This window comes from Pseudophryne corroboree, chromosome 2 (assembly GCF_028390025.1).
Source record: "Pseudophryne corroboree isolate aPseCor3 chromosome 2, aPseCor3.hap2, whole genome shotgun sequence".
Lineage (NCBI taxonomy): Eukaryota > Metazoa > Chordata > Amphibia > Anura > Myobatrachidae > Pseudophryne > Pseudophryne corroboree.
The window spans coordinates 95,902,333-96,046,511 of record NC_086445.1 but is presented as its reverse complement, the minus strand read 5'-3'; the positions used below and the strand labels follow the sequence as shown (position 1 = coordinate 96,046,511).

The 144,179-nt window shown below is 48.6% G+C and overlaps 1 protein-coding gene and 1 long non-coding RNA gene across 7 annotated transcripts; one reads left to right on the top strand and one right to left on the bottom strand.

The window, feature by feature from the left end:
- Positions 1–28,348: 28,348 nt before the first annotated feature.
- On the bottom strand, positions 28,349–72,223 carry LOC135000917 (uncharacterized). Of its 2 annotated transcripts, none has more exons than XR_010202604.1 (4): positions 72,128–72,223; positions 28,712–28,868; positions 28,585–28,627; positions 28,349–28,475 (listed from the first exon to the last, which is right to left on the bottom strand). It is a non-coding gene; the product is annotated as an uncharacterized LOC135000917 (long non-coding RNA). The 2 variants fall into 2 exon arrangements; XR_010202605.1 differs by lacking the exon at positions 72,128–72,223 and adding an exon at positions 34,106–34,149.
- Positions 70,634–111,977, top strand: LOC135000860 (collagenase 3-like). Of its 5 annotated transcripts, none has more exons than XM_063951536.1 (13): positions 70,634–70,699; positions 72,789–72,937; positions 73,030–73,155; positions 76,271–76,431; positions 80,023–80,246; positions 84,767–84,915; positions 85,008–85,133; positions 86,088–86,249; positions 97,030–97,132; positions 102,895–103,028; positions 103,736–103,895; positions 107,648–107,754; positions 111,764–111,977. In XM_063951536.1, exons 2-13 carry the CDS (start codon positions 72,916–72,918, stop codon positions 111,859–111,861), a joined length of 1,572 nt encoding a protein of 523 aa, XP_063807606.1. In that variant the 5' UTR covers positions 70,634–70,699; positions 72,789–72,915; the 3' UTR covers positions 111,862–111,977. The 5 variants fall into 5 exon arrangements, with proteins under 5 accessions (XP_063807606.1, XP_063807604.1, XP_063807605.1 ...); XM_063951534.1 differs by lacking the exon at positions 70,634–70,699 and adding an exon at positions 72,327–72,465; XM_063951535.1 differs by lacking the exons at positions 70,634–70,699; positions 86,088–86,249 and adding an exon at positions 72,327–72,465.
- Positions 111,978–144,179: the final 32,202 nt, after the last annotated feature.

Genomic DNA, 144,179 nt, shown 5'->3' with positions numbered 1-144,179 from the left:
TGCGCGCGCCGGCGTCCCTCTGATCTTCGCCGCTCTTCGGCGCGGCCTCCTCCCCGAACGGCTCCCGCCCGGCGTCTGACGCCGGGGGCGGGGCCTATGACGCGGCGAGGGCCGATTGGCTCGCCGCGTCTCTCCCTGATTGGCCGCCGCTCCGGGAGCCGCGATTGGCTCCCGGAGGGCGCCAACATTCAAACCCCTCTGCAGCCTCTGGTCCGGTGCAGGGTAAAGGGTAATCCCTGCACCGGACACCCGCCGCCGCCACGCACCCAGCGCTGCCGATGTGCCCGTAGGGCACATCTCTACACATGCGCAATGTCCGCACTGCGACTGCGCCAAGTAAATTTGCTATGCACTTAGTAATTTTACTCACGGCTTTTTCATCGTTCTGGCGATTGTAATGTGATTGACAGGAAATGGGTGTTACTGGGCGGAAACAGGCCGTTTTATGGGCGTGTGGGAAAAAACGCTACCGTTTCCGGAAAAAACGCAGGAGTGGCCGGAGAAACGGAGGAGTGTCTGGGCGAACGCTGGGTGTGTTTGTGACGTCAAACCAGGAACGACAAGCACTGAACTGATCGCAGATGCCGAGTAAGTCTGAAGCTACTCAGAAACTGCTACGAGGTGTGTAATCGCAATATTGCGATTACTTCGTTCGCAATTTTAAGATGCTAAGATTCACTCCCAGTAGGCGGTGGCTTAGCGTGAGCAACTCTGCTAAAATCGCCTTGCGAGCGAACAACTCGGAATGACCTCCTAAGATAAGTCAGAAGAGGACCATGATCATTTTATTTATGACGTACGAGTGGGAAGCCGACACAAAATGAATGCAAAAGCACAGCACAGTATTAGCAGATGTTGCAGCTGTCTGGGACCCCCAGTTTAAACATCCTAGTGATATTTGGTGGACCCCCTTTATTGCAGTAAACCTTAGTTACCTTTTATACCAGTAAATAAAGACACGGAGACATGATTTTGGCAGAAAAATTGCTAGCTATTTATTTGACCCTAACCATAGCAAAACCTGTAATTGGGAAAAATTTGTTAAGATGCCGAATCAGCCGGCATAATGGTGGCAGAAAAAAGAACGGCTCTATTAAACTATTGGTAAACTTAAATTGGTAAACTGACCGAAACCGTCCAGCACCCTATCAAAACCGGTAATAGGTGTCAACACAACCCCCACAGTGACTTCCCACCGCTCCTGGGTGCCCTGCCGCTGCCTCCCGGATGGGTGGTCGAGCGGCCATTAAGTCGATGGAGGTGAGTGCACCTAAACCATATAACACTGAAACTTACTACCTATAAAAAACCATACAACTACAAACTGCCGTTCTTTTCCGCCTATAAATAGCCAACGAATGAAAACAGCTAAGCAATTAACCGCCAATGCACTCCGCGTCAAACAAAACAACCTCTACCCTTAGGGCGGGAGGGCGGGAAGAAAATTCACCAAGCAAAGAGACCTAAAATGGCCACTCCAGCCTATATATACCTTAACCCTCCCCCTTTCCTAAGGCTGTACTACCTCACAGCTAGGTCCACCCCTCACAGGATGTTTAACCCATTCCTCTCCTATGTTAGTCAATTCTCTCTCCTAAACATCCTAGTGATATTTGGTGGACCCCCTTTATTGCAGTAAACCTTAGTTACCTTTTATACCAGTAAATAAAGACACGGAGACATGATTTTGGCAGAAAAATTGCTAGCTATTTATTTGACCCTAACCATAGCAAAACCTGTAATTGGGAAAAATTTGTTAAGATGCCGAATCAGCCGGCATAATGGTGGCAGAAAAAAGAACGGCTCTATTAAACTATTGGTAAACTTAAATTGGTAAACTGACCGAAACCGTCCAGCACCCTATCAAAACCGGTAATAGGTGTCAACACAACCCCCACAGTGACTTCCCACCGCTCCTGGGTGCCCTGCCGCTGCCTCCCGGATGGGTGGTCGAGCGGCCATTAAGTCGATGGAGGTGAGTGCACCTAAACCATATAACACTGAAACTTACTACCTATAAAAAACCATACAACTACAAACTGACGTTCTTTTCCGCCAACAGCGAAGGACTCCATCCCAGAGTCCTCGCACCGCCACCATAAACTACCCTAACTCCTGCAACACTAGGAACAGATCCTCCAGGAAAAACATCATCCCCTCATTGGATAGATGTACACCATCAGGCCGAAAAAGGTGTTTGTCTCGGAACCGAATCCTAGGGTGGCGAACGACTTTACCGCCGTGGGCCAAGACCCACTTCGCCACCGCCCCATTCACCTTTATCCTGGCCTCATCCATTACGCGTCCGTCCTCCACACCTCGCCAACTCAACCTTGGCACCATCAGGGAAAATACCAATATACAATTGGTCCATGCTGCGGCCACCTTTGCCAGATCTTGTATCATGGCCCACCGTAGCTCCAAGGAAGTCCTCTTCCCTAGGTCGTTGCCACCTAAGTGGACAACCAAAACCTTGGGAACTCCATGCTTCCTGGCCTGACTGACCAGTCTACTCAAAAGATCTGTCCACATCATACCTCGCCAACCAAGCCATCTGATTCCCTGACCTCTAGGAAACCTCTGAGAAGTATCAGAGGCCAAAAACCTTGCTGCCCAGAAGACATACGAGTGGCCGACCACCCAAACGGACAAGCCATCAGCGAAACAACCTGAATGGAAGGAAAAAGGGGTAAAATGTGTTACTATAATTCTACGCCATAGCATGTATTATGTTAACCTGAAGGATCTGCCAAAAGAAAATTTTTTTTATTGCTTCCTAATGTCGCAGCAGTCACGGCCTAGCCGATCTCCCGAGCTCCTAGCCAATTTGAAGTAAAAGCATTAAGACATTAAGGGAAAGGCAAAAGAAACAAAACGAAATTAAAAGGGGGGGGGGGGGGTATAAAAAAGGGGTAAAACATGAAATAACTCAGCTGGAGGTGAAAGCATAAAAACCTGCTGAGGGACTTTGATAAGAACAGATTAGCCGAATTAATGATTAGAATTCAGTCCGTCAAGTCAGGTAAAAATCGCAAAATAACTCCAGACCCCCGCTGCCGGCTCACGCCCGCAGCGGCAAGTGGCTAATCCCTGAGTAGGATCACACACGGGTAAACGAACCAACACACAGTGAACATAACAAATGCATAAACACCAAGCAAACATTATCGTACTCTAACTTCTTGATGCAAGCTACGCTTAAGCAAGGTATCTCAGGCGACGGGGCGAATGTACCGCTTATAACAGGACAACTTCCATCGTCCCACCGCCTGGATCTGGGCTCCCGAAAAACCCGCGGCCGCTGCCGCCGTAGCAGCCCCAATGCGGAAGGAGTGTGTACCGAAGTGGGAGGGGGAAAGGCCCAAGCTCGTCAGACAGCGACCCATCATCCACTGAAATTGGAACTTAGTTACTGGCCGCCCGTCATAGTGCAGCAACCACGACCCCCGACAGTCGGGCCTCACTGCCTCATATTGTACTGCCAACCGTACTGGGCATATGCTCTCCTCAAATGCCGGAACCAGGGTGACCCATCGGCCCTTCCCCACCTGGTCCGTCTTAGAGCGTCGCAATCTGCACAGCAAGGACCTCCCACTCACCACTACGTCCTCTACCAGCATGCGCGAATCAGTTTGCTTAGAAGGCGCTACCAACTCCGATATCCTAAAGGCGCCGTGGTAAGCCATAGAGAACGCCAATCTAAAAAGCAGCGATTCGAACATAGATGCTGCGATGGCTCCAACCGACCCAATGATGCCTGGCAGCAACGCCGCATCAATGGGCCGCCTTCTGTCAGGTGGCGTAGGCGCCACGCGCGCCCATCCTTTCATAGCCTTAAGCAGAATCTCACTTTTCGTCAAATCGGGAACACCCTTAATTCTGCAGAAGAACGCAATGCCAGCCAAGTACCGGGACACCACCGCTCTAGACCTACCCGAAACATAAAGCTGCCAAATAAAAGAAAGCATCATCCGATGCCCGCTCTTACCTCGTTGCTTCCGTCCTCTAGCAAATTCTTCCCATTCGCTCCAGGCCTGCTTGTAAGCCTTAAGCGTGGATGGCGCTACCGAACGCAGTGCTAGACCTTCCAGTCCGGCTTGATGACCTGCCAGACATAACCGGGACAATGAAAACCTTGTTCCTCGGCTTCAGGAGCCAACCAGTAAAACCTCTCCCATTGCCCTCGTGATAGCGCGTCAGCGACCCCATTCTCTAAACCCGGTACGTGTTGTGCCCGAAACCACACGTTCCTGCGCAGGCAAGTAAGCAGCAACTGCCCTAGCACCCGAAGCACTACCAGCGATTTTGCCCTCTGGTTGTTACTCGCGTGCACTACGCCCAGATTGTCGCATCTGAACAGGATGCGGCGATGCGCTAACCGCTCGCCCCAGATTTCCAGCGCAACCATGATGGGAAAGAGTTCCAGGAGCAGAAGGTCCTTAGTCAAACCCGCCTGGTGCCAGCCCGCCGGCCATGATGCCGCGCACCAAGATCCCTCAAGATAGCAACCAAAACCGGAGGCTCCTGCCGCGTCGGTGAAAAGCTGCAATCTGGCGCTGTCGACCGTTGGTGCCTGCCATATGCGCACACCGTTGAAATCCTCCAGGAACGAGGCCCATACAGCCAGATCCCTTTTTAACTCAGCGGGCAAGCGTACAAAGTGGTGCGGCCTGGCACACCCCGCGGTCGCTCTTTCTAACTTCCGGCAGAAAACCCTGCCCATCGGGATGACCCGACAAGCAAAGTTAAACATGCCCAGCAAGGATTGCGCCTGCCGCAGCTTAACCTTGCGCGAACCCATGAATTGGCCAATGGCTTCGCGAAGCTTAGCCACTTTGTCCAAAGGAAGGCGACACTCGCCTGCCACCGTGTCGATCTCGATTCCCAGAAATGAGAGGCAAGAGACCGGTCCCTCCGTTTGTCCTCGGCCACGGGCACTCCGAAGTGACAAAACAAAGCTCGTATACTGAAAAGCAAGTTGCCGCACCGTGGCGAATCCGCCGGCCCCGTACAAAGGAAATCGTCGAGGTAGTGGGCAACCCCGTGCCCACCCGACGAAGACTCCACGCACCAATGCAGGAAGGTGCTAAAACGTTCAAAATACGAGCATGAAACAGAACATCCCATCGGCAAACATTTGTCAATGAAATATTCCGATCCAATCCGGAAACCCATAAAACGGAATGAGTCCGGGTGGAGGGGTAGCAACCGAAAAGCGGATTCGACGTCAATCTTTGCCATGAGGGCCCCAGCGCCGTAGCTGCGGACCAAATTAAGCGCCTCGTCAAACGACTGATACACTACCGAGCAATGACCCGGATGTATAGCGTCGTTGACCGAGGACCCCGCTGGGTAGGAAAGGTGTTGGATCAGTCGGAAGGAACCGGGTGTTTTCTTGGGGACCACCCCCACCGGGGAGATGACGAGATCCGCCACTGGGGGTGTTGCAAACGGCCCCTCCATCCTGCCCAGCCTGACCTCCTTATCGACTTTTTCCCGCAACACTAAAGGCAAGGCCCGAGCAGACTGGAGGTTCCTCTGCGCCCGAACTGTAACATCGCTCGCAACAGGCAAGCGGAAACCAAAATTAAAACCTGCATATAAAAACCTGGCATCCTCCCTATTCGGATACCAATCCAACCATTTACGCATAGCCTTTAACCTAATTGGCGTTGGCGCCCTGTGGAGCGCCCCCGCCGGGTGCCCCTCTCGAGTAGGATTGCTTAGGACGGGGACCCTGCCGAGTATTCTTGAAGCAGGAGGAGGCAGGGTGGGAACCCCCGCAATGGAGGCAAGCGTGACGGAACCGACACTGCTTGCCGTAGGAACATGCAGCGTTGTTAAACGCGAAACATAATCCTTTCGTTGCGGGCTGTTTCCCAGCCCGGACGGCCGACCTACCTGGCTTGGCCGACCCGCCGTCCGCGCCGGGCGCATGGGCGGACGGCCCAGCACGGTGTCCGTCCGCCCCTGCGCTCCGGGGCTCCTTGGCCTGCTGCGAGGCCCTGGTGACCTTAAGCCATACCTCCACGTCCTTGAAACCGAAGTCCATAACGTACAACCCGTCCTGCTTCTCTCTGAATTCCTCATCATACCTACGCCATTCGTCACCCGCCGACGTGCGTTGCATATCGTGCACGAGATGCAGGTACCGAATGACATTCATATGTTCGTCTGGCCTGTCTTCAAGGTAGCAAGCCGCGAAAACCCAAAACCCCGCCAGCCAGTTATCAAACGTGCAGAACGCCTCGGCCCCTATGCCCTTCTTAGCGGTTGCCGCCTTAAACTCTTTTTTAGCGTCTTTAGTCAAGACGAAGACATCTACGTAGTCCCCCCTGCGAATCCTCTTGCTGCAGCTATCCCTAAGCCCTCGCATGACAGCGGTATATTCGCAGCGGACCACGCCTGGTAAGTCACGTCGCTTCCTGGCCTTGCGAGATTCTTTGCTAAGCCGCCTTCGCCTCTTACGCCTCTCCTGTTGCCCAGCCGCCTTCTTGGCGTATTTAATCGCCCTTTTCTTCGCCTTTGTCGCACTAGTGACGTCGGACTTTGCCGAAGAAAGGGAAGAGGAGGAAGCAGAGGAAGAAGAGGAAGAGGAGGAGGAAGGGGAAGAGCAGCGCGAACCCGAGGGCGTACTAGTAACCGACCCCAATTGCTCCGCCTCACCTGAAGCCGTAGATTGGTCAGATCCAGACTCCCCAGTCGCGACATATGTAACATCCTCGTCCTCCGATTCCGACACCCTTGCATCCGCTCGAACATCTGTGGGCAGAAGAGGGGGAGGGGACCCGGACAACAAAAATGGCGTGCGCCCAGCCCGACCTAAGGCCGGCGTGCGAGGTGACTGCAAACTCTCGTCCTGCCTTGGCTGTAAATGCAGCTGTGCTGCGGCCGCCCCCAGCTCCCGGCACGCGCGTGCAACCCTCTGGGCGGCTGAAAAGGCACCCGCGCCCGAGCCGCCCGCCGCCCCCCTGGACCCGCCCTCGAGCTCCGGGGCCGCGGCGAGCGGACCCAATGCCGCCACCACCGTGGCAAGGGCCGCCGCAAACGCCCCGGGCGGTTCAGCGTGACCCTGTAACGCCGCGTCGTCGCCTGATGACTGCCTTGCTGGGGGCACGCGGCGATTAGAGCCACCGCTGGGCATAGGCAACCCAGACCCATCTGGACCGCGGCCAGGTCGGCCCCGGGGGGGGGAGCAAATAATGCCAGGGTCTCTAAAACCGGATATACTTCCGTACCCAACCCGCCCCCGTCCCCCTGGAGTGATGCCTGACCTCTGCTCTAACCCCTCACTGAGGCCCAACCCCCGCTGGACGGAGCCAGCACCTCCAGCAGGGATGGCCCCGCGCCGTGAGGAAATAAGTGCCCGTGGTACTGGGTCCCCAGCACCACTGTTATAAATCACCCCAATACCTGGTTGATCCCTGCCAGGCCTGCTCCCCCCCCCTCGACGCGCCGGACTCCGGCCGTAACGAAGAGGGCTGGGGGGACACGGAGGGCTGTGGCGCCGCTGCGCGCACTCGTGCGCGAGAGACGCCGCCGGAGCCTCGTGTGGGCGCGCGCGCACGCTGTGCGCGCGCCCCACCACTTGCTGCCTGGGCGCCCACAGCTGCGGTCTCACCCAATGCACCCGCCGGCAGGCCCCGGCTCCTGGTCGATCGCGCGCTGGGCACCGCAACAGGCCCAGCCCGGATCGTAGCGTTCTCCCGCCCGGTTCCCGCCCCCCGCCTGAGGCCTCTACCCGGCCCCGGCAAGAGAGCGGGTGCGGGAGCTACCGGAGCGGATGCCGAAAGGCGCCCGGCAGGGCGCGCCGACGCGCGCCCGCGGGCGCCCGTGTACCCGGCACCCCTGGCCGACCCCGGAGGTGAGGGCTGTTGGTCGCCCCACTCCTTGCGGCCAGACTGCCCAGCCGCCCCGGACCGCCGAGCGCGCCCTCTCGTAGAGGGGGACCCGTCCATCTCTCCAGCGGAGCGGGTTCTACGCTCCGTACCACTCGTTCTCAGAGGTGCCCCAGGGGAAGAAATGGCCACATCGGAGCCGGACACCCCTGCCCCGGGGCCAGCCTCACCAGACAGGTAACGGGCTGGGGCGCCAGCGGACCGGCGTGGGCGGCTGGAGGCCATGCTATACAATTAAATAAACTTTTTAAAGTGTAGAAACTGAAAGGGTGAAAAATCTGCAAAGCAGAACTCACCCAAGAAAATTCACCAAGCAAAGAGACCTAAAATGGCCACTCCAGCCTATATATACCTTAACCCTCCCCCTTTCCTAAGGCTGTACTACCTCACAGCTAGGTCCACCCCTCACAGGATGTTTAACCCATTCCTCTCCTATGTTAGTCAATTCTCTCTCCGAATGGCACACATGAAAAAAGACAGTGTTACTGTAAATGCACATTATTCTATTGTACTGTACAGTACACACAATATAATGAGGTGTAATATACATGAGAGAGAATAGTGTCAGTGTTAATAAATGCAAAAGTTACATTTACCATAAAAAAGGATCATTACAGATGTACCCTAGTACACTGAGGCTTCAGTCATGCCAAATAGCCGCTCTTGGTGTGTCAGGTATACTATAAAACAAATTGGAAACTTCTTTCTTCTATCAGTTATGCCAATAAATGACTGCAGCTTCATGTGTTATAGCAGCAGCACTAACCCATTCACTAGTGTCAGTGGGAGGGGTCAACCCACAATCAGCCAATCAGAACCAGCTAGATAGTGCTGCTGATAGTCATCATCATCATTGAATCTTGATAGGAGTTAATGGAGTAAATTTACTAAGATGGGAGTTCTATTTAAGATGGGATGTTGCCCATAGCAACCAATCAGATTCTACTTCTCATTTATCTAGCACCTTCTAGAACATAATACCTGGAATCTGATTGGTTGCTATGGCAACATCCCATCTTAAATAGAACTCCCATCTTAGTAAATTTACCCCTTTGCACCTGTCTCCAATGTCTATTTTAGTTGCAGAAAATGCCCTTATTGTACACGTCCTATGCTTGACCACCGTCGTCCATTCCACCATCCCTTCCTCAATTCCAACTTTCCAGTTGTAAAGTGTTGTAAATGCAAGATCATACTTACCTACTCTTCCGAAATGTCCGACAGATTCCTGAATGTTTGTGGAGTCCCCCGAACTCCCAGAAGAGTAGTTTTCCCTCCCACATCCCACCCACCTCCTAGTGAATTTTGGGCAGGACATGTATAATAATTAGAGATGAGCGCCTGAAATTTTTCGGGTTTTGTGTTTTGGTTTTGGGTTCGGTTCCGCGGCCGTGTTTTGGGTTCGAACGCGTTTTGGCAAAACCTCACCGAATTTTTTTTGTCGGATTCGGGTGTGTTTTGGATTCGGGTGTTTTTTTCCAAAAACACTAAAAAACAGCTTAAATCATAGAATTTGGGGGTCATTTTGATCCCAAAGTATTATTAACCTCAAAAACCATAATTTACACTCATTTTCAGTCTATTCTGAATACCTCACACCTCACAATATTATTTTTAGTCCTAAAATTTGCACCGAGGTCGCTGTGTGAGTAAGATAAGCGACCCTAGTGGCCGACACAAACACCGGGCCCATCTAGGAGTGGCACTGCAGTGTCACGCAGGATGTCCCTTCCAAAAAACCCTCCCCAAACAGCACATGACGCAAAGAAAAAAAGAGGCGCAATGAGGTAGCTGTGTGAGTAAGATTAGCGACCCTAGTGGCCGACACAAACACCGGGCCCATCTAGGAGTGGCACTGCAGTGTCACGCAGGATGGCCCTTCCAAAAAACCCTCCCCAAACAGCACATGACGCAAAGAAAAAAAGAGGCGCAATGAGGTAGCTGTGTGAGTAAGATTAGCGACCCTAGTGGCCGACACAAACACCGGGCCCATCTAGGAGTGGCACTGCAGTGTCACGCAGGATGGCCCTTCCAAAAAACCCTCCCCAAACAGCACATGACGCAAAGAAAAAAAGAGGCGCAATGAGGTAGCTGACTGTGTGAGTAAGATTAGCGACCCTAGTGGCCGACACAAACACCGGGCCCATCTAGGAGTGGCACTGCAGTGTCACGCAGGATGTCCCTTCCAAAAAACCCTCCCCAAACAGCACATGACGCAAAGAAAAAAAGAGGCGCAATGAGGTAGCTGTGTGAGTAAGATTAGCGACCCTAGTGGCCGACACAAACACCGGGCCCATCTAGGAGTGGCACTGCAGTGTCACGCAGGATGTCCCTTCCAAAAAACCCTCCCCAAACAGCACATGACGCAAAGAAAAAAAGAGGCGCAATGAGGTAGCTGACTGTGTGAGTAAGATTAGCGACCCTAGTGGCCGACACAAACACCGGGCCCATCTAGGAGTGGCACTGCAGTGTCACGCAGGATGTCCCTTCCAAAAAACCCTCCCCAAACAGCACATGACGCAAAGAAAAAAAGAGGCGCAATGAGGTAGCTGACTGTGTGAGTAAGATTAGCGACCCTAGTGGCCGACACAAACACCGGGCCCATCTAGGAGTGGCACTGCAGTGTCACGCAGGATGTCCCTTCCAAAAAACCCTCCCCAATCAGCACATGATGCAAAGAAAAAGAAAAGAAAAAAGAGGTGCAAGATGGAATTGTCCTTGGGCCCTCCCACCCACCCTTATGTTGTATAAACAAAACAGGACATGCACACTTTAACCAACCCATCATTTCAGTGACAGGGTCTGCCACACGACTGTAACTGATATGACGGGTTGGTTTGGACCCCCCCCAAAAAAGAAGCAATTAATCTCTCCTTGCACAAACTGGCTCTACAGAGGCAAGATGTCCACCTCATCTTCACCCTCCGATATATCACCGTGTACATCCCCCTCCTCACAGATTATCAATTCGTCCCCACTGGAATCCACCATCTCAGCTCCCTGTGTACTTTGTGGAGGCAATTGCTGCTGGTCAATGTCTCCGCGGAGGAATTGATTATAATTCATTTTAATGAACATCATCTTCTCCACATTTTCTGGATGTAACCTCGTACGCCGATTGCCGACAAGGTGAGCGGCGGCACTAAACACTCTTTCGGAGTACACACTTGTGGGAGGGCAACTTAGGTAGAATAAAGCCAGTTTGTGCAAGGGCCTCCAAATTGCCTCTTTTTCCTGCCAGTATAAGTACGGACTGTGTGACGTGCCTACTTGGATGCGGTCACTCATATAATCCTCCACCATTCTATCAATGTTGAGAGAATCATATGCAGTGACAGTAGACGACATGTCCGTAATCGTTGTCAGGTCCTTCAGTCCGGACCAGATGTCAGCATCAGCAGTCGCTCCAGACTGCCCTGCATCACCGCCAGCGGGTGGGCTCGGAATTCTGAGCCTTTTCCTCGCACCCCCAGTTGCGGGAGAATGTGAAGGAGGAGATGTTGACAGGTCGCGTTCCGCTTGACTTGACAATTTTGTCACCAGCAGGTCTTTCAACCCCAGCAGACCTGTGTCTGCCGGAAAGAGAGATCCAAGGTAGGCTTTAAATCTAGGATCGAGCACGGTGGCCAAAATGTAGTGCTCTGATTTCAACAGATTGACCACCCGTGAATCCTTGTTAAGCGAATTAAGGGCTGCATCCACAAGTCCCACATGCCTAGCGGAATCGCTCCCTTTTAGCTCCTTCTTCAATGCCTCCAGCTTCTTCTGCAAAAGCCTGATGAGGGGAATGACCTGACTCAGGCTGGCAGTGTCTGAACTGACTTCACGTGTGGCAAGTTCAAAGGGCATCAGAACCTTGCACAATGTTGAAATCATTCTCCACTGCACTTGAGACAGGTGCATTCCACCTACTATATCGTGCTCAATTGTATAGGCTTGAATGGCCTTTTGCTGCTCCTCCAACCTCTGAAGCATATAGAGGGTTGAATTCCACCTCGTTACCACTTCTTGCTTCAGATGATGGCAGGGCAGGTTCAGTAGTTTTTGGTGGTGCTCCAGTCTTCTGTACGTGGTGCCTGTACGCCGAAAGTGTCCCGCAATTTTTCTGGCCACCGACAGCATCTCTTGCACGCCCCTGTCGTTTTTAAAAAAATTCTGCACCACCAAATTCAAGGTATGTGCAAAACATGGGACGTGCTGGAATTTGCCCATATTTAATGCACACACAATATTGCTGGCGTTGTCCGATGCCACAAATCCACAGGAGAGTCCAATTGGGGTAAGCCATTCCGTGATGATCTTCCTCAGTTGCCGTAAGAGGTTTTCAGCTGTGTGCGTATTCTGGAAAGCGGTGATACAAAGCGTAGCCTGCCTAGGAAAGAGTTGGCGTTTGCGAGATGCTGCTACTGGTGCCGCCGCTGCTGTTCTTGCGGCGGGAGTCCATACATCTACCCAGTGGGCTGTCACAGTCATATAGTCCTGACCCTGCCCTGCTCCACTTGTCCACATGTCCGTGGTTAAGTGGACATTGGGTACAACTGCATTTTTTAGGACACTGGTGAGTCTTTTTCTGACGTCCGTGTACATTCTCGGTATCGCCTGCCTAGAGAAGTGGAACCTAGATGGTATTTGGTAACGGGGGCACACTGCCTCAATAAATTGTCTAGTTCCCTGTGAACTAACGGCGGATACCGGACGCACGTCTAACACCAACATAGTTGTCAAGGACTCAGTTATCCGCTTTGCAGTAGGATGACTGCTGTGATATTTCATCTTCCTCGCAAAGGACTGTTGAACAGTCAATTGCTTACTGGAAGTAGTACAAGTGGGCTTACGACTTCCCCTCTGGGATGACCATCGACTCCCAGCGGCAACAACAGCAGCGCCAGCAGCAGTAGGCGTTACACGCAAGGATGCATCGGAGGAATCCTAGGCAGGAGAGGACTCGTCAGAATTGCCAGTGACATGGCCTGCAGGACTATTGGCATTCCTGGGGAAGGAGGAAATTGACACTGAGGGAGTTGGTGGGGTGGTTTGCGTGAGCTTGGTTACAAGAGGAAGGGATTTACTGGTCAGTGGACTGCTTCCGCTGTCACCCAAAGTTTTTGAACTTGTCACTGACTTATTATGAATGCGCTGCAGGTGACGTATAAGGGAGGATGTTCCGAGGTGGTTAACGTCCTTACCCCTACTTATTACAGCTTGACAAAGGGAACACACGGCTTGACACCTGTTGTCCGCATTTCTGGTGAAATACCTCCACACCGAAGAGCTGATTTTTTTGGTATTTTCACCTGGCATGTCAACGGCCATATTCCTCCCACGGACAACAGGTGTCTCCCCGGGTGCCTGACTTAAACAAACCACCTCACCATCAGAATCCTCCTGGTCAATTTCCTCCCCAGCGCCAGCAACACCCATATCCTCCTCATCCTGGTGTACTTCAACACTGACATCTTCAATCTGACTATCAGGAACTGGACTGCGGGTGCTCCTTCCAGCACTTGCAGGGGGCGTGCAAATGGTGGAAGGCGCATGCTCTTCACGTCCAGTGTTGGGAAGGTCAGGCATCGCAACCGACACAATTGGACTCTCCTTGTGGATTTGGGATTTCAAAGAACGCACAGTTCTTTGCGGTGCTTTTGCCAGCTTGAGTCTTTTCAGTTTTCTAGCGAGAGGCTGAGTGCTTCCATCCTCATGTGAAGCTGAACCACTAGCCATGAACATAGGCCAGGGCCTCAGCCGTTCCTTGCCACTCCGTGTGGTAAATGGCATATTGGCAAGTTTACGCTTCTCCTCCGACAATTTTATTTTAGGTTTTGGAGTCCTTTTTTTACTGATATTTGGTGTTTTGGTTTTGACATGCTCTGTACTATGCCATTGGGCATCGGCCTTGGCAGACGACGTTGCTGGCATTTCATCGTCTCGGCCATGACTAGTGGCAGCAGCTTCAGCACGAGGTGGAAGTGGATCTTGATCTTTCCCTAATTTTGGAACCTCAACATTTTTGTTCTCTATATTTTAATAGGCACAACTAAAAGGCACCTCAGGTAAACAATGGAGATGGATGGATTGGATACTAGTATACAATTATGGACGGGCTGCCGAGTGCCGACACAGAGGTAGCCACAGCCGTGAACTACCGCACTGTACTGTGTCTGCTGCTAATATATAGACTGGTTGATAAAGAGATAGTATACTCGTAACTAGTATGTATGTATAAAGAAAGAAAAAAAAACCACGGTTAGGTGGTATATACAATTATGGACGGGCTGCCGAGTGCCGACACAGAGGTAGCCACAGCCGTGAACTACCGCACTGTACTGTGTCTGCTGCTAATATATAGACTGGTTGATAAAGAGATAGTATACTCGTAACTAGTATGTATGTATAAAGAAAGAAAAAAAAACCACGGTTAGGTGGTATATACAATTATGGACGGGCTGCCGAGTGCCGACACAGAGGTAGCCACAGCCGTGAACTACCGCACTGTACTGTGTCTGCTGCTAATATATAGACTGGTTGATAAAGAGATAGTATACTCGTAACTAGTATGTATGTATAAAGAAAGAAAAAAAAACCACGGTTAGGTGGTATATACAATTATGGACGGGCAGCCGAGTGCCGACACAGAGGTAGCCACAGCCGTGAACTACCGCACTGTACTGTGTCTGCTGCTAATATAGACTGGTTGATAAAGAGATAGTATACTACTAATATTATATACTGGTGGTCAGGTCACTGGTCACTAGTCACACTGGCAGTGGCACTCCTGCAGCAAAAGTGTGCACTGTTTAATTTTAATATAATATTATGTACTCCTGGCTCCTGCTATAACCTATAACTGGCACTGCAGTAGTGCTCCCCAGTCTCCCCCACAATTATAAGCTGTGTGAGCTGAGCAGTCAGACAGATATATAATATATATAGATGATGCAGCACACTGGCCTGAGCCTGAGCAGTGCACACAGATATGGTATGTGACTGACTGAGTCACTGTGTGTATCGCTTTTTTCAGGCAGAGAACGGATATATTAAATAAACTGCACTGTGTGTCTGGTGGTCACTCACTATATAATATATTATGTACTCCAGGCTCCTGCTATAACCTATAACTGGCACTGCAGTAGTGCTCCCCAGTCTCCCCCACAATTATAAGCTGTGTGAGCTGAGCAGTCAGACAGATATATATAATATTATATATAGATAATAGATGATGCAGCACACTGGCCTGAGCCTGAGCAGTGCACACAGATATGGTATGTGACTGAGTCACTGTGTGCTGTGTATCGCTTTTTTCAGGCAGAGAACGGATTATATTATGTACTCCTGGCTCCTGCTATAACCTATAACTGGCACTGCAGTAGTGCTCCCCAGTCTCCCCCACAATTATAAGCTGTGTGAGCTGAGCAGTCAGACAGATATATATAATATTATATATATAGATAATAGATGATGCAGCACACTGGCCTGAGCCTGAGCAGTGCACACAGATATGGTATGTGACTGAGTCACTGTGTGCTGTGTATCGCTTTTTTCAGGCAGAGAACGGATTATAAATAAAAGTGGTGGTCACTGGTCACTATCAGCAAAACTCTGCACTGTACACTACTGAGTACTCCTAATGCTCCCCAAAATTAGTAAATCAAGTGTCTCTCTAATCTATTCTAATTCTAAACGGAGAGGACGCCAGCCACGTCCTCTCCCTATCAATCTCAATGCACGTGTGAAAATGGCGGCGACGCGCGGCTCCTTATATAGAATCCGAGTCTCGCGATAGAATCCGAGCCTCGCGAGAATCCGACAGCGTCATGATGACGTTCGGGCGCGCTCGGGTTAACCGAGCAAGGCGGGAAGATCCGAGTCGCTCGGACCCGTGAAAAAAAACATGAAGTTCTGGCGGGTTCGGATTCAGAGAAACCGAACCCGCTCATCTCTAATAATAATACTGCAAATCATGAAACCAGGTAGAGGAGGCTGCGCCACTATGACACTAATGCTGCAAAGCATCGGGCCCCTCCCCCATCAGTGATCAGGGGCCTAACGAGGGCCCAGTTCAGCCACTGACTCCCCCACTCCAGTACCCTGATCCCATTCAGCCCTCGGCTGCCCTGCGAACAAATTCTTGCTGCGAATGTGCAGTATGGAAATGTGTATTTTGTGAGACAACAGACGTACATCAAACTGTACTTGAGCCCCTAAATGAATACTACCTATTCATGCTACAATGGAGAACAACTCCCTCCTCCGTGTATTTACATAGTTTAAAGTGCATTTGGCATTGACAAGAAAAAGTACAGAGCCGACATTAGAGGTAGACCACTTGGTAGATGCTCTGGCCCCGAGCTATAGGGGACCCCACAAATAACAGTTATTAGCATGGGTGCCGGTCAGCCCCACCCTCTATAATCTCACACCCCCAGCTGGGCTCATGGCCACCCCTCAGCCAGCTCTTTCATTACCTGACTGCGCAGGAAGTCCTGTCTATTAGTCACTGTACAGGATGTGATGGGACTTTCCTACGTACAATAAAACAATCAGTTCTCTGCTGTTTGGAGCAGTGACAGCCTGTCCTATTGTTTGTACGTGGGCAACAGAAACACACATATGATGTCATTGATTTGTGATTTGGATCAATTCCACTGATTACCTGTAGAAACAGAATGACCTGGTTTGTGTCTGCTAATACACATAGATGTGTTATCAAACACAATTTTTCTCTTACGTCCTAGAGGATGCTGGGGACTCCAAAAGGACCATGGGGTATAGACGGGATCTGCAGGAGCTTGGGCACACTGAAAAGACTTAATCTGGGTGTGAACTGGCTCCTCCCTCTATGCCCCTCCTCCAGACCTCAGTTAGACTTTGTGCCCAGGACTGACTGGACACTCACAGGGGAGCTCTCCTGAGCTTCTCTGGAAAATACTTTTTGTTAGGTTTTTTATTTTCAGGGAGACCTGCTGGCTAGAGGCTCCCTGCAGCGTGGGAGTGAGGGGAGAGAAGCAGACCTACTTCTTCTTAGTTAAGGGCTCTGCTTCTCGGCTACTGGACACCATTAGCTCCAGAGGGTTCGATCACTTGGTGCGCCTAGCTGCTTGTTCCCGGAGCCACGCCGTCACCCCCTCACAGAAGCCAGAAGAAAGAAGTCGGGTGAGTATGAGAAGATCAGAAGACTTCAGGACGGCAGAAGACTTCAGTAACGGAAGGTACAGCACAGCGGTAACGCTGTGCTCCATGCTCCCACACACATCACCAACGGTAGTTACAGGGTGCAGGGCGCTGGGGGGGGGGGGCGCCCTGGGCAGCATGTTACTGAGGTCGGGGACCAACAGAAGGCTTTCGGTGCCTCGGCACCGATTCTTAAACCCCCGCCGGCATCTTTTTCATTTTCAAATTTGGCGGGCCAAAGCGCGCCGGGAAGGGGGCGGAGCTTCATCCCGCAACTCACAGGCGCCATCTTCTCCTTCAACACGCGGCTGAAGGAGACGCTGCCGGGACTTCCACATTCCTCTCACAAGTAACGGGGAGATATTCAGAAGGGGGGGCCGCAGTGTGGTGCTTCTTATCATTATAAATTAAGCAGCGCTGGGTACATATATCTTTTGTCGGGATATATGGGCGCTGGGGTGTGAGCTGGCATACTCCCTCTGTGTCCTCTATCTGGGCTTCATTGTGGGCCTTTCACCTAGCTGGGACGTTCTGTGTGTATCTGTGTGTCGGTACTACGTGTCGGCATGTCTGAGGCTGAATGTTATTCACCAGAGGAGGTTATTGGGGGAGCGGATGCGGGGCTAGATTTGGGACTGTCGACGCAGCCAACACCTGATTTACTCGCATTGCTCAGTACGATAAATTCGAATGTAGCTTCTTTATCAAAGAGGTTGGATAAGTCTGAGTCACAGACACAGGTGTGGAAAAAGTCCATGGAAGAGGCTTTGTCTCAGGTACAGACCCCATCTGGGTCGCAAAAGCGGCCATTTACTCAAGTGGTAGATACGGATACCGACACGGACTCTGATTCCGAGGTCGATTTCACTGAGGTTGCTTTACATCCACGATTAGTTAAGAGTATTCAGTACATGATTGTGGCTATAAAAGATGTTATACACATTTCTGATGAACCTGCGGTACAGGAAACAAGGATTTGCTTGTTTAAGGGAAAAAAACCTGAGGTGAAGTTTCCCCCCCTCTCATGAAATGAATACTCTTTGTGAAAAGGCTTGGGAGTCGCCGGATAAGAGATGGCAGATTCCCAAGAGAATTTACATGGCATATCCGTTCCCCTCGGATGACAGGGAAAAATGGGAGGCGTCTCCAAATGTTGACAAAGCTCTATCTCGCTTGTCTAAGAAAGTGGCGCTTCCGTCTCCTGACACGGCAGCTCTCAAAGATCCGGCGGATCGCAAGCTGGAGACGTCTCTGAAGTCCATTTTCGCTAATTCGGGTGCATTGCTCAGACCTGCTGTGGCGTCGGTATGGGTGAGTAGTGCTATTGCTAAATGGGCTGAGAATTTAGCTAATGATATGGATACCCTTGATAAAGATAATGTTCTTTTGACTCTTGGTTATATCAAGGACGCTGCAGATTACCTGAAGGATGCGGCGAGGGATGTCTGTCTCTTGGGATCAAGAGCCAATGCCATGTCGATATCAGCCAGGAGGGCGTTGTGGATCCATCAATGGAATGCTGATGCCGACTCCAAGAGGGCTATGGAAGCGTTACCCTTCAAAGGTACTGTCTTGTTTGGGGACGGCTTGGCTGACCTGGTCTCGACCGCGACTGCGGGTAAGTCCTCTTTTCTTCCTTATGTTCCCACACAACAGAAAAAGGCACCACATCAGCAGATGCAGTCCTTTCGTCAAATAAATACAGGCGTGGAAAAGGTTTGTCCTTCCTCGCTTCAAAAGGTAGAGGAAGGGGAAGGAAACCACCTGCAGTGTCAGGTGCCAGGACCAAAAGTCCTCCCCTGCTTCTACCAAGTCCACCGCGTGACGCTGGGGCTTCCCTGGGGGAGTCCGGACCGGTGGGGGGCCGTCTACAAATATTCAGTCAGGTCTGGATTCAATCAGACCTGGATCCTTGGGTCCTAGAGATTGTGTCTCAGGGATACAAGCGGGAGTTTCGGGAGATACCCCCTCACCGGTTCTTCATTTCGGCGTTACCAGTAGCTCTACCGGACAGGGAGGTGGTGCTGGCAGCGATACAAAAATTGTGTCTACAGAGGGTCATTGTTCCCGTTCCCTCGTCCCAACGGGGGGAGGGGTTCTACTCGAGCCTCTTTGTTGTGCCGAAACCGGACGGTTCGGTCAGACCAATTCTAAATCTAAAATTCCTCAATCCATACTGGAAAGTTTTCAAGTTCAAAATGGAATCTCTTCGAGCGGTAATTGCCAGCCTGGAAGGGGGGGATTTTATGGCGTCAGTCGACATAAAGGATGCCTACTTACATGTCCCGATATGTCCTTCACATCAGGCCTTCCTCAGGTTTGCGATACAGGATTCTCATTACCAATTTCAGACGTTGCCGTTTTGGGCTTTCCACGGCTCCGAGGATTTTCACCAAAGTCATGGCGGAAATGATAGTTCTCCTTCGCAAACAAGGGGTTACAATTATCCCATACTTGGACGCAGGGCCGGCTCCAGGCCTACTAGCACCCCGAGCGAGAAAATGTAAAAGCGCAGCTCCCGGAAAAATGGGTGTGGCCTCTGGAAAAGTGGGCGTGGCCTCTTAACTTCATATCATCAAACTATAAACATATTTTCACACAATTAGCAGCCTTACACATAGCCACAGTAGTGTTCCTTACACACAATGTCTCCAGTATAGTGCCAGATACACATAATGTGCAGTGCCAGATAGACATGACATGCCCCCCAGCAGTGCCAGCTACACATGACATGCCCCGCAGCAGTGCCAGCTACACATGACATGCCCCGCAGCAGTGCCAGCTACACATGACATGCCCCGCAGCAGTGCCAGCTACACATGATAGTGTTCACTTTTTAGGGCATGGTGCTGATCACAGGGAGGGCAAATTTTTAAGTTAGGAGGGCAAAATGATGTACATACTACTTGTTGTTCCCATACCTATATGTCAAAGCATGGACAGTGCGCGCCTTCGGCGCGCAACAAAAATTACGGGGAGTTACTTCGTGGGGAAGGTACGTGGCCACATAATAGTGGCAATTTGCATTACACCACACAGTAGTGCAGCTAATACACACTGCACCAGGTAGAACCTCCTATACACTTTGCGCCAGGCACAGCACTGAGACACATTGCACCAGTAAGATAACTGATACACATTGCCTAGCCACAGACGCCTAGCGGGAACACTACATAACATGCTCCCCAGCAGTGCCAGCTACACGTGACATGCCCCCCAGCAGTGCCAGCTACACGTGACATGCCCCCCAGCAGTGCCAGCTACACGCGACACGCCCCCCAGCAGTGCCAGCTACATGCGACATGCCCCCCAGCAGTGCCAGCTACACGCGACATGCTCCCCAGCAGTGCCAGCTACACGCGACATCCCCCCCCCAGCAGTGCCAGCTACACGTGACATGCCCCCCCCCAGCAGTGCCAGCTACATAAATGGCCACACAGTGCCAGATATGCCCCCACAGTGCCAGATACATTAATGCCCCCACAGTGCAGATATACCCCCACAGCGCCAGATACATAAATGCCCCCACAGTGCAGATATGCCCCCACAGTGCAGATATGCCCCCACAGTGCCAGATACATCAATGCCCCCACAGTGCAGATATACCCCCACAGTGCCAGATACATAAATGCCCCCACAGTGCCAGATACATAAAATGCCCCCACAGTGCAGATATGCCCCCACCATTCCAGATACATAAATGCCCCCACAGTTCCAGATACATAAATGCCCCCACAGTGCCAATATGCCCCCACAGTGCCAATATGCCCCCACAGTGCCAGATACATAAAATGCCCCCACACTGCAGATATGCCCCCACAGTTCCAGATACATAAATGTCCCCACAGTGCAGATATGCGCCCACAGTGCCAGATACATTAATGCCCCCACAATGCCAGATACATAAATGCCCCCCCCCCACAGTGCCTGATACATAAATGCCCCCACAGTGCAGATATGCCCCCACAGTGCCAGATACATAAACGCCCCCACAGTGCCAGATACATAAATGCCCCCACAATGCCAGATACATAAATGCCCCCACAGTGCCAGATACATAAATGAACCCATAGTGCCAGATACATAAATGAACCCACAGTACAGATATGCCCCCACAGTGCCAGATACATTAATGCCCTCACAGTGCAGATATACCCCCACAGTGCCAGATACATAAATGCCCCCACAGTGCAGATATGCCCCCTCAGTGCCAGATACATAAATGCCCCCACAGTGCAGATATGCCCCCACAGTGCCAGATACATTAATGCCCCCACAGTGCAGATATGCCCCCACAGCGCCAGATACATAAATGCCCCACAGTGCAGATATGCCCCCACAGTGCAGATATGCCCTCACAGTGCCAGATACATTAATGCCCCCACAGTGCAAATATACCCCCACAGTGCCAGATACATAAATGCCCCCACAATGCCAGATACATAAATGCCCCCACAGTGCCAGATATATAAATGCCCCCACAATGACAGATATGCCCCCACAGTGCCAGATTCATAAACCCCCCCACAGTGAAAGATATACCCCCACAGTGCAGACATGCCCCCACATTTCCAGACACATAATTGCCCCCACAGTGAAAGATATGCCCCCACAGTGCCCCCACACAGAGCCCAATCCATATACTGCTTCACGATACCTGCGGTGGTGGCGGGAGGGGGAGTGCCGCTGAGGACACGGGCGGCTCTTCTAAAACTCGTGTGCGCGGCTGCCCGGCGTCTATCGTCAGACGCCGGCACCGCACAGCCGCATACAGGGAGCACTGCAGGCTGGCTCCAGGCACAAAGATGGCGGCGCCAGCGCGCGGCGCCCATTAAGGGTGGCGCCCCGCGCGGCCGCTCTAGTCGAACGTGCCTGGAGCCGGCCCTGCTTGGACGATCTCCTGATAAAGGCGAGGTCCAAGGAACGGTTGCTGAGAAGTGTAAATTTGTTACTGTCGGTTCTGCGACAGCACGGTTGGGTACTCAATTTGCCAAAATCTCAGTTGATTCCGACCACTCGGCTGCCTTTTCTGGGCATGATTCTGGACACGGATTTACAGAAAGTATTTCTTCCAGAAGAAAAAGCTCTGGAACTGCAGACGATGGTCAGGGAACTTCTGAGGCCGACGAGTGTGTCGATCCATCACTGTACTCGGGTTCTGGGGAAAATGGTTGCGGCGTACGAAGTCATTCCATTTGCCAGGTTTCATGCCCGGGTGTTTCAGTGGGACTTGCTGAGCAAATGGTCCGGATCTCACCTGCACATGCACCGGAAGATAAGTCTATCTCCCAGAGCCAGAATTTCTCTCCTGTGGTGGCTACAAAGTCCTCACCTCCTAGGGGGACGCCGGTTCGGTATCCAGGATTGGGTACTTCTGACAACAGATGCAAGTTTCCGGGGCTGGGGCGCACTCACCCAAGGAAGGAACTTCCAGGGGAAATGGTCACTCCAGGAAGCTTGTCTCCACATAAATGTTCTCGAGTTAAGAGCCATTTACAACGGCCTGCAGCAAGCAAGAAGCCTTCTTCAGGGTCGACCTGTCCTGGTACAGTCAGACAACATCACAGCGGTGGCACATATAAACCGTCAAGGCGGAACAAGGAGCAGAGCGGCTATGGCGGAGGCCACAAGAATCCTTCGCTGGGCGGAACAACACGTGAACGCCCTGTCTGCAGTCTTCCTACCGGGAGTGGACAACTGGGAAGCAGATTTCCTCAGCAGACACGATCTCCATCCGGGAGAGTGGGCTCTTCACCAAGAGGTATTTGCAGAGGTGACAAAACGTTGGGGAATTCCGTTGATCAACATGATGGCGTCTCGTCTCAACAAGAAGCTCCCGAGGTATTATTCCAGGTCAAGGGACCCCCAAACCAGTGCAGTGGACGCCCTGGTGTCTCCGTGGGTGTTCCAGTTGGTGTATGTGTTCCCTCCACTTCCTCTCATTCCAAAGGTACTGGAGATCATTCGACGAGCAAGGGTTCAGGCGATTCTCGTCGTTCCAGATTGGCCAAGAAGGGCCTGGTACCCGGATCTTCAGGAAATACTGGTGGAAGATCCTTGGCTGCTTCCTCTAAGAGAGGACCTGTTGTTGCAGGGTCCATGCGTGTTTCCAGACTTACCGCGGCTGCGTTTGACGGCATGGGGGTTGAGCGCCAGATCTTAGCTCGTAAGGGTATCCCCAGGGAGGTCATTCCAACTCTCATTAAGGCTAGGAAGGAGGTTACGGCGAAACATTATCACCGTATTTGGAGAAAGTATGTTTCCTGGTGTGAGTCTAAAATGGCTCCTGTGGAAGATTTTCACTTGGGGCGCTTTCTCCACTTTTTACAGGCGGGAGTAGACGCAGGCCTGAAATTAGGTTCCATCAAAGTGCAGATTTCGGCTTTGTCTATTTTCTTTCAAAAAGAATTAGCGGTCCTCCCAGAGGTTCAGACTTTTGTGAAAGGAGTAATGCATATCAATCCTCCGTTTGTGCCTCCTGTAGCTCCATGGGAGCTTGATGTGGTCTTACGGTTTCTCATGTCTTCCTGGTTTGAACCTTTGCGTAAGGTTGAATTTAAATTTCTCACTTGGAAGGTAGTTATGCTGTTGGCGCTGGCGTCTGTCAGGCGGGTGTCAGAGTTGGCGGCCTTATCTCATAAGAGCCCGTACTTGATTTTTCATTCGGATAGGGCGGAATTGAGGACTCGTCAACAATTTCTGCCGAAGGTGGTTTCTTCATTTCACATTAACCAACCTATTGTGGTCCCGGTGGCTACGGAGGCTGTGGCGATTCCAAAATCTCTGGATGTTGTAAGAGCGTTGAAGATCTACGTCACTAGGATAGCTGTTGCCAGAAAAACTGAGGCGCTTTTTGTCTTGTATGCTTCCAACAAAATTGGTCATCCTGCTTCAAAACAGACTATTGCACGCTGGATTTGTAGTACGATTCAGCAGACTCATTCTTCGGCCGGACTGCCAGTGCCGAAGTCAGTAAAAGCCCATTCTACCAGAAAAGTGGGCTCATCTTGGGCGGCTGCCCGAGGCGTCTCTGCGTTACAGCTTTGCCGAGCAGCTACTTGGTCGGGTTCAAACACTTTTGCTAAGTTCTATAAGTTTGATACCCTGGCTGATGAGGACCTTGCGTTTGCTCAGTCGGTGCTGCAGAGTCGTCCGCACTCTCCCGCCCGTTCTGGAGCTTTGGTATAAACCCCATGGTCCTCAGCATCCTCTAGGACGTAAGAGAAAATAGGATTTTGGTACTTACCGATAAATCCTTTTCTCTTAGTCCGTAGAGGATGCTGTGCGCCCATCCCAGTGCGGACTGTTACTTGCAGTGTTTTCTTGCTAGTTAAATTAGTTTATACACGGGTTGTGTATTTCTTGTTTCAGCTTGTTGCTGTTGTTAATTCATACTGTTATCTGGTTTAATGTTACTCTGGTTGTACGGTATGTTTGTGGTGTGGGCTGCTATGTTGGTAGCCCTTGGTTTAAACAAAAATCTTTCCTCTAAATGTCCGTCTCTCCTGGGCACAGTTTCTATAACTGAGGTCTGGAGGAGGGGCATAGAGGGAGGAGCCAGTTCACACCCAGATTAAGTCTTTTCAGTGTGCCCAAGCTCCTGCGGATCCCGTCTATACCCCATGGTCCTTTTGGAGTACCCACAATCCTCTACAGACTCGGAGAAAAGGATTTATCGGTAAGTACCAAAATCCTATTTTTAATACAACTACAGAATACATGTGAGGGGAGGTTGCTTCTAAGTGTACTCACTAAAACCTGCAATGGGCAATGTGATCCACTACTAACTGCATGGGTAGGATTACCATACTATGCCAGGACTCTCATTAATTAGACAGGTTCTGTGGCTGGCTGGCTTTAAGCTGGTATTAATCAGCCACAGAACCTGTGTAATTCATTAGTTTAAAGGGACAGTATGGTAAGCCTATGTGGGTTGGGGTCAGGGTAACCGGCAGTCGGGATCCCAGCGGTCAGCATATAGACGCTGGGATCCTGGCCACCAGGATGCTGTTAGGGGGGTGAGTGCAATGTAGCCTCTTGCGGGCTTGCTGCGCTCGCCACGCTGCGGGCTTGGTGGCTCGCTGCATTCGCAACAGGTTCTGTTCCCACTGTGTCGTGGACACCCATGAGTGGGAATAGCCCGGGGCCCCCTGCCAGCATCCTGGTGGCCGGGATTCCGGCGTCGGTATGCTGACTGCTGGGATCCCGACCGCCAGTCACCTGACTACATCCCACCTATGTATGGGTATCCCTCTATTCTGCAAAAGAGCAGCACACTAAAACTTAGAAGATAGTAAAACTAGATACAAGAAAGAAAGAAAGAAAGAAAGAAAGAAAGAAAGAAAGAAAGAAAGAAAGAAAGAAAGAAAGAAAGAAAGAAAGAAAGAAAGAAAGAAAGAAAGAAATGTAATAATATGCCTGTGGGAAATTTAATGTATAGTACAACAAATGTTACAATCTTTAATAAACAAATCTGCCAATTTGATCTGACTTATAAGTTGCAGGGCTGGAACAGGCACACTGAAATTCTGCAGAGAGATTTCTATCCATTCAAGTTACAGAATTTTTATTATTACTGCGCCATTGTTACCATTAGACAAACCTAGGCGGTCACCTAGGGTACCAAGGTTTAGGGGCCCCTAAAACACAGAATTACATTATGGGCGGGAGGCACTAAGAACTAAAATGTGGTCAAACCTACGATGTGTCCTTTTTAGAGGTTTGCTGCAATCCCCAAATGTATTAAAGATGTCCGCAGCAAATCTCAGTGCTATCCGCTGTAGAGCACTGGAACCGCAGTCCCCATAGAATTCTATGGAACTGCAACATGCCCATATGTATCAAGCTCCAAAAAGTAAAACTTTACGGAGCTTGTGCCTATAGAAGCCTATGGTCTTCTTTCCTCAGAAATGCCCTGAGAGGAATCGAAAAGGTCAATGATATATCCTGCACTATATCACCTGTTTAGTGGTTTTATTTGCCCCCACACTGAGCTTTGTCTGCTGACATGGAATGAGTAGCTGTCAAGCTGTTGCTCCTGCATACTCGTGATGGGCTGGGAGTGTGGTGCTTGGCTGTGATGTCACTGCCCAGCACTACATGTCCAGACTGAGGGGAGAAGCAGATGCTAGGATAGGAAGTGGCTCCTCCTCCCTCCCCTCCACGGAGTTGCTCCAACCAGCAGCAGTGGCTCCAGGCAGCGGCTCTTCCTGCCTCCCCTCCACGGAGTTGCTCCAACCAGCAGCAGTGGCTCCACGGAGCGGCTTCCGGGCAGCGGCTCCACCTCCCTCCCCTCTAAGTTCAATTCACAGGTGGCTGTGATGTTAGTGTATTAGAATGCTTAATATTTGTAGACACTCCCTTACTAATATGTGTAAGCCTGAATCTTCAGTGATGGTCCCTGGGACCAGGGGGATGCTGGGCAGTAGGTGGTCCAGTGTGCAGTGTGTCTGGAGTTGGTGATGGAATAAAACAGTACAGCAGTGAACTCACATGTCTCTGTGTCCTGATGACTGGATTTACAAACATATGAACATGGTGTCAGAAGTTTAACTTGGACTGCTAGTGCTCTCAGAGTGTGAAAGAATCCTGCAGCAGCCTGTAAGGCTGTGATACTCAGTGTCTGCAAAGCCTGCCATGTGCTCCTCTCTTCAAACAGTGAGTAACCATGGATAAACTGGCTCCTCCAACAGGCATGCTGATGTCTGGTAACTTATCTGAAAACTGGAAAAGATTTAAGCAAAGGTTTAATATATATCTTGCTGCATGTGGAGCTGATACAGAGGCTGACAAAACTAAGGCATCCATTTTCCTCCATGTGATAGGAGAGGATGTGCTGGACATTTATAATAGTTTTCAGTTTGCTGAGGGGCAGAATATGGTGCTATCTTCTATAATGCAAAAGTTTGAAGATTACTTTGTGCCAAGGAAAAATGTAACATATGAAAGATATAAGTTTTTCACATGTGATCAGAAGTCTGGCGAAGGATTTGATCAGTATGTTACAGAGCTGGAATCACTCAGTAAAACCTGTGAGTTTGGTGATTTAAAGGATTCACTGATTAGAGATCGTATTGTCTGTGGAATACCTGATAATGGACTCAGAGAGAGACTGCTGAGAGAGCAAGACCTCACACTAGACAAGGCAGTGACTATGTGCAGATCTGCAGAAATAACTAGATTTCAAGCCAAAACGTTACACAAGGAAGTTACACAAGGAAGTTGTCGATGTAGTGCAGAAAACAGAGCCAAGCAAACCTCCATTCTCAAGAATGAAGCAGTCTAAGCCACAGTCTAATAAGGAAATGTGTAGTAGATGTGGAAATGCTCACAATCCTAAAATGTGCCCTGCTTATGGTGAAACCTGCATGAAATGTGGTAGATTAAATCACTTTGCCAAATGCTGTAAAATTAAAAGTGACATAACCACAGTGCATGCTGTTAAACAAACAGAGGAATTCTTTGTGGATTGCATTGAACTTTGCAGTGCAGATAAGAAAGAATGGATTGTCCCTTTAACTGTGAACGAGATTGTCATTCCCTTTAAGCTTGTTACTGGCACGCAGGTGAATTTAATATCGTTTCAAGACTATAAAACTTTTAGAGTAAAACCTAAAATTCATCCAGCCAAAGTGAAAGTTACAGGGTACACTGGGGAGTAAATTCCTGTGAAAGGTACATGCTTAGTGACACTGAAATATAAGGGACAACAGTTTAAAACATCTCTACTGATTGTGGATAAAAATGTGCAACTGATTCTAGGATTAAGTTCCTGTGAGAAACTAAGCTTGCTAAAGAAAGTTTTTATGGTGACATCACAAGTAGAAGATGACTGCAAATCGATGTTTACAGAATACTGAGACTTGTTTAAAGGTCTAGGTTGTTTGCCGGGAGAGCATAAAATAAATATAGACACGCAAGTTTCTTCAGTGATACACCCCTGTAGAAAAGTGCCGTTTGCTCTGAGAGAAAAACTGAAACAAGAGTTAAATCGCATGGAAGCCTTGGGTGTGATACAGAATGTTGATGAGCCTATTGAAGGGGTAAGCTCCTTAGTAATTGTTGAAAAGAAAAATGGACAACTCAGAATATGTCTAGACCCCAGATATTTAAACAAAGCTATTAAACGAGAACATTTCAAACTACCAACCAGAGATGAAATCATGTCGCAATTTGCGGGAGCAAAATGGTTCAGTAAATTGGACGCATCTTCAGGATTCTGGCAAATGAAGCTAGATGAGGCCAGCTCAAAGCTTTGTACATTTAATACACCAGAAGGTAGATACAGATTTCTTCGACTACCATATGGAATATTTTCTGCTCCAGAAGTATATCACAAAAAGATACACATGATTTTTGAACATATTCCAGGTGTTGAAACAATGATGGATGACATTATTGTCTGTGGATCTACAAAGGAAGAACATGATTCTAGATTGAGACAAGTAATTGAATTTGTCAAGAAAGTGAATCTAAAGCTAAACAAGGACAAATGTGAATTTGGCGTGAATACACTTACCTTTATGAGCGACGTGGTCTCGGATCAAGGTGTAAAACCAGACCTAAGGAAAATATCAGCCATATTGAACATGGAACGTCCTAACAACAAAGACGACGTCAGAAGATTCCTAGGAATGATTACTTACTTAGGAAAGTTTATTTCTCAACTCTCTGAACGAACAGCCTCTCTTAGATGGTTGTTCGACAAAGATAACGAGTGGATGTGGTCACATGAGCAAGAAGAAAGTTGGAAAAACTTGAAACAGATCAATACAGAGCAACCAGTGCTAAAATTCTTTGATCCTGTGAAAAGAATAAGAATTTCAGCAGATGCTTCGCAATTTGGCCTAGGCTCAGTGCTGTTACAAGAACATGAGGATACATGGCAACCAGTAATCTACGCATCAAGAGCACTGACAAGTGCTGAAACAAGGTATGTTCAGATAGAAAAATAACTTCTAGCGATCACATATGCATGTGAGCGATTTCATCAGTTTGTGTATGGTCAAACATTTACAGTGGAAACTGACCACAAGCCATTGGTAGCTATCATGACTAAATCATTACATGACTGTCCCATGAGAATTGAACGAATGCTTATCAGACTACAGAAATATGATGTACACTTGCTGTACTGTCCCGGCAAATTTAACATTTATGCATCACCATCTAACATCCATATGTCACCTCTAACATCTATACATCACCATCTAACATTTACACATTACCATCTAACATCAATACATCACTATCTGTCATCTATACATCACCATCTAACATTTATACATCACTATCTGTCATCTATATATCACCATCTAACATTTATACATAAACCATCTAACATTTATACATCACTATCTGTCATCTATACATCACCATCTAACATTTATACATAAACCATCTAACATTTATACATCACTATCTGTCATCTATACATCACCATCTAGCATCTATACATCACCATCTAACATCTATACATCACCATCTAACATTTATACATCACCATCTAACATCAATACATAACTATCTGTCATCTATACATCGCCAGATAACATCTATACATCACCATCTAACATTTATGCATCAACATCTAACATCAATACGTCACCTCTAACATCTATACATCACTATCTAACATTTACACATTACCATCTCACATCAATACATCACTATCTGTCATCTATACATCACCATCTAACATTTATACATCACTATCTGTCATCTATATATCACCATCTAACATTTATACATAACCATCTAACATTTATATATAACTATCTGTCATCTATACATCACCATCTAACATCTATACATCACCATCTAACATTTATACATCACCATCTAACATCAATACATCACTATCTGTCATCTATACATCACCATCTAATATTGATACATCACCATCTAACATTTATACATCACCATCTAACATCTTTACATCACCATCTAACATCTACTCATCACCATCTAACATCTATACATCACCATCTAACATTTATATATCACCATCTAACATTTATACATCACTATCTCTCATCTATACATCACCTTCTAACATCTATACATCACCATCTAACATTTATGCATCACCATCTATCATTTATATATCACCATCTAACATTTATACATCACTATCTGTCATCTATACATCACCATCTAACATCTACACATCACTATCTGTCATCTATACATCACCATCTAACATTTATACATCATCATCTAACATCTATACATCACCATCTAACATTTATATATCACCATCTAACATTTATACATCACTATTTGTCATCTATACATCACCATCTAGCATCTATACATCACCATCTAACATTTATACATCACTATCTGTCATCTATACATCACCATCTAACATTTATACATCATCACCTAACATCTGATGATACCATTTAAATGTATGTATCTATGGTTTCCTTTTTTTTTCCCAGGAAGATTAAGGGACTATTCAGGGAGTGAGGGAGATAACTACTATTTCAGGGAGTCTCCTGCAGAATGAGGGAGGGTAGGCAACTATGATGTAGCCCCTTGCGGGCTTGCTGCGCTCGCCATGCTGCGGGCTTGGTGGCTCGCTGCATTCGCAACAGGTTCTGTTCCCACTGTGTCGTAGACACCCATGAGTGGGAATAGCCCGGGGCCCCCTGCCAGCATCCTGGTGGCTGGGATTCCGGCGTCGGTATGCTGACTGCTGGGATCCCGACCGCCAGTCACCTGACTACATCACACCTATGTATGGGTATCCCTCTATTCTGCAAAAGAGCAGCACACTAAAACTTAGAAGATAGTAAAACTAGATGAAAGAAAGAAAGAAAGAAAGAAAGAAAGAAAGAAAGAAAGAAAGAAAGAAAGAAAGAAAGAAAGAAAGAAAGAAAGAAAGAAAGAAAGAAAGAGAAAGAAAAAGAAATGTAATAATATGCCTGTGGGAAATTTAATGTATAGTACAACAAATGTTACAATCTTTAATAAACAAATCTGCCAATTTGATCTGACTTATAAGTTGCAGGGCTGGAATAGGCACACTGAAATTCTGCAGAGAGATTTCTATCCATTCAAGTTACAGAATTTTTATTATTACTGCGCCATTGTTACCATTAGACAAACCTAGGCGGTCACCTAGGGTACCAAGGTTTAGGGGCCCCTAAAACACAGAATTACATTATGGGCGGGATGCACTAAGAACTAAAATGTGGTCAAACCTACGATGTGTCCTTTTTAGAGGTTTGCTGCAATCCCCAAATGTATTAAAGATGTCCGCAGCAAATCTCAGTGCTATCCGCTGTAGAGCACTGGAACCGCAGTCCCCATAGAATTCTATGGAACTGCAACATGCCCATATGTATCAAGCTCCGAAAAGTAAAACTTTACGGAGCTTGTGCCTATAGAAGCCTATGGTCTTCTTTCCTCAGAAATGCCCTGAGAGGAATCGAAAAGGTCAATGATATATCCTGCACTATATCACCTGTTTAGTGATTTTATTTGCCCCCACACTGAGCTTTGTCTGCTGACATGGAATGAGTAGCTGTCAAGCTGTTGCTCCTGCATACTCGTGATGGGCTGGGAGTGTGGTGCTTGGCTGTGATGTCACTGCCCAGCACTACATGTCCAGACTGAGGGGAGAAGCAGATGCTAGGATAGGAAGTGGCTCCTCCTCCCTCCCCTCCACGGAGTTGCTCCAACCAGCAGCAGTGGCTCCAGGCAGCGGCTCTTCCTGCCTCCCCTCCACAGAGTTGCTCCAACCAGCAGCAGTGGCTCCACAGAGCGGCTTCCGGGCAGCGGCTCCACCTCCCTCCCCTCTAAGTTCAATTCACAGGTGGCTGTGATGTTAGTGTATTAGAATGCTTAATATTTGTAGACACTCCCTTCCTAATATGTGTAAGCCTGAATCTTCAGTGATGGTCCCTGGGACCAGGGGGATGCTGGGCAATGGGTGGTCCAGTGTGCAGTGTGTCTGGAGTTGGTGATGGAATAAAACAGTACAGCAGTGAACTCGCATGTCTCTGTGTCCTGATGACTGGATTTACAAACATATGAACAAAACATGGTGTCAGAAGAAGTTTAACTTGGACTGCTAGTGCTCTCAGAGTGTGAAAGAATCCTGCAGCAGTCTGTAAGGCTGTGATACTCAGTGTCTGCAAAGCCTGCCATGTGCTCCTCTCTTCAAACAGTGAGTAACCATGGATAAACTGGCTCCTCCAACAGGCATGCTGATGTCTGGTAACTTATCTGAAAACTGGAAAAGATTTAAGCAAAGGTTTAATATATATCTTGCTGCATGTGGAGCTGATACAGAGGCTGACAAAACTAAGGCATCCATTTTCCTCCATGTGATAGGAGAGGATGTGCTGGACATTTATAATAGTTTTCAGTTTGCTGAGGGGCAGAATATGGTGCTATCTTCTATAATGCAAAAGTTTGAAGATTACTTTGTGCCAAGGAAAAATGTAACATGTGAAAGATATAAGTTTTTCACATGTGATCAGAAGTCTGGCGATGGATTTGATCAGTATGTTACAGAGCTGGAATCACTCAGTAAAACCTGTGAGTTTGGTGATTTAAAGAATTCACTGATTAGAGATCGTATTGTCTGTGGAATACCTGATAATGGACTCAGAGAGAGACTGCTGAGAGAGCAAGACCTAACACTAGACAAGGCAGTGACTATGTGCAGATCTGCAGAAATAACTAGATTTCAAGCCAAAACGTTACACAAGGAAGTTACACAAGGAAGTTGTCGATGTAGTGCAGAAAACAGAGCCAAGCAAACCTCCATACTCAAGAATGAAGCAGTCTAAGCCACAGTCTAATAAGGAAATGTGTAGTAGATGTGGAAATGCTCACAATCCTAAAATGTGCCCTGCTTATGGTAAAACCTGCATGAAATGTGGTAGACTAAATCACTTTGCCAAATGCTGTAAAATTAAAAGTGACATGACCACAGTGCATGCTGTTAAACAAACAGAGGAATTCTTTATGGATTGCATTGAACTTTGCAGTACAGATAAGAAAGAATGGATTGTCCCTTTAACTGTGAACGAGATTGTCATTCCCTTTAAGCTTGATACTGGCGCGCAGGTGAATTTAATATCGTTTCAAGACTATAAGACTTTTAGAGTAAAACCTAAAATTCATCCAGCCAAAGTGAAAGTTACAGGGTACACTGGGGAGTAAATTCCTGTGAAAGGTACATGCTTAGTGACACTGAAATATAAGGGACAACAGTTTAAAACATCTCTACTGATTGTGGATAAAAATGTGCAACCGATTCTAGGATTAAGTTCCTGTGAGAAACTAAACTTGCTAAAGAAAGTTTTTATGGTGACATCACAAGTAGAAGATGACTGCAAATCGATGTTTACAGAATACAGAGACTTGTTTGAAGGTCTAGGTTGTTTGCCGGGAGAGCATAAAATAAATATAGACACGCAAGTTTCTTCAGTGATACACCCCTGTAGAAAAGTGCCGTTTGCGCTGAGAGAAAAACTGAAACAAGAGTTAAATCGCATGGAAGCCTTGGGTGTGATACAGAATGTTGATGAGCCTACTGAAGGGGTAAGCTCCTTAGTAATTGTTGAAAAGAAAAATGGACAACTCAGAATATGTCTAGACCCCAGATATTTAAACAAAGCTATTAAACGAGAACATTTCAAACTACCAACCAGAGATGAAATCATGTCGCAATTTGCGGGAGCAAAATGGTTCAGTAAATTGGACGCATCTTCAGGATTCTGGCAAATGAAGCTAGATGAGGCCAGCTCAAAGCTTTGTACATTTAATACACCAGAAGGTAGATACAGATTTCTTCGACTACCATATGGAATATTGTCTGCTCCAGAAGTATATCACAAAAAGATACACATGATTTTTGAACATATTCCAGGTGTTGAAACAATGATGGATGACATTATTGTCTGTGGATCTACAAAGGAAGAACATAATTCTAGATTGAGACAAGTAATGGAACTTGTCAAAAAAGTGAATCTAAAGCTAAACAAGGACAAATGTGAATTTGGCGTGAATACACTTACCTTTATGAGCGACGTGGTCTCGGATCAAGGTGTAAAACCAGACCTAAGGAAAATATCAGCCATATTGAACATGGAACATCCTAACAACAAAGACGACGTCAGAAGATTCCTAGGAATGATTGCTTACTTAGGAAAGTTTATTTCTCAACTCTCTGAACGAACAGCCTCTCTTAGATGGTTGTTGGACAAAGATAACGAGTGGATGTGGTCACATGAACAAGAAGAAAGTTGGACCGTTTTTCACGGTCTGTCCCGCTGTCCCACCCGCGGGTCGCCGTGTCCTGCGAGTGGGGGGGCAGTTGGGAGATCCCTCCCTGTCACTCGCTGCTCTGTGGAGAGCAGCGGTGAATAGATGCTGTGCGCATGCGCACAGCGTCTATTCACGGCAGAGTGGGACAGGGGGCATGACCAGCAACTCTCACAGCGCTGTTCATGCCCCCATAATGACGAAAACAGGGGCGTGGCCTGCGTTCGCGGCACTTGCCGCGAAGCCACGCCCCCTGTCATTAGGTCACGCCCCCTAAAAACGGGCGCGCCCCTTCGGCGCGCGTTGCCGTCCTTCCACCGCTGAGATCAAAGTTGGGAGGTATGCATACTGCAGTCATGCCTTTAATCATACTTCCCAACTTTCGGATCGCTCTAAGAGGGACTCCTCGCGCGGCTACGCCGCGCCGGCGCTGAAAATGGGCGTGGCCTACCCTGAAGGGGCATGACCTCGCGGGGATGCCGCTATCGCGGGCCACGCCTCCAAATTTCGTCACAGTGGGGCATGGCCAGCGCTCTGTGAGCTGCTGCCCATGCCCCCAGTCCCTCTGCCTCACTGGAATAGACGCTATGCGCACAACGTCTATTCACCGCTGCTTTGCTGTGAACTGAGCAGAGCAGCGAGTGAAAGGGAGCCTCCCAACTGCCCCCCACCGCGGGACACTGTGGCCCGCGGGAGGGACAGCGGGACAGACCCAAAAAAACGGGACTGTCCCGCGAAAATCGGGACAGTTGGGAGGTATGCTTTAATCTACTTCTGATTTTATTGATTTTTCATTCTACAAACCCCTTCTTTTAACCTAATATGTTTCAAAGTACAAGAAGGAGGAGCACACACTACATACAGCACAGTACAGGGAGGAGGAGCACACACTACATACAGCACAGTACAGGAAGGAAGCACACACTACATACAGCACAGTACAGGGAGGAGGAGCACACACTACACACAGCACAGTACAGGAAGGGAGCACACACTACATACAGCACAGTACAGTACAGGGAGGAGGAGCAAACACTACATACAGCACAGTACAGTACAGGGAGGGAGCACACACTACATAAAGCACAGTACAGGGAGGAGGAGCACACACTACATACAGCACAGTACAGGGAGGAGGAGCACACACTACATACAGCACAGTACAGGAAGGAAGCACACACTACATACAGCACAGTACAGGGAGGGAGCACACACTACATACAGCACAGTACAGGGAGGGGGAGCACTCACTACATACAGCACAGTACAGGAAGGAAGCACACACTACATACAGCACAGTACAGGGAGGAGGAGCACACACTACACACAGCACAGTACAGGAAGGGAGCACACACTACATACAGCACAGTACAGTACAGGGAGGAGGAGCACACACTACATACAGCACAGTACAGGGAGGAGGAGCACACACTACATACAGCACAGTACAGGAAGGAAGCACACACTACATACAGCACAGTACAGGGAGGAGGAGCACACACTACATACAGCACAGTACAGGAAGGAAGCACACACTACATACAGCACAGTACAGGGAGGAGGAGCACACACTACACACAGCACAGTACAGGAAGGGAGCACACACTACATACAGCACAGTACAGTACAGGGAGGAGGAGCACACACTACATACAGGACAGTACAGGGGGGGAGCACACTACATACAGCACAGTGCAGGGAGGAGGAGCACACACTACATACAGCACAGTGCAGGGAGGAGGAGCACACACTACATACAGCACAGTACAGGAAGGGAGCACACACTACATACAGCACAGTACAGGGAGGAGGAGCACACACTACATACAGCACAGTACAGGGAGGGAGCACACACTACATACAGCACAGTACAGGGAGGGGGAGCACACACTACATACAGCACAGTACAGGGAGGGAGCACACACAAGTAGTGAAACACAGACACAGGGGACCAGCGCAGCAGAATCTGTCCCAGTGGCCAATCCGCCCCTGATTACATACATAGCCCCCATATTACATACATAGCCACCACATTATTACATGAATAGCACCACATTATACAAATAGCACTGCATTACACATATAGCACCACATTACACGTATAGCACCGCATTACATGTATAGCACTACACGTATAGCACTGCATTACACAAATAGCACCACATAACACGAATAGCACAACATTACAGGTATAGCACCGCACTACACGTATAGCACCGCATTATACGACTAGCACCACATTACATACATAGCCACCGCATTACATACGTAGCCACCGCATTACATACGTAGACACCGCATAAATAGGCCCATCATCAGGGACAGACATTGGGCAGCTATAGGGCTGAAGGACGTTGCATTAGAGATTGTCCCAGGGCTGGCTGTGAGTGCTGCCTGATCAGCTGGCATCCTGAGAACAAGGTACATCCTGCTCCTGTCCAGTCCCCAAACCATACACTGTGACCGGGGATGCCCTAACCCTTACACTAATGTGATCGTGCCCTAGTGGTTGAGTAGAGTCGTACCTGCTTTCTCCCGACGACGCTGGCTGGTTCTGTAGCTCTCACGACTTCTTCCGTCGGAGCCTTTGCCAGAAGAATGGACACCCCAAAGAGGACCCCGCAGATAAAGGATAATACGAATCGACGGTGACAACAATTTTATTTTTTAAGGAGACGATTAGTCACCGCTATAAGGTCAATTTCGTTTAGCGCGAAACACATACACTATGTATCAGCGTAACAAACATTAGTATTAAGGCAGGTGGTAACATCAAACATCAACCATTGCAGTATAATTACCAATTTTAAGAATTGTCAAGTAAAATCTGGTTTGGCAATAAATTTACACAATCATCTAGACTGTCCACAGTTCCTGCCCTGTGGTCTCCGGGTGATATCAATGTCTCGGATTTAATAAAGCCAAGGGCATTTGTCCTGAGATAGTGTCAGCGGACTACCGGTAAGTATTTGCGGAAAGGTGTGCAGGATAGGTGAGTTGGTATTTGTATCCACGAAAAGGTAAGTCAGTTAGCAAAATTACACACCTTTAGGTTCCTAAGGGCACTTGTATCCACGGAAAGATAAATCAATGGTACGATGCCAATTTTAGCATACAGTCTCTTGGTGGAGTCATACAACAGTTCTGGCTGTCCGAGGGAATACAGGGAAGCTTACACACCTCTGTCTCTCAAACTAGCGTGAAGTGACTGCTGAACCCCAGTGAAAACGTTGGATCCTATCCCTATGCTGGGTTTGGAAATAGTCGGTGACTAGAGTCCCTGTAGGATGTCTCAGCCTGGATCCTAGTTAAGGCGCTCACTGCTAATTACAGATTCCCCCCACTTCCCCCAATGTGTCAGTCAAGTGGGGTGGGCTGTTAGAAGGTACCTGTAGGGTGATCACTGCTGCCTATGGTTGTCTCTGTAGGTACGGTTGCAACCACAGCCTCTCCCTACTGCCGGGTCCCTTGACAGCACATCGCCGGTCCGTGCGCCTTGCCCGCTCCCAGCAGCCTAATCAGAGCGGCTGCCACGATCCTCCGGCTGGCCGGGTGCAGCGGCCGCTGGCTGTGTTACGCTCCCCGCAGTGGCTTCTCACATGCGCGCGGCGGCTCTCTCTCTCCGGCGGCGGTGGTGGACGGCTTCCAGCTATCCTGGGGCTCTCCGATACTGCACTCCCTGCAGCGGCTTCTCTTCTCCACGCGGCCGTCCACTCCTCAGGCCGCCTCCTTCTTTCTTGCGTGCCCTCCCCAGCCAATCACAGTGACTCCCAGCTTCCCGCGGTTTGGAAAGTCGGCTCGGCTTCTAGGCTTCCCGCGCAGATCCCTCAGCCAGGCGTTGCTAGGCAACGCAGGGGGAAAATAATGAACCCTTACAAGGCCAGTCCAACAGTTTTGTAGGCAGCGCTAGCTGCCATTAAGGGCTACAATAGTATACAGCAGGGGTACCCCAAACGTGGGTATCACACTAACATGATAATGCAAATAATGTAATTAAAAATAACCTCCCTGCCGGGTGTAGTGAACCCGGCTCCGACCATCGCTTTGCTGCTGCTCCTGGGCCGGGCTCATTGAAGAGACCTTTAGCCGGGGCCAGGGAGAGGATGCTGCTGGGCTGGTTAACTTTCTCAAGCTCCCCCATTGGTAGAACAGCATCACCACTTTTCATGGCTAGCGACACCTGGAAGTTCCCGCTAGCCTAACTTCCGGATTGCATTCCAATGAACCGCACAAATACTGGAAGCAGTGTGAGCCAGCCCAGCCTGAGTGTGAATCGGCCTGGCTGAGGGGGATATGGGACATTCAACCATGCACTGGGCTCAGCCACCAAGCATCCCTGGAACTTGTTATAAAATGTTGCTAAGTATGACAGTCACATATCAAAGTAAACTCTAAGTGTATCTACTATATAAAAGCAAAAATCCGTCTTTCTGTCTTTCTATACAAATCCACAGTTTACAAGCGACGATCGTTAAATTTTACGTACAAGTGTATTAAAACACGACGGAGGCAACTAAAACAATTATAAATATCTAGCACCCCTTGGGGGGCAGACAGCAGCACAGAGTATATCAGTAGACAGCATAACTCCGGAATTGCTGGATCAATGTACTCAAAACTTGGTAGACATATGCCTTACAATCTGGGAACAAACACTGAGGGAGGAAGACACCCCTAGCACCCCTAGGAGTGAGGCAGCAGCACAGAGTATTTCAGCAGACACCATAACTCTGGAATGCCTGCAGCAATTTACAACAAACTTGGTACACGTATGACTTCCCCTGTGGAAACAAACACTGTGGGGGTCAGACACCCCTAGCACCCCTAGGGGTGGGACAGCAGCACAGAGTATGTCACCAGACAGCATAACTATGGAAGGCCTGGAGCAATTTACACCAAACTTGGTACACATCTGATTTACAATCTGCAAAAAACTCTGTGGGGGTTAGACACCCCTAGGGGTGGGACAGCAGCACAGAGTATGTCAGGAGACAGCATAACTCCCGAATGCCTTGACCAATTTACAACAAACTTGGTTCACATATGACTTGCAAGCTGGGAACAAACACTGTGGGGGTAAGACACCCCAAGCATCCATAGGGGTGAGGCAGCAGCACAGAGTTTTTCAGCAGTCAGCATAACTCTGGAATGCCCGGAGTAATTTACACCAAACTTGCTACACATATAACTTAAACTCTGGGAACAAACACTGTGCGGGTAACACACCACTAGCACCCCTAGGGGTGGGCCAGCAGCACACACTATATCAGGACATGCATGATATCTCAGTGATGACAGGGCCAGTGACCTAATGTGAGGAGGGGAATGACGGCAGCAGGAAGCCACAGACTGAGAGTTGTATAGTGGGAAAAGCAGGGTCCCTTGGGGGACCAAAAAGGGGTCCGGCCACTACACAAAGTGCATCAGGGAAGCAAGATATGCCTATATACTAGATCTCCAACCAACGTAAATTAACAAACTATCATTCTAATTTACCATCCTCATCCCGTACCAAAGCACGGGTATTCAGCTATCTACAATGTTATTTATACTGTGTGTTTAATATTTACATTTATTTTTGTAAACAGACATTCTTAAAATCCGGTGCAACGTAGGGTACTCCAGCTAGTATATACTAAATCATCTGTCACAGTAGCAATGTTCTGAGCATATTGGAAGTCTCGCAACAGAACATTTATAGATGGAGTTTAAGATCATACATGTTAACATTTAACAATATGCTATGTCGGCATGCCCTCTTATGGAGTGTATGTAAGTCATTAGCAAAACCAAATGCTCCGTCTACATACAGTACAGCGCAGGCATAAGGTCGTCATGCAATAAGTGATATGCCGGCCAGACTCTTATACCTAAGTTTCCTTTTGATGTTTGATCCAAATAATGTATCAGTAACAATGACATTACTGTGAAGTGAAGGAGAGATGATGAGGATGGTCACCTGTAACACACATGCAATGTTTCTGTGACATGGAAAAACAATGGAAGAAATGTTATGGAGTCACCTTCATTGTTGTCCTAGTTGATAGGATAACCAGAAGAGTAGCTTTGGGTGGAGTGTCATGAGATGAAATGATAACCAAAAAGTTATGTACCCTCCAGGTTCCGTTCTCAGCAGTCTGGCTGTCGGTACAATGGTACCACGTGGTGCCACAGGGCACAGCCACGCTCACTGTCCACTCAACCTCTTTCCTCAACCTCTTTCCAACACGTCCAGCGGGTGTGAACAAGTCGAGTGGCTGTCATTACCTATTCCCTGTGAATGTCACCTTGCGGGCCCGCCTTACAGTTTTTTATATATAACGGAAAATTATTAATTTAGCCGTTTAGATAAAGAGCTTTATTTCCTTATAAAATATAAGCAGTGATTTAGTCTAGAAATTCCTGTCACTTATGTTTTCCCTTTACCTTAGGGGTGGGCAAAATGCGGTCCGCGGCCTGCGAACCGATCCTGCCTGGCCCGCTGCCTCCCACCTGCGTGCAATGACAAGCGGCCCGACAGGGCCGCTTGTCACTGTCCCGGCCAGCTTCCAGCCCAGGTCACCGGCAGCAGCTGCGAGATGATGCCTGTGACAGCACGGCTCTATTAGCCGCAGCCAGCACTGTGTGATCTTTCCCCTCTGATCCCTGTCAGCATAGCTCCTCCTCCCCCTGCTACTCTCACTCACCCTCCCAGCCAGCCAGGACAAGCTCCGCCTCTGAGACAGGGGGAAGGACTGCAGTGCTTGCTTTGCCGTGCGGAGAATGGAGGGCTCTCAGTAGCAGGGGTCTTTCGGGGCATGTGTCCTGGGCCCCCCTCCTTCAATGGGCAATCCCTGATTATCGGAGTGAAGAGGAAGTAGTGTCCCTGCAGGGGGCGGGGCTACCCAGCACGGAGCACAGCCCTGATGCTCCTGCACTTTATCATGCAAAGCAGTAAAAGTTTTTATGCAGTGACAGTCTTTAATTTAAGGTATGAGGGACCATAAATGATATTATGTCTGTGCTACTGTATATGATAATGTGCCTGTAACTCTGTGTATGTGTCTGTATATGTCTCTGTGTAACTCTATATGTGTCTGTAGCTCTGTATGTGTGTCTGTAGCTCTGTATATGTGTCTGCGTAACTCTGTGTATACTGTATGTCTGTAACTCTGTATATGTGTCTGTGTAACTATGTATATGTAGCTCTGTGTATGTGTTGGATCAGTATGATTCACCGCCGATTGGGATCCCGTCGGTCAAAATACCGACGCTGGGATCCCGATATCTCGAAACTGACAGGGTTCTCCCCACCCCCCCCTCCCCACAACCTAACCGTAAGCCCCTCCCTTAGTGCCTAACCCTAACCACCCCCTATGGCTGCTTAAACCTAGGCCCCTTCCCCCCGTAGCCTAACCCTAACCCTCCGAGGGCGGTGCCCAACCCTAATCTCCCCTCCCCGCAGCCTAACCCAACCCCCCCACCACAGTGTGTAAAAGGGAGCTCTACCTGCCGTAATGTGTAAAAGGGGTCTCTACCTTCCGTAATGTGTAAAAGGGAGCTCTACCTGCTGTAATGTAAAAGGGGGCTCTGCCTGCCGTAATGTGTGATATCGGCTCTACCTGGAGTAATGTGTAAAATGGGTCTCTACCTGGCATAATGTGTGACAGGGGCTCTGGTGTAATGTGTGTAAGTGGCGCTACTGTGTGGCGTAATTTAAATGGGTCTGGGACTCAGGGTTGACACACCTTAGGTCGACACCAATTGGTCGACACGCCTTAGGTCGACATGGACAAAAGGTCAACAGGAACAAGGTCGACATGGAAAAAGGTCGACATGAGTTTTTTATGTTTTTTTGGTGTCGTTTTAGTGCACCGCGTCCCCTCGCATGGCTCGATTCGCTCGCCATGCTTCGGGCATGGTGCCTTCGCTCCGCTACCGCTTCGCTCGGCACAGATTACCGTTCCAATCGTAGTCCACGTGGATCGTTAAGTATGAAAAGGTTCCAAAAAAGAAAAAAATCGTGAAAAACTCATGTCGACCTTTTTCCATGTCGACCTTGTTCCTGTCGACCTTTTGTCCACGTCGACCTAAGGTGTGTCGACCAATTGGTGTCGACCTAAGGTGTGTCAACCTTTTTGTTGTCGACCTGGAGTCCGGATACCATTTAAATAATGGAGACTATTGTGCAGCCTAATATGAATCTGTAAGATTTTTTGGCCACGTTCCTATATTTTTGGCGCATGGAGGGGAGCTGCTATTTTGTGTGCGGCCCTCGAATACTGGCAGGAAAGTGTCAAGTGGCCCCTCTGCTGAAATAATTGCCCATCCCTGCTTTACCTATATATTGAGGCACTCAATATATATACAACATTGCCTTATACTTCATTTTCTACATTAGTCTCATTTTTTTTAAACTAGAAACTCATGTATATCCAGTTGTAATTGATGTAGAAAATGTATATGTAAGATATCTGTAACTCAACTCTGTAGCTTTGCTGCTGGTTACTGTGACATCACACCTAGCCTGTGACATCACTAGCCCGTGACATCACAATGCTTCTTCCTGTAACATTCTATCTACAGCTGCTGACGTTTCCAGTTTCCATGCAGGAAGACAGGTAGGAGGAGGTGAGTCCTACATAGCAGGGTATAATGGAGGGGGGTAAGGAAGACAGAGTGCAGTATAGTCAGCTGAAAGGCAAGACAAGATAGAACAGGGAATACAGGTACAAGGACACATAAATAGGAGAAGCGCAGGAAGGAACAATGGCCCTCATTCCGAGTCGTTCGCTCAGTAATTTTCTTCGCATCGCAGTGAAATTCCGCTTAGTACGCATGCGCAATATTCGCACTGCGACTGCGCCAAGTAATTTTACAATGAAGATAGTATTTTTACTCACGGCTTTTTCTTCGCTCTGGCGAACGTAGTGTGATTGACAGGAAATGGGTGTTACTGGGCGGAAACACGGCGTTTTCGGGGCGTGTGGATAAAAACGCTACCGTTTCCGGAAAAAACGCAGGAGTGGCCGGAGAAACGGGGGAGTGTCTGGGCGAACGCTGGGTGTGTTTATGACGTCAAACCAGGAACGACAAGCACTGAACTGAACGCAGATGCCGAGTAAGTCTGAAGCTACTCTGAAACTGCTAAGTAGTTTGTAATCGCAATATTGCGAATACATCGGTCGCAATTTTAAGAAGCTAAGATACACTCCCAGTAGGCGTAGGCTTAGCGTGAGCAACTCTGCTAAATTCGCCTTGCGAGCGATCAACTCGGAATGAGGGCCAATATATTTAGGAATAAAAATGTAGCATTACAAGAATAAAGAGGGCAGTATGGAGGATAAGCACACATACAGCGGATGCAGATAACCTGGGTCTCTATGAGGCAGGATCGTGGCTTTGGGATGAAAAACTTAATAAAATAGATAAATGGGATATTGATAACTTTTAAAGTATCTTATTTGTTTTAAGGAAAATTGGGAAACTGGTTGACTCATGGACATTTTATTTTACTTAAACTAGTACTATGCTTAATGATAGTGTAGCAAGGGCCAGTGTACTCGTGCGGTCACTGGCCCTGCTACTAGCATGCGCGTCCCTCCTCACCTGGGACGGCCCGGCCCCGTCCCATGGGGCCGGAGGTAGCGCTGGCTTCGGGCGGCGCTGGGGACCGGACCTGGTCCGGTCTCCACCTGCCCAGCTGAATGCAGAGTTCGGCAGCGGGCGTGGGGGCGGCGGTGCATATCCACCGCCGCTCCACGCGGGTGATGGCGGCGGGCCTGCATCCTCCGGGACGCAGACCTCGGCAATCGCCACCCGGTATTTTGAATTTGGCGCCAGCCGCGAGCCAATCACGGCTCGCGAACTGGTGGCCAATCAGGAGTGGCGGCGGCGAGCCAATCCCGGCTCGCCACGTCATAGCCCCGCCACCTGGCACTGGCTTGTATTAGGGTAAGTGCAGGTGGTGCCACCCCCCCCCCCCCCCCCCTTTCCCCTAGACCACCAGGGATTCGGGCACTAGGCCCGTGGGGCATTGCAAGCACTAGGCCTGAGGTGCATTAGGCGGGCGCTAGGCCCGGGGGACCAAAGGGGGCATTAGGCCCACCAGGCCTGAGGGGCATTAGGCGGGCACTAGGCCCGTGGGGGGTAGTTCTAGGTGGTAGCCCCTCTTTCCCCCTAGACCACCAGGGATTCGGGCACTAGGCCCGTGAGGCAAAAACAGGCACTAGGCCTGAGCAGCGTAGGGCGTTAGGTCCCCATTTCCCCCCCACAGTTAGGTAGGCCCACGGCCTGAGTACCAAAGGGCGTTAGGCCCCCATTTTCCCCCCACAGTTAGGCAGGCCCACGGCCTGAGTACCAAAGGGCGTTAGGCCCCCATTATCCCCCCACAGTTAGGCAGACATAGGCAAGGGGCATCCAGGGCAAGGAACCCAACGCTATGGTGTGTACAGTAAGTCGGTGATAGGCTGCAGTTTGCTGAAGTCGGCGATAGGCCGCAGGTTGCTGAAGTCGGCGATAGGCCGCAGGTTGCTGAAGTCGGCGATAGGCCGCAGGTTGCTGAAGTCGGCGTTACGCCACAGGTTGCTCAAGTCGGCGATAGGCCGCAGGTTGCTGAAGTCGGCGATAGGCTGCAGGTTGCTGAAGTCGGCGATAGGCCGCAGGTTGCTGAAGTCGGCGTTACGCCGCAGGTTGCTGAAGTCGGCGTTACGCCGCAGGTTGCTGAAGTTGGCGCTACGCCGCATGTGTGATGAGTTCTCAGTTTTCCCCACAGCCAGGCCCCCATGAAAGGTAGGCTGTCGGAAGTACGCGTTGGTGAGTACCACAAGGTTGAAACAGTATTACGGTGTTGTGCTATAACCTCTGTATAAGTGTCTCTCCGTCATAAAGCGTAAGCAGCGCAACGTTCTGTGGGCTGTGTTGTGTGTTCTCTTACAGGAGCAAAGAAGAAGGGCCAGTCGTCTGGCGGAAGCCGAGTATATAGCTGGTGAGCATAAAGGTGTTTCGTGTGTGTTTGTGGTGTATGTTGCCCCCTCCCCTACCTCCACTTTGGGCGTTTTCGTTCAAGGTCTCCCCTGGTGCTTCGCACCACTACGGGGGCACCCAGTCTGAGGCCACAAGTGCCAATAATGACCCTTCACTGAGCCCAGTGTAGGCCACCCCTGCGTAGTGTGTCCCCCATTCGTTTCAGGTCACCCCAGGAAGTTCTTCTGTGTCTGGACGTGTGCCAGTATCGTCTGAGCTACCTCGACGGACTGAAGGTGGAGGACGGGAGGCGTGAGGTGCGTAGGCCTGGTAAGTGAGCGCGCCAAATTCTGTTCCCCAGTCCCCCACCCCCGTGCCTCTTACAATAGTCTTTTGTGTTTTTAAATCATCTGGCAAAGAGATTTGCAGAGTGTCGGGTGACCGGCAAAGAGATCTGCAAAGTGTCAGTTGAAGACTGGAGTATAACATGCAGGAGGTAAGTTACCATACTCTCTCTGCACATGTTACATCTGCCCCACCTGCAGTGCACATGGGGGGTAATTCCAAGTTGATCGCAGTAGGATTTTTGTTAGCAATTGGGCAAAACCATGTGCACTGCAGGGGAGGCAGATATAACATGTGCAGAAAGAGTTAGATTTGGGTGGGTTATTTTGTTTCTGTGCAGGGTAAATACTGGCTGCTTTATTTTTACACTGCAATTTAGATTGCAGATTGAACTCACCACACCCAAATCTAACTCTCTCTGCACATGTTATATCTGCCTCCCCTGCAGTGCACATGGTTTTGGCCAACTGCTAAAAATTTCCTGCTGCGATCAACTCAGAATTACCCCCATGGTTTTGTCCATTAGAGAACAAATTTGCTGCTGCGATCAGGTCTGAATTAGGCCCAGTGTATGATACTAACATGGTCCTAGCACTAGGGAAGATAAAACCTGGAGCAGATAACTTGGGTCTCTATGAGAAAGGATCTTGGGTTTTGGATAAAAAGTCAATAAAATAGATAAATTGCAAATCGATAAAAATAAAAGTACGTAACAAAATATAGTAGTATAATTACACACATAGTATGTCTGACCAGGAAATTCTGGTTATTTAGATCATCATTTGGCAAAGTTCTGGCAAAGAGATTTGCAGAGTGTCGGGTGACCGGCAAAGAGATCTGCAAAGTGTCAGTTGAAGATGATGGGAGAGGTCGCGGAGGAATTAGTGACTGGAGAATAGCATGCCATACTTGTGTAATTGTGTGTGTGGTGGGGGGTATTGAGAGCACAGTACAAAACATAGGGTCTATGGTGGGGGAGAGCGGACAATACAAAACATGCAGAAGGGGGCAACTTGGTATAGCACATACAGATGGTGTGGGGGCACAATACAATAACATAGAAATTGTGGCATACTCTCTAGGACGGGTGGTCTTCAGTATGCCGGCTGTCGGGATTACGGTGCACAGTATACCGGCGCCGGGATCGCGACAGCCGGCTTACCGACACTTATTTTCCCTCGTGGGGGTCCACGACCCCCCTGGAGGGAGAATAAAATAGTGTGGCGCGCGTAGCACCGTGCCCGCAGCGTGGCGAGCGCAGCGAGCCCGCAAGGGGCTCATTTGCGCTCGCCACACTGTCGGTATGCCGGCGGTCGGTATGCCGTCGGTCGGCCTCCCGGCGCCGGTATGCTGGTCGTCGGGAGCCTGACCGTCGGCATACCATACTACACCCCTCTAGGACATATAGAGGAAGGACATACACTTTTGGGGGTTGCGAGATGTAGAACATACTGTAATACAGAAAAACAGGAAGGGTGGGGAGAGCATGATACAGAACATACAGATTGGGGGATGAACAATACAGATCGGGGGAGATAGTGAGTGACATGGCTGACATTTACAGTATATATATGAACTGGGGGTAGGTGTACAAAGCCTGGGAGAGTGATGAAGTGGAGAGAGATAAACTAACAACCAATCAGCTCATAGTTGTCATTTTTCAAACACAGCCTGTAACATGGCAGTTAGGAGTTGATTGGCTGGTACTTTACCTCTCTCCACTTTATCACTCTGCAGGGCTTAATACATCTCCCCATAGAATAACCATATGATGAAATGGTACAGAATGGTATAAATGATGTGAATTGGAGCTGTAACATGTGACTGTTTCCCTATCTTTACATATAATAAAGGTGACATAGTCCTTTCCCTAGAGTCCTTCTCCGTACCGCTCAGGGGGCCTGATTCCGATGCGGACGCAGAGCTGCTGTTGCACCAAATGGCTCAATGCTTTATCACTGTGCATGCGTGTATGATGAACTGCGCATGAAATGAAATCAAGTTCACTTAGAGGATCCCATCGCAAACTGATTGACAGGAAGTCAGCGTTTGAGGTGGTAATGGGGGTGGCTAACTGTATACAGGTGTGTCAGGTCCGTTCAAACGCCGTTCCATGTGCGTGCATAAATTACCCATTGCGACCTGTGTTGCTGCTGGAGAGCCCCCTGTATCTAGGAGACTTGCTCAGCCTACGACTGCTCAGACTCACGATGCAATTGTGAACGGCAAGATTGCAGCAGCGATCGCTTCAACAACCACAACTGAATCAGGCCCACAATTACACCATTATATTTTACTATTGTATCACATTTAACAACTAAGGGGTCAGTTTAATTAGGTGCGAGTTTGTCTAACAACAGCCGCACTTTCCGGTAGCCCCATAGGCTGAATCTGGCCACGAAGGGTGTCAGTTTGGATGCTGTTGAAACGTCACAGCAATAGTAACTCGTACCATTTTGGATTGACCCCTAAATGTTAGCAATTTATAGCTTTTATTATTTACTAGTCAAATGTATTTTCTGAAGATACCCACTAATTACTATAAGAGAGAACTTATCCCCCCAATGTGTGTATTGTATAAAAACAATGGGCCCTTTGGGATAATTGTCCTTATTTTAGGCATTTTCCATGTCCTCAGTAGTTAGAGTAACATATTTACATAGAGAGATTTTTCTCTTTTCTGTTTGCAGTTTGTCTCTCTGCTTGTTCATCCACTAACAATGATTTTTCATCTCTTCCTCTTCGTTTACACACAGTGGGTGATCCCTGAATAGCTGCCCTGGGAGGAGAGCTGCGGACACATGCTCCAAAAGTTGGGACATATGTATTCTCTATTAGGAGATGCGGTAAAGATGCCGGCTGTCGGGTTTACGACAGTCAGAATACTGACACTGGGATCCCGACACTCTTCAGAATACCGACGTTGGAACTCTGAATGGGCAAGGATACTGACGCACGTATCCCCACGATCATAGGTTTAGGGCAGGGCAAGGGGGTTAGGTTTAGGTATCAGGAATGGGGGGGGAGGGGGTGATTAGGCTGCGGGGGAGGGAGGGTTAGGTTCACACATCAGGCGGGGGGGGTTAGGTTCTGGCATCAGGCGGGGGGGTTAGGGTTAGGCTGCAGGTAGGGGAGGTTAGGGTTAGGCTGTAGATAGGGTGGGTTAGGAACCCCCGGGGGAGGTCAGACTGCGTGGGAGGGAGGGTTAGGTTTAGGCATCAGGTGGGAGGGTTAGGTTTAGGCGTTAGGTGGGGGGTTAAGTTTAGGCTGTGGGTGGGGGGAGCTTAGGGTTAGGCACCCCCGGGGATGGTTAGGCTGCGGGGGAGGGAGGGTTAGGCTTAGGCATCAGGTGGGGGGTTAGGTTTAGGCTGCATGTGGGGGGAGGTTAGCGTTAGGCAGCGGGTAGGGTGGGTTAGGGTTAGGCACCCCCGGGAGTGGTTAGGCTGTGAGGGAGGGAGGGTTAGGTTTAGGCAGCAGAGACGGATGGGGGGTGGTTAGGCTGCGGGAGAGGGAGGGTTAGGTTTAGGCAGCAGGGACGGAGGTTAGGATTAGGCACCTCTGCGGGAGGGTTAGACACAAAGGGGGGAGGTTAGGGTTAGACTGCGGACAGGCAGGGTTAGGGGGGTGGTGAGAGGGTTAGGCATCAGGCGGAGGAGTTAGGGTTAGGCTACGGGTGGGGGGAGGATAGGGTTAGGCTGCAGGTAGGGTGGGTTAGGGTTAGGGAACCCGGGGGTGGTTAGGCTGCGGTGGAGGGTTAGGTTTAGGCATCAGGTGGGGGGTTAGGTTTAGGCATCAGGCGAGGGGTTAGGATTAGGCTGCAGGTGGGGGGAGGATAGGCTTAGGCTGCGGGTGGGGGAAGTTAGGGTTAGGCTGTGGGTTGGGTGGGTAAGGCACCCCCGGGAGTGGTTAGGCTGCGGGGAAGGGAGGGTTACGTTTAGGCAGCAGGGATGGAGAAGGATTAGGCACCTCCGTGGGAGGGTTAGGCACAAAGGGGGAAGGTTAGGGTTAGATTGTGGACAGGCAGGGTTAGGGGGGTGGGGAGAACACCCCTTACTCACCCCTGTCAGTCTTTTCTGTACTGGGATCCCGGCATCGGTATGACAACCACCAGGATCCCATGCGCTGGGATAGCATACTGACCCCTCTATTAGTACACCTCTTAATACCCAGAGGGAAGGGCGATCCTGAGGCCATGGTACCCCAGAGGTTTCCCCCCAAGGGGGTTTTCCTCTCCTGAGTGCTGAAGGATGACTCTTTGTGAGTCCAGAGGTGTAGCTTTTATGCCATAATGAATACCAATCTCATGCCCGTCCCTGCAATGTATAAGAAGTAAAATAATTGCTAATGCGATCACTTTACTTCTGGGTTTAGACCCCGGCTGCGCTAGTTCACATGTGCAATCGTCAGACTGCGTATGTGAGAGCAGACATTAATGCGGAGGGATCCCAAGGATCCTTCTCCTGGGAATTATTGCATAATGTAGCCCACAGGCTACAAAAACCATTTAGAAGTGACATTAGCTGCCGGGCCAAGCTCAGAAATGCTTTGCATTCTGGAGCTTGGTGAGTTTCACAGTTTACCATCTGCCGTAGAAACTTTTGGTGGCTGTCTTTGTAATCACAATGGGAGGAACGCAAATATCTCAAAATATCCATTGCAGTCCCCAATACATACATTCAGGGGCTGGTTAATATTTGTGCCAGCCCCTAAAACCGACGGTTTTTAGAGATATCTCGCAAATATTATTTATTAAATATTCCACTTAATAAACTTTTTATATTTTAACATCAACTAAAAAATGTTTTATGTATTCATTGACTGAGTCTCCCGTCTTTACTGAATGCTAATTTCACAGGGTCCCCAAATTATTACTGATATGACTGTTACTCTACTGTCCTGCTGGTGCTCCTGGTCTGCTGTATAGCAGCCAGACATATATTTTATATACAGCACTATTGGGGAGATGTATCAAGCCTTGGAGAGAGATAAAGTGCAGATGTCCAAACCACCCAATCATCTTCTGTCACTTATCTATCACAGTACATGAAATGATACCTGTAGTTAGAAGCTTCATTTGATTTGGGCAAATACTCAACTTTATCTCTCTCCACGGCTTGATACATCTCCCGGAAAATATCATGTCTTCCTTTCACTTAATTAACAAGTTAAATGAATTAATTGTCTTGGAAACAGGGTAAGAAATTCACAGTGTAAGATAATGTTATAAAGGCTTGTCAATACCTCCTGGTACATTTACATTGATTTATCATTCACATTTCTTCCATGCCGGACAGGGGTGGATTGGGAACGTTAAGTGGCCCTGGAAATATATGAAAAATTGCCTTGTGTAGGTTGGAGTAAGTCAGCTATAAGCCGGGCCCAACACAAATTGGGCTTAAGCAAACTGTTAGCATTACACACAGCGGTAGTAAGCAAGGCTAATGCAGCATGGTAGGCAGTCACAGCACCAGCAGTAGGATCGTGTCACAGGAGGTGGAGATCACACCGGTGGGTGAGGCATTGCACTGGTAGGCAGTCACAGCACCAGCAGGAGGATTATGTCACAGGAGGTGGAGATCACACCAGTAGGTGGGGCATTGCACTGGTAGGCAGTCACAGCACCAGCAGGAGTATCATGTCACAGGAGGTGGAGATCACACCAGTAGGTGGGGCATTGCACTGGTAGGCAGTCACAGCACCAGCAGGAGTATCATGTTACAGTAGGTGGAGATCACACCAGTAGGTGAGGCATTGCACTGGTAGGCAGTCACAGCACCAGCAGGAGGATCATGTTACAGGAGGTGGAGATCACACCAGTAGGTGGGGCATTGCACTGGTAGGCAGTCACAGCACCAGCAGGAGTATCATGTCACAGGAGGTGGAGATCACACCAGTAGGTGGGGCATTGCACTGGTAGGCAGTCACAGCACCAGCAGGAGTATCATGTCACAGGAGGTGGAGATCACACCAGTAGGTGGGGCATTGCACTGGTAGGCAGTCACAGCACCAGCAGGAGTATCATGTCACAGGAGGTGGAGATCACACCAGTAGGTGGGGCATTGCACTGGTAGGCAGTCACAGCACCAGCAGGAGTATCATGTTACAGTAGGTGGAGATCACACCAGTAGGTGAGGCATTGCACTGGTAGGCAGTCACAGCACCAGCAGGAGGATCATGTTACAGGAGGTGGAGATCACACCAGTAGGTGGGGCATTGCACTGGTAGGCAGTCACAGCACCAGCAGGAGTATCATGTCACAGGAGGTGGAGATCACACCAGTAGGTGGGGCATTGCACTGGTAGGCAGTCACAGCACCAGCAGGAGTATCATGTCACAGGAGGTGGAGATCACACCAGTAGGTGGGGCATTGCACTGGTAGGCAGTCACAGCACCAGCAGGAGTATCATGTCACAGGAGGTGGAGATCACACCAGTAGGTGGGGCATTGCACTGGTAGGCAGTCACAGCACCAGCAGGAGTATCATGTTACAGTAGGTGGAGATCACACCAGTAGGTGGGGCATTGCACTGGTAGGCAGTCACAGCACCAGCAGGAGGATCATGTTACAGGAGGTGGAGATCACAGCAGTAGGTGAGGCATTGCACTGGTAGGCAGTCACAGCACCAGCAGGAGGATCATGTTACAGGAGGTGGAGATCACAGCAGTAGGTGAGGTATTATACTGGTAGGCAGTCACAGTACCTATGGTAGCTATACCCCTATATATAACACATGTAACTGTGACAGGGAAGGTGGCATCTCTCAGCTCTGGGCCCCATAGTAGCTGCCAGGGGGCAGATTGGAATCGAACACCAGCCAGGGGAAATTTATGGAAGCAGCCCTAATGAGGGTGGACTCTGTTGAGGGGAAGGGGCCTGTCAGGAGGGCGGAGTCACTCCTCAGAGGTCTTGATTCTGAGATAGACACAGTTGGGGCCTCCTTTGCTTTTAAGTTATGCTATTGTTTACCTATGACTGTGGCCCTCATTCTGAGTTGACCGCTCGCTAGCTACTATTAGCAGCCGTGCAAACACATTGTTGCCACCCACAGGGGAGTGTATTTTTGCTTTGCAAGTGTGCGATCGCATGTGCAGCCGAGCGACACGAACACATTTTGTGCAAAACAAGACCAGCCCTGTAGTTACTTAACCTGTGCGACGATTCTAGCGACGGTGGTCCCGGAATTGACATCAGATACCCGCCCTGCAAACGCCTGGACACGCCTGCGTTTTCCCAAAGACTCCTAGAAAATGGTCAGTTGCCACCCACAAACGCCCTTTTCCTGTCAATCTCCTTGCGATCGACTGTGCGAATGGGTTAGTCGCTAAAAGCATTGCACAATAACGATGCTCTTTGTACCTGTACGACGCGCGTGCGCATTGCGGCACATACGCATGCGCAGTTTTGACTTTTTTTACCTGATCGCAGTGCTGTGAAAATCGTCAGTGAGCGATCATCTCGGAATGACCCCCTTTATGCATATGCTCCTACAATACCCTTCCCTGATGCACATCTGTACGTCTGAATATACAAGGACTGATATGCCCACTTTCAGTGTCTACTGACACTGCAGTCATGCCTTTACTCTACTTCTGATTTTATTGATTTTTCATTCTACAAACCCTTTTTTTTAACCTTATATGTTTCAAAGTACAGGGAGGGGGAGCGCACACTACATACAGCACAGTACAGGGAGGGAGCACACACTACATACAGCACAGTACAAGGAGGGAGCACACACTACATACAGCACAGTACAAGGAGGGAGCACACACTACATACAGCACAGGGAGGGGGAGCACACACTACATACAGCACAGTACAGGGAGGGAGCACACACTACATACAGCACAGTACAGGGAGGGAGCGCACACTACATACAGCACAGTACAGGGAGGGAGCACACACTACATACAGCACAGTACAGGGAGGGGGAGCACACACTACATACAGCACAGTACAGGGAGGGAGCACACACTACATACAGCACAGTACAGGGAGGGAGCACACACTACATACAGCACAGTACAGGGAGGGAGCACACACTACATACAGCACAGTACAGGGAGGGAGCGCACACTACATACAGCACAGTACAGGGAGGGAGCACACACTACATACAGCACAGTACAGGGAGTGGGAGCACACACTACATACAGCACAGTACAGGGAGGGAGCACACACTACATACAGCACAGTACAGGGAGGGAGCACACACTACATACAGCACAGTAAAGTACAGGGAGGAGGAGCATACACTACATACAGCACAGTACAGGCAGGGGGAGCACACACTACATACAGCACAGTACAGGGAGGAGGAGCACACACTACATACAGCACATTACAGGGAGGAGGAGCACACACTACATACAGCACAGTACAGGGAGGGAGCACACACTACATACAGCACAGTACAGGGAGGGAGCACACACTACATACAGCACAGTACAGGGAGGGAGCACACACTACATACAGCACAGTACAGTACAGGGAGGAGGAGCATACACTACATACAGCACAGTACAGGGAGGGGGAGCACACACTACATACAGCACAGTACAGGGAGGGAGCACACACTACATACAGCACAGTACAGGGAGGGAGCACACACTACATACAGTACAGTACAGGGAGGGAGCACACACTACATACAGCACAGTACAGGGAGGGGGAGCACACACTACATACAGCACAGTACAGGGAGGGAGCACACACTACATACAGTACAGTACAGGGAGGGAGCACACACTACATACAGCACAGTACAGGGAGGGAGCACACACTACATACAGCACAGTACAGGGAGGGAGCACACACATTACATACAGCACAGTACAGGGAGGGGGAGCACACACTACATACAGCACAGTACAGGAAGGGAGCACACACTACATACAGCACAGTACAGGGAGGAGGAGCACACACTACATGCAGCACAGTACAGGGACAAGGAACACACACTACATACAGCACAGTACAGGGAGGGAGCACACACTACATACAAGTACAGGAAAGGAGCACACACTACATACAGCACAGTACAGGGAGGGAGCACACGATACATACAGCACAGTACAGGGAGGGAGCACACACTACATACAGCACAGTACAGGGAGGATGAGCACATACTACATACAGCACAGTACAGGGAGGGGGAGCACACACTACATACAGCACAGTACAGGGAGGGAGCACACACTACATACAGCACAGTACAGGGAGGGAGCACACACTACATACAGCACAGTACAGGGAGGGAGCACACACTACATACAGCACAGTACAGGGAGGAGTAGCACACACTACATACAGAACAGTACAGGGAGGGAGCACACACTACATACAGCACAGTACAGGGAGGGGGAGCACACACTACATACAGCACAGTACAGGGAGGGGGAGCACACACTACATACAGCACAGTACAGGGAGGGGGAGCACACACTACATACAGCACAGTACAGGGAGGGAGCACACACTACATACAGCACAGTACAGGGAGGGGGAGCACACGCACTACATAAAGCACAGTACAGGGAGGGGGAGCACACACTACATACAGCACAGGGAGGGAGCACACACTACATACAGCACAGTACAGGGAGGGAGCACACACTACATACAGCACAGTACAGGGAGGGAGCACACACTACATACAGCACAGTACAGGAAGGAGGAGGAGCACACTACATACAGCATAGTACAGGGAGGGGGAGCACACACAACATACAGCACAGTACAGGGAGGGAGCACACACTACATACAGCACAGTACAGGGAGGGAGCACACACTGCATACAGCACAGTACAGGGAGGGGGAGCACACACTACATACAGCACAGTACAGGAAGGGAGCACACACTACATACAGCACAGTACAGGGAGGAGGAGCACACACTACATGCAGCACAGTACAGGGACACGGAACAAACACTACATACAGCACAGTACAGGGAGGGAGCACACACTACATACAAGTACAGGAAAGGAGCACACACTACATACAGCACAGTACAGGGAGGGAGCACACGATACATACAGCACAGTACAGGGAGGGAGCACACACTACATACAGCACAGTACAGGGAGGATGAGCACATACTACATACAGCACAGTACAGGGAGGGGGAGCACACACTACATACAGCACAGTACAGGGAGGGAGCACACACTACATACAGCACAGTACAGGGAGGGAGCACACACTACATACAGCACAGTACAGGGAGGGAGCACACACTACATACAGCACAGTACAGGGAGGAGTAGCACACACTACATACAGCACAGTACAGGGAGGGAGCACACACTACATACAGCACAGTACAGGGAGGGGGAGCACACACTACATACAGCACAGTACAGGGAGGGGGAGCACACACTACATACAGCACAGTACAGGGAGGGGGAGCACACACTACATACAGCACAGTACAGGGAGGGAGCACACACTACATACAGCACAGTACAGGGAGGGGGAGCACACGCACTACATAAAGCACAGTACAGGGAGGGGGAGCACACACTACATACAGCACAGGGAGGGAGCACACACTACATACAGCACAGTACAGGGAGGGAGCACACACTACATACAGCACAGTACAGGGAGGGAGCACACACTACATACAGCACAGTACAGGAAGGAGGAGGAGCACACACTACATACAGCATAGTACAGGGAGGGGGAGCACACACAACATACAGCACAGTACAGGGAGGGAGCACACACTACATACAGCACAGTACAGGGAGGGAGCACACACTGCATACAGCACAGTACAGGGAGGGGGAGCACACACTACATACAGCACAGTACAGGGAGGGGGAGCACACACTACATACAGCACAGTACAGGGAGGGAGCACACAATACATACAGCACAGTACAGAGAGGGGGAGCACACACTACATACAGCACAGTACAGGGAGGGAGCACACACTAAATACAGCACAGTACAGAGAGGGGGAGCACACACTACATACAGCACAGTACAGGAAGGAGGAGGAGCACACACTACATACAGCACAGCACAGGCAGGGGGAGCACACACTACATACAGCACAGCACAGGGAGGAGGAGCACACACTACATACAGCACAGTACAGGAAGGAGGAGGAGCACACACTACATACAGCATAGTACAGGGAGGGGGAGCACACACAACATACAGCACAGTACAGGGAGGGAGCACACACTGCATACAGCACAGTACAGGGAGGGGGAGCACACACTACATACAGCACAGTACAGGGAGGGGGAGCACACACTACATACAGCACAGTACAGGGAGGGAGCACACACTACATACAGCACAGTACAGAGAGGGGGAGCACACACTACATACAGCACAGCACAGGCAGGGGGAGCACACACTACATACAGCACAGTACAGGGAGGGGGAGCACACAATACATACAGCACAGTACAGGGAGGTGGAGCACACACTATGTAAGAGGTGCGGCGGTGCGTGTGGTGGTGCCTGCTGCCGTGCAGGTGTAGTTTCGGTACTCACCAGGCGCCGCTCTCTCTCACCTTCAGGTACGGGAACCTTCAACGGACCTGGCAATCTTCAGTCGGATCCGGACACGGCGATTCCCTCTCGGAGCTGACCGACGACCGAGCTGAGGAGAAAATAGTCTACCTTTAGGGGGGTATCAACCCTTCTTCCACCGGAAAAGGGGATACCCCAGGGGTGACGGCGACCTTCACCGGTTGGGTGAAAGGTCATTACTGGCACAAAGCCTCAGCCACCCAGATTTCACACACTCGCACTCTCGCGCGTAGTGTGATGAAGGGGATTATCACGTCCGTGAGCAATCCCTATTCCGGCGCTCGGGGACAGACAAGGGACAAACGTACACAGATGCTACTCACCGTTACAAGTCTTGCACTCCGATCTTCTCCACTTACAGGTCCCTGTAAGGAGGTGAAGAGAAAACAGCCGTGCAGCGCCAAGAACTACCCTAGTGTGCGTCCGCTACACTAGCTACATAAACAGAGCCCTCAAACTAGCTTGTGTGGGTGGTGCAACACAACTATGCACAAACTTAAAACAAACAGAAACTTTGCCCTGCACGGTAACAACATACATCACAATATCGGATTACAAGATCCCACGGTGCTGTCCCTTTAAATCCCTACCCACCGCTGGAAGGGGGTGGGCGCCACACAGCCTGCCCACCTCCTGTACACTTCCTTCTATGGGGCTCAGGTCAAGCGGACCTGCCTACCTAAACACTTCAGGGTGGCCTGGGCCTAGTGCCCAGTGCCACCTTTATTCACCTCGGGGGCACTTATTCACTGGGCCTAGCGCCCCCTGACTGCACCCAGGCCGGAGGCCTGACTTCACCCACGGGCCTAGCGTCCGCCTAATTTGTTGCCCGTTGGGTGACCTGGGCCTAGTGCCCAGGGTCACCTTATATGTACCTACTGCCCAAAATGCACTAGGGCCTAATGCCCTCTAATGCCCCCACAGGCCGAGTGCCCGATGTGCCCCTCGGGCCTAGTGCCCGCCTACGACGCCGTCGAGGTGGCTTGGGCCTAATGCCCAAACCACCAAATCAAATGGCGGCCCCAATCTCCTATCTGCGCCCCAGGCCTAGTGCCTGAATTGTGCCCCCGGGCCTAATGCCTGTCCCTGGTGGTCTAGGGAGGAAAAGGGAGGGGGTGAAAGTTGCCTCACTGAGGCCTCACCTAATCCGGGTGTCTCCGGCGCCCTCTTCTGCCGCTGACCAGTCCTGGCCAGCGGCGCCGCCGTCTCTTCTCCGCGTCCAGCCGCCGCTGGACATCTTCTTCAAGGAGCCTGGCGTCTTCTGGCCTCTTCCGCGGCCTCAGGACCTCCTCACCGCTCTTCGGCGCGGCCTTCCGTCTTCTTCCGGCGGCGTCTACTCCTTGCTCCGCGCTCCCGCGCGCGGTCTTCTCCTTCGGCTCCCGCCCGGCGTCTGACGTCAGACGCCGGGGGCAGGGCCCATGACGCGGCGAGCGCCGATTGGCTCGCCGCGCCCGCCTCCGATTGGCCGGCGCCCCGCGAGCCGCGATTGGCTCGCGGACGGCACCGGGTTTGAAAAGACGCCGGCGGCGCTTCTCATTGGCGGCCCAAGTGGCGCCAAGTTTAAAGTGCCGCCGCGCCGCTACCCGCCGCCGCCGACAGCCCGGTGCAGGGAAACATCCGATCCCTGCACCAGACACCCGCCGCCGCCGCACACCCAGCGCTGGGGACAGACAAGCTGCCCCAGCGCTGTCCACCCTCACGCTCTGCAGGGGACACAGATCCCCCGCACACTGTTGTGGTGATGTGCCCTGGGACACAGGGCACATCTCCACACACTACATACAGCACAGTACAGGGAGGGAGCACACACTACATACAGTACAGTACAGGGAGGGAGCATACACTACATACAGCACAGTACAGGGAGGGGGAGCACACACTACATACAGCACAGTACAGGTAGGGAGCACACACATTACATACAGCACAGTACAGGGAGGGGGAGCACACACTACATACAGCACAGTACAGGGAGGGGGAGCACACACTACATACAGCACAGTACAGGGAGGGAGCACACACATTACATACAGCACAGTACAGGGAGGGGGAGCACACACTACATACAGCACAGTACAGGGAGGGAGCACACACATTACATACAGCACAGTACAGGGAGGGAGCATACACTACATACAGCACAGTACAGGGAGGGGGAGCACACACTACATACAGCACAGTACAGGTAGGGAGCACACACATTACATACAGCACAGTACAGGGAGGGGGAGCACACACTACATACAGCACAGTACAGGGAGGGAGCACACACATTACATACAGCACAGTACAGGGAGGGAGCACACACTACATACAGCACAGTACAGGGAGGGGGAGCACACACTACATACAGCACAGTACAGGTAGGGAGCACACACATTACATACAGCACAGTACAGGGAGGGGGAGCACACACTACATACAGCACAGTACAGGGAGGGAGCACACACATTACATACAGCACAGTACAGGGAGGGAGCATACACTACATACAGCACAGTACAGGGAGGGGGAGCGCACACTACATACAGCACAGTACAGGGAGGGAGCACACACTACATACAGCACAGTACAGGAAGGGAGCACACACTACATACAGCACAGTACAGTACAGGTAGGGAGCACACACACTACATACAGCACAGTACAGAGAGGGAGCACACACATTACATACAGCACAGTACAGGGAGGGAGCATACACTACATACAGCACAGTACAGGGAGGGGGAGCGCACACTACATACAGCACAGTACAGGAAGGGAGCACACACTACATACAGCACAGTACAGTACAGGTAGGGAGCACACACACTACATACAGCACAGTACAGAGAGGGAGCACACACATTACATACAGCACAGTACAGGGAGGGAGCATACACTACATACAGCACAGTACAGGGAGGGGGAGCGCACACTACATACAGCACAGTACAGCGAGGGAGCACACACTACATACAGCACAGTACAGGGAGGGAGCACACACTACACACAGCACAGTACAGGGAGGGAGCACACACTACATACAGCACAGTACAGGTAGGGAGCACATACATTACATACAGCACAGTACAGGGAGGGAGCACACACTACATACAGCACTGTACAGGAAGGAGGAGCACACACTACATACAGTACTGTACAGGGAGGGGGAGCACACACTACATACAGCACAGTACAGGGAGGGAGCACACACTACATGCAGCACAGTACAGGGAGGGGGAGCACACACTACATACAGCACAGTACAGGTAGGGAGCACACACATTACATACAGCACAGTACAGGGAGGGAGCACACACTACATACAGCACTGTACAGGAAGGAGGAGGAGCACACACTACATACAGCACAGTACAGGGAGGGGGAGCGGAGCACACACTACATACAGTACAGGGAGGGAGCACACACTACATGCAGTACAGTACAGGGAGGGGGAGCACACACTACATACAGCACAGTACAGGGAGGGAGCACACACTACATACAGCACTGTACAGGGAGGGAGCACACACTACATACAGCACAGTACGGGGAAGGGAGCACACACTACATACAGCACAGTACAGGGAGGGAGCACACACATTACATACAGCACAGTACAGGGAGGGGGAGCACACACTACATACAGCACAGTACAGGAAGGGAGCACACACTACATACAGCACAGTACAGGGAGGGGGAGCACACAATACATACAGCACAGTACAGGGACAAGGAACACACACTACATACAGCACAGTACAGGGAGGGAGAACACACTACATACAAGTACAGGAAGGGAGCACACACTACATACAGCACAGTACAGGGAGGGAGCATACACTACATACAGCACAGTACAGGGAGGGGGAGCACACACTACATACAGCACAGTACAGGTAGGGAGCACACACATTACATACAGCACAGTACAGGGAGGGGGAGCACACACTACATACAGCACAGTACAGGGAGGGGGAGCACACACTACATACAGCACAGTACAGGTAGGGAGCACACACATTACATACAGCACAGTACAGGGAGGGGGAGCACACACTACATACAGCACAGTACAGGGAGGGAGCACACACATTACATACAGCACAGTACAGGGAGGGAGCATACACTACATACAGCACAGTACAGGGAGGGGGAGCACACACTACATACAGCACAGTACAGGTAGGGAGCACACACATTACATACAGCACAGTACAGGGAGGGGGAGCACACACTACATACAGCACAGTACAGGGAGGGAGCACACACATTACATACAGCACAGTACAGGGAGGGAGCACACACTACATACAGCACAGTACAGGGAGGGGGAGCACACACTACATACAGCACAGTACAGGTAGGGAGCACACACATTACATACAGCACAGTACAGGGAGGGGGAGCACACACTACATACAGCACAGTACAGGGAGGGAGCACACACATTACATACAGCACAGTACAGGGAGGGAGCATACACTACATACAGCACAGTACAGGGAGGGGGAGCGCACACTACATACAGCACAGTACAGGGAGGGAGCACACACTACATACAGCACAGTACAGGAAGGGAGCACACACTACATACAGCACAGTACAGTACAGGTAGGGAGCACACACACTACATACAGCACAGTACAGAGAGGGAGCACACACATTACATACAGCACAGTACAGGGAGGGAGCATACACTACATACAGCACAGTACAGGGAGGGGGAGCGCACACTACATACAGCACAGTACAGGGAGGGAGCACACACTACATACAGCACAGTACAGGGAGGGAGCACACACTACACACAGCACAGTACAGGGAGGGAGCACACACTACATACAGCACAGTACAGGTAGGGAGCACACACCTTACATACAGCACAGTACAGGGAGGGAGCACACACTACATACAGCACTGTACAGGAAGGAGGAGCACACACTACATACAGCACTGTACAGGGAGGGGGAGCACACACTACATACAGCACAGTACAGGGAGGGAGCACACACTACATGCAGCACAGTACAGGGAGGGGGAGCACACACTACATACAGCACAGTACAGGTAGGGAGCACACACATTACATACAGCACAGTACAGGGAGGGAGCACACACTACATACAGCACTGTACAGGAAGGAGGAGGAGCACACACTACATACAGCACAGTACAGGGAGGGGGAGCGGAGCACACACTACATACTGTACAGGGAGGGAGCACACACTACATGCAGTACAGTACAGGGAGGGGGAGCACACACTACATACAGCACAGTACAGGGAGGGAGCACACACTACATACAGCACTGTACAGGGAGGGAGCACACACTACATACAGCACAGTACGGGGAAGGGAGCACACACTACATACAGCACAGTACAGGGAGGGAGCACACACATTACATACAGCACAGTACAGGGAGGGGGAGCACACACTACATACAGCACAGTACAGGAAGGGAGCACACACTACATACAGCACAGTACAGGGAGGGGGAGCACACAATACATACAGCACAGTACAGGGACAAGGCACACACTACATACAGCACAGTACAGGGAGGGAGAACACACTACATACAAGTACAGGAAGGGAGCACACACTACATACAGCACAGTACAGGGAGGGAGCATACACTACATACAGCACAGTACAGGGAGGGGGAGCACACACTACATACAGCACAGTACAGTTAGGGAGCACACACATTACATACAGCACAGTACAGGGAGGGAGCACACACTACATACAGCACTGTACAGGAAGGAGGAGGAGCACACACTACATACAGCACAGTACAGGGAGGGGGAGCACACACTACATACAGCACAGTACAGGGAGGGAGCACACACTACATGCAGTACAGTACAGGGAGGGGGAGCACACACTACATACAGCACAGTACAGGGAGGGAGCACACACTACATACAGCACAGTACAGGGAGGGAGCACACACTACATACAGTACGGGGAAGGGAGCACACACTACATACAGCACAGTACAGGAAGGGAGCACACACTACATACAGCACAGTACAGGGAGGGGGAGCACACAATACATACAGCACAGTACAGGGACAAGGAACACACACTAAATACAGCACAGTACAGGGAGGGAGCACACACTACATACAAGTACAGGAAGGGAGCACACACTACATACAGCACAGTACAGGGAGGGAGCACACGCTACATACAGCACAGTACAGGGAGGGAGCACACACTACATACAGCACAGTACAGGGAGGAGGAGCACACACTACATACAGCACAGTACAGGGAGGGAGCACACACTACATACAGCACAGTATTGGGAGGGAGGACACACTACATACAGCACAGTATAGGGAGGAGGAGCACACGCTACATACAGCACAGTACAGGGAGGGAGCACACACTACATACAGCACAGTACAGGGAGGGAGGACACACTACATACAGCACAGTACAGGGAGGGGGAGCACACACTACATACAGAACAGCACAGGGAGGGAGCACACACTACATACAGCACAGTACAAGGAGGGAGCACACACTACATACAGCACAGTACAGGGAGGAGTAGCACCAGTGGTGCAAGTGGGCGGGTACGGGTGGGTACGGCGTACCCGTAAGAATTTAGCCGTGGGTACGCCGTACCCACACCGACGGGCCGCCGCTCCTCGCACCGCCGCTGATGTGAGGGAAGGAGAGCGCAGCCTGTGCCTCTCCTTCCCCTCAGTCTCCGGCGGGTGTCATAGTTTAATTCAGCGCCGATCCGTGAGCCAATCAGAGCTCGCGGTGCGAGCTCTGATTGGCTCATGGATCGGCGCTGAATTAAACTGTGAGACACCCGCCGGAGACTGAGGGGAAGGAGAGGAACAGGCTGCGCTCTCCTTCCCTCACACAGGACGGCAGCGGCCAGCGGCAGCGGTGAGCAGGGAAGGGGGGGGGCATGTTATACCTGGCACTGGGGGATATCTGGCACTGGGGGGGCATTTCTATCTGGCACTGGGGTATATCTGGCACTGGGGGGGCATTTCTATCTGGCACTGGGGGATATCTGGCACTGGGGGGCATATATACCTGGCACTGGGGGATATCTGGCACTGGGGGGCATATATACCTGGCACTGGGGGATATCTGGCACAGGGGGGCATGTATACCTGGCACTGGGGGATATCTGGCACAGGGGGGCATGTATACCTGGCACTGGGGGATATCTGGCACTGGGGGGGCATGTATACCTGGCACTGGGGGATATCTGGCACTGGGGGCATATCTGGCACTGTAGGGGCATTTCTGTATCTGGCACGGGGGGCAATGTATATCTGACACAGTGGGAGCATTTGTGTATCTGGCACTGTGGGGCAATGTGTATCTGGCACTGTGGGGCAATGTATATCTGGCACTGTGGGGCAACGTGTATCTGACACTGCGAGGCAATGTATATCTGGCACTCTGGGGGCATTTCTGTATCTGGCACTGTGGGGCAATGTGTATCTGGCACTGTTAGTCAATGTGTATCTGGCACTGTGGGGCAATGTGTATCTGGCACTGTGGGGCAACGTGTATCTGGCACTATTGGGGTCATACGTGTATCTGCCCCTCCCCCATATGTGTATCACGCCCCCATTTTCATTGGCCACGCCCCATGTGGCATTTGGCCACACCCATTTTTTTTGGTGCAGGTGTAGTTTCGGTACTCACCAGGCGCCGCTCTCTCTCACCTTCAGGTACCGGAACCTTCAACGGACCCGGCAATCTTCAGTCGGATCCGGACACGGCGATTCCCTCTCGGAGCTGACCGACGACCGAGCTGAGGAGAAAATAGTCTACCTTAAGGGGGGTATCAACCCTTCTTCCACCGGAAAAGGGGATACCCCAGGGGTGACGGCGACCTTCACCGGTTGGGTGAAAGGTCATTACTGGCACAAAGCCTCAGCCACCCAGATTTCACACACTCGCACTCTCGCACGTAGTGTGATGAAGGGGATTCTCACGTCCGTGAGCAATCCCTATTCCGGCGCTCGGGGACAGACAAGGGACAAACGTACACAGATGCTACTCACCGTTACAAGTCTTGCACTCCGATCTTCTCCACTTACAGGTCCCTGTAAGGAGATGAAGAGAAAACAGCCGTGTAGGGCCAAGAACTACCCTAGTGTGCGTCCGCTACGCTAGCTACATAAACAGAGCCCTCAAACTAGCTTGTGTGGGTGGTACAACACAAATATGCACAAACTTAAAACAAACAGACACTTTGCCCTGCACGGTAACAACATACATCACAATATCGGATTACAAGATCCCACGGTGCTGTCCCTTTAAATCCCTACCCACCGCTGGAAGGGGTTGGGCGCAACAAAGCCTGTCCACCTCCTGTACACTTCCTTCTATGGGGCTCAGGTCAAGCGGACCTGCCTACCTAAACACTTCAGGGTGGCCTGGGCCTAGTGCCCAGTGCCACCTTTATTCACCTCGGGGGCACTTATTCACTGGGCCTAGCGCCCCCTGACTGCACCCAGGCCGGAGGCCTGACTTCACCCACGGGCCTAGCGCCCGCCTAATTTGTTGCCCGTTGGGTGACCTGGGCCTAGTGCCCCGGGTCACCTTATATGTACCTACTGCTCAAAATGCACTAGGGCCTAATGCCCTCTAATGCCCCCACAGGCCGAGTGCCCGATGTGCCCCTCGGGCCTAGTGCCCGCCTACGGCGCCGTCGAGGTGGCTTGGGCCTAATGCCCAAACCACCAAATCAAATGGCGGCCCCAATCTCCTATCTGCGCCCCAGGCCTAGTGCCTGAATTGTGCCCCCGGGCCTAATGCCTGTCCCTGGTGGTCTAGGGAGGAAAAGGGAGGGGGTGAAAGTTGCCTCACTGAGGCCTCACCTAATCCGGGTGTCTCCGGCGCCCTCTTCTGCCGCTGACCCGTCCTGGCCAGCGGCGCCGCCGTCTCTTCTCCGCGTCCAGCCGCCGCTGGACATCTTCTTCAAGGAGCCTGGCGTCTTCTGGCCTCTTCCGCGGCCTCAGGACCTCCTCACCGCTCTTCGGCGCGGCCTTCCGTCTTCCGGCGGCGTCTACTCCTTGCTCCGCGCTCCCGCGCGCGGTCTTCTCCTTCGGCTCCCGCCCGGCGTCTGACGTCAGATGCCGGGGGCGGGGCCCATGACGCGGGGAGCGCCGATTGGCTCGCCCCGCCCGCCTCCGATTGGCCGGCGCCCCGCGAGCCACGATTGGCTCGCGGACGGCGCCGGGTTTGAAAAGACGCCGGCGGCGCTTCTCATTGGCGGCCCAAGTGGCGCCAAGTTTAAAGCGCCGCCACGCCGCTACCCGCCGCCGCCGACAGCCCGGTGCAGGGAAACATCCGATCCCTGCACCAGACACCCGCCGCCGCCGCACACCCAGCGCTGGGGACAGACAAGCTGCCCCAGCGCTGTCCACCCTCACGCTCTGCAGGGGACACAGATCCCCCGCACACTGTTGTGGTGATGTGCCCTGGGACACAGGGCACATCTCCACACACTACATACAGCACAGTACAGAGAGGGAGCACACACATTACATACAGCACAGTACAGGGAGGGAGCATACACTACATACAGCACAGTACAGGGAGGGCGAGCACACACTACATACAGCACAGTACAGGGAGGGGGAGCACACACTACATACAGCACAGTACAGGTAGGGAGCACACACATTACATACAGCACAGTACAGGGAGGGAGCACACACTACATACAGCACAGTACAGGGAGGGAGCACACACTACATACAGCACTGTACAGGAAGAAGGAGGAGCACACACTACATACAGCACAGTACAGGGAGGGGGAGCACACACTACATACAGCACAGTACAGGGAGGGAGCACACACTACATGCAGTACAGTACAGGGAGGGGGAGCACACACTACATACAGCACAGTACAGGAAGGGAGCACACACTACATACAGCACAGTACAGGGAGGGAGCACACACTACATACAGCACAGTACAGGAAGGAGGAGGAGCACACACTACATACAGTACAGTACAGGGAGGGAGCACACACTATATACAGCACAGTACAGAAAGGGAGCACACACTACATACATCACAGTACAGGGAGGGAGCACACACTACATACAGCACAGTACAGGGAGGGAGCACACACTACATACAGCACAGTACAGGGAGGGAGCACACACTACATACAGCACAGTACAGGGAGGGAGCACACACTACATACAGCACAGTACAGGAAGGGAGCACACACTACATACATCACAGTACAGGGAGGGAGCACACACTACATACAGCACAGTACAGGGAGGGAGCACACACTACATATAGCACAGTACAGGGAGGGGGAGCACACACATTACGTACAGCACAGTACAGGGAGGGAGCACACACAAGTAGTGAAACACAGACACAGGGGACCAGCGCAGCAGAATCTGTCCCAGTGGCCAATCTGCCCCTGATTACATACATATCCACCATATTACATACATAGCCACCACATTATTACATGAATAGCACCACATTATACAAATAGCACTGCATTACACAAATAGCACCACATAAAATGAATAGCACAACATTACAGGTATAGCACCACACTACACGTATAGCACCGCATTATACGATTAGCACCACATTACATACATAGCCACCGCATTACGGGGGTCATTCTGAGTTATTTGCTCGTTGCCGATTTTCGCTATACTGCGATTAGTCGCTTACTGCGCATGCGCAAGGTTCGCATAGCGCATGCACTTAGTTATTATTATTATTTTTTTTTACAACAAGCGCTTAGTTATTTTACACAAAAGTTAGGTATTTTACTCACGGCGTAACAAAGTTTTTTCATCGTTCTGCTGATCGGTGAGTGATTAACAGGAAGTGGGTGTTTCTGGGCGGAAACTGAACGTTTTCTGGGAGTGTGCGGAAAAACGCAGGCGTTTCAAGGAAAAACGCGGGAGTGGCTGGAGAAACGGGGGAGTGTCTGGCCGAACGCTGGGTGTGTTTGTGACGTCAAACCAGGAACGAAACTGACTGAACTGATTGCAATGTACGAGTAAGTCTCGAGCTACTCAGAAACTGCTAAGAATTTTCTATTCGCAATTCTGCTAATCTTTCGTTCGCAATTCTGCTATGCTAAGATTCACTCCCAGAGGGCGGCGGCTTAGCGTGTGCAAAGCTGCTAAAAGCAGCTAGCGAGCGAACAACTCGGAATGAGGGCCTACATACGTAGACACCGCATAAATAGGCCCATCATCATAGACAGACATTGGGCAGCTATAGGGCTGAAGGACTTTGCATAAGAGATTGTCCCAGGGCTGGCTGTGAGTGCTGCCTGGTCAGCTGGTATCCTGAGAACAAGGTACATCCTGCTCCTGTCCAGTCTCCAAACCATACACTGTGACCGGGGACGCCCTAACCCATACACTAACATCATAATGCAAATAATGTAATTAAAAATAACCTCTCTGGCAAGTCCCCTTCAGTGCTCAGTCGCCGCTCTGGCCTGTTCAGTGAGAGTGCGGGAGCTGAGGTGGCAGCGGGTGTAGTGAACCCGGCTCCGACCATCGCTTTGCTGCTGCTCTTGGGCCGGGGCTCGTTGAAGAGACCTTTAGCCGGGGCCAGGGAGAGGATGCTGCTGGGCTGGTTAACTTTCTCAAGGTCCCCCATTGGTAGAACAGCTTCACCACTTTTCACGGCTAGCGTCACCTGGAAGTGCCCGCTAGCCTAACTTCTGGATTGCATTTCAATGAACCACAAGTACTGGAAGCAGTGTGAGCCAGCCCAGCCTGAGTGTGAATCGGCTTGGCTGAGGGGGATATGGGACCGGCCCATCGGAATCTGTCATGGTGTCCTGGTGGGCCAATCCACCCCTGTCACTATCTAACATTTATACATCACCATCTAACATTTATATATCACCATCTAACATTTATACATCACCATCTAACATTTATACATCACTATCTGTCATCTATACATCACCATCTAACATTTATACATCACCATCTAACATTTATACATCACTATCTGTCATCTATACATCACCATCTAACATCTATACATCACCATCTAACATTTATGCATCACCATCTAACATCCATACGTCACCTCTAACATCTATACATGACCATCTAACATCTATACATCACCATCTAACATTTATACATCACCATCTAACATCTATACATCACTATCTGTCATCTATACATCACCATCTAACATTTATACATCACCATCTAACATCTATACATCACTATCTGTCATCTATACATCACTATCTAACATCTATACATCACTATCTAACATTTATACATCACCATCTAACATCTATACATCACTAGCTGTCATCTATACATCACCATCTAACATTTATACATCACCATCTAACATCTATACATCACTATCTGTCATCTATACATCACTATCTAACATCTATACATCACTATCTAACATTTATACATCACCATCTAACATCTATACATCACTAGCTGTCATCTATACATCACTATCTAATGGGCCCTACACATATAAAGATCCGCCGCCGAGCTGTCTGACAGCGGATACGGCCGACGGGCGACGCGGCGGCGGGGGGAGGGCAGTGACGGGGGTAGTGAAGTTTCTTCACTCCCCCCATCGACCGGCTCCATTGAAGTGCAGGCAAATATGGACGAGATCGTCCATATTGGCCTGCATGCACAGCCGACGGGGAACCAGCGATGAACGAGCGCGGGGCCATGCATCGTTCATCGCTGGTGACTCCACACTGAAAGATATGAACGTTATCTCGTTCAATACGTGTAGGGCCTATAACATCTATACATCACCATCTAACATTTATGCATCACATCTAACATCCATACGTCACCCCTAACAACTATACATGACCATCTAACATTTATACATCACTATCTATTATCTATTCATCACTATCTAACATCTTTACATCACCATCTAACATGTATACGTAACCATTTACCATATGTACATCACCTCTAACATTTATACATCACCTCTAAAATCTATACATTACTTCTAATAAGGTGAGCAGTTTATATATATATCTTCTTAGATATATTTATTTTTAGAAGGTATTACACTATTGCAGTGGTTCTCAAACTCGGTCCTCAGGACCCCACACAGTGCATGTTTTGCAGGTAACCCAGCAGGTGCACCGTGCACAGGTGTATTAATTACTCACAGACACATTTTAAAAGGTCCGCGGGTGGAGTTAATTATTTCACTTGTGATTCTGTGAGGAGACCTGCAAAACATGCACTGTGTGGGGTCCTGAGGACCGAGTTTGAGAACCTGTGCACTATTGCATACAGTACCTCCCAACATGACCCTCTCCAGGAGGGACAGAATACTCTGTTCCTGGACTTCCCTCATGATTAATGATTGCCATCATCTGTAGTGAAAAACCTTTCTTATCACATGACTAGTTGAACACAGGTGACGGCAATCATACATTAAGATGGAAGTGCGGGAACAGAGCAATGTGTCCCTTTTGGAGAGGGTGGTGTTCTGAGGTATGCTATTGTATTTAATCTATTTTTCTGTTATTCTACTGAGGGATGCTCCATCTTTTCCCTATCCAGTTAAGCTCATAAAATGAAACTGCATGAGGTATATAAAGCTGGAAGCACCTGGGGTACAGGTGAAGGCCTGGAGGGCAGCAGACGGCCATGGAGTCACTGGTTGCCCATCACTGACTTAATAGGGAGTACTCACGGAGCGATATTCTAAGCAATCTGACTAGACTGCTTAGAATTTAAGCAGGGTCGCTCCGTGTGTACCCCATACAGTGATAGCGATGCGCAGCCCCGCGCATCGCTATCGCTGGTGCTAGATTGGCCTGCCGTGCAGGCCAATCTTGCGGGTCGCTCATTTCACCCGCTGGGTGAAATGAGCGCCCCCCCCCCCGTCTCCCCCCGCACGCTCAGCACAGATCGCGCTGTGCTGAGCGGCGGGAGAGATGTGTGCTGAGCGGTTCGCTCAGCACATATCTCTCCCATATCGGCCCTTGGGTACTGGGCTTAAAACTATAAAAGGAGTCAAACTTTGATTCCCAAGTACAACAGCAGAAAAAACTGAACGCTGCCTCACCTCTATTACAGTGGTGCCAGACACAACTAATTCATTCATTTGACTGGAATTCATTTGATTAGAATTTCCAATCATGAAATAACACAACATCATATTTCTGTGAGGCCAGGGGGCTGAGACAAACCCTTTCCAATTACTGTCGGAGGGACTGATTCAGATTGCGTGCACACTCTGTAAATAAATGTGGACCTTCGTCTCTATGCAGAGTTAGCCGCATCTATATTGCCTACGTGCAGAAGTAGCCGTCATCAGTATGAATTTGCACCATCTGCATTCTTGGTGCAAGACATCCATCAAAAATGAGATGGCTCTCTTCATATGTTCAACTCTGCTCAGCCGAAACACAAATGACACGCCATCAAAACCCTTAGCACATGTGCAGACACCAATCTGCCGTCTAGTTACACCCTTTCAGCTTCAAGTGGAGCGGCGACCGGGTTGCGCTTGAGTGTGATTCACCCGGAGTTGCTCATAGTTGGTTATATTCTGCTCGGACACATGCACAGTGAGAAAAGTCGCAAGTTCCATCCCCAAAAATGTTTGTTTCTGTTTAACAGGGATGTGTCATTTTTTGTTTAAGGTTTATTGAAATAAGATTTGTTTAGTGCGTGTTACCGCGTGCTGCAGAGATTCCTAAACAACATTATCACAATCCCCCCGGCATTAGTTGTTGCTTTTAGGTATGTTTATGTGCTGCTAACAGCTTAAATACATCCATCATAAACGTAAAACATAGGAGTACAACATCTGGTAAATTCTTATTAAAATAGTGGCAACCAGTTACAAAAATGGCATTCACTATAGGAACTGTGGGTAGAAACATTCAACAGTCCCCTTTTATACATACTTACCGACATTGTATATCTCCTCTCCGGGAGAAGCCCGGAGAGGAGACGCTGCAGGTGTCTTCGGGGGGCGGGGCCGGACGATGACATCACTAAGCCCCGCCCCCACACAGGGAAATGCCGCGATTCGCGGGTCCGCGGGAAGGGGGCGGGGCTAAAATGACGCGATTTGCATCATTTTAACCCCTTCTCCACCCGACGGACCCGCAAATGCGGGAGGTTCTCTCTCCATCCTGCTTGCATCACTAGGGTGCGAGCAGGATGCAGGAGACCTGCCCACTCTTCCGGGGGTGCGGGGGGCTACCCCAAAAAACGGGAGCCTCCCGCAGCTTTCGGGAGAGTAGGTAAGTATGCTTTTATATGACCCATTGGCTCGCTATGCATGTGGAACTGCTGGTTCAATCAGGGCCGGTGCAAGGTTACTTGGCACCCTAGGCAAGATATAGTTGCATGCTGTTCCCTCCGCCCCCAACCCACACACCCAGAGGTTCCCAAACGTGGTCCTCAAGGCACCCCACCCCAATTGTAAGCGATATATGATTTCTTATTGCCGCGAATAGTGACGAAAAGAAGTTATTATAACTACGGGACCTGAAATCCGATAATTATGAAGTATGCCCCCTCAGTTATAAATTCTCTTCAATAATCTGGTCTGTACATTACACAGGATTGTAAATTACACTCCAGATTTGCGACCTGCTGAAGTGGATTGGGTGATACGTGAAGCCTTGAGGGTGTGGAGCGCAGTGACTCCACTACAGTTCATACAGCTTCACACTGGGACGGCTGATCTAATGATATCATTTGGAATGCAAGGTAATCTCACCCTGTGTATCTTATACCAGCAATGTTATGTATGAATGCATACTATTACTAAAGTACTGAAGACCACGGCTCTTCTCATCTAGAACATGGAGATTTGTTCCCTTTCGACGGGCCCTCAGGGGTGCTAGCTCACGCCTTTCCTCCTGGTGACCACGTAGGTGGAGATATCCATTTTGATGATGAGGAAACATGGACTGTGGATTCAGGAGGTAAGATTACAAATTTGTCTAAACAGGAACCTGTGCGATATAAAAATACCTAAAGAATCATGTTCCACTATTAAGTACTGATCTGTATTGTAGGGAATCATTTAGTGCAGAGGTTCCCACACCCGGTCCTCAAGGCACCCCAACGGTCCAGGTTTTAAATGTATCCATGCTTGGCCACAGGTGACTTAATTAGCACCTCAATCAATTTGATTTAACCATCTGTGCTGAGCCATGGATATACCTAAATCCTGGACTGTTGGGGTGCCTTGAGGACCGCGTTTGGGTTCCTCTGCACACACCAATATGCCCCTCAGACATTGTCCTATCTATAATGGGTGCAGGGTGTGATGAGTACACAGGCCCCTGGGTCCTGGAGGGTCTACACTGCACTTCGTGCACACATATAATTATACTTACCCCTCCGGAGTCCTGCGGTGGCCAGCACTAGTGAAATAAATTACTGGGAAAATGGTGTGGTGGCCATTTTCCAGATGATTCATACATGCACTGTAGATATGTCCCCTGGAATAAGACGCAGGCGCCATTTTCCCTGAGTACTGCAAATGCGCTGTAGACTCTGGCACAAAGCCAGGGACTGCAGTGCTTCAGCCACTGACAGAGAGGAGTGGTCCACAATGGGCCTGCACACGGGACCCCGCCACTCTTAATCAGCCCCTGCCCTCAGGGGGAAGTGTGGAGATGGCAATATAGAAGGTTAACAACCTTGTCTGTATGAAGCTCAACAAAGATTGTTCTCTCTGAGACATCCTTCATGATAAGCAGACTCAGGGGTGCCCCCCAGATCACAGTGCCCTAGGCAGCTGCCTAATGGTAGAGCCGGCTGTGGGTTCAATAGGCCATACTGTATGCCAGTCGTTCCCAAATCCGGTCCTCAAGGCACCCTAACAGTCCAGGTTTTAAGGACATGCATTGTTGAGCACAGATGGTTAAATCAAATTGACTGAGGTACTAATTAAGTCACCTGTGCTCATGCCTGGATATCCCTAAAGCCTGGACTGTTAGGGTGGCTTGAGGACCTAGTTTGGGAGCCTCTGGATTTGATACTGATAAATACAGATACATAGGGAGTCATATAATATCACACACAGAACTATTTTGATTATATTAGAGCTCATCAGTGTAAGATATGAGCCTCTACAGTGTAGCCAAAGGAGGTTAGTTTCAAGTTATAACCGCAATTCTTCAATGCATCAGAATTTGACTTTGTAAAATGTAAGGGTATGGTATAAGAGAAAACTTCCTTTTCAAAGGTGTTACTGTACAAATGTGTCTTATACCTAGCACCTTTGCGCCAATATGGCGCTAGATGCTCAGCGCGACTAGGACGCTCCAACACTAGTAGTGTAGCAAAACTTAAAAAATAAATAAATGACATCCTAATCGCATGACAGGAGCAGACAATGCCGCCCACAGTGTACCAGAGATGATAGGCTGTGACATTTCTCCCACAGGAATTGGTATCACGCATACTGAGTCGCAGATGAAGCATCATAGAATGTGGCGGTATGAATAGCCAAGGCTGCACGTATCGGAAACCTTTTTACACTGATATGAGACTCAGTCGCACACAGATACCACAAGTACCGCAACCCCCAGTGATCAATGTATGATAGCAATGTAGTTGTGTCACTTCTATTTGTTTTAGCAGTGCGAATAAGAGACACTGACATATATTCAATCGATGTCGGATCCTTTCAGACGGAAAGGATCCGACAGTTCTGTATTCAATTTGAGGCCAAATCCAACAGTTTTTGGCCGTTTTCAACAAAGTCAATCCGACTTTTTTTAAAGTCGGATTGACATTGTCGAAAACGGGACTAAAACCTGTCAGATTTGGCCGCAAATCTGACAAAACACGTGGATCCGCGGCTGATCCGCCGATCCATGTGTTTTCTGACAAGTTGGAATTGCCGACAAGTCGGAAAAACGGCAGCCCCATTGAATAGGTCAAATCATGATTTGACTAAAAAAGTCGGAAACTGACGTCTTTCCGACTAGACGGCAGTTCCGACTTCAATTGAATTCTGCCCACTCTGGGGAAGATGTACTAAGCAGTGATAAAAGTGGAGAAGTGAGCCAGTGAAGAAGTTGCCCATGGCAACCAACCAGCATTGACGTAACATTTATAATTTGTATACAATAAAAGTACAGTATACAGAGCAGGTGGTTTGTTGCCACAAACCAATGGCTCACTTTTCCTCTTTTATCACGGCTTAGTACATCTCCCCCAAGATGCTCGGAGTGGCTGCATCGCACGGACCATGGCGCACCCAAAGGGGCTATTTGGCGTGAGTTGAGCCACAGTGTATGAGGACACGTCTGTAACGCAAAATAAATATATAGTAGTAATAATAATAATAATAACTAGCTGATGTGCTTGGTTTCAACCGGGCGAAGGTTTGCTGGCAGAACATTTGACCCCTTTTCACCACCTTAGTCGAATTTGGAAAAATCCCTGCTGAGTGAGTGGCTGCAAATAACTGTCACAGTTTCCAGACCACCCAGCAGGTCACATGTTCCAGGTCACCCATCAGGTGCGCAAGGAGAGTTCACCAACTGTCACATTTTCCAGAGCACAATGGTGATGCATTGTAAATGGTAAGTAGACGTTTTGCCACATAACTCAGAAACAAACCAACCAATTGCAAATCTATAAACCAAGACCTTTAATTTGGCATATGACATGCCCTGCTCAGACAACAGTATTACAGAAATATGTGACCCATAAAAGTAATTCTTCTGTGATTAATATATACTGTAGATAATAATAATAATAATAATAATAATTCACAATCAAACAATATACTTTCCTAATTCTCTGTTGTGCAATATTAAATGACTGCTGCTTTGCAAATCTAAACTGTTACAATTCATAGTGGGGCGTATTTCCACTCTTTTATCTGTTTGACAGAATGATGACTGAATATAAATTATAATTTTGTTTTTAGAGCAGCAAATGACCAATATAACAAAAATGTGTCTGTCGTTATTTCTCACCATATCAGGAGACAATATTTGAGTGCACCGCTGAACAGTGTTATAGTCTGATAAGAAATTGATGTCACTCTGCACCTAGCTATAAATATAATTGCAGAGATCAAATTTGTGTCAAAGGATGAACGTTCTACAAATATGAACATGTTCCAGATGAAAGTCTGCGTTCTTTTCTGGGGGATAACACGCGCCATGCCAATCCCACAAGACAGACCATCAGACCAGACATTCCTTTCAAATTATGATCTGCAGATTTCCAAGGTAAAGTATGTACTTATCCTAGGTAGATGTACTCACCTGTGTTACTATTCTTGCCTCTAGGTAGTTTTAGCATCCTGTGTTGTTGACATGATTTATTGTCTTGTTTTGTGTGTTTTTCTTACTCATCTTGCCTGTGTTTCAATGTTCTGCTCTCCAGTAGCGCTTTAATCTAGAGTAGATACACAGGGTGGGATGTATAACATACATCGCCGCCCCTCGCCGCTTATTGCAGCGATGTTGATCACATATGTACTAGCATATGCGATCAATATTGCGATGCGGTGACGGAGGCCCCCCGCGATACCTGTGAGGTGGTCTGCAGGGGATCTCCGTCACCTCCCAGGGGTCTCCACACTGCCTACACATCGGGAAGTAGCAGCAGGCTGCCCCCGGCGCCTCCCCCTCCCCCCTGCAGCCTGAAGGACCTCCGGCTGCGTTGCTAGGGTGAGGAGGGGATGGGGGGAGGCATCTGCGACGGGTTGAAGCAGTCGGCGATAAGAAGCCCATAGGTTTCTATAGGGTATCGCCATCCAGAGATGGCGATACCGTGGACGGCGAAAAACTGGCGGTAGGGTCTTAGTACATTTGAAAATGCGGTAAAACCCCCGTTTTCGGGGGGTTTACTGCATTTTTCCTTTAGTACATCCCGCCCACAATCTGATCAACCTGATTAGGCTGCAGCCTGGGGAGCTAGGACGGGTTGGGTATGTGGGGTCCTGGCATCGAGATGGCCGACGGGGGAGGGGGAGCCAGCGCAACAAGCCCCTTGCGGGCTTGCTGCGCTCGCCATGCTGCAGGCTCGGTGTCGAACTGCGCTCGCCCGAGGTTCTATTCCCACTCTATGGGTGTTGTGGAAGTGGGAATAGAAACTGCTAGTCAGCATGCCGATTGTCAGGATTCTGAGGTGGCGGTATGTACGGGGAGGTATTGTGTCCGGCAGTCACATAACTACATCCTGCTGGGCATGTGCCTGTCACTCTTCTTACATAGCCAGCCCAGCAGCTTCCATCCCCAGCGTTTCCTTCCCTCACTCCTAGCCAGGCACAGAGTAACTCTGCCCCCTAGAGGAGAAAGACTGAATAAGAGGAGGAGCTGCCCTGTGCTGGGGATGGGAGAAGAAAGTAACTGCAAGCTAGTGTCTATCTGGTGATACTGATAATAGCTGGTAAGTGCTGTGTCCCTGTGTCAGATATAAACACCCAAGAGGGCAGCACCTGTAATTGTTTTGTTTTGTTTTCTACGTTTTGGAAACACATCTGTGCCTGACTACAGTGCCTTCAGTTCATATTGTGACACATTACAGTGCCCAAAGTCATATCATGTAACATTATAGAGCCGTCCTGTTCATTTCATATCACATTACAATGAGCAGGTCCAGGGGCATAACTAGATATATTGTAAGCCCCATGGCAAAAGTCTGTAAGTGCCCCTATGTGACACCCAAGTCGGGAAAATGTATTTAACACATGTAACTGTGACAGGGAAGATGGGCCTCTCTCAGCTCTGGGCCCCATAGCAGCTGCACTCCCTGCACCTATGGTAGCTACGCCCCTGTATATAACACATGTAGTGACAGGGAAGGTGGGTCTCTCTCAGCTCTGGGCCCCATAGTAGCTGCACTCCCTGCACCTATGGTAGCTACACCCCTGTATATAACACATGTAACTGTGACAGGGAAGATGGCCTTTCTCAACACTGGGCCCCATAGCAGCTGCACTCCCTGCACCTATGGTAGCTACACCCCTGTATATAACACATGTAACTGTGACAGGGAAGATGGGCCTCTCTCAGCTCTGGGCCCCATAGCAGCTGCACTCCTTGCACCTATGGTAGCTACGCCACTACATATACCACATGTAACTGTGACAGGGAAGATGGGCTTCTCTCAGCTCTGGGCCCCATAGCAGCTGCATTCCCTGCACCTATGGTAGCTACGCCCCTGCATATAACACATGTAACTGTGACAGGGAAGGTGGCCTCTCTCAGCTCTGGGCCCCATAGCAGCTGCACTCCCCGCGCCTATGGTAGCTACGCCCCTGTATATAACACATGTAACTGTGACAGGGAAGGTGGCCTCTCTCAGCTCTGGGCCCCATAGCAGCTGCACTCCCTGCACCTATGGTAGCTACGCCCCTGTATATAACACATGTAACTGTGACAGGGAAGATGGGCCTCTCTCAGCTCTGGGCCCCATAGCAGCTGCGCTCCCTGCACCTATGGTAGCTACTACGCCCCTGTATATAACACATGTAGTGACAGGGAAGGTGGGTCTCTCTCAGCTCTGGGCCCCATAGTAGCTGCACTCCCTGCACCTATGGTAGCTACGCCCCTGTATATAACACATGTAACTGTGACAAGGGAAGGTGGCCCCTTTCAGCTCTGGGCCCCATAGTAGCTGCACTCCCTGCACCTATGGTAGCTACGCCCCTGTATATAACACATGTAACTGTGACAGGGAAGGTGGCCTCTCTCAGCTCTGGGCCCCATAGCAGCTGCACTCCCTGCACCTATGGTAGCTACGCCCCTGTATATAACACATGTAACTGTGACAGGGAAGATGGGCCTCTCTCAGCTCTGGGCCCCATAGCAGCTGCACTCCCTGCACTTATGGTAGCTACTACGCCCCTGTATATAACACATGTAGTGACAGGGAAGGTGGGTCTCTCTCAGCTCTGGGCCCCATAGTAGCTGCACTCCCTGCACCTATGGTAGCTACGCCCCTGTATATAACACATGTAACTGTGACAGGGAAGGTGGCCTCTCTCAGCTCTGGGCCCCATAGTAGCTGCACTCCCTGCTCCTTTGGTAGCTACGCCCCTGTATATAACACATGTAACTGTGACAGGGAAGGAGGCCTCTCTCAGCTCTGGGCCCCATAGCAGCTGCACTCCCTGCACCTATGGTAGCTACTACGCCCCTGTATATAACACATGTAGTGACAGGGAAGGTGGCCTCTCTCAGCTCTGGGCCCCATAGTAGCTGCATTCCCTGCTCCTATGGTAGCTACACCCCTGTATATAACACATATAACTGTGACAGGGAAGGTAGGCCGCTCTCAGCTCTGGGCCCCATAGCAGCTGCATTCCCAGCACTTATGGTAGCTACGCCCTTGTATGTAATTCAAAGGGATCTGGTTAGCATCCTGGCAGTCGGGATGCCGGCGGTCATGTGACCAATGCTGGAATCCCAGCACCACTTGGAATCCCGGCACCAGAACACCGACCGGCGACATCTCGAAGGTAAGTATCATGGCCAGTGTTAGGGTTAGAGCCCGGGGGATTATGGTTTGGCACTATGGGGGGAGGCGGTTAATCATAGCCGCCAAACCCTGAGTCTCAGTCCTAGACTTTATCCCCGGTGTCTTAACCCTAGTCACCACCCCAGGGTTAGGGTTAAGGGAGGGGACAGGGGAGGGGCAAAATAATTACCCCGTCCTCTGTTGACATTTTCAATGTCTGGATGCCGGTGTTGGTCATGTGACCGCCGGCATCCTGGCTGCTGGGATCGTGTATCACACCCAATTCAATGAGTGTTACTGGCTAAACATGTCAATTCGACCTGAAATTAAACATTGTCTGTGATTATATGCAGGATTATGTGAATATGCCGGACGCTGGCAATCACAAAAGGCATCTCCGTTCCACTGACAGTCAGCTTTATACAATACAGTCTGCTACTAGTTTGTTCTTGAACTGGGACAGTGATATGAGGAAAGATAATACAAAGGATCTTCCAAAATGTGGCGTTCCGGATGTTGCAGAATATACAAACATACAAAGAGTCTTAAAATGGCCTTCCGCTATCATATCTTACAGGTAAGGAGAACGTGTGACATGCCTAGGCTCAGTGTCGGACTGGGGCATGAAGGGTCCGCCAGGGGAACACAGTGGTAGGGGCCCATCATGTTTAGGTGTGTAGCCAGTGGGCCCCTTGATAAAAATACGTAGTAAATGCTGCTAGCGCATGTATGGTAATGTACCAGATTAATAACAGTAATGCACTGTAGAAAATACACCACAGTCCTGTGCAGTATAATGTAACATATGTATAATGTATAATTCAAGTTGACAATCTCGAACCTAATCTTTCAAAGAGGGGGTGGGCCTCCAGGCAGGGGGGCACATGGGGGGTTTCCCCCTGTACCACTGTGGGCCAGTCCAACCCTGCCTAGGCTTACCATACCGTCCCTTTAAAACGGGACACTCATGAATTACACAGATTCTGTGACTTCAAGCATTCCTGCATTTCTCCTGGTTTTAATCAGCCACAGAACCTGTGTAATTAATGAGCATTCCAGTTTAAAGGGACAGTATGGTAAGTCTAGAAATAATAACTATGTATATTGTCAAGTCTAATAATCAGCCTTTCCCTACATCTCAGCTTTGTTTCGCTAATATATGGCAGCCTGGTGACACTTTAGGTCAATTCAATAATTAACATTTAGGGGGCAATTAACAGCGTGAATTATCAGTGTGATATAAAGTAGTGATTTTTTTTTTTTTAAGCAAAACCAACTTGGTTATGTCTGTAACATATTGCTGCTTTAAATGTAGTGGAAAAAAATACAGAACAATCAATACTTTTGCAAATTTTTACCCTATTAAACTCCCCCCTTTACGTTAATCCTGAAATTTTAAGCAATTCATCATTTTCTGTAAATACTGTTGGGTAACTTTACTAAAAGGGGAGTTCTATTAAAGATGGGATGTTACCCATAGCAACCAATCAGATTTTACTTCTCATTTATCTAGCACCTTCTGGAAGATAATAACTGGAATCTGATTGGTTGCTATCTTAAATAGAACTCCCATCTTAGTAAATTTACCCCCGTATGTCCTCCTATCAGATCAGTGCAGAGGTAGAACTCTGGGAGGCAACGGAGTTATCTGCCGCCGGGCTCCTGCTCTGAAGGGGGGCACCTCTCCTCCCATTGTGTGACACCATTGAATTAAGTTATTTGATAGCTGTTGCTGTCTTTTCAGTGGCCGACTTTCTCACTGGTCGTGGTCCCTGCACTTTACAAATCACACCCTCTCTATTATACTGAATATACTCATTTTACAAGTATCACACCCAGGATTAGAAACCACAACCTATTACACTGGAAGCAGACACCTTACTGATGAAGCTATTTGCTCCTGTATAGGAAATATGAGAATTCTAACTACATGAAGATACTTCTCTGACAATTACATGTAACTTCATATAGTTAGAATTCTCATGCTTCCACTACAGGAGCAAATAACTCCATCAGTAAAGTGTCTGCTGTTAGTGTAACAGGTCATGGGTTCTAATCCTGGGTGTGACTGCTAAGAAATGTGTGATTTAAAATAAAAGACAATTAAATGTATAAATACAGTACAGTGGGAATAGTTAAGTATACACCATAGTAATTCAAGTATAACATCTTTATTGTATTTATGTAGAACGTTGCTGAAAATGCTTATTTTTCACCAATAAGCTGCCTTCCATTAATGGTTTAAGTGAAACTCACGCCAGTCTGTAGTGAGTATAAACTTACAATATCTCCTCATCAACAACCGGCATCTGTGTCAATTTACAATGGAACCGCAGCCGCCAGCAAGGGTGACTTCTCCAAAACTATGAGGTTCAAGTGACTGGAAAACAGCAGTCCTGGTAACTGTGGAGTGTGAGTTTATTACTTAATAAAAAACAAACCTTTAACTGGAGTAAAGGAGCTTACACACTGGGCGATGGTAGCGATATTATCAACCATCGATATTACCAATGGTCGTTAATTTCACCAACGATTTAAAGCCTACACACTGGACGATATTGATGGCCAATTTGGACAATATGAGAGTACAGACCTCGATATCGTCCAAATTGACTAGCATGTTTTAATGATGATCATTCAACAATGAACGATTGTGGGCACGCGCATTGTTCATCGTTGTAGCATATACACTGAAAGATATGAATGATTTATCATTCATTTATGAACTATATCATGCATATCCTTCAAGATATTGCCCAGTGTGTAGGCCCTTTAAGACTGGCCATACACCTAAAGATTTATTGTCCAATCTGGCTGGTTGGAATGAAAACCTGGTAATGGATGGGAGAAAAATGACAATTGACCATTTGTTCCCAAACACTGAAAAACAGACAAAAATAGTCAGACAAATTGGTTAAATCCATTTGCTTTAACCAATTTGTCTGAACGACTGTTTTTGTAAATTTTCTATCATTTCGAAGCAAATGGTCAATTGTCAGTTGCTCCCATACATTGCCAGATTTTCATTCCAACCAGCCAGATTGGATAATTAGGGGTCTATTCATGAAGTAGTAAAAAGGGTGGAGCAGTGAGCCAGTGGAGAAGTTGCCCATGGCAACCAATCAATGTTATTGTAACATTTGTAAAGAGCATTTTATAAAATTATACATAGCCGCTGATTTGTTGCCATGGGCAACTTCTTTATTGGCTCACTTCTCCACTCTTTTCACTGCTTCATGAATAGACCCCTAAGTCTTTAGGTGTATGTCCACCTTTAGTTTTTAAATTTACAAGAATAACAATTATAAAGTAATATCCTCATACAGTGCCATTGCAAACTCATACTTACCCCTCCTCACCTCTTTTTTAAATGATAAAAGTAAAGGTCAGTACGGATGGTGTAATGGTTAGCATTATTGCCTCACAGCACTGAGGTTATGGGTTCAATTCCCACCTTGGCCCTAGTTGTGTGGAGTTTGTATATGCTCCCCGTGCTTATGTGGGTACCCTCCTGATACTTTGGTTTCCTCCCACATTCCAAAAATATACTGCTAGGTTAATTTGCTCCTGAGAAAAATGAACCCTAGTGTGTACATGTGTTTAGGGCAGACTATATGGGCCAAGTTACCTGCCTTTTGGAAAAAGACGCCCTGCTGGCGTTGAAACGCGTTAAGGACACAGGTTTACCCTCATAAAGACACTCCTGTTTCTTCATTTGAAGTTAGGCTCAGTTGGAGCCATTACAGGAGACCAGTTCCACTACAGCCGCTGCTATAATAGCCCTCCACCGCCCAGCTGACGTCCAGGTGCCGGGGCTCCGGTGCCTTTTGATTCCGCCGGTGGCATACTACAGTGAAGCTGATCTGGAGCCCTGTGCGGAAGCGCAGTCTCAACACCACTACTCACAGTTCGGCTGGCTTCTACATACAGCCAGCGCAATACACCCGTGGCTCCAACATCACTCTTCTTCCACACCAGGTGACTCGCAGGGAGGCTCAATCGGAGCTGCCCGTGGGAGGTCAGTCCAGCCGTTCCCGGTGAGAGCTCATTGACATCGTGTCGCACAGGTAACATCCAGCCGCTCGGGTCATACAGCCGTCTGACAGCCTGTGCACGGCTGCTTTCCATCTTAGCCCGGCGGCCACTGCAGACACTGCTCTCCCTCCTCCGTGCGGGGGCAAACGGCTGGCTGTATTAATATCACTCCGAGCTCTCCCTGCCAACATCATTACAGTGGCCTGGTTTTTTTTGCACACAGTCCATCCGTTCACCTTTGCATCTATTTGAGCATCAAAATCATACTGCAAGGATCTTTTCCACTTTAGGAATATTGGAATTGACACGCGTCCGTACGGAACAAGGACTGTTTGGGACTTCTACGCATTAAGTGAGTTACATATTGGCACACAGACCCATTAGTTTATCACAACAGTCTATAATCATTATTGTTGTTACATTTACTATAATATTCTCGGGGTCATATGTTTCATTGCCCAACAGGAATTGCATTATTATAACCCATTTGGGCACAGTGATTCTGTATTTCTTAGATTTCATGATATATTGATTCATTTTAATTGTACTCCCGGGAGAATTGTTGTTATAATTTTTAAAATAAATGCTTTCAATCTTTGATTGTTGAGCGCAACTTGGTTTCTGTTTTTATTTAGATGGGCCTAGTGGTTCTTCTAGATTTGCATCTTTGTTACATAAACATAAAGGTCCTCATTCAGAGTTAGGAGCAAATAAAACTAAAAGGCTCCAAAAAAAAAAAACCCTAAACAAAACAATCTGCCCCTTGGAAAAGCCATGTTGCGCAGCAGGTGGGGTAGATTTAAAATGTGTGGTCAGCAGACGCAGAACCCCTAAGGAAAAGTGAAATGATGGCATTTGTGGTCGTTTCACCCTTTATACACTCTTGTCGGAGTCCCTGTCCCTGCATCAAGTCAAGAATTGTAAGCGATATATGATTTCTTATTGCCGCGAATAGTGACGAAAAGAAGTTATTATAACTACGGGACCTGAAATCCGATAATTATGAAGTATGCCCCCTCAGTTATAAATTCTCTTCAATAATCTGGTCTGTACATTACACAGGATTGTAAATTACACTCCAGATTTGCGACCTGCTGAAGTGGATTGGGTGATACGTGAAGCCTTGAGGGTGTGGAGCGCAGTGACTCCACTACAGTTCATACAGCTTCACACTGGGACGGCTGATCTAATGATATCATTTGGAATGCAAGGTAATCTCACCCTGTGTATCTTATACCAGCAATGTTATGTATGAATGCATACTATTACTAAAGTACTGAAGACCACGGCTCTTCTCATCTAGAACATGGAGATTTGTTCCCTTTCGACGGGCCCTCAGGGGTGCTAGCTCACGCCTTTCCTCCTGGTGACCACGTAGGTGGAGATATCCATTTTGATGATGAGGAAACATGGACTGTGGATTCAGGAGGTAAGATTACAAATTTGTCTAAACAGGAACCTGTGCGATATAAAAATACCTAAAGAATCATGTTCCACTATTAAGTACTGATCTGTATTGTAGGGAATCATTTAGTGCAGAGGTTCCCACACCCGGTCCTCAAGGCACCCCAACGGTCCAGGTTTTAAATGTATCCATGCTTGGCCACAGGTGACTTAATTAGCACCTCAGTCAATTTGTTTTAAACATCTGTGCTGAGCCATGGCTATACCTAAATCCTGGACTGTTGGGGTGCCTTGAGGACCGCGTTTGTGAACCTCTGATTTAGTGAATATTGTATAGGATCATTAAACCCCACAATTGAAAATGTATTACCTTCCCAAACAATTTCAGGCATCTGAGCTCTCCCCATGTCCTAAGCCTTACAAAGTGATAAAGTGGAGAGTGATAAACTACCAGCCAATCAGCTCCTAACTGTCACTTTTCAAACACAGCCTGTGACATGGCAGTTAGGAGCTTATTGGCCAGTAGCGTGTGTGTGTGTGTGTGTGTGTGTGTACATGTGATAGGGAATATAAATTGTAAGCTCCACTGGGGCAGGGACTGATGTGAATGGCCAAATACTCTGTAAAGCGCTGCGGAATATGTGTGCGCTATATAAATAACTGGTAATAATAATAATAAGCTCCCAAACTTTTTTGTGTGCTCTCCACAAATCCAGGTCTGGGAGCCAGGCACGTAAGTTCTCACAGGCTACGGTGTCTCTACATTTGGTTCCACACCTCGGAAGACTTTGGGTGGAATTCAGTTGTTTGAAAAGTCGGTTGGGTGTCTGTTTTCTATTAGACAGGAAAAAACAGACACCCAACTGACTTTTCAAACAATTGAATACCCCCCCTTTATGTGTATATAACAATAAACAAAAGTGATGCTATGTACGGAAGGCGTTCAATCTGTATATAACGCACCTCCTCTTCCTCACAGGCTATGGCTTGTTTCCCGTGGCTGTACATGAGTTTGGCCACTCCCTGGGACTGGACCACTCCAATAACCCTCACACCCTTATGTATCCCATCTACACGTATTTCAGTTCTGAATCCTTCACCCTTCCGGCAGATGACATACTGGGAATACAGAAGCTGTATGGTAAACTTTGTTACTCGTTCTCCAAGTGATATTAACATTTCACCTTTTCTAAACTTGTTTTACATAATGATGGAGACATTTTTATGAAGGCGATGCGATGATATGTATAATATGGAGTGTCGTCTTCTCCTCTAGTACATAAGAGGAACCATTTCATGTTTCAAAATAATAAGGTATAATATATGGGATCAGTATTATATACCGACGGTCGGAATGCCGGCAGTCAGTATGCCGGCAGCGGGGCAAGCACGAAGAGTCCCCTTGCGGGCTCGGTTGCTCGCTGAGCTCGCCACAGGCTCTGTTCCCACTCAGAATCAGAATCAGCTTTATTGGCCAGGTGTACTCACGTACACTAGGAATTCTTTGTGGTACAATGCATCGCCAAGCAGCAACATGGAGGAAAAAAACGTTGCATACATTACAAACATTACACATATGAGTTCATACTGCACATATGCAACTGTACAGTAGACATATTATACATTTAAGACTAAAAACTAAGGCTGCTTGGCAGAGCAGCACCGAGGCAGCCATCCGCGGAGCCAACTAGAACTCACACAATGCACATAATACAGAAGATTTAAGCATTACATCAAAAGATAAACCACACAGACAAAGACACAGAAAGAATAATGCATGATTGGTGTAGGCATTTTGAGTAATAACCTCCAAGGGTTGTGTATTCCACCATCACAAGGCACCAGGTGCGGCAGCCATCTTAGGCGCACTGCGTAGGATTACCCACGGAATAGTCCACCCCTAGAAGAGAACACAAAAAGGGGAGATTGCAGAGTCCTTAAGTTCAGAGTAGGGTTCCAATAAAAACATCAGGTCCATGCATTTTTCATCCCATCCACAAGCGCCCCAGATAAGGCAGCCATGTTGGGCGCACTACAAGGTTACACAGTGGGAGATGAGCCATACAGGGGCCAAATGCATGTATGGGAGAACTGACACGTGTGTAGGAGTATGCTATACCCTGCATGGAAAGATCCAAATGAAGCACACCCCGCCCACAGGGGAACCATCCGAGGCAGCCATGTTGGGCGCACTGCATAGGTTACTGCTGGCAGGGTGTGCAACCAATGGAGGTACACATTACGGGAATAGCACACAGTGGGGGGAAGTACCCTGTAAGAAGAAAGAGAAGAGAAAGACACATTTGCAGGAAAACTGTACTAACATTATTTTGTGAAAAAGATAAATGTCCTGGTCTCATGAGAGCAGTGCTGGTGGGTGTGAGAATGTGGGGTGCACACTAATGTCCAATGAACTGACCCAGCAAAGTCTGGTCCTGATGCGCACGTCCCTCAGTTCCCTGCTGAGCTTGAGGGGTAGTCCCGGGGGCAGTCATGATGTTCTTGGACACAGAAGTAGTAGGCATTGGTCCTGGTGTTCTCATGGCAGAGGTGAGGAGAGGCCACATAATGTTCCAGATTTCTTTCTTGATGCTGTTCAATGTTTGTTTAACTGTTAATTTTCAAGACGCTTAGAGAAGGAACGCTTTGAGTATTGGAACGCACAGCTGACATGCACAGCTGTGCATGGTTGAAGTTACAGATATACTATGGGAAATTGACCCAACTACAGCTGAGGCAAATGTCCCACTAATCAAAGGTGTTGCATTACACAGTGATTGACTAAACAAACACCAGCCCAGTGAGCCTTAATTAAATATGCGGCACTGACCAAGCTTTGAAACGCAGGTATTTTAAATTACAAACAAAAGCATAAATCACAAAACTGTCTAACAAATGATTTGAACATACATTTGGAATAAAGATGATTTGCATACGTGCAGATAGCAATAGCCAGATTACATGGGGAGATTTGAACATACATTTGGAATAAATAAGAATTTACTTACCGATAATTCTATTTCTCATAGTCCGTAGTGGATGCTGGGGACTCCGTAAGGACCATGGGGAATAGCGGCTCCGCAGGAGACTGGGCACATCTAAAGAAAGCTTTAGGACTATCTGGTGTGCACTGGCTCCTCCCCCTATGACCCTCCTCCAAGCCTCTGTTAGGATACTGTGCCCGGACGAGCGTACACAATAAGGAAGGATTTTGAATCCCGGGTAAGACTCATACCAGCCACACCAATCACACCGTATAACCTGTGATCTGAACCCAGTTAACAGCATGATAACAGAGGAGCCTCTGAAAGATGGCTCACAACAATAATAACCCGATTTTTGTAACAATAACTATGTACAAGTATTGCAGACAATCCGCACTTGGGATGGGCGCCCAGCATCCACTACGGACTATGAGAAATAGAATTATCGGTAAGTAAATTCTTATTTTCTCTAACCTCCTAAGTGGATGCTGGGGACTCCGTAAGGACCATGGGGATTATACCAAAGCTCCCAAACGGGCGGGAGAGTGCGGATGACTCTGCAGCACCAAATGAGAGAACTCCAGGTCCTCCTCAGCCAGGATATCAATTTTGTAGAATTTTACAAACGTATTTGCTCCTGACCAAGTAGCTGCTCGGCAAAGTTGTAAAGCCGAGACCCCTCGGGCAGCCGCCCAAGATGAGCCCACCTTCCTTGTGGAGTGGGCATTTACAGATTTTTGGCTGTGGCAGGCCTGCCACAGAATGTGCAAGCTGAATTGTACTACAAATCCAACGAGCAATAGTCTGCTTAGAAGCAGGAGCACCCAGCTTGTTGGGTGCACACAGGATAAACAGCGAGTCAGATTTCCTGACTCCAGCCGTCCTGGAAACATATATTTTCAGGGCACTGACAACGTCTAGCAACTTGGAGGCCTCCAAGTCCCTAGTAGCCGCAGGCACCACCAATAGGTTGGTTCAGGTGAGACGCTGAAACCACCTTGGGGAGAGACTGAGGACGAGTCCTCAATTCCGCCCTGTCCGAATGGAAAATCAGATAAGGGCTTTTTCAGGATAAAGCCGCCAATTCTGACACGCGCCTGGCCCAGGCCAGGGCCAACAGCATGACCACTTTCCATGTGAGATATTTTAACTCCACAGATTTAAGTGGTTCAAACCAATGTGACTTTTGGAACCCAAAACTACATTGAGATCCCAAAGTGCCACTGGAGGCACAAAAGGAGGCTGTATATGCAGTACCCCTTTTACAACGTCTGAACTTCAGGGACTGAAGCTAGTTCTTTTTGGAAGAAAATTGACAGGGCCGAAATTTGAACCTTAATGGACCCCAATTTCAGGCCCATAGACACTCCTGTTTGCAGGAAATGTAGGAATCGACCCAGTTGAATTTCCTCCGTCGGGCCTTACTGGCCTCGCACCACGCAACATATTTTCGCCAATTGCGGTGATAATGTTTTTGCGGTTACATCCTTCCTGGCTTTGATCAGGATAGGGATGACTTCATCCGGAATGCCTTTTTTCCTTCAGGATCCGGCGTTCAACCGCCATGCCGTCAAACGCAGCCGCGGTAAGTCTTGGAACAGACAGGGTCCTTGCTGGAGCAGGTCCCTTCTTAGAGGTAGAGGCCACGGATCCTCCGTGAGCATCTCCTGAAGTTCCGGTTACCAAGTCCTTCTTGGCCAATCCGGAACCACGAATATAGTGCTTACTCCTCTCCATCTTATCAATCTCAGTACCTTGGGTATGAGAGGCAGAGGAGGGAACACATACCCTGACTGGTACACCCACGGTGTTACCAGAGCGTCTACAGCTTATTGCCTGAGGGTCCCTGGACCTGGCGCAATACCTGTCGAGTTTTTAATCATGTGGAAGACTTCTGGGTGAAGTCCCCACTCTCCCGGGTGGAGGTCGTGCTGAGGAAGTCTGCTTCCCAGTTGTCCACTCCCGGAATGAATACTGCTGACAGTGCTATCACATGATTTTCCGCCCAGCGAAGAATCCTTGCAGCTTCTGCCATTGCCCTCCTGCTTCTTGTGCCACCCTGTCTGTTTACGTGGGTGACTGCCGTGATGTTGTCCGACTGGATCAACACCGGCTGACCTTGAAGCAGAGGTCTTGCTAAGCTTAGAGCATTGTAAATGTCCCTTAGCTTCAGGATATTTATGTGAAGTGATGTCTCCAGGCTTGACCATAAGCCCTGGATATTCCTTCCCTGTGTGACTGCTCCCCAGCCTCGCAGGCTGGCATCCGTGGTCACCAGGACCCAGTCCTGAATGCCTAATCTGCGGCCCTCTAGAAGATGAGCACTCTGCAACCACCACAGGAGGGACACCCTTGTCCTTGGTGACAGGGTTATCCGCTGATGCATCTGAAGATGCGATCCGGACCATTTGTCCAGCAGGTCCCACTGGAAAGTTCTTGCGTGGAATCTGCCGAATGGGATTGCTTCGTAGGAAGCCACCATTTTACCCAGAACCCTTGTGCATTGATGCACTGAGACTTGGCTCGGTTTTAGGAGGTTCCTGACTAGCTCGGATAACTCCCTGGCTTTCTCCTCCGGGAGAAACACCTTTTTCTGGACTGTGTCCAGGATCATCCCTAGGAACAGAAGACACATCGTCGGAACCAGGTGCGATTTTGGAATATTGAGAATCCAATCGTGCTGCCGCAACACTACCTGAGATAGTGCTACACCGACCTCCAACTGTTCCCTGGATCTTACCCTTATCAGGGAATTGTCCAAGGAAGGGATAACTAAAATTCACTTCCTTCGAAGGAATATCATCATTTCGGCCATTACCTTGGTAAAGACCCGGGGTGCCGTGTACCATCCATACGGCAGCGTCTGAACTGATAGTGACAGTTCTGTACCATAAACCTGAGGTACCCTTGGTGAGAAGGGTAAATTTTGACATGAAGGTAAGCATCCTTGATGTCCCGAGACATCATGTAGTCCCCTTCTTCCAGGTTCGCAATCACTGCTCTGAGTGACTTAATCTTGAATTTGAACCTCTGTACGTAAGTGTTCAAAGATTTTAGATTTAGAATCGGTCTCACCGAGCCGTCCGGCTTCGGTACCACAACAGTGTGGAATAATACCCCGTTCCCTGTTGCAGGAGGGGTATCTTGATTATCACCTGCTGGGAATACAGCTTGTGAATGGCTTCCAAAACTGTCTCCCTGTCAGAAGGAGACATCGGTAAAACCGACTTTAGGAAACGGCGAGGGGGAGACGTCTCGAATTCTAATTTGTACCCCTGAGATATCACCTGAAGGATCCAGGGGTCTACTTGCGAGTGAGCCCACTGCACGCTGAAATTCATTGAGACGGGCCCCCCACCGTGCCTGATTCTGCTTGTAAAGCCCCAGCGTATACTGAGGGCTTGGCAGAGGCGGGAGAGGGTTTCTGTTCCTGGGAACTGGCTGATTTCTGCAGCCTTTTTCCTCTCCCTCTGTCATGGGGCAGAAATGAGGAACCTTTTGCCCGCTTGTCCACGAAAAGACTGCGCCTGATAATACGGCGTCTTCTCATGTTGAGAGGCGACCTGGGGTACAAACGTGGAATTCCCAGCTGTTGCCGTGGCCACCAGGTCTGAAAGACCGACCCCAAATAACTCCTCCCTTAATAAAGCAATACTTCCAAATGCCGTTTGGAATACGCATCACCTGACCACTGACGTGTCCATAACCCTCTACTGGTAGAAATGGACAACGCGCTTAGACTTGATGCCAGTCGGCAAATATTCCGCTGTGCATCACGCATATATAAAAATGCATCTTTTAAATGCTCTATAGGCAAAAATATACTGTCCCTATCTAGGGTATCAATATTTTCAGTCAGGGAATCCGACCACGCCAACCCAGCACTGCACATCCAGGCTGAGGCGATTGCTGGTCGCAGTATAACACCAGTATGTGTGTAAATACCTTTTAGGATACCCTCCTGCTTTCTATCAGCAGGATCCTTAAGGGCGGCCATCTCAGGCGAAGGTAGAGCCCTTACAAGCGTGTGAGCGCTTTATCCCCCCTAGGGGGTGTTTCCCAACGCACCCTAACCTCTGGCGGGAAAGGATATAATGCCAATAACATTTTAGAAATTATCCGTTGTTATCGGGGGAAACCCACGCATCATCACACACCTCATTTAATTTCTCAGATTCAGGAAAACTACAGGTAGTTTTTCCTCACCGAACATAATACCCCTTTTTTGGTGGTACTCGTATTATCAGACATGTGTAAAACATTTTTCATTGCCTCAATCATGTAACGTGTGGCCCTACTGGAAGTCACATTCGTCTCTTTACCGTCGACACTGGAGTCAGTATCCGTGTCGGCGTCTATATCTGCCATCTGAGGTAACGGGCGCTTTAGAGCCCCTGACGGCCTATGAGACGTCTGGACAGGCACAAGCTGAGTAGCCGGCTGTCTCATGTCAACCACTGTCTTTTATACAGAGCTGACACTGTCACGTAATTCCTTCCAACAGTTCATCCACTCAGGTGTCGACCCCCTAGGGGGTGACATCACTATTACAGGCAATCTGCTCCGTCTCCACATCATTTTTCTCCTCATACATGTCGACACAAAAGTACCGACATACAGTACACACACAGGGAATGCTCTGATAGAGGACAGGACCCCACTAGCCCTTTGGGGAGACAGAGGGAGAGTTTGCCAGCACACACCAGAGCGCTATATATATACAGGGATAACCTTATATAAGTGTTTTTCCCCTTATAGCTGCTGTATAGTTAATACTGCGCCTAATTAGTGCCCCCCTCTCTTTTTTTTAACCCTTTCTGTAGTGTAGTGACTGCAGGGGAGAGACAGGGAGCTTCCCTCCAACGGAGCTGTGAGGGAAAATGGCGCCAGTGTGCTGAGGAGATAGGCTCCGCCCCTTTTTCGCAGACTTTTTTCCTGCTTTTTTATGGATTCTGGCAGGGGTTAAATGCATCCATATAGCCCAGGAGCTATATGTGATGCATCTTTTTTGCCATCCAAGGTGTTTTTATTGCGTCTCAGGGCGCCCCCCCCAGCGCCCTGCACCCTCAGTGACCGAAGTGTGAAGTGTGCTGAGAGCAATGGCGCACAGCTGCAGTGCTGTGCGCTACCTTGTTGAAGACAGGACGTCTTCTGCCGCCGATTTTCCGGACCTCTTATGCCTTCTGGCTCTGTAAGGGGGCCGGCGGCGCGGCTCTGGGACCCATCCAAGCTGGGCCTGTGATCGTCCCTCTGGAGCTAATGTCCAGTAGCCTAAGAAGCCCAATCCACTCTGCACTCAGGTGAGTTCGCTTCTTCTCCCCTTAGTCCCTCGATGCAGTGAGCCTGTTGCCAGCAGGTCTCACTGAAAATAAAAAACCTAATCTAAAACTTTCACTAAGAAGCTCAGGACAGCCCCTAGTGTGCACCCTTCTCGTTCGGGCACAGAGATCTAACTGAGGCTTGGAGGAGGGTCATAGGGGGAGGAGCCAGTGCACACCAGATAGTCCTAAAGCTTTCTTTAGATGTGCCCAGTCTCCTGCGGAGCCGCTATTCCCCATGGTCCTTACGGAGTCCCCAGCATCCACTTAGGACGTTAGAGAAAAGATGATTTGCATACGTGCAGATAGCAATAGCCAGATTACATGGGGAGATTTGAACATACATACTCTGTGGGTGTTGTGGACATGAATAGCCCCTGTTAGCCGGGATTCCGGCTGTCGGCATTGACAGTGTTTGGCATTCGGTGTCTGTATCCTGACCGCCGGCAAATTAACTGCATCCCATATATGTGTTATATACTAAATTATAAGCCTGATTGTGAGTCTTACGCATCCAAGGCTGTAACTAGGGAGTGTGGGGGCAGCACCTTCGCTGTCACAATATCTGCATTTGCCTTGAAGGGTACCTGGAACTGCACTTGTAGTATCCTGCACAGCCTGCAGAGGTGGGTTGCTAAGGACGCTCTGGGTAGTGCCAGCAACCCTGCCCCGTCAGCGTGACGTCATGATGAAATGGTTTTGTGGACAGGACTGGCACAAGATACCAGATCGCCCGGCCGCAGTGAACATGTCCTTTTTGCATAGGTCTGAGTGAGACGTATCCTGGCCATTTTTCTATGTCGGTCAGGTATCCAGTTAGACAGTCAATAGATAGACACCATATGTTAGACAGACATTAGGTCGACAGGCTCAAAAGGTTGACAGGGTCAAAAGGTCGACATGAAAAAGGTAGACAGTACAAAAGGTCGATAGGTCAAAAGGTCGACATGGTCAAAAGGTTGACATGAAAATGGTCGACATAAAAAAGATAGACAATTTTTTTAAATGTAACATGTTTTTGGACTATTTCATACGTTCTCTATCCATGTCGGCATAGAGTTAGTTATAAACCTTGTGGCGAAGCGAGCCCCGCGAGGGTATGCCTTTCTACAATTGGGGGTCCCAGATGACAAAACTATCCACACAACCACATAAAATGCACAAAACATGGTGTCTACCTTTTTAATGTCGACCATTTTCATGTCGACCTTTTGACCCTATCGACCTTTTGACCTGTCAACCTTTTTTTCGTGTCAACCTTTTGACCCTGTCGACCTAATGTCTGTCTAACATATGGTGTCTATCTATTGACTGTCTAACTAGACACTATCTATCTTTTATACCGGAACCGTCTGTCAAATGGGTATTATGGGGTGGCAATTGGGCGTGTAGTATTTGTGTAGCTAGAGTTGAACCATGGGGGTCATTTCGAGTTGATCGCTCGCTAGCAGTTTTTAGCAGCCGTGCAAACGCATTGTCGCCACCCACTGGGGAGTGTATTTTCGCTTTGCAGAAGTGCGAACACCTGTGCAGCAGAGCGCCTGCAAAATCATTTTGTGCAAAACAAGACCAGCCCTGTAGTTACTCTTCATGTGCGTTGATTCTAACGTTGGAGGGATGGCTTTTGACGTCACACACCCGCCCAGCGTTCGCCCAGCCATGCCTGCATTTTCCCTGGCACGCCTGTGTTTTTCTAAGCACTCGCTGAAACGGTCAGTTGACACCCAGAAACGCCCCATTCATGTCAATCTTCTTCCGGCCGCCAGTTTGAATGAAAACGTTGCTAGAACCTGTGCAAAACCACAAAGGACTTTGTACCCGTACGTCGTGCGTGCGCATTGCGGTGCATACGCATGCGCAGAAATGAAGATTTTTAGCCTGATCGCTGCGCAGCGAACAATGGCAGCTAGCGATCAGCTCAGAATGACCCCCCCATATACATCGGTGTACTGAGTGGACACCTATTTAGTTGTATCTCTTACACAGAGCATTGTGTAAGTGTCAGCACTGATGCTCACTGTCTACCGCATCTGTGTCACTCCTGTCTGCCTGCCCCCTGGCCCCCCATTTAGAATGAATGCTCTCACGAGCAGGACCCTCTCCCCTCATGTTCTTATCCTTCCCTTACTTTTATTATCATTCACTTCATACTCCTTACAACAACCCCTAACCCCCGGTCTCTGTCACCCTGATGCATAGTTCAGCGTTATGACCACTGATGCAGAAATGTTTATATACCATGTATTTCTCATGCATTGTTTTGTACTGTAAGTCGTGGTTTTCTTGTTTCATCATTTGTTTATACACTTTGTTAGGTGCTGCGGAACCCTTGTGGCACCTTATAAATAAAGAACAATAATAATAATAATAATAATAATTGTGATGACTTATCTCGCTAAAATGGAAAAAGTGGGACATATGATGTATGCATTAGGAAGTCCGTGTAGTAGGCACACTGGCATTCCCTTTGCTATCCATTTGCCTTCAGAATATGGATACATGCAGACCTTTGTGATACTCACAAACAGGCCCTATACCTGCTGTGTTTTCCCCTCACTATTTTTAAGTAGAGCAATTTGGGTTAGGGTTAGGATTAAGGCCATGTTGGATTGACTACTTTATATAACTCCGGTCTGGGAGAAGCCTGGAGAAAAGTTGCAGCTAGCCACTGAGGGGGTGGGGCAGGGCGCTTCACGTATGGCATCGATGCATAATGCAGCAACTCGCATGTCTCTGATCAGGGGGCGATGCCAAAACGACATGATTCTGGTTGAATGACATCATTTTGGCCCCACCCCCTCACCACGGACATGCAATTCCTGCATTCCTCACTCCCCATCCTTCCACTGCACTAAGAAGTGGGCGGGCTGAGGGAAAACCACCCACTCTTCTGGGGGTCTTGGGTACTACCTGAAAAATCAGGAGTTTCCCAGATGTTCCACACGAACAGGTAAATATGATTAGGGGTTTGTTTTTAGACTGTTTTTGACAAACTACTGTTGGGGGTTTGTTTTTAGGGAGATTGGATAGTTAGGGTAGGGATCACAGATTGTTCAGTCTTTCCAAACAATGAGTTAAACCCTGACCCTAATGACTTTATGTCAAATTGAAATTAGTGATTGTTACAATGCCAGGCATCTTTCCTCATAAGCGTGGCTGCCAGTCTTCAGACTGAAAGAAATGACCACTCAGCGCACAGAAAACCAGGTCTAGGAATGCGCCAGCAGACGGTGCTCTGCACTAGTATATACATATATATATATATATATATATATATATAGTCTCACAGCACTGAGGTCATAGGTTTGATTCCCACCATTGCCCTAACTGTATATATATTCTCCCCGTACTTGCGTGGGTTTCCTCCGGGTACTCCGGTTTCCTCCCACAATCCAAAAATATACTGGCAGGTTAATTGGCTCCCTACAAAATTAACCCTAGCGTGAATGTGTGTGCGTGTACGTGTTGTAGGGAATATAGATTGTAAGCTCCACTGGGGCAGTGACTGATGTGAATGGCCAAATACTCTCTGCAGAGCGCTGCGGAATATGTGTGCGTTATATAAATAACTGGTAATAATGATAATATAAAACATTCTATTATTATTGCTGTGTTTCAGGTTCCAGACCCTCCAGCATCATCCTTCCCACCATTTGTAGCCAGGAACTTCCAATGGATGCTGTAGCATATTGGCGGAACAGCACACTGATCTTTAAAGACAGGTATAACGTTGTACAGTACTTTATAACTTGTGTAGTGTTAGCGATTGTTTAAGTTGGGACCATTACACTTCCATTGCTGTGTCCAAAGGCGAAATTGTTGGTGCTGTATTTTGTTTCTTAACCCCATGTAAGCAGTGCTGGGCATGAAAGGGTGTAAAGCTTGCTGGGACAGACTGACACCACTATCCTGTCTGTCTGTGCTACTGTATACTAGATACTTACAGACAGCGGAGCGGAGGCTGACATTTTGCAGGTTAAACTGATCTTTCTTATAATGCAACCTATGAATTCACTATGGGCAGCTGCTATCAGTGAGGCATGAGGCATACAAATCTCTCTGTATCCACTTTGTATAGGCAACACGTATATATTACATTCAAACTTGTTAATTCATAGTAACTGTACCATCTTTACATCCAATTCACCTGAAACCATTGTGAGCTAATTAAGGCCCTCATTCCGAGTTGTTCGCTCGTTGCCGAGTTTCGCTATATTGCGATTAGTCGCTTACTGCGCATGCGCAAGGTTCGCAGAGCGCATGCGGGTAGTTATTTTACTCAAAAGTTTGGTATTTTACTCACGGCATAACGAGGATTTTTCATCGTTCTGGTGATCGGAGTGTGATTGACAGGAAGTGGGTGTTTCTGGGCGGAAACTGGCCATTTTATGTGTGTGTGCGGAAAAACGCTGCCGTTTCTGGGAAAAACGCGGGAGTGGCTGGAGAAACGGGGGAGTGTCTGGGCGAACGCTGGGTGTGTTTGTGACGTCAAACCAGGAACGAAACTGACTGAACTGATCGCAGTGGCAGAGTAAGTCCCGAGCTACTCAGAAACTGCAAAGAAATTTCTATTCGCAATTATGCGAATCTTTCGTTCGCAATTCTGCAAAGCTAAGATTCACTCCCAGTAGGCGGCGGCTTAGCGTGTGCAATGCTGCTAAAAGCAGCTAGCGAGCGAACAACTCGGAATGAGGGCCTAAATGCACAAAAAGTGAAGTATAATACATCAAAAGGTGTTATTAAACTCACTGTACACTTAGGAGTCTATTTACTAAGCATTGGATGGAGACAAAGTGGACAAAGATAAAGTACCAACCAACCAGCTCCTAATTGTCATTTTTCAAAGCCAGTCTGTGACATGGCAGTTAGATGCTGATTGGCTGGTACTTTAACTTCGTCCACTTTATCTCTCTCCAAGGCTTAGTAAATAGACCCCTCCATTTTCATGACCATCTAATGTCATTTTAAGGCATACTTAAGTAATTTTAACACTGGGATTTACACAAATCCAGATTTCATGCCATATGTAAACACAGTGTAAATTACATCAGGCTGGAGAATGATACTGGCATATAATTGATGCTGGAATCTTTTACTGTAAAACTGTCATAACCACCTCCACACCGATAGAAGTAGTCTGCAGCATTTGTGATAGATGCATCATCGCTTGGAACGTGATAAAATGGAGAGTGAAAAAGTGCCAGCCAATCAGCTCTTAACTGACATTTTTCAAACACAGCCTGTAACATGGCAGTTAGGAGCTGATTGGCTTGCACTTTTTCACTGTCCATTTTATCACTTTCCAAGCGATGATACATCTAGCCCTGTGTCTTGACAAGCAGTAAATTATAACATGATAGCTAAAGACACAACCGCATTTCTCTGTGTATTTGGCACAGACTGCCAGAAACATACAAACCTAAACCTACTGTAAGTATAAACGGCACCTTTGATACTCAGAAATAGATACACACTCAGGGGGAGATGTACTAAGCAGTGATAAAAGTGGAGAAGTGAGCCAGTGGAGAAGTTGCCCATGGCAACCAATCAGCTTTGACGTAACATTTATAATTTGCATACTATAAAAGTATACAGAGCAGCTGATTGGTTGCCATGGGCAACTTCTCCACTGTCTCATTTCTCCCCCTCAGTGTTATACTCTACTAGCACAATGTATGGTCCTTTTTCATTTTTTACATTATTCTGTGTTTACAAGTCACAAAACTATTACAGTATTTACATTAACATCATTTTCTTTTGGGGCCTATACATCTGTGATGAATTGCCTCAATTCCCCATTCTGCCAACGCAGAGGTCGGGGATTCAGGGAAATCCAAAATTTGGTGTGAGCTTTATCCTCTGCCAGTTACAGTGCAGGGCTTGGTCCATGGTGAGTGACCAGTGGGGACCAGTCGACTCCAACCGGGGGATGGAATAGGGTGTCAGAATCAGAAAGTGAGAGAATTTGAGAGATTTCTCCTGGTTTTTTTTTTTAAAGTGGCAATCATTTACATGGCAAAATCAACCTGGTTTTGTCATGTAAATGATTGCCACTTTAAAAAACAGGAGAAATCTCCTCGAATCTCTCCCTTTCTAATTCTCACACCCTATTATATCCCCCTCTCCAGGAGGTGTAGCCATAGCTTACACAGCAGAATTGGTTCCAGTTGCCAATCGAAGGAATCTGGTGATGGCAGCAAAGTACCCACACACTGTGCAGTGGGTGGAGTCAGTAACAGTGGTTACTGATGGTCCTATTGGCCCAGGTCCCATGGCGTGGGCAGTGAAGCACATCCGGTCACATCCGATTCTGACTAAAAAAAAACAGAAAGTCAGGATTTTTAAAATGCTCAATTTCCCCGATTCCTCTATGGATCACCGATCATCGATGGCGGATCAGCATCGGTGAATTACAGCACTGATGTATGTTTGTTTTTAGTGTTAATGATACAGTCCTGCTGGAATCCCCCCATGGCAAGAAATAACCGTGTAACGGCATTGCTATGGCCGGTGACTCACGGAAGCTTAGTGTTGTTGTGTGTCACATATGGTACTCACACACTGTCAGCATACAGAGTTCCCGTCACACGGGTATGAGTATGCTGAATGAGCACTGCCCACCAGAGTCCCAGAGCTTATCTGTGCTCAGTACCCACACCATCTGCTATGTGCATGGAAGAACGCGTGCGAGCCAGTGAATAAAAGTGTTGGTCGGTGTAACAGTTATACACAGCCTCTCATACTATATTTATTTTACTATATACAATTCTAGGATAGTATTTATATTATACTGTATGTATAGTATGTGTCATGGAGTCACATCAATAGGAATATAAAGTATTTACCTACTTTATATTTCCACTAGAGAACCCCAAAATACATGATATCAGGATCTCAGGGGCCTAATCCTTATCGGGGACCTATAGGCCTTCAATAATTAAGTATACAACTTTACTTGGAGTTACAATGGCGGATGCTTAACTACCAGTGCAATTCATTATTATATTATCACAGATGCGGATGGGATAAATTTGCCCCAATCTGCAATGTGATCATGGAATTGTCATTTATCGCATGCAGATACAGAGCTTGCGAGTGAGCTCTGTCCCTGTGAATGCCGTCTCAGCAATTCTAAGGGTATTTTTTTGTGAAAAATACCCCGATATTGTACCGCCCATGCACTGCCGCTGGCTAGCGCTACCCCACCCCCTTCTCCCTCCGCTTATACTTACCAGCCCAGTGATCTGTGATTCTCTTCTCCGGTCAATTGGTCACCGGGCTCCTGCTCTTTGACCCTGATCAGCTGAAATACTGAAAATACTTGCAAGCAGGCAGCAGCAGAAGTTTCAGCAGCACCTGATACAGTTGCAACAGCAGCAAGAATTGTAGTATGAATGTCTGATATGGCAGTGCCAGCTTTTCCGACATAAGTCACCAAAATAATTCCCCAAAGCACTTTTTTATACCTTAAACTTCTCCTGCCCTTCCAAGACTGACAGACAAGCAACACTCCCACCTTGCCTTCTCAAGGGAGTCCCTTACAGCTGCTCTGTTTGATTGGTCACATGCCTTCAGCTGCATTAAACTGACCACCCCTGATTCATTTGTAGCACACTGCCTCTATTGCCACTATATATATATATATATATATATATATATATACCAGTAGAAAAGATGAGGCGGCACTCCAAGACTTTAAATAAAGGGCTGCCTCATCCTTTCTACTGGTACACAGGCCCGGTGCTACCCGCTCAGCAAAGGGATGCAAAGCAGGTAGGCGCCAGACAGGAGAGGCGCTCTCCCTGCTCTGCATCCCCGCTGCTGCTCCTGGGCCCCCGGCTGCTGCTGCCGGCTGCTGTGGCTGTCTCACCATTTGACAGGCAGTGGCGCCGGAAGCTTGAAGCCTCCCCCTATCCCCCTACACTGTCCATCCGCGTCCTGGGCTTTGTCTGAAAAGGGGGTGGAGCTATACGCTGCCGAGCAGTGGAGCTACACGGGACCAGTCTGAAGAGGACAGAAACTGCTACAAATCCAGCCAGCCAGATGGTATGTTGAAGGAGCGTGAGTGAGAAAGTGTATGTGTGTATCTGTGTGTATGTGTATCTATGTGTATCTGTGTGTATATACTGTATGTGTATCTACAGTATGTGTGTGTGTGTATATGTGTGTGTGTGTGTGTGTGTGTGTGCGTGGGAGGCAGTGCATAAGGCACTGTGGTGCAATGTGTATCTGGCACTGTGGGGCAATGTGTATCTGGCACTGTGGAGCATATCTGGCACTGGGGGCATATGTGTATCTGGCACAGTGGCGATGTATCTGGCACTGTGGGGTATATATGGCACTGTGGGGCATTCGTGTATCTAGCACTGTGGGGCATTCGTGTATCTGCACTGTGGAGCATATTTAGCACTGGGGGTATATGTGTATCTGTCACAGTGGGGGCGTATCTGGCACTGTGGGGGCATATATGGCACTGCTGGGGGCATTTGTGTATCTGGCACTGTGGGGCATTCATGTATCTGGCACTGTGGGGGCATATCAGGCACTATAGGAGCATATCTGGCATGGTGGGGGCATATGTGTATCTGTCACTGTGGGGGCATATGTGTATCTGGCACTATGGGAGCATATCTGGCACTGTGGGGGCATATGTATAGCTGGCACTATTGGGGTCATATGTGTATCTGGCCCCCCATATGTGTATCATGCCCCATGTGGCAATTGGTCACACCCAAATTTTTTCTACTTGCACCACTGGTGGGAGGGGGGGCATAATTTGTATAAATGGCACTTCTGAGGGCATTATGTATAACCGGCGCTACTATGGGGGCTATTATGTGTATAACCGGCACTACCACAGGGGCTATTAGGTGTATAACCGGCGCTACCACAGGGGCTATTATGTGTATAAACGGCGCCACTACTGGAGACATAATATGTATAATGTGTATGCGCAGGGTAATGTGAATAAGATTGTGCTACTGTGTGGCGTAATTTGAAATGGGAGTACTATTGTGTGGCCATGCACCTTCCTTGTGAGACCACCCCCGCTTTTTGCCACACATTGTCCCTTTGTAAAACATGGGAGGACGCAAATTTATCATTTGCAGGGGGGCGCCGAACACCCTAGCACCGACCCTGCTGGTACAGTACATGTGGGCAATACACCATAGAAGGGCACCCAAGCAGGTTGTGAGTATATGAGGGAGTAGCTGCCCCATGCTGAGTGCCAATTTTGGACCCAGATAGATATATATATATATATATATACACTGTATATATATATATATATATATATATAAGTTATTTACTTGTGTGTGTGTGTGTGTGTGTGTGTGTGTATGTGTTGCAAGGAGAGGAATGAGAAATGTTTTCAATCTAAGACATAATGTAAAGCATATTTTTTTGGCTGATGATTGTATGTAGCCTTCATAGTGTAAAATGAATGACTTAATTCCGCCTTATATTTTCTGATTTATAATAGACATGTATGGTATCACCATCCCAACCTGCCTGAGTCTAAAGCATTCTTGACCAGCTCCCTCTGGGAAGACTTTCCTGGTTCCATAGATACAGCTTATAACTACCCAGCAGGGGATACTATTTATTTATTCCAAGGTAAGCAAAGATTTACAATACTTGTACATATTCAAATGCATGAAACACTGTCAACAGTAGTGGGGGCTCCTACTTACATTTAGTAGGGGGGCTGTCGCTACCCTCATGCCCGGAGAGGAGACAGGTAGCATGCGCAGATTACACAGAGCAATTGCGCATGCGCAAACCCCCTGCTTCTATGGACTGCATCAGTTGCAGCCCATAGAAGCCGGCTAGTGCTGACGAAGCAGGGAGAGACTTCCTACATTAAGCTACTGTCTCTCTCTGCTTATCGCAGCCCAGTCTGGCAGTCCCGGAGGGAGGAAACACCTCCCAATGGGACTGCCTGTAGTGTCTGTGACTGACAGGTAGAACTTCCAATAGGAAGTCACTGCCAGTCACAGTGAAGCCAGTGCAGTTACGGTCCTACGGACTGCATCTGGCTTCACTGACACTAAGTGGGGTGCCAAATTTTATCTGTGTTTTATATATATATATATATTTATATATATATATCCAAATTTTATAGTGCTAGCGCTAAGCCTCCAGAAAATGTCAATATTATGACATTTTGCAGGTGTCAACATTAATGATGTTGACATTTAAACCATGTCAACATCATCAATGTCAACCTTCTGCTCTTGACATTGTGAATGTTGACATGTTAACCACCAACATAGTGACTGCATCATAACCCATCCTATCATAACCCTTTGTCAACAATTCAGGGAGGAAGTTCTGGGCGGTCAATGGATCCACCCTGATAAGCGGAGAACCAGGAGATATAGCTAAGTTTGGCTTCCCGGAGAACGTGAGCAAAATAGACGCAATGTTTCACGATGCAAGGAAAGAGAAAACCATCTTCTTTACTGGAGACCTGTGCTGGAGGTACGATAGATATCCACTTGCCAGACTACCAGGATTGGGGTTATTAGCAGTAGCATAAATGTACTAAAGGTAATACAGGTTGAGTATCCCTTATCCAAAATGCTTGGGACCAGAAGTACTTTGGATATCGGATTTTTCCGTATTTTGGAATAATTGCATACCATAATGAGATATCATGGTGATGGGACCTAATTCTAAGCACAGAATGCATTTATGTTTCATATACACCTTGGGGGTCATTCCGAGTTGTTCGCTCATTAGTTTTTTTCGCAACGGAGCAATTTGTCGCAAACTGCGCATGCGCAATGTTCGCAGTGCACCTGCGCCAAGTAAATTAGCACAAAAGTTTGGTATTTTACTCACGGATTAACGAAGATTTTTCATCGTTCTGGTGATCGTAGTGTGATTGACAGGAAGTGGGTGTTTCTGGGCGGAAACTGTCCGTTTTATGGGAGTGTGCGGAAAAACGCAGGTGTTTCAGGGAAAAACGCGGGAGTGGCTGGAGAAACGGGGGAGTGTCTGGGCGAACGCTGGGTGTGTTTATGACTTCAAACCAGGAAAGAAACTGACTGAACTGATCGCAGTGTAGGAGTAAGTCTCGAGCAACTCAGAAACTGCTAAGAAATTTCTATTCGCAATTCTGCTAATCTTTCGTTCGCAATTCTGCTATGCTAAGATACACTCCCAGAGGGCGGCGGCTTAGCGTGTGCAATGCTGCTAAAAGCAGCTAGCGAGCGAACAACTCGGAATGAGGGCCCTTATACACACAGCCGAAGGTCATTTTAGCCAATATTTTTTTATAACTTTGTGCATTAAACAAAGTGTGTCTACATTCACACAATTCATTTAGGTTTCATATACACCTTATACACACAGCCTGAAGGTAATTTAATACAATATTTTTAATAATTTTGTGTATTAAACAAAGTTTGTGTACATTGAGCCATCAAAAAACAAAGGTTTCACTATCTCACTCTCACTCCAAAAAGTCCGTATTTCGGAATATTCCGTATTTTGGAATATTTGGATATGGGATACTCAACCTGTATTGTATATGTATATATATATATATATATATATATATATAGAATATTGTAACAGGCGGCACTCCCGGGTTTCTGAATAAACAAGTAAAGAGATGACCCCTCCTTGTGTACTTAACGTTTCGGTTTATTAACCGTCTTCAGAAGTAACATTGTTACTTCTGAAGACGGTTAATAAACCGAAACGTTAAGTACACAAGGAGGGGTCATCTCTTTACTTGTTTATTCAGAAACTCGGGAGTGCCGCCTGTTACAATATTCTACATTGCTGCAAACGCTGTGGAGGGCACCCGGTGAGCTGGTATTACCAAGTTATACAGAGTGCCGAACGCCATTGTCATATAGATATATATATATATATATATATATATATACTGTATGTGTATATATATATATATCTATCTATCTGGAGAGATGTAAGACCTTTCTCGCGCTAAAGGTATAGAGAGCTACACCTTAGGGAAAATACCCCCTGTTAGATGGGGTACTGTACTATGAACAATAAAGAAAATGATTTCCCCAGGGAGCTAATGTCGTTCTTTGGTATGTATAAGTTTGTTGTATAATGAAACAATCTTAAAAATTTTATTTTTTATTCATTAAAAATATAATGTATAAAACTGTTTACAATTTGCCCAAGATGACAATAAATGATGTTTGTACGGACAATGGTTGTGTTGGTATTAATCCATTTCAGTCAAAACAATATCAGAAATATTCTTCCTTGAAGAAATGACAGAAATCGCTGTCTTAAACCAACGCGTTTTGTCCTACAGACTTCATCAGGGGTTTATAATAATCAAAGGATCACAATATGGACATGTATCTTATCGGGTCTTCAAAAGGCAAATATATAATATTAAAAGTGGTATCGGACCAGATTTCACCACACGGAATATCAATTGAAAATCAAGCCTATAGAGCAGCTAATCACTGGATTACACCCAGGTTTCAATTTGAACAAGGCGGGTAACTGTGATAATGCCTCTCACCAGTTAGTAACACTCCTAGCTGCTGCTGGTGAGAGGCATTATCACAGTTACCCGCCTTGTTCAAATTGAAACCTGGGCATAATCCAGTGATTAGCTGCTCTATGGGCTTGATTTAACCTAATTGGTTTAAAATTACCTATGTAATTTTTTTGAACCAGGCATTGCTCAGTGGAAAATCACTAAATGGGCCATATCTAATTTTCAATTGATATTCTGTGTGGTGAAATCTGGTCCGATACCACTTTTAATATTATATATTTGCCTTTTGAAGACACGATAAGATATATGTCTATATTGTGATCCTTTGATTATTATAAACCCCCGATGAAGTCTGTAGGAAGAAACGCGTTGGTTTAAGACAGCGATTTCTGTCATTTCTTCAAGGAAGAATATTTCTGATATTGTTTTGACTGAAATGGATTAATACCAACACAACCATTGTCTGTACAAACATAATTTATTGTCATCTTGGACAAATTGTAAACAGTTTTATACATTGTATTTTAAATGAATAAAAACTCTAATTTTTAAGATTGTTTCATTATACAACAAACTTATACATACCAAAGAACGACATTAGCTCTCTGGGGAAATCTTTTTCTTTATATATATATATATATATATATATATATATATATATATAAATATATATATATACGTTCCAAATTTCAACATCAAAAACTGTATTTAGTCTATGTTAGTACAATTGGAAAATTTGGGAATAGAGCAGTTGACCCAGGTAATATTGGTAGTGGTAGGTGGTACCGTATATACTGTAAATATTCCTGTACATATGACAAACAGGAACCATTGGCCTATATTTACTAAGTAATGACTTTTCAAAGCCGCCACATGCCGCGGAATTTAAAACAGCAGTAATATTAAATGCAAAACACTCCCTATAAATGTGACCCCCTGTCTTCTGTATTGGGCTTATGCTCTCTTATTTCACAAATCCCAGTCAGTATTCCTGGTTCTGAAATTAAAAAAACAGGCTAAATACCTGGTATTGCACCCGTACCTGCATCTGGAAGGCCCATTGTCTCACTCGGCTCATGGCTAGCTATACCAGCCACGCGGAGGCTGCCCATGTAGTCCTGTGCAGTGAGAAAATGTGCATTTTTCAATGATGTATGAACGTTGTTGCTGCCTGTCCACAATGTGCTGCCGGAGAGCCTGCATTTCATCTTCCATCTGCCCCTTTCCACACATGCGAGCACTATAGCCTGCAATAGGCAGATACGGTGGACATGTAAGTCATGTATCACTGAGGCACTTACAGGTTATGGGGGATACAAATCAGTGTTATTGCCAGCTGTGTACACTTCCGCCTTTTACCACATACAGCCTTTTTGGGGTGGGAGGGTAAAACAGAGAAGATGTTGGTCACACAGTTCCTTTGTCTGACCGATTTGAATGCACTTTATGGACATCGCACAGAGCTGAATGCCCTCCTTTCTGTTCTAGGGGGACATTTACTAAGCAGTGATAAGAGCGGAGAAGTGAGCCAGTGGAAAAGTTGCCCCATCATTCAATCAGCAGCTCTGTATAATTTTATAGTATGCAAATTATAGATGCTACTTCAGTGCTGATTGGTTGCCATGGGCACTTCTCCACTGGCTCACTTCTCCGCTCTTATCACTGCTTAGTAAACGTCCCCCTTAGTCTCTCCACTGTGAAATGACTGTGACCACCTTTTCCACTGTTATTTATGTAGCTTTGATGAAAGACATAACCTGATGGAACGTGGATTCCCTGTGTCTCTGGAGTCACAGTTCCCCGGCGTAGGGAATAAAGTAGATGCAGCCTATGCACATGACGATGGTAAGTCAGCGTCAAATTCAACATATCCTGTGAGCCAAGAAAGCTTTACTTTTCACAGTATCGGATCTGACAGGAGGCATCACTTATCTTACATGTATGTGTAGACAGTCTATGGGTAATTTCACTGGCTCCAAGGGGGGCCCCGAGCTCCGACTTGTTGGAGGGGCCCAGATTAGCCGCTTAGGAGAACATTGTTCCCTAGTGTGGTCATTGGTGCCACCTATACAGCGGCGGTAAGAAGGGGACGCTTCAGCCTCCTCCTACAGGATGGCAGGTGGCGTATGTCTCTCCCTGTAGATGCTGGCTGCTGTGGACACAACAGATCACATCGCCACACCCACAGCAGCCAGCACCTATGTGGAGAGACTTCTTCCTGTGCATTTCATCTTCCATCTTCCCCCCACCCCACATCTTCTCCACCCTGCCATACTGTAGTTACAGGCTGCAGCGTCACATATACTATTTTATAGCTTTTTTTAATGGGGGATGTGGCCATGCCTGCTCTGGATTGGTCACACCCCCTAACAGTACCAGGTCCTATAGCCATGAGTTATTTTTCTTCCTCCTACCGTCCTCTGCACTGATGAATGAAACACCCCTTGGTGGGCCCCATTGCCTAAGGGCCCACCCCCTCCTCTAGGGATCAAGTTCCAGACTGTGCACTTGAATTATACATTATACATCTGTTACCTTATACGGTTGTTGTTAAACTGGTACAGTATCATGCATGCATTAGCATTATTTACTATATATATTTATCAAGGGGCCCAGACCATGCGCTCTCTAATGGTTAGCCAAGCCTCTGTGGTGGCTGGCCACACTTCCTCTTGGGCTGACCACACACCTAAGTATGGGCATCTACCAGCGAATCCCCCCGGTGTGCCCTTCATGCCTCAGTCCGACACTGTACTTGGCTATACGTAGAGTACTCAGTCTCTTTATAACCAGTGCTTAAAGTGGTCCTGGAGAGGTGGTGGAACCCACCCCAGCACCCCAGCTCTAAAGGCACTGTGCACGCCGTAAAAAAGGGGCGTGGTCTCAAGCCAGAAAGGGGCATGGTCACCAAACATGACCACAGCAGTGGCACCCCTTATACAATGCCCTCAGTAATAGTGCCCCTTATGCAATGTCCACTGTAGTGGTAGTGCCCACAGTTTTTGTGCCCCTTATGTAAAGCCCATAGTATTGGTGCCCCTTATACAGTGCCCCCAGTAGTAGTGCCCCTTATGTCCCCAGGAGTGATGCCCCCTTATTAAGTGCCCCCTATGCAATGAAAAAATTAGGTGGATATACCATCAAATCTCCTGGCGCAATAATCAATAAATTACTTTTCCTGTTGGAGTACCGCTCAATTCATAGATACCAGTTTAAACGCTCCTGCCGCTTTTGCCGTGCAAGATTCGATCACTGTTTGGAATTCCACAACCGCATCCACCAGGATAAAATCCATGCACCACTGCTAAGTGCCGGAGGCGGAATTATATAACCGGAGAGGTAAATATTGAATGAGATTCCTCAATATAAATCCCGCATGATCGGGTAAAAATTCTACTGGGAAACTATCCTGCACTGGACGCCAGTGACAGGCAGATTCAAGACTTTTTCCCCTCTATGGTTGTGAGACTATATCATTTGATATTGCAGGCATAAATCTATAAACCGCCATTTAACAACGGCCACATAAGTGACATTGAGCGTTTACTTTTAATAGTTAAGTATCTTAAGATATAATCTGGATATCACTGGATAAATGACCTGCCAATATTATTGGTATTTTATTGAGATTTTATCTATGGTTTATTTGTTTGAATGTATGTCTTGAATTGTGTGTGATAAGCGTTACAACTGCGGTTGCTACATTTGTTTCAGTATCATACCAAATGGTTACTATGTATGTGTTCCAGTAAATATTTGTACTTTTAAACAAGTCTCTTGGATTTTATGAGTGAAAGCTTGTTAATTATATACTTTTGCCAGTTCATTTAGTGCACTAACTTCTTGTATATATATATATTTTCCCCCTCTGCAATGCCCTCATTAGTAGTGCCCCCAGTAGATATGCCCCCAGTGGTAATGCCCCGTGTAGTAATGCCCCCCGTAGAGATGCCCCCTGTAGTTATGCCCCCACTGGAAGCTGCCCCCAGTACAGATGTCTCCTGTAGTTATGCCCCCAGTAGAAGCTGCCCCCAGTAGTTGCCCCCTGTAGTTATGCCTCAGTATAGATGCCCCCAGTAGAAGCTGCACCCTAGTAGAAACTGCCCCCAGTAGTTATTCCTCCAGTAGAAGCTGTCCCCAGCACAGTTGCCCCCTGTAGTTATGCCCCCAGTAGAAGCTGCCCCCAGTACAGATGCCCCCAGTAGAAGCTGCCCCTAGTGCAGATGCATTCTGTAGTTATGCCCCCAGTACAGCTGTCCCCTGTAGAGCTGCCCTCAGTACAGATGCCCCATGTAGTCATGCCCCCAGTAGAAGCTGCCCCCAATACAGTTGCCCCCAGTACTTATGCCCCAGTATAGATGCCCCCAGTAGAAGCTGCCCCCCTGTACAGTTGCCCCCTGTAGTTATGCCCCCTGTACAGATGCCTCCAGTAGAAGCTGCCCCTAGTATAAGCTGCCCCCTGTAGTTATACCCCAGTATAGATTCCCCCAGTATAAGCTGCCCCCTAGTAGCGCCGCTTCACACAAACACAAATAAAAACTCCAAAACACAATACTTACCAGCCCTGTTCCTGCTTCCGGACCGCTGACCTCCGCCTGGCCGCCTGCTCCTTGGATCTATGGGAGAGACGTCATGACGTCTTTCCAATAGCGCCGCACAGCCGCACACAGCTGGAAGCTGGCTGCCGCTGAGGGGAAGATGTCTGCGCCCACTGTTAACACAACCTCAGCGGGTGCCCGGCATCCCCATGCGGCTCCGGGCTCACATTCTGGGTTAGATGAACCAGAGGAGGCGGAACAGCGTTCCGTCTCCAATTGGAACTGATGGAACGCAGTTCCGCCCTGTTCCAGCTCACTTTAACCACTGTTTACAACACTTCAATATATGGCTCTGTGCAGACTGCAGTCAGCTGTCCCATATAGGCAGGGCTGGCAACAGAAATCTTGGGTCCCGGTACACTGAAGTCTCTGGGGACTCCCATGTTCTGAACTAGAACCCAAGAAAGATGTAAAAAATAATAAAATAATAATAATAATAATAATAAGAATCAAAATAAACACACACACACACACACACACACACACACACACACACACACACACACACACACTTCATTAGGATGGAAGTGTAATAAATATACACTTACCACAATCGTCCATTTCTTCTGTTTGAAGTGCTGCTGCTGTTTCAGGGGTGTGGACGGGGTGTGCAGGTAGTGGAGCGGGTAGACAGTGGTGCTGCTGGCCGGCTGCTACAGCATCCTTCTTGGGCTTGCAGGAAGCTTCCACTGCAAGCTTTCCTTCATCTGCTAAAAGGTGGCCAGTGGCCACGGCGTCAGGGTGGACTATAGTACAGAAGAGCCGACACAGGCGCAGTATTGCACATATTTATTGCCGCCATTGCAGCGTCATTCATTACTATGGCAGCACGCACCAGGTGACGGAGCAAGGGTAGAAGGGGTCACCAAGGTATCAGGGTCCCCGTGTTGCAGGTGAGGCTTCATTGTTTGTTATTTTGTGACTAGTTGCGCCGCGCCGGTCCTATAGCCAACACAGTAGGTATCTGCATCAAATAAGGCACGTTTCACCTGTTTTGTGCCCCTCTGAAACCTGGGGCCCCTCTGAGCCTTGGGGCCCGGGACGAGTGCACCCTTTGTACCCCCCTGACGCCGGGCCTGCATATAGGTAACAGCCAGGTAAGGTTCCCAGGGCTACAGCCCCATTTATTATACAGTACATTGGCAGCAGGCTTGATTAAGAAGGTATTGTGACATTGCATTATTGTGTACAGTCTGTGCTTTACGTTACTGTATTTCCATTCTTGTTAAGTTTGTCCCTGACCTTCTCTCATACAGGTTACATCTACTTTTACCGGGAAAGAACGCAGATTGTGTACGACCCAAGGAATAATTATATTTCAGATGTCTCCGAGAATTTCTCACACTTGTGTTAACAATTTCTCTATTCCTCAGCTGTATCTAATAGCAGGTATTATTTATATGCCAGACACATATGTGCTTAGTAAAATGTTCAATTATACTCATTTTATAATAAAACATACCCCCTCTATGTATTCTGCCAATTGTTCCTTCCTTGTCTTTAATATAACTGGGTCAGTGAGACAGCGGAGAGAACAGACCTAAAGATACAATGGGGGTCATTCCGAGTTGTTCGCTCGGTAAAAATCTTCGCATCGCAGCGATTTTACGCTTAATGCGCATGCGCAATGTCCGCACTGCGACTGCGCCAAGTAAATTTGCTATGCACTTAGGAATTTTACTCACGGCATTTTCATCGTTCTGGCGATCGTAATGTGATTGACAGGAAATGGGTGTTACTGGGCGGAAACAGGCCGTTTTATGGGCGTGTGGGAAAAAACGCTACCGTTTCCCGAAAAACGCAGGAGTGGCTGGAGAAACGGGGGAGTGTCTGGGCGAACGCTGGGTGTGTTTGTGACGTCAAACCAGGAACGACAAGCAGTGAAATGATCGCAGATGCCGAGTAAGTCTGAAGCTACTCTGAAACTGCTACGAGGTGTGTAATCGCAATATTGCGAATACATCGTTCGCAATTTTAAGATGCTAAGATTCACTCCCAGTAGGCGGCGGCTTAGCATGAGAAAATCTGCTAAAATTCACTTGCGAGCGAACAACTCGGAATGACCCCCAATGCTAATATTTCTGAGATTGTGGAATGCAATGAAATTGAGCTAAATCCAAGAGACAGGCCTATACTGGGAATAATACTATTGTACAAAATAATAGGGCATATTTACCAAAGAAATACTCAAAAAATATTTTCACACCCCCAACTGCATTTTAAATGAAGTCTGTGGTCAATAACCCCCTAATGCTGGGAATACATGCTACAAATATCTGACCGGTCCATAAGTAGATTGCCCAGATAATTGCAGCGTGTATGTGGCACACCCATCTGAAAATATTGATTGGTAAGGCATACCGGATCAACCAGCATGTCCCTCCGACGCGATATCTCCTAAATGCCTGGTCGGCCGCATCGGACAGTGTAAGCCCTACCGCAGCCGACTCACGCATATTCCCCTTTTCCTTCACATGGGAAGGAACGGGGAAATGTCTCCTCCCCGGGGGTGGAGTGCTGATGTCAGGTGACATGCACTGTGAGAGATCTCACCGGCAGGGTCAGATAAAATGCCTGTCAGTCTGACAGGCATTTTATCTGCCAGCGTATGCCCAGCAAAATAGTTTATCCAGCCAGGCAGCACCTGCTCTGCACAGGAGTAACTTCCTGTCTGGTGAGCGTTCCCTCCAGCACTGTGCTGCCTGCTGCATACAGAACTACAGCTACACAGCCTGCTAAACCTCACACATTACACCAAGCACACTATCCATTTACACTAGAAGTAGAACCTACACACACACAATGCATTGAGACAGCTCGATGTGTCACCAACTTTCCGCACAAATATCACAACACAAAGTTATATCTGACAGACTGGCATTACACTACACGACCACACCAGAGGTTCTCAAATGTGACCCTCGAGGCACCCCAACGGTCCAGGTTTTCAGCTTATCCATGCTTGGCCACAGGTGATTTCATTAGCACCTCATTCAATTTTATTTAACCATCTGTGCTGAGCCATGGCTATACCCAGGGCCGGTGCTAGGGTGCTCGGCGCCCTCCTGCAAACTATAAATTTCTCTAACGTCCTAGTGGATGCTGGGAACTCCGTAAGGACCATGGGGAATAGCGGGCTCTGAAGGAGGCTGGGCACTCTAGAAAGATCTTAGACTACCTGGTGTGCACTGGCTCCTCCCACTATGACCCTCCTCCAAGCCTCAGTTAGATTTCGTGCCCGGCCGAGGTTGGATGCACACTAGGGGCTCTCCTGAGCTCTTAGAAAGTTATAGTCTTAGAATTTGTTATTTTCAGTGAGACCTGCTGGCAACAGGCTCACTGCAGCGAGGGACTAAGGGGAGAAGAAGCGAACTCGCCTGCTTGCAGCCGGATTGGGCTTCTTAGGCTACTGGACACCATTAGCTCCAGAGGGATCGACCGCAGGCCCAGCCTTGATGTTCGGTCCCGGAGCCGCGCCGCCGTCCCCCTTACAGAGCCAGAAGCAAGAAGATGGTCCGGAAAATCGGCGGCATGAAGACATCCTGTCTTCACCAAGGTAGCGCACAGCACTGCAGCTGTGCGCCATCGCTCCTCATACACACTTCACACTCCGGTCACTGAGGGTGCAGGGCGCTGGGGGGGGGGCGCCCTGAGGCAGCAATAAAAACACCTTGGCTGGCTAAAATACCTCAATATATAGCCCCTGGGGCTATATATGAGGTAAATACCCCTGCCAGAATCCCATAAAAAGCGGGAGAATAGGCCGCGAAAAAGGGGCGGAGCCTATCTCCTCAGCACACTGGCGCCATTTTTCCCTCACAGCTCGGCTGGAAGGAAGCTCCCTGGCTCTTCCCTGCAGTACAGTAAGAGGGAAAAGAGAGGGGGGGCATTAAAATTGGCACTGTATACAGTATATTATATAAAAAGCAGCTATTAGGGACATAACTCAGTTAGTCCCTGTATATATATAGCGCTCTGGTGTGTGCTGGCATACTCTTACTCTGTCCCCCCAAAGGGCTTTTGTGGGTCCTGTCCTCTATTTGAGCATTCCCTGTGTGTGTGGAGTGTGTCGGTACGGCTGTGTCGACATGTTTGAGGAGGATAATGATGTGGAGGGGGAGCAGATGCCTTTAGCAGGGATGTCACCCCCTGGGGGTCAGACACCTGAGTGGATGGTATTATGGCAGGAAATGAGTGCACGTATAGACTCCTTACATAAAAAATTTGACGACATGCCGACTGTGGGACAGCCGAGTCTTCAGCTCGTGCCTGTCCAGGTGTCTCAAAAGTCATCAGGGGCTCTGAAACGCCCGTTATCTCAGGTGGCACAAGTAGATGTCGACACGGATACTGACACCAGTGTCGACGACGATGAGTCAAATTTAATGCCCGTTAAGGCCATTCACTGCATGATTGAGGCAATGAAAGAGGTGTTAAATATTTCTGATTTACATCCAGGTACCACAAAAAAGGGTATTATGTTTGGGGAGAAAAAACTACCTGTAGTTTTTCCCCCGTCAGATGAATTAAATGAAGTGTGTGAAGAAGCGTGGGCTTCCCCTGATAAGAAATTGGTAATTCCTAAGAAGCTACTAATGGCGTTCCCTTTCCCGCCAGAGGATAGGTTACGTTGGGAAACACCCCCGAGGGTGGATAAAGCGCTCACACGTTTGTCTAAAAAGGTGGCACTACCGTCCCAGGATACGGCCGCCCTTAAGGAACCTGCTGATAGAAAGCAGGAGGCGATCCTGAAGTCTGTATTTACACACTCAGGCATTATACTCAGACCAGCTATTGCGTCAGCATGGATGTGCAGTGCTGCCGCTGCGTGGTCAGATAAACTGTCAGAAAATATTGACACGTTAGACAGAGACACGATCCTGCTAACAATTGACCATATAAAAGACTCAGTCTTATACATGAGAGATGCACACAGGGAAATCTGCCGGCTGGCATCTAAAATAAGTGCATTATCTATCTCTGCTAGGAGATGCTTATGGACTCGCCAGTGGACTGGAGATGCAGATTCCAAAAGGCACATGGAAGTCTTGCCTTATAAGGGGGAGGAATTATTTGGGGATGGTCTCTCCGACCTAGTTTCCACAGCAACGTCTGGGAAGTCAGCATTTTTACCCCATGTCCCCTCACAGCCTAAGAAGGCGCCATTTTATCAGGTTCAGTCCTTTCGGTCCCAGAAAAACAAGCGGGGAAAAGGAGGGTCTTTTCTGTCAAGAGGCAGAGGCAGGGGAAAAAGGCTGCAGCCAACAGCAGGTTCCCAGGAACAAAAGTCCTCCCCCGCTTCCTCTTCCAAGTCCGCCGCATGACGGTGGGGCTTCACAGGCGGAGCCAGGTACGGTGGGGGCCCGCCTCAGGAATTTCAGCGATCAGTGGGCCCGCTCACAGGTGGATCCCTGGATCCTTCAAATAGTATCTCAGGGATACAGGCTGGAATTCGAGGCGACTCCACCCCGCCGTTTCCTAAAATCCGCCTTGCCGATTGCTCCCTCAGACAGGGAGGCGGTGCTAGCAGCGATTCACAAGCTGTATTCCCAGCAGGTGATAATCAAGGTACCCCTACTTCAACAAGGCCGGGGTTACTATTCCACACTATTTGTGGTGCCGAAACCGGACGGTTCGGTGAGACCCATTTTAAATTTGAAATCCTTGAACACATACATAAAAAAATTCAAGTTCAAGATGGAATCGCTCAGGGCGGTTATTGCAAGCCTGGACGAGGGGGATTACATGGTATCCCTGGACATCAAGGATGCTTACCTGCATGTCCCCATTTACAATTCTCACCAGGAGTACCTCAGATTTGTGGTACAGGACTGCCATTACCAATTCCAGATGCTGCCGTTTGGACTCTCCACGGCACCGAGGGTATTTACCAAGGTTATGGCGGAAATGATGATACTCCTTCGAAAAAAGGGAGTTTTAATTATCCCATACTTGGACGATCTCCTAATAAAGGCACGATCCAAGGAACAGTTGTTAGTGGGAGTAGCACTATCTCAGGAAGTGCTGAGCCAGCACGGCTGGATTCTGAATATCCAAAAGTCACAGCTGGTCCCCACGACACGGCTAATGTTCCTGGGAATGATTCTGGACACGGCCCAGAAAAAAGTGTTTCTCCCGGAGGAGAAAGCCAGGGAGTTGTCTTCTCTAGTCAGAGACCTCCTAAAACCAAAACAGGTATCGGTGCATCACTGCACGCGGGTCCTGGGAAAGATGGTAGCTTCTTACGAAGCAATTCCATTCGGCAGGTTCCATGCCAGGATTTTTCAGTGGGACCTGTTGGACAAGTGGTCCGGATCGCATCTTCAGATGCATCGTTTAATAACCCTGTCTCCACGAACCAGGGTGTCTCTTCTGTGGTGGCTGCACAGTGCTCATCTTCTGGAGGGCCGCAGATTCGGCATACAGGACTGGGTCCTGGTGACCACAGATGCCAGCCTACGAGGCTGGGGAGCAGTCACAAAGGGAAGAAATTTCCAAGGACTATGGTCAAGTCAGGAGACTGCCCTTCACATAAATATTCTGGAACTAAGGGCCATTTACAATGCCCTAAGTCAAGCAAAATCCCTGCTCCTACACCAGCCGGTGCTGATCCAGTCAGACAACATCACGGCAGTCGCCCATGTGAATCGACAGGGCGGCACAAGAAGCAGGACGGCGATGGCAGAAGCCACAAAAATTCTCCGATGGGCGGAGAATCATGTACTAGCACTGTCAGCAGTGTTCATCCCGGGAGTGGACAACTGGGAAGCAGACTTTCTCAGCAGGCACGACCTCCACCCGGGAGAGTGGGGACTTCATCCAGAAGTCTTCCAAATGATTGTAAATCAATGGGGTCGTCCACAGGTGGACATGATGGCGTCCCGCCTAAACAAAAAACTAGAGAAGTATTGCGCCAGGTCAAGAGACCCTCAGGCGATAGCTGTGGACGCTCTAGTGACACCGTGGGTGTACCGGTCAGTTTATGTGTTCCCTCCTCTACCTCTCATACCAAAGGTATTGAGAATAATAAGAAAGCGAGGAGTAAACACAATTCTCGTGGTTCCGGATTGGCCGAGAAGAGCGTGGTACCCGGAACTTCAAGAGATGATCTCAGAGGACCCGTGGTCTCTGCCGCTCAGACAGGACCTGCTGCAGCAGGGCCCCTGTCTGTTCCAAGACTTACCGCGGCTGCGTTTGACGGCATGGCGGTTGAACGCCGGATCCTGAAGGAAAAGGGCATTCCGGAGGAAGTCATTCCTACGCTTATTAAAGCCAGGAAAGATGTTACGGCAAAGCATTATCACCGCATATGGCGGAAATATGTTGCATGGTGCGAGGCCAAAAAGGCCCCAACAGAGGAATTTCAACTAGGTCGATTTCTGCATTTCCTGCAAGCAGGAGTGAATATGGGCCTAAAACTGGGCTCCATTAAGGTACAGATCTCGGCTCTGTCGATTTTCTTTCAAAAAGAACTAGCTTCAGTACCTGAAGTTCAGACATTTGTGAAAGGAGTGCGGCATATTCAGCCCCCATTTGTGCCTCCTGTGGCACCTTGGGATCTCAACGTGATGTTGAGTTTCTTAAAATCACATTGGTTTGAGCCACTAAAAACCGTGGATCTGAAATATCTCACGTGGAAAGTGGTCATGTTGGCGGCTTTATCATGTAAAAGCCCTTATCTGATTTTCCATATGGATAGGGCAGAATTGAGGACTCGTCCCCAGTTTCTCCCTAAGGTGGTGTCAGCGTTTCACCTGAACCAGCCTATTGTGGTGCCTGCGGCTACTAAGGATTTGGAGGACTCCAAGTTGCTAGACGTTGTCAGGGCCCTGAAAATATATGTTTCCAGGACGGCTGGAGTCAGAAAATCTGACTCGCTGTTTATCCTGTATGCACCCAACAAGCTGGGTGCTCCTGCTTCTAAGCAGACTATTGCTCGTTGGATTTGTAGTACAATTCAGCTTGCACATACTGTGGCAGGCCTGCCACAGCCAAAATCTGTCAATGCCCATTCCACAAGGAAGGTGGGCTCATCTTGGGCGGCTGCCCGAGGGGTCTCGGCTTTACAACTTTGCCGAGCAGCTACTTGGTCAGGGGCAAACACGTTTGCAAAATTCTACAAATTTGATACCCTGGCTGAGGAGGACCTGGAGTTCTCTCATTCGGTGCTGCAGAGTCATCCGCACTCTCCCGCCCGTTTGGGAGCTTTGGTATAATCCCCATGGTCCTTACGGAGTTCCCAGCATCCACTAGGACGTTAGAGAAAATAAGAATTTACTCACCGGTAATTCTATTTCTCGTAGTCCGTAGTGGATGCTGGGCGCCCATCCCAAGTGCGGTTTATCTGCAATACTTGTACATAGTTATTGTTAACTAAATCGGGTTATTGTTGAGCCATCTGTTGAGAGGCTCTATTGTTTCATACTGTTAACTGTGTTTCATATCACGAGTTGTACGGTGTGATTGGTGTGGCTGGTATGAGTCTTACCCGGGATTCAAAATCCTTCCTTATTGTGTACGCTCGTCCGGGCACAGTACCTAACTGAGGCTTGGAGGAGGGTCGTAGTGGGAGGAGCCAGTGCACACCAGGTAGTCTAAGATCTTTCTAGAGTGCCCAGCCTCCTTCGGAGCCCGATATTCCCCATGGTCCTTACGGAGTTCCCAGCATCCACTACGGACTACGAGAAATAGAATTACCGGTGAGTAAATTCTTATTTTTGCGCCCTCCTATAAATACAGATGTGATCGCTCTCATCCTACCCGCAAGCGGCCGCATTGTGCTTGCAACTAGCTGCGGCAAGCTGCATCTGGTTGGCTGGAACATACAAGCCATGCAATCACAATGTCCGTGATACATTATGCCACACACCACAATGCCCACTACACATTAAGCCCTACAGTTCGGTTTCTAATTACTTTTAAATTACCTGATCGTTGCCAAGGGTTTCATGATCTTGGTTCCATGCACGGTGCCAGGGCTTTTCATGCTCAGGGTGTCATGCTTGTTGCCAGGGGTTTCATGCGCTGGGTGTTATGCTCGTTGCCAGGGGTTTCATGCACTGGGTGTCATGGGGAGTAATGCTGCCCCAACCGCTCCCCGCTGTTTAGTGTGCCGTGTGCACTGCTGCCCGATCCCCCTGTTGCTGCTGCTGCTGCCGCGCCAGGGTAGCAAGTTGGCAGGGCTGCAGCCTGCAGGGTGCCGCCGGCCGCGGCCAGCGCTATGCACTCCCGGCACTTCCTAGACGCTAGAGGTCAAGTATGACCTCTAGCATGTCTCCTCCATGGCGGCGGCCATTTTGGAAGGGACATTTAGCAGATTGACATGCGGACGACTAGTCCGCATGCCAATCTGCTCTGAATTAGTGGCAGTGCCCCCGTAGCCCTGCGCTTCCTAGCCTCCACAGTGGCTGCGGGGGCAGTAGTTACGCCACTGAATAGGACACTTTATCTCCCCCCCATTAATATGCAACTCTCTAGCACACATTAATATGACACTACCCCCCCAAAAAAACAAATATAATACAACCCACCCACCCCCCAAAAAAATAAGAATTTACTTACCGATAATTCTATTTCTCATAGTCCGTAGTGAATGCTGGGGACTCCGTAAGGACCATGGGGAATAGCGGCTCCGCAGGAGACTGGGCACATCTAAAGAAAGCTTTAGGACTATCTGGTGTGCACTGGCTCCTCCCCCTATGACCCTCCTCCAAGCCTCAGTTAGGATACTGTGCCCGGACGAGCGTACACAATAAGGAAGGATTTTGAATCCCGGGTAAGACTCATACCAGCCACACCAATCACACCGTATAACCTGTGATCTGAACCCAGTTAACAGCATGATAACAGAGGAGCCTCTGAAAGATGGCTCACAACAATAATAACCCAATTTTTGTAACAATAACTATGTACAAGTATTGCAGACAATCCGCACTTGGGATGGGCGCCCAGCATCCACTACGGACTATGAGAAATAGAATTATCGGTAAGTAAATTCTTATTTTCTCTAACGTCCTAAGTTGATGCTGGGGACTCCGTAAGGACCATGGGGATTATACCAAAGCTCCCAAACGGGCGGGAGAGTGCGGATGACTCTGCAGCACCAAATGAGAGAACTCCAGGTCCTCCTCAGCCAGGATATCAATTTTGTATAATTTTACAAACGCATTTGCTCCTGACCAAGTAGCTGCTCGGCAAAGTTGTAAAGCCGAGACCCCTCGGGCAGCCGCCCAAGATGAGCCCACCTTCCTTGTGGAGTGGGCAGTTACAGATTTTTGGCTGTGGCAGGCCTGCCACAGAATGTGCAAGCTGAATTGTACTACAAATCCAACGAGCAATAGTCTGCTTAGAAGCAGGAGCACCCAGCTTGTTGGGTGCATACAGGATAAACAGCGAGTCAGATTTCCTGACTCCAGCCCTCCTGGAAACATATATTTTCAGGGCCCTGACAACGTCTAGCAACTTGGAGTCCTCCAAGTCCCTAGTAGCCGCAGGCACCACAAATAGGTTGGTTCAGGTGAAACGCTAAAACCACCTTAGGGAGAAACTGAGGACGAGTCCTCAATTCCGCCCTGTCCGAATGGAACATCAGATAAGGGCTTTTTCAGGATAAAGCCGCCAATTCTGACACGCGCCTGGCCCAGGCCAGGGCCAACAGCATGACCACTTTCCATGTGAGATATTTTAACTCCACAGATTTAAGTGGTTCAAACCAATGTGACTTTTGGAACCCAAAACTACATTGAGATCCCAAAGTGCCACTGGAGGCACAAAAGGAGGCTGTATATGCAGTACCCCTTTTACAAACGTCTGAACTTCAGGGACTGAAGCTAGTTCTTTTTGGAAGAAAATTGACAGGGCCGAAATTTGAACCTTAATGGACCCCAATTTCAGGCCCATAGACACTCCTGTTTGCAGGAAATGTAGGAATCGACCCAGTTGAATTTCCACCGTCGGGCCTTACTGGCCTCGCACCACGCAACATATTTTCGCCAATTGCGGTGATAATGTTTTTGCGGTTACATCCTTCCTGGCTTTGATCAGGATAGGGATGACTTCATCTGGAATGCCTTTTTCCCTTCAGGATCCGGCGTTCAACCGCCATGCCGTCAAACGCAGCCGCGGTAAGTCTTGGAACAGACAGGGTCCTTGCTGGAGCAGGTCCCTTCTTAGAGGTAGAGGCCACGGATCCTCCGTGAGCATCTCTTGAAGTTCCGGTTACCAAATCCTTCTTGGCCAATCCGGAGCCACGAATATAGTGCTTACTCCTCTCCATCTTATCAATCTCAGTACCTTGAGTATGAGAGGCAGAGGAGGGAACACATACCCTGACTGGTACACCCACGGTGTTACCAGAGCATCTACAGCTATTGCCTGAGGGTCCCTGGACCTGGCGCAATACCTGTCGAGTTTTTCCCAACGGTTTATAATCATGTGGAAGACTTCTGGGTGAAGTCCCCACTCTCCCGGGTGGAGGTCGTGCTGAGGAAGTCTGCTTCCCAGTTGTCCACTCCCGGAATGAATACTGCTGACAGTGCTATCACATGATTTTCCGCCCAGCGAAGAATCCTTGCAGCTTCTGCCATTGCCCTCCTGCTTCTTGTGCCACCCTGTCTGTTTACGTGGGTGACTGCCGTGATGTTGTCCGACTGGATCAACACCGGCTGACCTTGAAGCAGAGGTCTTGCTAAGCTTAGAGCATTGTAAATGTCCCTTAGCTTCAGGATATTTATGTGAAGTGATGTCTCCAGGCTTGACCATAAGTCCTGGATATTCCTTCCCTGTGTGACTGCTCCCCAGCCTCGCAGGCTGGCATCTGTGGTTACCAGGACCCAGTCCTGAATGCCGAATCTGCGGCCCTCTAGAAGATGAGCACTCTGCAACCACCACAGGAGGGACACCCTTGTCCTTGGTGACAGGGTTATCCGCTGATGCATCTGAAGATGCGACCCGGACCATTTGTCCAGCAGGTCCCACTGGAAAGTTCTTGCGTGGAATCTGCCGAATGGGATTGCTTCGTAGGAAGCCACCATTTTACCCAGAACCCTTGTGCATTGATGCACTGAGACTTGGCTCGGTTTTAGGAGGTTCCTGACTAGCTCGGATAACTCCCTGGCTTTCTCCTCCGGGAGAAACACCTTTTTCTGGACTGTGTCCAGGATCATCCCTAGGAACAGAAGACAAGTCGTCGGAACCAGCTGCGATTTTGGAATATTGAGAATCCAACCGTGCTGCAGCAACACTACCTGAGATAGTGCTACACCGACCTCCAACTGTTCCCTGGATCTTACCCTTATCAGGGAATCGTCCAAGTAAGGGATAACTAAAATTCCCTTCCTTTGAAGGAATATCATCATTTCGGCCATTACCTTGGTAAAGACCCGGGGTGCCGTGGACCATCCATACGGCAGCGTCTGAACTGATAGTGACAGTTCTGTACCATAAACCTGAGGTACCCTTGGTGAGAAGGGTAAATTTTGACATGAAGGTAAGCATCCTTGATGTCCCGAGACATCATGTAGTCCCCTTCTTCCAGGTTCGCAATCACTGCTCTGAGTGACTCAATCTTGAATTTGAACCTCTGTATGTAAGTGTTCAAAGATTTTAGATTTAGAATCGGTCCCACCGAGCCGTCCGGCTTCGGTACCACAACAGTGTGGAATAATACCCCGTTCCCTGTTGCAGGAGGGGTATCTTGATTATCACCTGCTGGGAATACAGCTTGTGAATGGCTTCCAAAACTGTCTCCCTGTCAGAAGGAGACATCGGTAAAGCCGACTTTAGGAAACGGCGAGGGGGAGACGTCTCGAATTCTAATTTGTACCCCTGAGATATCACCTGAAGGATCCAGGGGTCTATTTGCAAGTGAGCCCACTGCGCGCTGAAATTCATTGAGACGGGCCCCCCACCGTGCCTGATTCTGCTTGTAAAGCCCCAGCGTATACTGAGGGCTTGGCAGAGGCGGGAGAGGGTTTCTGTTCCTGGGAACTGGCTGATTTCTGCAGCCTTTTTCCTCTCCCTCTGTCACGGGGCAGAAATGAGGAACCTTTTGCCCGCTTATCCACGAAAAGACTGCGCCTGATAATACGGCGTCTTCTCATGTTGAGAGGCGACCTGGGGTACAAACGTGGATTTCCCAGCTGTTGCCGTGGCCACCAGGTCTGAAAGACCGACCCCAAATAACTCCTCCCCTTAATAAGGCAATACTTCCAAATGCCGTTTGGAATACGCATCACCTGACCACTGACGTGTCCATATACCTCTACTGGTAGAAATGGACACCGCACTTAATATTCCGCTGTGCATCACGCATATATAGAAATGCATCTTTCAAATGCTCTATAGGCAAAAATATACTGTCCCTATCTAGGGTATCAATATTTTCAGTCAGGGAATCCGACCACGCCAACCCAGCACTGCACATCCAGGCTGAGGCGATTGCTGGTCGCAGTATAACACCAGTATGTGTGTAAATACATTTTAGGATACCCTCCTGCTTTCTATCAGCAGGATCCTTAAGGGCGGCCATCTCAGGAGAGGATAGAACCCTTACAAGCGTGTGAGCGCTTTATCCACCCTAGGGGGTGTTTCCCAACGCACCCTAACCTCTGGCGGGAAAGGATATAATGCCAATAACATTTTAGAAATTATCAGTTGTTATCGGGGGAAACCCACGCATCATCACACACCTCATTTAATTTCTCAGATTCAGGAAAACTACAGGTAGTTTTTCCTCACCGAACATAATACCCCTTTTTGGTGGTACTCGTATTATCAGAAATGTGTAAAACATTTTTCATTGCCTCAATCATGTAACGTGTGGCCCTACTGGAAGTCACATTTGTCTCTTCACCGTCGACACTGGAGTCAGTATCCGTGTCGGCGTCTATATCTGCCATCTGAGGTAACGGGCGCTTTAGAGCCCCTGACGGCCTATGAGACGTCTGGACAGGCACAAGCTGAGTAGCCGGCTGTCTCATGTCAACCACTGTCTTTTATACAGAGCTGACACTGTCACGTAATTTCTTCCAACAGTTCATCCACTCAGGTGTCGACCCCCTAGGGGGTGACATCACTATTACAGGCAATCTGCTCCGTCTCCACATCATTTTTCTCCTCATACATGTCGACACAAAAGTACCGACATACAGCACACACACAGGGAATGCTCTGATAGAGGACAGGACCCCACTAGCCCTTTGGGGAGACAGAGGGAGAGTTTGCCAGCACACACCAGAGCGCTATATATATACAGGGATAACCTTATATAAGTGTTTTTCCCCTTATAGCTGCTGTATAGTTAATACTGCGCCTAATTTGTGCCCCCCTCTCTTTTTTTAACCCTTTCTGTAGTGTAGTGACTGCAGGGGAGAGCCAGGGAGCTTCCCTCCAACGGAGCTGTGAGGGAAAATGGCGCCAGTGTGCTGAGGAGATAGGCTCCGCCCCCTTATCGGCGGCCTTATCACCCGTTTTTTTATGTATTTTGGCAGGGGTTAAATGCATCCATATAGCCCAGGAGCTATATGTGATGCATTTTTTTTGCCATCCAAGGTGTTTATTATTGCGTCTCAGGGCGCCCCCCCCAGCGCCCTGCACCCTCAGTGACCGGAGTGTGAAGTGTGCTGAGAGCAATGGCGCACAGCTGCAGTGCTGTGCGCTACCTTGTTGAAGACAGGACGTCTTCTGCCGCCGATTTTCCGGACCTCTTCTGCCTTCTGGCTCTGTAAGGGGGCCGGCGGCGCGGCTCTGGGACCCATCCAAGCTGGGCCTGTGATCGTCCCTCTGGAGCTAATGTCCAGTAGCCTAAGAAGCCCAATCCACTCTGCACGCAGGTGAGTTCGCTTCTTCTCCCCTTAGTCCCTCGATGCAGTGAGCCTGTTGCCAGCAGGTCTCACTGAAAATAAAAAACCTAAACTAAAACTTTCACTAAGAAGCTCAGGAGAGCCCCTAGTGTGCACCCTTCTCGTTCGGGCACAGAGATCTAACTGAGGCTTGGAGGAGGGTCATAGGGGGAGGAGCCAGTGCACACCAGATAGTCCTAAAGCTTTCTTTAGATGTGCCCAGTCTCCTGCGGAGCCGCTATTCCCCATGGTCCTTACGGAGTCCCCAGCATCCACTTAGGACGTTAGAGAAAAACACATTAAAATGACATTACCCCCAGCTTATATTAATATAAGATATAGGATTTGGGTGGACTGCGCACAGAAATGTGCTAACGTTACGGGGAGTGCTGCTGGTGTTTATCAAGTTGGTCCTACTTGTTAGAATATTGGTGCAAAAGTGGAAATTTTTCACACTGCGCTCATCCCCGGTTTTGGATTTGCATGTGTCTACACTAGTGTAAATAAATGGTGAAAATGCTTGTTTGAGTTTCAAATTGATGTTTATTTATAAATAAAAAGCAGAAATGGATAGTCCTGAATTAATTGCACTCTATTTGGCTGTAATTAGCCTTCTTGCTAATTATGCATGAATACGCTTGATTCTAAACGTATTTTGATGAAGTCCAAATGTAGTGAAAAAAATGAATGAAAAAAATGATGAAAAAAGGAAAAAATAAAAAATGAATGAATTATTGAAAAACGAAGAAAAATTGAAAAAGGAGAGAAAATGTCTATTTGATTGAAAATCGGGCCGCGGCGTCCCGCTGGTATTAACTGAGTGCACTTTGTTTAAAAAGTATTCTGCTACTGACAGACAAACAGCAGTGGAGAGTGCGTGAGGAAGAAAGGGACTCCGGACTGGTCTGCCTCCCCCTGCTTCTGCCGCCGTCACTGTGACTGTGTTCTGTCACAGGTCGGAGGCTTGTCAGCCTGGGTTTGGTGCCTGTCTTGGAGGGGGAGATGCACGCACTGCGACCACTCTCAGAGTGGTTCGTTGCCGCACTTCCCCCACCTACAGAGACTCACCTTTGATCTCCTTCTCCTCTGCTGGATGTGTCAGCGGCAAGTTGTTTCCTCGCTGTTCGGCCGTCGTCCGTGATCTGCAGACACTTCCTGGTTTTCAGTCACGTGACCGGGTTCTCTGTCTTGTTCCGCTCCTTCTGCTCGATCGCGCAGCTGTTGTAGATAATGTGGGGAAAATGCTCCAACGCGTTTCGGCCCTTGGGGGCCTTCCTCTGGGAGAAGAAGTGTATATGATTTCTCCTGTGGTGAAGGAATAAATAGGCTGATCTGTGGTTCCTTCGTTCTGATTGGATGTCGTGCTTCATGTTATGAGAGGCAGTTGTTCTTGTCAGTCACATTGTGTAACCAATGAAAGGCATGTGCTCAGTCTTTCATGGTCCTTTTTGATTGGTTTTTGCAACTGTCAGTCATGTTCTGTCGTCCAGTGAGTGGGTTTGTGACCTTGAAGCTTTGTTTATGGTTGCTATAGTGATGATTGTAGCCTGGTGGATGAACTGGTTCATTGTGCAGTTCAGAAATCAATGGATGAGAATAATGAAATGAACCAATAAATTGATTACAAATTGTGGAAAAGGTGGAATTGAATCATATTAGGAATAAATGAATGAAATGAAGTAAAAATGAAATAAAATTAATAAATGTGAAGATGGTATTAAATGCCATAAGAATAATAAATAATAAAATAATAAAAAATAAAATAAATAAATAAATAAAAATATATATAAAATAAATCAAAAGGAAAATGGAATGATTGAGAAATGAAGAATACTATAATCTTAAAGTACATAGCTTTAATCTGATGTATAGTGTAGGTGGGTGGGTTGGTGTTGGGTGGGCTAGTATAATTTCAAGTGAGAATGGATGAATAACTGTAAGCTGGAGTGTGTTGAATTTATTTAAAAAGTCATAGGGGGAGGAGCCAGTGCACACCAGATAGTCCTAAAGCTTTCTTTAGATGTGCCCAGTCTCCTGCGGAGCCGCTATTCCCCATGGTCCTTACGGAGTCCCCAGCATCCACTTAGGACGTTAGAGAAAAACACATTAAAATGACATTACCCCCAGCTTATATTAATATAACACTACCCCCCTTTCCAGCACACAATAACATGACAGTGACACTACCCCCCCAAAACACATTACTATGACATTACCCCCCAAGCACATATTATTAATATGTCACTCCTCCCCCCAAAAAACACATGAATATGACACTTTAACACTCTCCCCTTCTTCCCTTGCACCCCCCCCCCCCTCCCCTCCCCCCCCTCCCCCTTCCTTCATTTATCTGCAGCAGAATTTACCTGAGACTAATACCCCTTTCACATCGCACTAAAAACCCGGTATCGACACGGCATATTGCCGTGTCGAAACGGGTCCGTGTGCGATGTGAAAGGTCCTTTGGTGAATTAGCGGGTCGCCTGACCCGGTAATTCAACCCGGTAAAAAAGAAGGGTTATTACTAGAGATGAGCGGGTTCGGTTCCTCGGAATCCGAACCCGCCCGAACTTCAGCTTTTTTTACACGGATCCGAGCGACTCGGATCTTCCCGCCTTGCTCGGTTAACCCGAGCGCGCCCGAACGTCATCATGACGCTGTCGGATTCTCGCGAGGCTCGGATTCTATCGCGAGACTCGGATTCTATATAAGGAGCCGCGCGTCGCCGCCATTTTACACGTGCATTGAGATTGATAGTGAGAGGACGTGGCTGGCGTCCTCTCCGTTTAGAGAAGAAATAGATAGGAGAGTGAGAGTGAGACAGTGACACTTCATTTACTGGAGCTTAGGAGGAGTACTCAGACAGAGAGTGCAGAATTTTGCTGATAGTATTAGTTAGTTATACTAGTGACAGAGTGAGACAGTGACACTTCATTTACTGGAGCTTAGGAGGAGTACTCAGACAGAGAGTGCAGAATTTTGCTGATAGTATTAGTTAGTTATACTAGTGACTGACCAGTGACCACCAGTGCAGTTTTATATTATTTAATATAATCCGTTCTCTGCCTGAAAAAACGATACACAGTGACTCAGTCACATACCATATCTGTGCTCAGCCCAGTGTGCTGCTGCATCATCTATGTATAATATCTGACTGTGCTCACACAGCTTAATTGTGGGGGAGACTGGGGAGCAGTTAGGTTATAGCAGGAGCCAGGAGTACATATTAAAAAATTAAACAGTGCACACTTTTTTTCTGCAGGAGTGCCACTGCCAGTGTGACTGACCAGTGACCTGACCACCAGTATATAGTATACTATATTGTATTGTGAATGTCTGCCTGTAAAAGTTAAACACATGTCGTGTGACTTGTGTGGTGTTTTTTTATTCTATAGAATAAAAAACTCATTCTGCTGACAGACAGTGTCCAGCAGGTCCGTCCTTATATAATATATACCTGTCCGGCTGCAGTAGTGATATATATATATATTTTATATCATTATTTATCATCCAGTCGCAGCAGACACAGTACGGTAGTTCACGGCTGTAGCTACCTCTGTGTCGGCACTCGGCAGTCCATCCATAATTGTATACCACCTACCCGTGGTTTTTTTTTTCTTTCTTCTTTATACATACTACATCTCATTATCATCCAGTCTATATTAGCAGCAGACACAGTACAGTACGGTAGTCCACGGCTGTAGCTACCTCTGTGTCGGCACTCGGCAGTCCGTCCATAATTGTATACCACCTACCCGTGGTTTTTTTTTTCTTTCTTCTTTATACATACTACATCTCATTATCAACCAGTCTATATTAGCAGCAGACACAGTACGGTAGTCCACGGCTGTAGCTACCTCTGTGTCGGCACTCGGCAGTCCGTCCATAATTGTATACCACCTACCCGTGTTTTTTTTTTTTTCTTCTTTATACATACTACATCTCATTATCATCCAGTCTTTATTAGCAGCAGACACAGTACAGTACGGTAGTCCACGGCTGTAGCTACCTCTGTGTCGGCACTCGGCAGTCCGTCCATAATTGTATACCACCTACCCGTGGTTTTTTTTTCTTTCTTCTTTATACATACTACATCTCATTATCAACCAGTCTATATTAGCAGCAGACACAGTACGGTAGTCCACGGCTGTAGCTACCTCTGTGTCGGCACTCGGCAGTCCATCCATAATTGTATACCACCTACCCGTGTTTTTTTTTTCTTTCTTCTTTATACATACTACATCTCATTATCATCCAGTCTATATTAGCAGCAGACACAGTACAGTACGGTAGTCCACGGCTGTAGCTACCTCTGTGTCGGCACTCGGCAGTCCGTCCATAATTGTATACCACCTACCCGTGGTTTTTTTTTTCTTTCTTCTTTATACATACTACATCTCATTATCAACCAGTCTATATTAGCAGCAGACACAGTACGGTAGTCCACGGCTGTAGCTACCTCTGTGTCGGCACTCGGCAGTCCATCCATAATTGTATACCACCTACCCGTGGTTTTTTTTCTTCTTCTTTATACATACTACATCTCATTATCATCCAGTCTATATTAGCAGCAGACACAGTACAGTACGGTAGTCCACGGCTGTAGCTACCTCTGTGTCGGCACTCGGCAGTCCGTCCATAATTGTATACCACCTACCAGTGGTTTTTTTTTCTTTCTTCTTTATACATACTACATCTCATTATCATCCAGTCTATATTAGCAGCAGACACAGTACAGTACGGTAGTCCACGGCTGTAGCTACCTCTGTGTCGGCACTCGGCAGTCCATCCATAATTGTATACCACCTACCCGTGGTTTTTTTTTCTTTCTTCTTTATACATACTACATCTCATTATCATCCAGTCTATATTAGCAGCAGACACAGTACAGTACGGTAGTCCACGGCTGTAGCTACCTCTGTGTCGGCACTCGGCAGTCCGTCCATAATTGTATACCACCTACCCGTGGTTTTTTTTTTCTTTCTTCTTTATACATACTACATCTCATTATCAACCAGTCTATATTAGCAGCAGACACAGTACGGTAGTCCACGGCTGTAGTTACCTCTGTGTCGGCACTCGGCAGTCCATCCATAATTGTATACTAGTATCCATCCATCTCCATTGTTTACCTGAGGTGCCTTTTAGTTGTGCCTATTAAAATATGGAGAACAAAAATGTTGAGGTTCCAAAATTAGGGAAAGATCAAGATCCACTTCCACCTCGTGCTGAAGCTGCTGCCACTAGTCATGGCCGAGACGATGAAATGCCAGCAACGTCGTCTGCCAAGGCCGATGCCCAATGTCATAGTACAGAGCATGTCAAATCCAAAACACCAAATATCAGTAAAAAAAGGACTCCAAAACCTAAAATAAAATTGTCGGAGGAGAAGCGTAAACTTGCCAATATGCCATTTACCACACGGAGTGGCAAGGAACGGCTGAGGCCCTGGCCTATGTTCATGGCTAGTGGTTCAGCTTCACATGAGGATGGAAGCACTCAGCCTCTCGCTAGAAAACTGAAAAGACTCAAGCTGGCAAAAGCACCGCAAAGAACTGTGCGTTCTTCGAAATCCCAAATCCACAAGGAGAGTCCAATTGTGTCGGTTGCGATGCCTGACCTTCCCAACACTGGACGTGAAGAGCATGCGCCTTCCACCATTTGCACGCCCCCTGCAAGTGCTGGAAGGAGCACCCGCAGTCCAGTTCCTGATAGTCAGATTGAAGATGAAGATGTTGAAGTACACCAGGATGAGGAGGATATGGGTGTTGCTGGCGCTGGGGAGGAAATTGACCAGGAGGATTCTGATGGTGAGGTGGTTTGTTTAAGTCAGGCACCCGGGGAGACACCTGTTGTCCGTGGGAGGAATATGGCCGTTGACATGCCTGGTGAAAATACCAAAAAAATCAGCTCTTCAGTGTGGAGGTATTTCAACAGAAAAGCGGACAACAGGTGTCAAGCCGTGTGTTGCCTTTGTCAAGCTGTAATAAGTAGGGGTAAGGACGTTAACCACCTCGGAACATCCTCCCTTATACGTCACCTGCAGCGCATTCATAATAAGTCAGTGACAAGTTCAAAAACTTTGGGCGACAGCGGAAGCAGTCCACTGACCAGTAAATCCCTTCCTCTTGTAACCAAGCTCACGCAAACCACCCCACCAACTCCCTCAGTGTCAATTTCCTCCTTCCCCATGAATGCCAATAGTCCTGCAGGCCATGTCACTGGCAATTCTGACGAGTCCTCTCCTGCCTGGGATTCCTCCGATGCATCCTTGCGTGTAACGCCTACTGCTGCTGGCGCTGCTGTTGTTGCTGCTGGGAGTCGATGGTCATCCCAGAGGGGAAGTCGTAAGCCCACTTGTACTACTTCCAGTAAGCAATTGACTGTCCAACAGTCCTTTGCGAGGAAGATGAAATATCACAGCAGTCATCCTGCTGCAAAGCGGATAACTGAGGCCTTGACAACTATGTTGGTGTTAGACGTGCGTCCGGTATCCGCCGTTAGTTCACAGGGAACTAGACAATTTATTGAGGCAGTGTGCCCCCGTTACCAAATACCATCTAGGTTCCACTTCTCTAGGCAGGCGATACCGAGAATGTACACGGACGTCAGAAAAAGACTCACCAGTGTCCTAAAAAATGCAGTTGTACCCAATGTCCACTTAACCACGGACATGTGGACAAGTGGAGCAGGGCAGGGTCAGGACTATATGACTGTGACAGCCCACTGGGTAGATGTATGGACTCCCGCCGCAAGAACAGCAGCGGCGGCACCAGTAGCAGCATCTCGCAAACGCCAACTCTTTCCTAGGCAGGCTACGCTTTGTATCACCGCTTTCCAGAATACGCACACAGCTGAAAACCTCTTACGGCAACTGAGGAAGATCATCGCGGAATGGCTTACCCCAATTGGACTCTCCTGTGGATTTGTGGCATCGGACAACGCCAGCAATATTGTGTGTGCATTAAATATGGGCAAATTCCAGCACGTCCCATGTTTTGCACATACCTTGAATTTGGTGGTGCAGAATTTTTTAAAAAACGACAGGGGCATGCAAGAGATGCTGTCGGTGGCCAGAAGAATTGCGGGACACTTTCGGCGTACAGGTACCACGTACAGAAGACTGGAGCACCACCAAAAACTGCTGAACCTGCCCTGCCATCATCTGAAGCAAGAAGTGGTAACGAGGTGGAATTCAACCCTCTATATGCTTCAGAGGTTGGAGGAGCAGCAAAAGGCCATTCAAGCCTATACAATTGAGCACGATATAGGAGGTGGAATGCACCTGTCTCAAGCGCAGTGGAGAATGATTTCAACGTTGTGCAAGGTTCTGATGCCCTTTGAACTTGCCACACGTGAAGTCAGTTCAGACACTGCCAGCCTGAGTCAGGTCATTCCCCTCATCAGGCTTTTGCAGAAGAAGCTGGAGACATTGAAGGAGGAGCTAACACGGAGCGATTCCGCTAGGCATGTGGGACTTGTGGATGGAGCCCTTAATTCGCTTAACAAGGATTCACGGGTGGTCAATCTGTTGAAATCAGAGCACTACATTTTGGCCACCGTGCTCGATCCTAGATTTAAAGCCTACCTTGGATCTCTCTTTCCGGCAGACACAAGTCTGCTGGGGTTGAAAGACCTGCTGGTGAGAAAATTGTCAAGTCAAGCGGAACGCGACCTGTCAACATCTCCTCCTTCACATTCTCCCGCAACTGGGGGTGCGAGGAAAAGGCTCAGAATTCCGAGCCCACCCGCTGGCGGTGATGCAGGGCAGTCTGGAGCGACTGCTGATGCTGACATCTGGTCCGGACTGAAGGACCTGACAACGATTACGGACATGTCGTCTACTGTCACTGCATATGATTCTCTCACCATTGAAAGAATGGTGGAGGATTATATGAGTGACCGCATCCAAGTAGGCACGTCACACAGTCCGTACTTATACTGGCAGGAAAAAGAGGCAATTTGGAGGCCCTTGCACAAACTGGCTTTATTCTACCTAAGTTGCCCTCCCACAAGTGTGTACTCCGAAAGAGTGTTTAGTGCCGCCGCTCACCTTGTCAGCAATCGGCGTACGAGGTTACATCCAGAAAATGTGGAGAAGATGATGTTCATTAAAATGAATTATAATCAATTCCTCCGTGGAGACATTGACCAGCAGCAATTGCCTCCACAAAGTACACAGGGAGCTGAGATGGTGGATTCCAGTGGGGACGAATTGATAATCTGTGAGGAGGGGGATGTACACGGTGATATATCGGAGGATGATGATGAGGTGGACATCTTGCCTCTGTAGAGCCAGTTTGTGCAAGGAGAGATTAATTGCTTCTTTTTTGGTGGGGGTCCAAACCAACCCGTCATTTCAGTCACAGTCGTGTGGCAGACCCTGTCACTGAAATGATGGGTTGGTTAAAGTGTGCATGTCCTGTTTATACAACATAAGGGTGGGTGGGAGGGCCCAAGGACAATTCCATCTTGCACCTCTTTTTTCTTTAATTTTTCTTTGCGTCATGTGCTGTTTGGGGAGGGTTTTTTGGAAGGGACATCCTGCGTGACACTGCAGTGCCACTCCTAGATGGGCCCGGTGTTTGTGTCGGCCACTAGGGTCGCTTATCTTACTCACACAGCTACCTCATTGCGCCTCTTTTTTTCTTTGCGTCATGTGCTGTTTGGGGAGGGTTTTTTGGAAGGGACATCCTGCGTGACACTGCAGTGCCACTCCTAGATGGGCCCGGTGTTTGTGTCGGCCACTAGGGTCGCTTATCTTACTCACACAGTCAGCTACCTCATTGCGCCTCTTTTTTTCTTTGCGTCATGTGCTGTTTGGGGAGGGTTTTTTGGAAGGGCCATCCTGCGTGACACTGCAGTGCCACTCCTAGATGGGCCCGGTGTTTGTGTCGGCCACTAGGGTCGCTTATCTTACTCACACAGTCAGCTACCTCATTGCGCCTCTTTTTTTCTTTGCGTCATGTGCTGTTTGGGGAGGGTTTTTTGGAAGGGACATCCTGCGTGACACTGCAGTGCCACTCCTAGATGGGCCCGGTGTTTGTGTCGGCCACTAGGGTCGCTTATCTTACTCACACAGTCAGCTACCTCATTGCGCCTCTTTTTTTCTTTGCGTCATGTGCTGTTTGGGGAGGGTTTTTTGGAAGGGCCATCCTGCGTGACACTGCAGTGCCACTCCTAGATGGGCCCGGTGTTTGTGTCGGCCACTAGGGTCGCTTATCTTACTCACACAGCTACCTCATTGCGCCTCTTTTTTTCTTTGCGTCATGTGCTGTTTGGGGAGGGTTTTTTGGAAGGGACATCCTGCGTGACACTGCAGTGCCACTCCTAGATGGGCCCGGTGTTTGTGTCGGCCACTAGGGTCGCTTATCTTACTCACACAGTCAGCTACCTCATTGCGCCTCTTTTTTTCTTTGCGTCATGTGCTGTTTGGGGAGGGTTTTTTGGAAGGGCCATCCTGCGTGACACTGCAGTGCCACTCCTAGATGGGCCCGGTGTTTGTGTCGGCCACTAGGGTCGCTTATCTTACTCACACAGCTACCTCATTGCGCCTCTTTTTTTCTTTGCGTCATGTGCTGTTTGGGGAGGGTTTTTTGGAAGGGACATCCTGCGTGACACTGCAGTGCCACTCCTAGATGGGCCCGGTGTTTGTGTCGGCCACTAGGGTCGCTTATCTTACTCACACAGTCAGCTACCTCATTGCGCCTCTTTTTTTCTTTGCGTCATGTGCTGTTTGGGGAGGGATTTTTGGAAGGGCCATCCTGCGTGACACTGCAGTGCCACTCCTAGATGGGCCCGGTGTTTGTGTCGGCCACTAGGGTCGCTTATCTTACTCACACAGTCAGCTACCTCATTGCGCCTCTTTTTTTCTTTGCGTCATGTGCTGTTTGGGGAGGGTTTTTTGGAAGGGACATCCTGCGTGACACTGCAGTGCCACTCCTAGATGGGCCCGGTGTTTGTGTCGGCCACTAGGGTCGCTTATCTTACTCACACAGTCAGCTACCTCATTGCGCCTCTTTTTTTCTTTGCGTCATGTGCTGTTTGGGGAGGGTTTTTTGGAAGGGACATCCTGCGTGACACTGCAGTGCCACTCCTAGATGGGCCCGGTGTTTGTGTCGGCCACTAGGGTCGCTTATCTTACTCACACAGTCAGCTACCTCATTGCGCCTCTTTTTTTCTTTGCGTCATGTGCATTTTGGGTAGGGTTTTTTGGAAGGGCCATCCTGCGTGACACTGCAGTGCCACTCCTAGATGGGCCCGGTGTTTGTGTCGGCCACTAGGGTCGCTTATCTTACTCACACAGTCAGCTACCTCATTGCGCCTCTTTTTTTCTTTGCATCATGTGCTGTTTGTGGAGGGTTTTTTGGAAGGGCCATCCTGCGTGACACTGCAGTGCCACTCCTAGATGGGCCCGGTGTTTGTGTCGGCCACTAGGGTCGCTTATCTTACTCACACAGTCAGCTACCTCATTGCGCCTCTTTTTTTCTTTGCGTCATGTGCTGTTTGGGGAGGGTTTTTTGGAAGGGCCATCCTGCGTGACACTGCAGTGCCACTCCTAGATGGGCCCGGTGTTTGTGTCGGCCACTAGGGTCGCTTATCTTACTCACACAGTCAGCTACCTCATTGCGCCTCTTTTTTTCTTTGCGTCATGTGCTGTTTGGGGAGGGTTTTTTGGAAGGGCCATCCTGCGTGACACTGCAGTGCCACTCCTAGATGGGCCCGGTGTTTGTGTCGGCCACTAGGGTCGCTTATCTTACTCACACAGTCAGCTACCTCATTGCGCCTCTTTTTTTCTTTGCGTCATGTGCTGTTTGGGGAGGGTTTTTTGGAAGGGCCATCCTGCGTGACACTGCAGTGCCACTCCTAGATGGGCCCGGTGTTTGTGTCGGCCACTAGGGTCGCTTATCTTACTCACACAGTCAGCTACCTCATTGCGCCTCTTTTTTTCTTTGCGTCATGTGCTGTTTGGGGAGGGTTTTTTGGAAGGGCCATCCTGCGTGACACTGCAGTGCCACTCCTAGATGGGCCCGGTGTTTGTGTCGGCCACTAGGGTCGCTTATCTTACTCACACAGCGACCTCGGTGCAAATTTTAGGACTAAAAATAATATTGTGAGGTGTGAGGTATTCAGAATAGACTGAAAATGAGTGTAAATTATGGTTTTTGAGGTTAATAATACTTTGGGATCAAAATGACCCCCAAATTCTATGATTTAAGCTGTTTTTTAGGGTTTTTTGAAAAAAACACCCGAATCCAAAACACACCCGAATCCGACAAAAAAAATTCGGTGAGGTTTTGCCAAAACGCGGTCGAACCCAAAACACGGCCGCGGAACCGAACCCAAAACCAAAACACAAAACCCGAAAAATTTCCGGCGCTCATCTCTAGTTATTACCGGGTTGATTACCGGGTCAGGCGCAGTGTGAATGGGAGCCGTTCCGATGCGACACGGCTCCCATTCACAGCATAGGCAGAGGCGGCGCAGGAGATGAGCTCATCTCCCGGCGCCGCCTCCACCCCCGCCCCTGCTGCGCCCTCCGCTGCTATGGCAACCGACCCGGTATATTGCCGGGTCGGAAAGCCAGCAACGGAGCGCAAATGCCGGTTCCCACCCGGTAAGTACACGTTTCTCTTACCGGGTAGGATCCGGCATTTGCGATCTGAAAGCAGCATTAGCTGGGCCTCTGCACCTATGTGTGCCTGTGGTGCTGCAGGCTGCTACACTGCACCGCTGCTCCTCTTCTGGCTGGCTCCTCCTGTGCATCATGTGACTTCCTGTTTATCGGTGCCCCGTGAATCCAGCACTGATGGGAAGGGAGGGAGGCTGCTGAAAACTGCTGTGTCTCCTCAGTGACAGAGAGGAGACTCAGGAGATGGGGGAATGGGGGGGGGCGCGGGGGTGCTGGTGCTCGCACTGCTACCTGTCTTCCAGCTAGGTGCAGTTCGGAGGAACAAGCCGTGGAGGAGAAGGAAGGGGGAGGCACCTGACAGGCTCACACACAGCACACTGGAGGAGAATTTGTGTTTGTTCTGCCGGCGCTGCCTGTCACTTTGGCAGGCAGAGCCTGCGGCAGCGGACAGCAGCACTGCGGGCCAACAAGGTAGCAGAGCGAGGACAGCGCCTCTCCCACCCGGCGCCTCCCTGCTTTGCAGACCTTGCTGAGCGGGTAGCGCCGTGCCTGGCTATACCTAAAACCTGGACCGTTGGGGTGCCTTGAGGGTCGCGTTTGAGAACCTCTGTACTACACTGGTTTATTGCATCCTCACACACGTCTTTTCATCCACAAAAGTACATTTATACTGTCTGAAACTAAACTGTTATGCCATGGGTAACGACGGTGTCACTTTCCATTATATATTTGGGAATATATAGGGAGTGAATACTGTTATGCATAGCGCCTGTTCTCCCATCGGCGTCAGTGTGTGTGTGTGTGTGTGTGTGTGTGTAGGGGCATAGCCAGAACTTTGTGGGCCCCATAGCAACATTTTGAAGGGGCCCTCGTCCCAATGCTTCTAGAGAGACACTTCTCTGTAGCAGTTAATTGTATGCCCTATAATTGTGCCCTACAGTAGTTCATACTGTGCCACCCAATGGGGGAAAAATGTATATAACACATTTAACTGTGACAGGGAAGGTGGCCCCTCTCAGCTCTGGGCCCCATAGCAGCTGCACTGCCTGCACCTATGGTAGCTACGCCCGTGTGTGTGCGTGCGTGCGTGTGTGAGAGACCTTTGTCCCCTCTGCCTGTTGAGGCTTGCTAGTTACAATGTTCTAAGACTTTAGGGATATGAGCAATGTCACGCTAATGGGATCACACACATTCCACAACAAAAAATGCTTCAATGAACATTTACTGAAATTGCATAATCCTGTTACCATACAGCAAGAGGCCGCCTGTGCCGAGCTGGTGTGGCCCTAAGTATGAAGCATGGGGCCTGCCAGCAGCCACAGAACACAATCATAGCAGACTAAAGGGGGTACTCACGGAGCGATATTCTAAGCAATCTGACTAGATTGCTTAGAATTTGAGCATGATCGCTCTGTGTGTAGGCCCCTCAGCGATAGCGATGCGCAGCCCCGCGCATCGCTATCGCTGCTGCTAGATTGGCCTGCATGCAGGCCAATCTAGCGGGTTGCTTACTTCACCCGCTGGGTGAAGTGAGCGGCCCCACCGTCTCCCCCCGCAACGCTCAGCACAGATCGCGCTTTGCTGAGCGACAGGAGAGATGTGTGCTGAGCGGTTTGCTCAGCACACATCTTTCCCGCATCGGCCCGTCTATATGGGCCTTAATCCTTAAATGCATTGATGGTTAAGGTGACAGCGCACTAGAATTAGTACGCGTACCACAAAAACACTACTACTAATATAAGAGAATGGTGACTGAATAAAAAATGAACAGTAAATACAACTATTGTTAAAATACATTTCTACTACAGATGCAGACTTATGACACAGTACTGACTTTTATGGTCACAGGACATGACCAGGCAGTGTATGAACCCTACTTCCTACTCTCCCAAAAGCTGCAGGAGACTCACAAGACTCGGGTAGTCCCCCATAGCCCCAGAAGGCATAGGTGTGCGCAGGGGGGGTGCCTGGTGCGCACATGCACCCCCTAATGTCTGGCACCCCAATCACACATGCCTGATGCAGCGATCGCCGAGCAAGCTGATTACTGTCCTCTGCGTTGCACCCTGTCAGGACTGTATTACTGACCGGACACCTGGGTTAATCAAGGGTGCCACTGGCTGAGGAGGAGCAGTGTAATTGCAGTGAGTGCCATCTGGGGTGTTTGTTTGGTGCACACCACAACATCTGACAATGTATCTGCTTTATTAGGATTGGTACAAGGGTGGATATTTTATATTGCGTTGACCATCAATAGATGGTACTAGACACGCCCAAAAGGCGGTGCTAGACACACCCCTCCGACGGTGCACCCCCTAATAAAATGTGCTGCGCACGCCTATGCCAGAAGGGTAGGTGTGTCTCCAGCATCTCATCCGCTTCTTAGTGAAGCAGGCAGGATGGGTGTAAAATCTCTGCAATCGCAGCTGTTAAGGTGGAAATATAGATGGGTACATGTTTATCTTGACCTTTAGTAGGAATAACTGAGACTGTCCAGTCAGACTTAATCCCCTGCTGTAATGATTTAATCCCCTGCTGTATTGTTCTCTGTATTGTATTGCAGCTGAGAACAATAGATGAAGGGTTTATTTAGGCGCAGCAAACTAGCCAAGATAACCGTGGACCCATCTGTATATGAACAAGCTTAGCCATATATAATCCTATACATAATGAATTTCACACAAACTGATGACGGTGTGAAGGGGGTGGGGCTAAAAGCATACTTACCTACTTTATAAATCTCCTCTCCAGGAGATACCCGGAGAGGAGAAGCAGGTGGGCGGTGACGGGGTTTTAATGTACCCGTCATTAGGCCACGCCCCCTCCGGTGGGTCTGTAGTTTTAATGTATTTATCTTCAAAGTGGGCAGAATGCGGGAGGGATGCCTACTCTTCCGGGGCTGTGGGGGACTACCCAAGAAACCGGGTGTCCCCGGCAGAATCCGGGAGAGTAGGGAAGTATGGCTAAAAGACCCCAAACACGAGTCTAGTAGAAAAGACACGCATTGCGAAAAGTTGCTCATGCACATTCAAAAAAACTTGCAGCCCAAAACAGCCACAAATGGAGTTTATGGTGCACTCTGAATATGGCGTTTTGTGTATATGGCGTCTTTCAGTTCATCTCCAGCAGCCTCCTTTCTCCATCACAGCCAATTTCAAAATATTATACTGCACATACGCGACCTTAACGCCACATAATATATGTACAGTGGCAAAAAAAAAAAAAATAGCGTGATAACAATATCGCAGCTGCTGTCCCAGAGAGAGACCGCTGATAAACAGCACTGAATGTCACATTCCTTATTGCCCAGATATGCTGTGATCAGTAATGGTCATTTTCATGGCTGGATTGCATTTTGGGGGTCATTCCGAGTTGTTCGCTCCGTATTTTTTTTCGCTACGGAGCGATTAGTTGCAAACTGCGCATGCGCAATGTTCGCAGTGCGCCTGCGCCAAGTAAATTAGCACAAAAGTTTGGTATTTTACTCACGACCTAACGAAGATTTTTCATCGTTCTGGTGTTCGGAGTGTGATTGACAGGAATGGGTGTTTCTGGGCGGAAACTTGCCGTTTTATGGGAGTGTGCGGAAAAACGCTGGCGTTTCTGGGAAAAACGCGGGAGTGTCTGAAGAAACGGTGGAGTGTCTGGGCGAACGCTGGGTGTGTTTGTGACGTCAAACCAGGAACGAAACTGACTGAACTGATCGCAGTGTAGGAGTAAGTCTGGAGCTACTCAGAAACTGCTAAGAAATTTCTATTCGCAGTTCTGCTAATCTTTCGTTCGCAATTCTGCTATGCTAAGATACACTCCCAGAGGGCGGCGGCTTAGCGTGTGCAATGCTGCTAAAAGCAGCTAGCGAGCGAACAACTCGGAATGAGGGCCTTTGTTTGTTAAATAGGGGCCTTATTCAGGTTTGTTAGCAAACCAAAAAAGCACACTAATGGGCAAAACCATGTTGCACTGCAGGTGGGGCAGATGTTACAAGTGCAGAGAGATAGCACCAAACAGAACTGGGGGAAGCTTTGTATAAATATTTGCTATTGTTCTCAAAATCCATTTCATACGTGATTAAAAATTATATAGGTCCTATGGCTCCTTATGCAGGAAAAGGAATGTTTTGCTTACTGAAATGGGGTATGGGTCGTTGGATCGACCCAACTTAGGTTGACAGTCATTAGGTCCACATGCATTAGGTCGACAGGGACACTAGGTCGACATGGTCATTAGGTAGACATGTGCTAGGTCGACAGGTCAAAAGGTCGACACGAGTTTTTGGACTGTTATTGGTGTCGTTTTCTTAGTAAAGTGACAGGAACCCAAATTAGTGCACCGTATTCGCTCGCCATGCTTCGGGCAAGGTGCCTCGCTCTGCTAACACTGCCCTCGGCACAGGTTACCGTTCCCAATTGTAGTCCATGTGGATCATAATAAAGTATGAAAAAGTCCAAAAGTTGAAAATAAAAAGTGAAAAACTCATGTCGACATTTTGACCTAGTACATGTCGACCTAGTGTCCCTGTCGACCTAATGCATATCGACCTATAGCGGTGGACCTAATGACTGTCGACCTAAGATGTGTCGACCTAACGACCGTATCCCCTGAAATGGTGGTTATCCGTTTATCCATGTGCTGGATCTAGTTACATGACAATCAGACCCAGGACGCCGTCTCTCCATGTTGTGACCCTGCGCTATTGCCCAACCAGATGCCATGTTTCCACTTTTATTGAACAGATAAAACTATTTGTCCTGAAGCTGCTGCTGCTGATTGTAGAAGAATGTGTTTGTTATGTGGTTAGTTACACACTTACATTCCTACAGTAACCTGCACACTGACATAGACACATTTCTGTGTCCTTAGTGAGAGATCACATTCTTAGCATCATAATAACATTTATACAAACCTTATGGTACAGACAGAGGGAGGCAGGATGAATATCACCGTGTGTGCCCACATGACCCTCTTATGATGTCAGGGATTAGATGAAGCTGGCAGATAAGTGATTGAGACACCTCTCTCTTCTCTTAGGAGGCAAATTAGCACTAAATAATTAACAGTTCAGGTTTTGTTCTCAGTGGTTTGAAATCAGATGATGACAATTAGGAGGTCATAGATGGCACTTGTGCGAGGGCGAAATGCGTTGGGTATCAGTTATTATCCAGAGGAGATGCAGTGAAGACTTAGGGGGTCATTCCGAGTTGATCGTAGCTGTGCTAAATTTAACACAGCTACGATCGTAAACTCAGACATGCGAGGGGACGGCCAGCACAGGGCTAGTCCGCCCCGCATGTCAGTGCCGCCCCCCCCCCACACAAATACAAAAGCATCGCACAGAGGCGATGCCTTTGTATTTGAGGAGTAATACGTCACGCAGCCGCCGCGGGCCCCCCCCAACGATCCGGCCACGCCTGCGTTGGCCGGACCGCTACCCCTAAACGGTGGCTTAACGCCGCCGTTCAGCCCACTCCCGCCTAGTGACCACCTCTGTCTCAGAGGCAATCGCTAGGTAACAAAAGCTGCCATGCGCCGGTGCGCTGCGGGGCTGGCGCATGCGCAGTTTCGACCCGATCGCTGCGCTGCGACAAACTGCAGCGAGCGATTGGGTCGGAATGACCCCCTTAGTCCAATATCCAGCATAGTGTTCTCTCTTCTGTGGTTTTGGATTCAGATAACCCTGTTATACAGTCTGTGATCCATTGCACTGTACAGTACATGTCCATTTGTCTTATGTTTAATAAATGTGTATGTGTTCATATAATACACTATCTTATCTATTATAATCTATTGAGTAGATATGTATAAGAGGAAATACTGTTTGGAGGTGTAATGTAAAGGCATACGGGGCAGCACGGACGGTGTGATGGTTAGCATTACTGCCTCACAGCACTGAGGTCATGGGTTCCATTCCCACCATAGCCCTAACTGTGTGGAGTTTGTATATTCTCCCTGTGCTTGCATGGGTTTCCTCCGGGTACTCCGGTTTCCTCCCACAATCCAATAATATACTGGTAGGTTAATTGGCTCCCAACAAAAATTATCCCTAGTATGAATGTGTGTGTGTGTACATGTGATAGGGAATATAGATTGTAAGCTCCACTGGGGCAGGAACTGAGGTGAATGGGCCAAATATTCTCTGTAAAGCGCTGCGGAATATGTGTGCGCTATATAAATAACTGGTAATAAATAAATTGCATACCTTCATACATTTTAAGATAGTGTTAATAAATGAAATCTTTCTCCAATACATAAAATCGTGACTGTCCCATCACAATTAGTATGGCTGGGACGTCTGCTTTAGGACCACCTGTTAATTAGTTTCAACTAGGGAGGCCAATCCCGGGATCGGGATCGGCGGGATCCCGGGATTTGGGCCCAAAAATGCCGGGATTTGAATCCCGGGATTGGAGCATCCAATCCCGGGATTCACGGGATTACACTGCGTATGTGCGGGAGTGTGTGTAAGTAATACTACTTATACTTAGGTGGGCGGCAGCCATAGACGAACGCTGAACGCGGCGACACTTCAAATGTGGCGCCAGCCGCCAGCCAATCAGAGCTGGCGGACCGGCAGCCAATCAGGGAAGCTGCCGCGGCAGCCAATCAGGAGCGACTGCTGCGGCCGCTTCCCTGATTGGCTGCTGGTCCGCCTGCTCTGGTTGGCTGGCGGCCGGCGCTTCATTTGAAATGCCGCCGCGTTCAGTGTGTCCATGGCTGGCGCCCACCTAATAGTAAGTGTTATTACTTACACCCAGCCTCCCTCCCGCGCAGCTACCAACCCTCCCCGCTACCTACTGTACACCCTCCCGCCCAGCTACCTACAGCCTCCGCACCGCTACCTACACCCTCCCGCCCAGCTACCTACACCCTCCACACCGCTACCTACACCCTCCCGCCCAGCTACCTACACCCTCCTGCACTGCTACCTACACCCTCCCGCCCAGCTACCTACACCCTCCTGCACCGCTACCTACACCCTCCCGCCCAGCTACCTACACCCTCCTGCACTGCTACCTACACCCTCCGCACCGCTACCTACACCCTCCCGCCCAGCTACCTACACCCTCCCGCCCAGCTACCTACACCCTCCGCACCGCTAACTACACCCTCCCGCCCAGCTACCTACACCCTCCGCACCGCTACCTACACCCTCCCGCCCAGCTACCTACACCCTCCTGCACTGCTACCTACACCCTCCCGCCC

Excerpts from the sequence above, each read along its gene's own strand:
- LOC135000860 (XM_063951534.1), top strand. The coding sequence starts at position 72,383 with ATGCAGGAGACCTGCCCACTCTTCCGGGGGTGCGGGGGGCTACCCCAA. Across the intron at positions 72,466-72,788 it reads CGCAGCTTTCGGGAGAGTAG|GATTGTAAATTACACTCCAG; the intron begins GTAAGTATGCTT and ends TACATTACACAG. Across the intron at positions 84,916-85,007 it reads GATATCATTTGGAATGCAAG|AACATGGAGATTTGTTCCCT; the intron begins GTAATCTCACCC and ends CTTCTCATCTAG.